The sequence below is a fragment of the Argopecten irradians genome, chromosome 8, assembly GCF_041381155.1.
Source record: "Argopecten irradians isolate NY chromosome 8, Ai_NY, whole genome shotgun sequence".
Lineage (NCBI taxonomy): Eukaryota > Metazoa > Mollusca > Bivalvia > Pectinida > Pectinidae > Argopecten > Argopecten irradians.
In genome coordinates this window covers 1978990-2123168 of record NC_091141.1, presented here as the reverse complement: position 1 = coordinate 2123168, position 144179 = coordinate 1978990, and the positions used below count along the sequence as shown (strand labels likewise).

Sequence of the window (144179 nt, the reverse complement as noted above, 5' to 3'; positions counted from 1 at the left end):
AGGGTGTTGTCATTAAGGACAGAATACGCTCCCAAACCTTCTAACTCTACTACGAGAAACATGGCGGACAATATGTCTGGATATAATGAGTCGGTATGGATCCCGTGCGGCCCATCGTGATGTCGGTAAGAAGTCTGTAATATCTTTGTTTACTCTTTAATGGAAAAGTCAGCTTACGAAAATGGAAAAACAATGAAATAAATAATATTTTAAATATTTTAAAGGTTATCATTTTTTGCTGGACAATGTTCCCCTGTGTTTCAAATATGACTTTATATTAAGAACGACTCGCTACCAGAAAAGTCCAGACTCAAGCACATGTATAAGAAATTTATTTTTTGTATAGGGGTATAAAGGCTACGGTGTCTTTCTCTATTTACAATGTAAAAAATGTGTTAATTAGATATTAAATGGACTATATCTTTAGATTTCTCCGTTCAGTTGATGGTTAATATTTCACAGACTCAAACGCGAAATATTTTCATTGTCATTACTTTATTTTTTTTTAATTCAGCGAAAGTTCAAGTTTTAGGATATATAATAAGTTGCATAACGCCTGGAGTCTGTTTTCAACGGTGAAATCTAAAGTTGAAGTCCCTTCAACATTGGCAACCAGGGAGTGAAAATCACGTCCAACAATAAAATGGGGAAACATTTGAAATATTCTAAATAAAAATCCTGAACTTCTGTAATCATTGCATGTTTCAATATAGGTATTCTGTGTCATTTCTTGTTCATAGCTGAATAGCAATATTTCTCCGAATGTCAGATTTATCTAGAGAAAGTTAATATCCAACCAATACGTACATATACAGGTATCATTACCATCTGAAAACTTTGGCTGTAAAAATAAGCAAACAAACATTACTAATAAATGAAAAATGGATTTTGATTTGCTCCTTCAAGTCAATTACAACGTGTTTAAGTAATACGTACATGAAATAATCTTTTGTTACATTTATTAACATATAACTATATTCAGCGTAGCTTCACATACTGTATTATACAAATATACAGTGGCTTGGATAATGGCACTTTCGTACTTAATCTCTAAGCATATACAGACCATACATTAACGGTATTTCTCTGATTTCATGCTTCAGCCAACAATATTTCACCCAGGAGTCTATCCGTGTTAGTTTGACAATCTAAATATTAAAAGAGAATGAAAATGAATAAAAACCAACCTGCACCATGAAAAATGAAATCTTAAACATCTACACTGTAAATGAGGTGACAATATTATCTATAAAATCATTGCACAACAACAACCCACCTAAGCCCAGGTGCGCTGACAGCTATTACGCCAATACCACAGGTATGTTATTTTTACACTAATTGTGGTAGCACCGTTGTGACATCCTTTTGAGTAGGAGGGCAACTTTCTTCTGATGTGGTGAAAAGCACAGCGAATTAATAAAACCACAGCTATCTCACCACACTTTGAATGCCTTATTTCCCAATTTAAATCAAAATAGATATGGTATGCCTTAAATCTTCAAATATATTGTGAAGTAGAAATGTGTTTTACTCGAATTCATCAAACGTAAATGCACTAAAAGTTTAACATATCACCGATCCTTCTACCTCTAGGTTAGTGGTCTAGTGGTAAACACCATCGCTCTGAAGATGAAATATTTTCCTTTGACAAAAACTGAGACTTGTATTGATGTGTTTGTGAAGTCCATAGCATGCTAGTCGACCACAGGAGATTTTACAGGCATGTGCTAGGTTTCAAACGATAATTTGTGTGTTTTTATTCTTCCTCACCTATTATTTTGTTTATACGTGTTAGTCGAAATGCGCAGTTTTGTCCCTCTTCAAAATATCAATAAAAACCCCATGTATTTGGAACCAACTGATATGTAGCCTATTCCATACGTTACCGCTAGCTACAGTTCAGGCGAGGTTTGTTTGATGGCGTTAACAACAACCATTGTATAATGGCAAACTTCAGGAATTATGGAAGCATGTGTGATTAAATACTTTCACACTTATACACTATTTTGAGTCTAGATTATGCTTGATATGTTTGTATTTTGTATCGGTATTTGTTCATGTTCAACCACAATTGTATTTTAAAGGTTTAGATAATTTCATCATGTGGATTTTCTATAATTTGTAAACTATTACGATCATCCAATAAAATCCAAGGTCGCAGAAATATGTCACCATATGTTGGAGTGTAGACTGAACAGATTCATGACTCAAGTCAAAGATAATGATAAGATTATAAAACAACTGTATTAATAGAGGTTCTTACTTGAGTGGCTAAGTGATATGAAATTCATCAAACGAGTTCAATAATTTGATATGCCACGAGCCTTTAAGCGTGTGTCATATCAGATTAATTAACGAGTTTGATAAACCATATCACATAGTCACTAGTGTAAGATTCTATTTATCACACAACTTTCGATAATAGAACCATAGTAAAACTTAAGATTTTGTCTATAATTACAGAACAAATCTGGCATGGATGTGACGTTTTCATCTACCGAGACAATCATGCGATGTCATATATAGATTATTACGTCAAAACTACATGTGACGTCACAATAGTGTTATTACACATATGTCTTACGACATTTATGACATGGCCGGGCTAGTTATGTGATAAAGACAGTTTTGCTATCACAATCAGATTTCTTCTACGATACAAAATAGTGTCCTCAATATTTAAGATGAAACAAATTAAAGGTGTCCATGTAACACCACTGTAATCCCTAAAACAGCTGTGTGTGCTGTAACTAATGGAAGGTTCCCGTTCAATCTGGCACATCCGTAACCTTAAATCCTCTATTTTTGGAACTGATCTTGTACCTAAATCAATGTGTACTTTTCCTAGTGATCTTCAGAACGTTTTATTGTACATAACGCACATAGCGATGGAAACAACGACGTTGTTCATGGACCTAAGGAGTGATTTGGTAGTAATTTGACACCAGTTTTTATGTCGCGTAAGCTATGTTTTTATGTACCGTTTCTGATGTTCGGTGTTCGTAATGCTTTCATTGAGGAGATAAATGTCTACCGGTCTCGTCTTCAGCGGACGGATGGCAATGTAGACCTTTAATTGGTCCCAGCAGTGAGGCGAATTTTGTTCACTTATCCACAAGTGTGCCTATTAGACTACATTCACCGCAAGAGTTCCCATTTTATTCTTGTCGTTACGCCTGTAAAACTGTAATCTAGCATTGTTTTACAGCCCATTCTTGTTTCTCTGGTTTTAAACATCATCACAAGTACAACAGTTCGTTTTCTTTAAATTTTCCAATGAACTTCTAAATCTCGTTTGAACCTAAATTTTTCTGCCAAATAATACCACAGCTGTGTTTCCCCGTCAACAAGGTAGCGCTATTTGATAAGTGGACATATTTGTTCATGACGTGACGTAACTATATGCGTATTGCAATATCGTAATTCATTTCCAAATACTGTTAGTCACATACACATATGCCACGTGAATATTAGTTCAATCAATCAGACACTTTCATCCAACAAACACCATTATACCAAATTCGGGAGCATATTTTACATGTTCTAAGTTGAAGACAAACATCACCAATATCCTATTAAATCTGTTTATTTGGTCTAGACATGATTAAACAACATGTCTTCTCAAGAACTTCCGGTGCGTTCGTTCCGTTAGCAGCTAATCAGACAGTTTTACACGGGGACGTTTCTATTTCTTAGTTCACTAATAGCTAATGTTCACACAAATGTTTCCACATATGACATCGAAGTGAAAGGCTGTCGGGTTCATTACAATGTTTTACAGTATATGTATTTTTTTCGTAAATTAATTGGAAAGAGGGACGCCATCTTTTACAAGAGTAATTGTTCTAACTGTAGATACATGACGCAGTCGATTCGGTGCAAAAGCAGCATGTCACCACAGAAACATGTGTACAGCGCGAGCTCACGCGGCCGATATGTCGACATTTATGTTGCAATGTAAGATAAGAAATGCACGTTATCTGTTGCACCCTGTCTTTACTCCTTACTGCACAGGTCTCTGAGATGTTTTTGCGGAAGTATGCGGTGAGATCAGCGTTATTGCTGTTAATGTTAAATAAACCAGAACCATTTAACAATCTTCCTTAATGGTAGTCTCACACAGTTGAATTTGTCGTTAAGGTTTTTGCTTTAAAGTGACTTGAAGATAAACAAATACGTTTTTATCATATAAAACGAACGCCGAACATATTTTGGCATATCAAAGGAAATATATATCCACGTTTTTGTCGACAAATGACCATCGTAAATAATCGATAAAAGGTTTTACGAGATTTGATGTTATCGTTGTCCTGTTTTAAATAGCCGATATAATGTATCTGATCTAAAGGTAATGTAAGTTTCCAAAACCACACCTCCCAAAATATGTGATAAGATTTGGTTACCTTTTTAATTTTTACCTGTTAAAATATTGTTATATAGTTGTGTCACTGTAAGGAATATATCATTAAAGACACATTTATCCCATAGTCCTGAACGACCATCTGTAATCCATCTAGTAATATTTCTGTATCACAAATTTCATTCATTGAATTATTTTCGTTCACCGTGCACATGTTCCTAAAAATACATTGGGCCAAAGAAGTTATCCTATCAGTGTTGACAGAATGTTTAATCCGTCAATAAGATTGACGTGTACTTTGTTTCACATTTGACGGAGCTATTCCTAAATTGACTTCGAACCAATCGGTCATTGTAACGTCATTTTGTTCCTCCAAAACGTGACATCACGTTCAACGTAACGAAGTCATTTGTACGTTATCGAAACTCCCGAATTTCTTTCTTTTGGCTGACGACAAAGGTATGTAATGTAAATAATTATTTGAATCATTGCGCTTGTTATGGTACATGCATTTCTATGTCTGTTTCAATGATATTCACACTCTTGATATTTCAAACAGAATTGCTGGAACTGTTTGTGAAAGCGTTATATATTTCCCACGAGTGTAAAAGGGCTTACACTCTCATTCTGGTTTCGTTAACGAATGTTTCCTTCCCAACATAGTAGCGTCTCGCACCACGCGAAACCGAGTAAATAGCCCGCATTATGTTTTATTTCAAATATATGATATAAGCAAATGGTTTCAGGATAAACAGAATACAAAAGATCGTATCATACGATTTAAGGTTAATTTGGTGCTCGGCACGGAAAGCCGAGATAACTCGACAAAGCCTTGTCATCTCAGCTTGTCTAAGTCTCAAACCAAAATAAACCTTGTAATGTAAGATACTAACCATGTATTCTCTATTGTAACAAGCGTTAAAACCAATGTCATCATCTGATGACTTTAAAAAAAATGGGGTCGCCGTTTGTAACATTATGTCTGAAACATCGGCGCAATGATTTCATAAGATATAGAGTCCCCACCAAAAATAGGAAATTCATTGGTTTAGTTTAAATCATAATGGTTAACTTGAATATAAACCCAAAGTGTGGTCTCATCATCAATTTATCTATGGTACATTCTGATATTTATGTTATATCTACATAACATCAAAAACATAGATTCAAAATAACCTTAAAGAACATTCTTTACCTTTATAATGCTTCATTTTTTATGGTAATTTTTATGTTACTTTAATTTCCTAATTCTTATAATGCAAGCCCGGGGATTCGATATTTACAATGGAATAATCCTGGCTTTAAGTTAAACAAATGCTTTGAGTTTGGGAAGAAAAAATGGACTCTATTCTTTTTAAGGAACGAGGCTCCAACGTTGGCGACATTCATATGTATAAATAGTCTGGAGCATTGAACATGTGTGTGTTTAAAATAATAAAATGAATCTTAGGACTTTACGTTAATTTGATTGCCAGTATTTCGTCATATTCTAAAACGATTCATTGTAGCATGAATTATCGTAGCAATTAGTAAGAGAAATATCAAAGATGGACCCTTTCGCTGCCGATGCCTATGTTGAAATATAACGGATGGGCGTCGATTCGTGGTAAGACTGTCCGCTGAAGGCTTCCAGTGTTCAAATCTCATATATTTCTGTCCAATTCCCCTTCGATGCATGCGATAATCTAAGTATTTAGGGAAATAAATAGCGGATAAAATATTGGTCCGATCTCCGTTGGTGGTAGTGATAAAGAAAGAGATACTTGGTGAAATACATTATTCCCAGCGGATTTCAGACAGAGCTAGGAAAGTGATGCAGGGTGTTAGTGTTAGGTGCTAGACAAGACATTCCTTATCTCGATATATCGCCTTGATCTATTGGCAAAATCCATTTCCACCGTCATATATTTGTCTCATATGTAAGGAAGGGATACAGAAATCTATAAGTTTTAATTCATTCAGGATTCTTCACGTCAAACAAATCACAAAAAATCGCACGTGCTTTCCTCGTGCCGTCACTGATAAGCTCGCGCGTTACCATATAGACGTGGCCCAACTGTGGAATGGGAAAGATGGATTGTTTAACTTGATGAGAAAATCGTCCATCCCGCTGATAGTTTCATAATAAGATCGAGTTGCACAAATATCATGACAAGTTAATTCAAGGAAAATATTCAATTTTGAACAATCACAATATCATATTTAAAGACTGATTATTCTGTTCAAAGGATCTTAGCTAGCTTTTAATTGTTAAAATAAGAGGGAATATGTATCAGAACGTTTAATATATCTGAACTGTATAAGCTTAAATCATATATCAAATAATAGTGTAAAATTTAGTAAACTTTCATGAAAATAATTAGGCAAATAATAATACAATGGTTGGGATAAATAATACAAGTACTATTTTGTTATTAATTTATTCATTACTTGATGACATACAAATGTCGATTTAATCGCTATTTCCGAGGTTCCCACGTTTTAAACTACTATTGGATAGAGGTAGGTTTTTAAAACCAGTCTTCAATTGAAATGAAATGCATCATATTTATATACTGTATTTGTCCTGGTCATGTATGAAATAATATGAAAAAAACGGCTAGTGATGACAGCTTAAATCAATTGATAAATCATTTAAAGAACAACTTCAATATATATTGTGAAAAAGTCTAGGTAATTTATCTCGAGGTGCGGTCAATAAGAATACTCGCCGTAAAACTGTTTAGAGCACATGAACAGTAGAACCATGACTTTACATCGGAAATAAAATCGTCTTGAAAAATGCGAAGTTAAAACGTCGCAAAGATAATTGATTTGCAATTAATTCCCATTAAGTCAGTCGAACCATCAACCTCGATACTCCAGTGGTTCCGATCACTTACGATCTCTACACCCCTGGTCTATCTTATTGTAAAACTGGAGGCAGCTCAGGGGAACGAACCTGAACCAATCACAGTATTTCCTTTGAATACTACGGAGAGAGCGATGTCCAACTTCAAAGCCATACAGTCAACCAAAGTGTACCGTTGTACTTTTGCTCTTTCGATGTTCATCAAAGAACTAAATCACGTGTTTTATTCTGTTACCTCCAATTTTTATGAAATAGTTCAGGAGTTTAGAGAATCGTAAGTGATCGGAACCCCTGGAGTATCGAGGATGTCAAATTATATGGAGCTTTGGTCGTATTATAATAGTTGTGGTATGAATAAGGACGATAGGCGCTCTCCACATTTCCTCTGCGGAACTCAGACTGAAGCCACACGTAGATAAGCAACAGATAGCAGCATACACTGTGCTATATTAATGCACACTTGTATGTGTCTCTCTCGGAGGGGATTTATGTAATTCCGTCTGGAAGGGGCGACAACTCCATTTATTTTAATATTATCAGTATTGGTAACTCAACGTCCACAGATAGCGTATGTCAAATGTCAAGATAAGCCACGTGCAGCACGACACAGACTTATAGCACGCTATTTACACGTTCATAGGCAAACTTGTAATGCAAAGATTTAGATCTCAATCTTACGGTGGCTGGGAAAGGACATGAAAAATAAAAAAGTTATTGTGTGCGAAGGCAACACTTTTGCGTGTAAACGCAATACTTTGAACGCAATAATTATTGCGTGCAAATTATGTTTATACGCAATAGTATTGCGTTCGCATGCAATAACTTTTATTTGTCAATGTCAGCTTTTATCACCTTATTTTTTATAATTTCAATATATTTTGTTGTAAACTTTCATTCAGTTTGGTGAAATGAAAATAATTGCAACGATGTTTTTTCTTCTTTGGTCAAATAAAAAAAAGAATTACCTCAAGTCCTATCTTCCTATCTGAAATATATTATGGGGAAATGATCCACCTGATATGTGCTTTATTTTAAATCCTCTCATCTAATCCATGTCAGAGCATATCAAACTCGTGTACAATACAGACATTTATAATACTTACACTCAATAGGATATATATAATGGGATACAAAAATAGCAATCATACATTTATGAATGACATGAAATACCACTGTTATGCAATAAAACCGAAACATAGGAACAAAAATAAGCACATTTCAATATTTCTTAAAATCATATTTTTCTCTTTTAAAAGTTATTTTTTCAGTACTTTTGTTAAAATAAAATTTTGTTAAATCCTATGTAATAATATGTACATATGCAATGCTACTAGGAGATGATTAGTCCCCTGCCGGTGAAACCGGAAGGGATCATATTGTTTGTTTCCGTCTGTCTGTCTGTCTGTGTGTCTGTCTGTTCGTCTGTCTGACTGTCTGTCCGTCTGTCCGGATTTCGTTTTCCGACGATAACTTGAGAAAAAATCAAGGGATTTTGATCACATATCAAACAATAGTAGCATATGGGAAAATACAGCTTGGTATGACATTTGGGGTCAAAAGCTCAATTACAAAGGTCACTGTTACTAAAAATAGATTTTTTCAAAAATTTTAGTTTCCGGCTGATAAGTTGAGATCACTTCAATGGATTTTGTTAAACTTCACACAATGGTAACATAGGGGATAACACAGCTTGGGATTGAATTTGGGGTCAGAAGCTCAACTACAAAAGCCAGTGTTACTAAAATAGTTTGTTTCAGAAATCCTTTTAGTTTCCGGACTATAAGACTATAAGAGAACACATTGGCGGAATTTGTTCAAACTTCATATAAAGGTACTATAGTCTTTAGAGGAAAACATAATTTTGGATTGGATTGGGGTCAAAATGTCAACTACGTAGGCCACTGCTACTAAAAAAAGGTTTTCCTTTCAGACGGTATCTTTAGAAAAAAATCAAAAGATTCACACAATGGTAACATATGAGAAAATACAGCTTGGGATTGAATTCGGGGTCAAAAGGTCAACAACAAAGATTACTGTTACTAAAAATAGATTATCTGAAAATATTTAGTTTCCGGTTGATAGTTGAGAACACATCAACTGAGTTTGTTCAAACTTCATACAATGGTAACATAAGGGATAATATAGCTTGGGATTGAATTTGGGGTCAAAAGGTCAACTACAAAGGTCACTGTTACTAAATATAGAATGTTTCACAAATTATTAGTTTCCAGAAGACAACTTGAGAACACATCAACGGAATTTGTTCAAACTTCATACCATGGTAACATAAGGGATAATATAGCTTGGGATTGAATTTGGGGTCAAAAGCTCAACTACAAAAGTCACTCTTACAAAAATAGATTGTTTCCAAAATCCTTTTAGTTTCCAGACTATAAGTTGAAAACACATTGGCGGAATTTGTTCAAACTTCATATAAAGGCACTATAGACTATAGAGGAAAACATAATTTTGGATTGAATTGGGGTCAAATGTCAACTACAAAGGTCACTGTTACTAAAAAAAGATTGTTTCAAAATGTTTAGTTTCCGGTTGATAAGTTGAGAAAACATCAATGAATTTTTATCAAACTTTACACAATGGCAGCATATGGGAAAATACAGCTTTGAAAGAAATTTGGGGTCAAAATATCAACTACAAAGGTCACTGTTAAAAAAAAGTTTTTCGTTTCCAGACGGTATCTTGAGAAAAAAACAACGGATTTTAATCAAGGTTCACATAATGGTAACATATGAGAAAATACAGCTTGGGATTGAATTTGGGGTCAAAACGTCAACTACAAAGGTCACTGTTACTAAACATAGATTGTTTCACAAATTATAAGTATCCAGAAGACAACTTGGGAAAACATCAACGGAGTTTGTTAAAACTTTTCACAATGGTAACATAAGGGATAATATAGCTTGGGATTGAATTTGGGTCAAAATGTTAACTACAAAAGTCACTCTTACAAAAATAGATTGTTTCAAAAATTCTTTTAGTTTCCGGACGGTAGGTTGAGAACACATTGGCGGAATTTGTTCAAACTTCATATAAAGGTACTATAGTCTTTAGAGGATAACATAATTTGGGATTGGATTGGGGTCAAATGTCAACTACAAAGGTCACTGTTACTAAAAATAGATTGTTTCACAAAATATAAGTTTTTAGACGACAACTTGAGAACACATCAATGCATTTTGATCAAACTTTACACAATGGTGTAGTGTATGGGAAAAGACAGCTTTGAACTGAATTTGGGATCAAAAGATCAACTACAAAGGTCACTGTTTCTAAAAATAGTTTTTCGTTTCCAGACGGTATCTTGAGAAAAGATCAACGGATTTTAATCAAGTTTCACACAAAGGTAGCGTATGAGAAAATACAGCTTGGAATTAAATTTGGGATCAAAAGGTCAACTACAAAGGTCACTGTTACTAAAATAGATTGTTTCAAAAATCCTTTTAGTTTCCAAATGACAACTTCAACGGGATTTCTTCAAATTTCAAACAATGGTAACATAGGTGAAAACATAGCTTGGGATTGAATTTGGGGTAGAAGGGTCACTGTTACAAAAAATATTTTGTTTCATAAATTTTCGTTTCCGAACAATTGAGACGGAATTTGTTCAAACTTCATACAATGATAGCATAACCAAGCAATAACAACTGGTCATAGATTAGAAAAGTGTAATTGACGGCAGGGGACGTGTGTTTCTTGCAACACTTATTGTAAGCTTTTTAAGCATTGCATGCTGTTAGATATTTTTTTTTTAATTGGACGAAATCTAATCAGAAATACCTAAAACAGTTTTAGAGTAAATAATTCCACAGCACCATCTCTGGAAAAGTGAAAAGATGTGGAGTTAAAGAAAATGTGGTAAATTATTTAAGGTATATATCCCAAAAGCTAAACTAACTATGATATAATGGTCACTATAGTTTTCTTTTCATAAGCCAATAGAGCATTGTGTCCTTCATATAATGGAGTATTTTTGCTGTGCGTCAAGATCCACATGTAGATAATGATTTTAACAGCACATTCATAGCCAACAGACGAGGGGAGGCAATCCCGCCTCCATCGTAGACAGGATTTTGGTTGATAAAAGGGGAGGCAATCCCGCCTCCATCATTGACTGGGTAGTTTGTTCCCAATCGTGACTGACTCTTCCTCCATTTTCTATGTCTAATAGATGTTTGTACTTTAAAACGTCTAAGGATGACTAATGGACAGTACTTTATTTTCAAATGCATATTTGTATATTAAAGTTTTCGTATAACTCCAATTATCTGGTATACTTTATATAACATAGCCCTGGATGGCACTAATTTTAAAATAAATAAATAAATATATAAATAAATAAATAAATGAAGAAAATAAACTTCAATAGTCAATTACAGTTGAAACATACGTGCTTCAGTATATAGCTATTCACAGTATTATTTCTCGATTTATACGATCGATTACATGCTCTCCGCAATCTCACTTGTCATATTGTACTAAATACATAAAGAGTCTTTAGTTCTCAATATTTATGTGTTTGAAAACAATTACAAACGTATCCATCTTCTTTAACGATACAGTAATTATTTGCTAAAGTTGTAGTATAAACGATTGAATGAATTAAATTGTGTTCTTTAATTAGATTTTACACTATTTTGCATCTGCAATTTCACAGTTTTATTTCAATGTTTTCCTTGCTTTTAAAAGTTCATAATTTTTAAACCTACTTGAATGATGATGGATATTCTATTCTGTACTATTAGTATTGTGATGAAAGTGTAACGTAGGTAACTGTTATTAATGAAGGAAAATAGTTAATGCATCTGCTCCTGTTTTAATAGATAAAAATTGTAGTTTGTTCTGTAGTCCCCAATAGTACTGTTCACTAACTAGTACGAATATTTTTTTCAATCTTGTCGGGCGTCTTGGTTTATATATTGATTTCTATACTTCTATTACTTTATTAATTACCAGTAAAATCATAGAAACACTGTTGGATTAATCTGCTGAACATTGGACATTTTCTATATCTAGCGGCCATCTTGGATGAATTGGACGAACTAATATGGTCGCCAATAGCTGCCATCTTATTGTATCTGCCATCTTGAAATTCTGGATAATGAGAGAGTTTATAGCTATACTCTACATATAACTAATAATTCGCAAATGTAAGCATTTAGCTTTTTTAATCGTTGCGAATATCGAAGGACTATATATGGTTTGGGCTTCAAATCCATCATTTTTAATTTTTTGTGTATTGATAAATAAAATGATTGCATTTGAAATACTTTTTGTTTTGCTTTATATTTATTGTTCAATTTTTCCCATACATACACATAACTATATAACATACAAATACATATTATTGTCATTCTCAACACCTACTATACGTGTATTTTGTGTTACATTAAAAATTATCAATGTAAAATTAATTATAGTGCAAAAAAGGAGTAGACCGTTATAAAACTTAATTTGTATACATCATAATACATTACAGTACTTCCTCCATTACTTCATAATACTCTCATATATATATATATAGTCTTAAAAACACAAACTCTGACTAACACAAACTCAAACCATGACAAGACAATATAAACACATACACACACACCCATGTTCATACAACATACACACTAACACATAAGACACGTAACAGACAAAGAAAGGGATGAAGGAAGAGAGAAAGAAGAGAAAAAAAAGGGTAAGTGAGGGTGCCAGGATCGGAAGGAAACTTGGTTAGCGAGAGAAATACATTTGAAATGTTTAGTACATCCCCGATTTCATTGTATTAAAAGTTTTCTTAATTTGAAGAATGGTAACCATCCGAAATAAACAGAATTTGAAATTTGGTCATCATTTGTCTATTTTTTTGATAGTTTTTGCCTAAGAAACAATAGAGGAGAATCTTGAACAAACGTAACTTTTTTCAGAATATGTAGGTACCTCAGACCCATCTTAACTCAGGAGATATATAAAGTCTGTTCAACGATGCGCTCTATGGTTTCTAGATGAAAAACAGCACAAAATGACCAAAACGTTCATGTTTTTTTTCCTTATTTAGGATGGTTACCACAGCCACAACAGCTGCAATATGTTACATAACTATTATACTGTACCAGTACATTTGTAACCGTGGAAAAGTGGTCCAACTACAGCTACAATGGTACATAACTATTATACTGTACCAGGACCTTTGTAACCGTGGAAAAGTGGTCCAACTACAGCTAGAATGGTACATAACTATTATACTGTACCAGGACCTTTGTAACCGTGGAAAAGTGGTCCAACTACAGCTACAATGGAACATAACTATTATACTGTACCAGGACCTTTGTAACCGTGGAAAAGTGGTCCAACTACAGCTACAATGGTACATAACTATTATACTGTACCAGGACCTTTGTAAACCCTGGAAAAGTGGTCCAACTACAGCTAGAATGGTACATAACTATTATACTGTACCAGGACCTTTGTAACCGTGGAAAAGTGGTCCAACTACAGCTAGAATGGTACATAACTATTATACTGTACCAGGACCTTTGTAACCGTGGAAAAGTGGTCCAACTACAGCTACAATGGTACATAACTATTATACTGTACCAGGACCTTTGTAACCGTGGAAAAGTGGTCCAACTACAGCTACAATGGTACATAACTATTATACTGTACCAGGACCTTTGTAACCGTGGAAAAGTGGTCCAACTACAGCTACAATGGTACATAACTATTATACTGTACCAGGACCTTTGTAACCGTGGAAAAGTGGTCCAACTACAGCTACAATGGTACATAACTATTATACTGTACCAGGACCTTTGTAACCGTGGAAAAGTGGTCCAACTACAGCTAAAATGTTACATAACTATTATACTGTACCAGTACCTTTGTAACCGTGGAAAAGTGGTAAAACTACAGCTACAATGGTACATAACTGTTATACTGTACCAAGACCTTTGTAACTGTGGAAAAGTGGTCCAACCAGAGCTACAATGGTACATAACTATTATACTGTACCAGTACCTTTGTAACCGTGGAAAAGTGGTCCAACTACAGCTACAATGGAACATAACTATTCTACTGTACCAGGACCTTTGTAACCGTGGAAAAGTGGTCCAACTACAGCTAGAATGGTACATAACTATTATACTGTACCAGGACCTTTGTAACCCTGCAAAAGTGGTCCAACTACAGCTACAATGGTACATAACTATTATACTGTACCAGGACCTTTGTAACCCTGGAAAAGTGGTCCAACTACAGCTAAAATGGTACATAACTATTATACTGTACCAGGACCTTTGTAACCGTGGAAAAGTGGCCCAAGCTCACAAAGGTATGCCACTCAGTGACTTAAGGTGTTAACGTACACTGGAAAGAGTGTCACCTATATCTACCAATCAGTGACTAAAGGTGTAAACGTACACTGGAAAGAGTGTCGCCTATATCTACCAATCAGTGACTAAAGGTGTTAATGTACAAAGGAAAGAGTGTCACGTATATCTACCAATCAGTGGCTAAAGGTGTTAACGTACACTGGAAAGAGTGTCACGTATATCTACCAATCAGTGACTAAATGTGTTAACATACAAAGGAAAGAGTGTCACGTATATCTACCAATCAGTGACTAAAGGTGTTAACGTACAAAGGAAAGAGTGTCACCTATATCTACCAATCAGTGACTAAAGGTGTTAACATACAAAGGAAAGAGTGTCACCTATATCTACCAATCAGTGACTAAAGGTGTTAACGTACAAAGGAAAGAGTGTCACCTATATCTACCAATCAGTGACTTATCTTGTTAACGTACAAAGGAAAGAGTGTCACCTATATCTACCAATCAGTGACTTATCTTGTTAACGTACAAAGGAAAGAGTGTCACCTATATCTACCAATCAGTGACTAAAGGTCTAAACGTACACTGGAAAGAGTGTCACGTATATCTACCAATCAGTGACTAAAGGTGTTAACATACAAAGGAAAGAGTGTCACCTATATCTACCAATCAGTGACTAAAGGTGTTAACATACAAAGGAAAGAGTGTCACCTATATCTACCAATCAGTGACTAAAGGTGTTAACATACAAAGGAAAGAGTGTCACCTATATCTACCAATCAGTGACTAAAGGTGTTAACGTACAAAGGAAAGAGCGTCACCTATATCTACCAATCAGTGACTAAAGGTGTTAACATACAAAGGAAAGAGTGTCACCTATATCTATCAATCAGTGACTAAAGGTGTTAACATACAAAGGAAAGAGTGTCACCTATATCTACCAATCAGTGACTAAAGGTGTTAACGTACAAAGGAAAGAGTGTCACCTATATCTACCAATCAGTGACTAAAGGTGTTAACGTACACTGGAAAGAGTGTCACCTATATCTACCAATCAGTGACTAAAAGTGTTAACGTACAAAGGAAAGAGTGTCACCTATATCTACCAATCAGTGACTAAAGGTGTTAACATACAAAGGAAAGAGTGTCACCTATATCTACCAATCAGTGACTAAAGGTGTTAACATACAAAGGAAAGAGTGTCACCTATATCTACCAATCAGTGACTAAAGGTGTTAACGTACAAAGGAAAGAGTGTCACCTATATCTACCAATCAGTGACTAAAGGTGTTAACGTACAAAGGAAAGAGTGTCACGTATATCTACCAATCAGTGACTAAAGGTGTTAACATACAAAGGAAAGAGTGTCACCTATATCTACCAATCAGTAACTAAAGGTGTTAACATACAAAGGAAAGAGTGTCACCTATATCTACCAATCAGTGACTAAAGGTGTTAACGTACAAAGGAAAGAGTGTCACCTATATCTACCAATCAGTGACTAAAGGTGTTAACGTACAAGGAAAGAGTGTCACCTATATCTACCAATCAGTGACTAAAGGTGTTAACGTACACTGGAAAGAGTGTCACCTATATCTACCAATCAGTGACTAAAGGTGTTTAACGTACAAAGGAAAGAGTGTCACCTATATCTACCAATCAGTGACTAAAGGTGTTAACATACAAAGGAAAGAGTGTCACCTATATCTACCAATCAGTGACTAAAGGTGTTAACATACAAAGGAAAGAGTGTCACCTATATCTACCAATCAGTGACTAAAGGTGTTAACATACAAAGGAAAGAGTGTCACCTATATCTACCAATCAGTGACTAAAGGTGTTAACATACAAAGGAAAGAGTGTCACCTATATCTACCAATCAGTGACTAAAGGTGTTAACGTACAAAGGAAAGAGTGTCACCTATATCTACCAATCAGTGACTAAAGGTGTTAACGTACACTGGAAAGAGTGTCACCTATATCTACCAATCAGTGACTAAAGGTGTTAACGTACAAAGGAAAGAGTGTCACCTATATCTACCAATCAGTGACTAAAGGTGTTAACGTACAAAGGAAAGAGTGTCACCTATATCTATCAATCAGTGACTAAAGGTGTTGACGTACAAAGGAAAGAGTGTCACCTATATCTACCAATCAGTGACTAAAGGTGTTAACATACACTGGAAAGAGTGTCACCTATATCTACCAATCAGTGACTAAAGTTGTTAACGTACACTGGAAAGAGTGTCACGTATATCTACCAATCAGTGACTAAAGGTGTTAACGTACAAAGGAAAATGTGTCACGTATATCTACCAATTAGTGACTAAATGTGTTAACATACACTGGAAAGAGTGTCACGTATATCTACCAATCAGTGACTAAAGGTGTTAACGTACAAAGGAAAAAGTGTCACGTATATCTACCAATTAGTGACTAAATGTGTTAACATACACTGGAAAGAGTGTCACGTATATCTACCAATCAGTGACTAAAGGTGTTAACGTACAAAGGAAAAAGTGTCACGTATATCTACCAATTAGTGACTAAATGTGTTAACATACACTGGAAAGAGTGTCACGTATATCTACCAATCAGTGACTAAAGGTGTTAACGTACAAAGGAAAAAGTGTCACGTATATCTACCAATTAGTGACTAAATGTGTTAACATACACTGGAAAGAGTGTCACGTATATCTACCAATCAGTGACTAAAGGTGTTAACGTACAAAGGAAAAAGTGTCACGTATATCTACCAATTAGTGACTAAATGTGTTAACATACACTGGAAAGAGTGTCACCTATATCTACCAATCAGTGACTAAAGGTGTTAACGTACAAAGGAAAGAGTGTCACCTATATCTACCAATCAGTGACTAAAGGTGTTAACGTACAAAGGAAAGAGTGTCACCTATATCTACCAATCAGTGACTAAAGGTGTTAACGTACAAAGGGAAAAGTTTCACGTATATCTATCAATATCAGCACTCGAGCTCTAACTCACATAGGATCAATTTACGTCCCGTTGTTTTCTAGAATTTTTCCGGTATCATGATGATTTACAAGAGAACCTAAGCAAGCGAGCATTTGCATAGAAATATCATTACAATATGCTAGGTTTGGGTTTGGCGTAAATGTGAAAGATGAATCGCTAGCATAGACAACGAGGGATATATTTTATTTTCTAGTATCATCGATGGTCATTTTAGAAAAAAAAGTTTTGTGGATTAAAAACTACTTACATACACAAACAAAAATCGCGCTGTAGACAGTGGGTTGTGACTGGAACTCTCTATAGATACTGAGAAATTGTACCTTTTCATAGAATTGCTCCTGACCAACAGGACATTGTACGGTCCAAAACTGGTTCTTGTATTACTTTGGAAGTATAATGTAGACGCAAAGTCAAATTAAATGTTAATATCATCACCAGTATGGTATTTCGGATTTCTTGCCATCAATTTCTTTCTGCTATATTATATTGTGAAGTTCGTGATAAAGTGACCATGACTTCATAAGATAAGGTTTGAAGAAATGACCTCCATTCTTATCAATGTCAGTGCAAACCTACATTTCAATATGGCGGTTTGTTTTCTATCTCTCCATATCATCGTGTTATTGCTAAGCTTTGTTCACTTGGGAACTGCTGTGGCTCCTCAGAAACAACTGGACCCAATTTCTCAGATTGCAGATTTGAAAAAAGAGTTCCAAACTAAGATAGACTATCTGTTTAAAGTCATCCAAGAGAAAGATGACGTCCACATCACCGAAATGACGAAACTCCGGCGACAAATGGATATTCTACAAAGAGAGTGTGATCTGCATGATCCTGGACTTTCCATGTCAGCTAAAAAGGAAAATGATACCGAAATTATTACTAATACTGACGCAAAGTTACGGCCCGACGTCATGGACCGTCGACACAAACGTCTTCCTAGATCCACTATATCGCGACACACTGTCAGAGAACGTCCAGAGCGTCAACCGAGCGTCACTTTATCACGTGATCGTCGTCCATCTTTGTCAGCGAGAGTTGGTACGTCCGTTTCTATCTCATCATCAGAAACCCACGAGTCATCCTTTGGAAAATTATCATGGTCAACCAGCTATAACAAAGTCCTATTGCGTAAATCTATTCTTGTAGAATAACAATACCTTTCGAATAGTAATCCAGTACAGATTTGGTGTTAGACGATTACCTCATCAGACTGTATATTTCAAATATACTGTAAGGCACAGTTGTAACCCCATAGAGGTAGGCATGCTGGTAGCCTTGCTTAAGCCTCAATGATATTATTGGTGAAAGATGAGTGTAACCCTATAGAGATAGACAGGCTAGTAGCCCTGCTTAAGTCCCCATGAATATCATTAATAGATATGATATTTGAATATTCCCGCTAGGTAAACAGGAAGTGGGGTACCTGTTGAACCTTGACAGAAGTTGTCATGTTAGCCGTGTATAATTGTGGATCGCGGGGCTGAGTTAGATTATAGTGAATTTTATAAGAGTACAAGTATTAGTTATTTAATAACAACCATGTATAAATTTATTAGGCTGTGTTTAATTTCAAAGTGCATTATTGTGGTGTATATAATGTTGATTAGACCTAGTAAAGATGTGTAGTATATTTAAAGGTCAGTAACGCGGAATTGTTTACTCATGCTTGCAGCCAGAGTTAGGTTGTTGTTTTGAGGCATGGCCAAACTAGGTGACCGAAATATCAGTAAATTGTTACAGCACCTACTTAGTAACGACTACGCGGGATGTTCTGGAAAGCATGACAGGACATCGCACGGTCTATGCACGTGTTAAACTAGGCGACCAACTTATTAGTTAATTGTTACAGAATAGGTATGGGTATGGTAGGGACTACGTGGAATGTTCTGGAAGGAATGACAGGACATCACATAGTCCACACACCTGTTTAACTGCGCAGTATAGTTTGTGCAAAATGTGCATATTACAGGCGGTTCTGTCCAGCCTCAACCAAGTCCAGTCAGAAAATCAAAACATTTCTATTTTGTTCAGCTTGCATCAGGCGCCGGTAAGGCTGTAATCTGTATTAAAACTAGTAAATTTTGACAGTTTATGATGAGCTGGGTAACCTATGGGGCAAGAATTGTCCCAACGCACGTGCACCAGTCACGTACCCAATCATTATAAATAGAGGGCCGCAATAGGCCCAGTCAGACGGGAATCAAACGGAGATTAGACTGAAGACTGAGACTGAGGTTTGAGACTGGGTACTTCCGCCTTTCATACATTTTACATCTACCTACGTCACCGCCTCCTCTAGGACCACATATTAGAGAGAGAAAGAGAGAACTCTTGTCTACACTTCACATTGAATTAAAGCCGTCAACAAGCTTCTACCCTACTCCTTGTCGTCATTTCAACCGACACAGCCATCCATAGGACGACAAGGTGGGGTAAGGGGTTTGTTATTTGGTGCTGTGACCGGGATCTTCAATTACAGAATTAAAGAAAGAACCTGAAGACGATGAAACAGACGGCTAAAGGTAAGCGAAATTTCTCTTCTTTGATTAGTACCTCTAGTAGCTGACCATTTTTAATGTTGTTTAGGTATTTAGTGGTATAACTTGGTTAGTTAGAAATCAGGTACTGTCAGTATACATATTTTTGGCAATATTGAAAAAAAAAGAAAATATGTCTCTCAATTTTGATGTAGACATGGCCCAATTAACTGAACGTATGGCAGGTCTAACACAGACAGAACAAAATCAAAATATGCCCCCAGATCAGAATATTGCTCAGGACGATAGTGAGGTAGTGTTCAGAAACATGGCACAACACGAGGCGAGAAGTACCAATGGACATTGACCACACCAGACAGAGACATTGTTATAAATGTAAACAAAACAATATCATAAGACATAGACTACGCCCAGTACAAGACAGAAATAGTTTTAGGGAAACACAGAGGCAGGCTCCCCTTAATAGAGCCCCTAGAAATAGGTATTCAGACAATAGCAGATATCAGAACCAAACCCAAAATAAGTCGTATAGTACAGGTAACAGAGTGCAAACCCAGAACCCCCACAAGTGCAGTCATTAGGTCGAAATAAACAAAGATTACAATTCAGATATTTCCAATGTAATGAAGAAGGTCACATAAGAAAGAACTGTCCCCAATTAAATAGAAAAGGTAGGCCGTAAAACTAAAGACCTCGCTTCATAAGGAAACCGATGGGGCGAGGTTGAAAAAAATTAAGAAGCGTGTGTCTAAGAAAATAGAAATATCAGGTAACCCAAGTACAACTGTGATAAAAATAGGTAAACAAAAATTAAGAGCTCTCTTAGACACAGGTGCTGAGGTTTTCATAATCAGCAAAAGGATTTTTAAGATGTTACCGAATAAACCAAGACTAAGAAAAGAAAGAATGACTCTCCAATCCGTCAGCAGTACACCGCTCAAGGTAATAAGTTCAGCAGACATCTCATTTCAAATAAGACATTTGACCTTAAGACATAAATCTTATGTTGTTGATGGCATGATCAGAAACTGTATCCTTGGTTTAAATTTTCTTAAACAACATGGCGTTAGAATGTATTTTGACCTTACATGTATGGGTATAGGTAAGACCTATGTTCAATTAGAGGAAGACATACATATTGCCTCAATAATAAGGACCACCCACAAGACATTGTTAAGGCCGCAAATGCAACGGTATGTCAGGTAAGACTCCAAAGAACTTTTAAGATACCAGGATCAAAGCTCTTTGAGATATCACCAAATGACACTTGTATATATGATGAACCTGGTTTGACCTTACAAAACGGTGTAACAAAGGTCACGAACCCTCGCAAAATACCTATCTTGATACTTAACCAAACAAACAGGACGATAGGTTTAGAAGTCCCTGGAGTTTTGGCTTAGTGGTAGTTGGTAAGAAAGATGGAAGTAAGAGAATGTGTGTAGATTTTAGGAGTTTAAATAAGATTGTTACCCCGATGTCAGTACCTCTTCCTTTGATAGATTACATTTTGACCCTCCTAGGACACTCCAGACATTTCACTACATTAGATTTGAAAAGTGGATATTGGCAAGTAGAACTCGACGAGGAAAGTAAACAAAAGACAGCTTTTGCCTGTCACAAAGGACTATTCCAGTTCAACAGAATGCCTTTCGGACTAAGTAACGCCCCTGCTGTCTTCCAAGAATTGATGAATATTGTCTTACAAGGATGCGAACAATTCGCCACAGCTTACCTTGATGATGTCATAATTTACAGTAGGACAGCCGAAGAACACCTGAAACACTTATAGATAGTCTTCAACAAGTTAAGACAACATGGACTCAAACGAAAACTCAGAAATGCACGTTCTTCGAGAAAGAGACGGGATATCTTGGCTTTATGATTACGGACAAAGGTGTAAAGCCGGACCAAAAGAAAGTTGAAGCTATTAGGGCCTTACCAACCCCTTCTTGCGTGAGAGATGTAAGAGCTTTCATTGGAATGTGCGGTTACTACAGGAAGCACATTCCCAACTTCTCAAAAATAGCGGAATGTCTTACAGAACTAACCAAGAAGTATGCTAGGTTCAAATGGACTGAAGAATGTCAGAAGTCATTTGACTATCTTAAAGAAAGTCTTACAGTAGTACCTCTGCTAGCATACCCAGACCCAAGCCAACCATATGTGCTTTGTACAGATGCATCAGACACATGCATAGGAGCTTGTCTTACACTGAAGGCAAAGGAAGGTGAAGAAATGCCACTTTATTACTTGTCACATAAACTTAGCCCAACACAGCGTAGGTGGCCTGTAATAGAGAAGGAAGCATTTGCTGTGGTATATGCTCTTCAGAAGCTTGATAACTACTTACACAACAGTTCCTTTGTAATAAGAACGGACAATCGCCCACTTTTTACATATTCTCAGACAAGAAGACATTGAATAAGAAACTCTCCTTATGGTCCCTTACTGTAGCGTCTTATAATTGTAAGGTAGAATATATTGAAGGTAGATTTAATTGTTGCGCGGACTTACTATCGAGACTACCAACAAATACAGCAGAAGAAGCTGAGGATAAGCAAGGAGAAACCCAGGAAACTACAGACATTCATGATGTCTTGGACGTAAATGACAGAGCCTTAGAGATTGGAGCTCTCAACTCTAACAAATTTAAGCCAAGAGACTTTGTCAGTAGTACAGTTGATACTCCAGACGATATTGTTAAACCTCATATGGATCTCCCTAAAGACATAGACATATGAAAAACTCAAGACAATGACGAAGACATATCAAAGCTGAGACTTAGACTTTGTAGTGGACAAGCAACCAAGAGTGAGGAGGAGCGCTTCTTGGTTGTAGATAACTTAGTGTATTATTTGTCAAACGCGGAATCAGATGACCCGGTCTTGAGACTTTACATTCCGAAGGAATTTGAAGGAATGGTGATAAGACAGTATCATAATTCCCTAGGTCATATGGCAGTTGATAAAACATATGACGTAATAAGAAAGAAGTATTCTTTTCCTTTGTTATACAAGAAGGTTCACCAACACATTGAAAAGTGTGTGACTTGTAAGACAAGAAGTCACAGTAACCCTCATCCTCATCTTCAAGACTGCCAGATACCCCCATACCCTGTGCTAAGGTAGCAATGGATTTGTCAGGGCCTTATCCCCAGACATTATCAGGAAACAAAAACATCGTGTCGTTCATAGATGTTTACTCTGGCTTTCCGGAAGCATTTCCAGTTCCTGACAAATTAGCAGCAAACATTGTACATCTTATCTTGGAAGAACTATTCCCAAGATATGGTAGCGTATTAGAACTGGTTACAGATAACGGTTCAGAGAATATTGCTAGATCAGTAAAGGAGACACTAGAAGCATTGAATATCCACCATGTAACCACTTCTTATTATTGCCCCCAGTCAAATGGAAAGGTGGAGAGATTTCATAGAACGATGGTAGACATTTTGGCCAAGAAGATCAAAGAAAACGTTAATACGTGGGATCTTTTTTGAACCAAGTCTTGGCCACAGTAAGATTTCATACCAGTGAGGTGACAAAGGCATCACCTTTCTTCCTGCTTAATAACCGCGATGTAGTACTCCCCTTGGACACAATCTTAAAGCCAAGACGGCGGTATGCCGGTGAAGAGTTACACAAAATCGCCTTAGAGCAGCAACATAAGTCCTTTGTTTTAGTGTATAGACACATGAGACAAGCGAAGAAGAAACAGAAGAAACTCGCTGACAGGAACTGTAAAGACGAGGATCTTAAGACAGGAGATCCGGTTTACATAAGAAACTATAAGCGTACCTCAAAACTGGACAATAAATAGACATCGTACTATAGGATTATTGAGCAAACTGGACCAGTAAGTTTTAAGGTAAGAAACCAGCTAACAGGTGAAGTCACGAAGACACACGCGAGGCATTTACGATTAGCAAATGTTGATGAATGGGAGTTGCCCAAAGATAATATAGGTCGACCTTTAAGGAAATCGACATATGTAGTTTCCTCTGAGAGTAGTTCAGAAGAGTATGAGGAGGAAACATCCTTACGGCAATATAATTTCAAATTATTTAATGATCAGATAACTCGTGAAGATTCTTATCCTTATCTTGGTATATTGTTCAATTACAACGGCTCATTTGCTAAAACAAAGAAAAAGTTAGCTGACCAGGCAAAGAAAGCACTGTATGCATTGTATACCAAAATTAGAAACGTCCCATTATCAATAGATTTACAATTGAAATTATTTGACTCACTTGTATCCCCTATTTTGTTGTATGCCTGTGAAATCTGGGGATTTGAAAATGTGAGCATTATTGAGAAAATTCATTTGCAATTTTGTAAAAAAATTCTTCATGTTCGAAACAGTACTCCTAATTTTATGGTTTATGGAGAACTTGGTAAATTTCCTTTAGAAATTGAAATCAAGGTACGGATGTTAATGTTTTGGCACAAATTAATTACAGGGGGAGATAAACTCTCCAGTGTATTTTATCGCCTTACATTAAGAATGCAAGAAAACGATACTACAGAATTTAAGTGGCTTGGGCATATAAAGTCACTCCTTAATGATACAGGTTTTAACAATTTATGGGCATTTCAAAATACATGTACGATGAATAGAGCTTTGTTTAAAAACTTGCTAAAACGACGTTTATGTGATCAATATATTCAAAATTGGTATTCTATTCTTGAAACATCGTCTCGCGGACAATTCTACTCAACCTTTAAAAATCAGTTTAAACTTGAACCATATTTAGTAAAGCTTGATTTCAAAGAACGTGTTATTAGTAAATTTAGAACCTCGAATTTAAAATTTCCTCTTGAAACTGGTAGATGGGCTGGTATACCACGTGATAACCGTATTTGTTTACTATGTAATAACGGTATTGGAGATGAATATCACTACTAGCTGATTATATATGTTATACGATATAGCATCGAATATACAATTGTATAACTACTACATGTATATGTTCAGTCTATTTATACTCTGTACACAGTATTAAGCGTTCAAGTTCTGTTAAAGCTAAAAGTATGAACTTAAGTAAAATTGAAATATATTTAGTGGTTATGCAATTGTATTATACTGCTATGGCTACGCTAAAGGTCAATGATATGAAGTATTAAGCATATACAATTATAATATTAAAATACATGTATTGATATGGTTGTTGTTCATACTACAATCATACATAACTAACGATGACCATGCATTATACTCTCCAATGTAGGTAAAATATTTCATACACGGATATGTACGCTTGAGTGTATTATGTTTACACTGTACCATCGATTACCCTGTCTGTCATGTATGTTTTGTATAAATTGACCTCTTGTGGCACACAAAGGTGTGCCCAGAGTGTATTAATAAAATCTGAAATTCTAAAAAGAGTCATAAGATATAGAAGACAAGAAAGGTCAGATTCGGACTCTGAGGATGATATTCCGTTAATGGAGCTAAGACAAAGGCTCCGGACCCGAGAATTGGACAAAGCTAGTCCTATTGATTCAGATGATGAACTATACCCTTATCACAATTGAAAGGTAAGTTAAAAGAAAACAATAATGCTAATGCTGACACTCAGACAGATGACGACGATGATGATGATTTTGTAGATGCGTCTGAGACTGGTGGTACTGTTGATGACATGGAGATTGATGAGGTAAATAAATTAGCAAATGAAGTTACGCCCCAAATATCCACAGCAGTAGATAAAACATGTCAAGATGATAGGCTCCACAATAGAAAAGATGTAGATTCTAAGAACCAGACAAAGAAAGTTAAGAGAAATATATCAAGAGACTCTGAGGACAATTCAGAGCTATTTAAAAAATGTCAGAAATATTCTCTTCGTGATCAATAACGAGATTCATTAGTGAATCGTTTCTTATCGTTTCAGAAAACGAAAAATAAGGCTCCGAAAAACAAATATATCCCTTTTGGCTTGTAGTTTTCGTTCTTAATCTTAGGAAGTTCTTTTAAGTTAAATGATAGTCTGTCAGAAATAACCAAAAGCATTCTAGCAGAGATTAGATCTTAATAACAACCTTATGATACTGAACCATGAAGTTGAAAATCTAAGATATACACAAGACTTTCTTCAGTCAGAACTTACCGATATTAAGACACTACATCAAGCCAGAACTAAAAGAGCATTAATTCCTATAATAGGTAAAGCACTGAACTTTCTGTTTGGTACTTTAGATGAAGGCGATATTAATACAATCAAAACTAACGTAAACCTCTTAAGACGTAATCAAGTCAATCTTCAGCATGCAGTAAAGGAAAGCTTAACAATAATTTATGCTGCACAAGGTCAAATTACTGATAATAGAAGGAATATAAATGACGTGATTGATACCTTAGAGAATCTAAGAAGCATAGCTCTAAATTTAACAGAAGCAATACAAGATATTGATGAATATTTAAGTACATACATTAAGATCGACAGGGCCCTTAGCGAAGCAAGGGAATTAGTTGGTTTAGCTAAAGATTATCTTAATCATTTGAAACTTCAGATTAATATGCTATCTCTAGGACATTTAAGCCCTTCAGTCATTTCACCCCCAGACTTGTACGAACTCCTTATAGAAGTAGAAAGCAAACTTGACCCAGGTGTTAGAGTACCTTTCAATCCGGAAACTGACCTTTGGGAATTTTAAAGACAGTGACCTGTACGACACTTATTAGTACTGATAGCCTTATTGTAGTTATTTCCATTCCATTAATAGACATGATTGGCAAGTTTGCTGTGTACCGAACACATAACCTTCCTCTTCCGTACCTTGGATCGAATCAAACGAATATTTTGGCGACTTATAAGTTAGAAGCAGAAGTTCTTGCAATCAATGGAGCGAAAGCACGATTGGTTACAATGACAATTGAGGAGATGAATCAATGTGCAAATAGCGTTAAAAACTACTGCAGGTTTCGTAGTCCAATGTATACTATAATGGGAAATAAGAAATGTATTGTTAATCTTTTTTATGAATTGGACCAGTAATTTAGTTAAATATTGTAATACAATAGTCCAAAATACAAACACTTCCCCTATGGTTTAGTATTTGACCAATGGCCAAATGATAGTTGTCCATGATAGATCCTTGACCTTTACACTGAAATGCCCCTATAGAACCCAATCTGGTGCTGTGGTGACCAGATACCCTATTGACACCTTGTCCCTTGCAGAAGGAACAATCAAATGCATATATGACCTTGCCCTCATATTATCATTCAGAGAGTAAATATAACCTAACAGATCATTTTCAACAGGTGATTTCAAATTATTATGTAGGCTCTATTGAACTCTGGAAACCAATGACCCAAAGACTACCAAATGTAAAAAAAACATTAAGATACCCCATAAACTTAAGCCTATAAAGGAAATCCCCATTGATGAGTTGATAAATGAACTTGACAATTCATTTGATCTTGAACCTATGGAATCTGATTTGCCCCTCTCGAGCTACTTGTCGACAGTAGGTATATTTATGTCGTAGGAGAATTAGGGATAAATGTCAGAAATGTAGGTTAAGTAAATGGTCAGTGAAAAGGGGAAAGTCGGAGTCGAGTGCTTCACAAGCCTCAAGAACAATGCAAAGACACAAAATTAACCAATCCACAGAAGACATGACAGCCGTAGAAGAATTGATGACAACATACATCAAGGAACTCATCCACCAGGAACAAGAAAACACAGAAAAACCTACACTGATGTCAGGAAATTACCCTGAAGGCGTTCACCTCGCCGAGGCAGATGTAACTGCCCCATCAGGAAGTGGAGGAAGTGAATCGGGTAAACAAGACTGCCTTACAACGCGAGTACGAAGTGTAATATACCCAGACTTGAGAAAATAGCTCAGCCTTCCATAGACAGATATAAAGTAACGTCTTGGTCGTAACAAGACAATGTCTAAATGTGAAGAAGGAAATGATAATGACCCGGTGAAACATTATGCCGTGATATTTAACGTCTTGATGATTAAAGAGACTTACGAGACAAATATATACATATAATGTCTCGGTTATTACAAGACAATAAGGAAACGTCTTGGTGATAACAAGACCACCTTTTGTCTGGATTTTAACGTTAATTAATTTTAAACAAAAACAAAAACAAAAAAATCACAATTTCTTAATGCGGATAAGACAAATTGTGACCTCTTCAAGAATCGTGGTGGATGACGGACCTAAGAACATAAGCAGCAACTGTGGAGATAAACTGTGGATTTTTATATATGAACAGCCATATTATTACGAATGATTTTCAACGACATAGTTACCATGGAACTGAGTGACTGTTAAATATGTTCGAACTACAATGGAAGTGACTGTGAAATTGAACTAAAATGGACGGACTGTGAAATATAATTACTGGTCAATTTTAAGATGTTGTTACCATAGAACTGTGACTGTAAATAAGACTTTATATTGCATGAATATATTAAAGATATGTTTAAAGTATAGCGTCCAAGATAATTACATATTGAGCATTAAGGTAAAGAGTTGTAACGTTTAATAGGATAACTTCGCGATAATTAAAAAATACTCTGCATGACGCATGCGAATGAAAGAAGGTTGAAAGGAGAAATGAATGAAATGACCACTAGTTACTATTTAGGGAATTCTTTTAAAGGAGGCGGTGGTAAATTGAAATATTAATAATACTTGATACTTTGCGTTAAGAAATATGTAAGCCATTCTGAGAAATGCCTTACATATTGTCTTGTTTGAAGAAAGGGGCGATTGTAACCCTATAGAGGTAGGCAGGCTAGTAGCCTTGCTTAAGCCCAAATAATATTATTGGTGATAGATGATTGTAACCCTATAGAGATAGACAGGCTAGTAGCCCTGCTTAAGTCCCCATGAATATCATTAATAGATATGATATTTGAATTATTTAATAACAACCATGTACATTGTATATATTTATTAGGCTGTTTAATTTCATAGTGCATTATTGTGGTGAATATAATGTTGCTTAGACCTAGTACCGATGTGTAGTATATTTAAAGGTCAGTAACGCGAAAATGTTTACTCATGCATGCAGTCAGAGTTAGGTTGTTGTTTTAAGGCATGGCCAAACTAGGTGACCGAAATATCAGTAAATTGTTAAGGCACCTACTTAGTAGCGACTACGCGGGATGTTCTGGAAAGCATGACAGGACATCGCACGGTCTATGCACGTGTTAAACTAGGTAACCAACTTATTAGTTAATTGTTACCGAATAGGTATGGGTATGGTAGAGACTACGTGAAATGTTCTGGAAGGAATGACAGGACATCACGTAGTCCACACACCTGTTTAACTGCGCAGTATAGTTTGTGCAAAATGTGCATATTACAGGCGGTTCTGTCCAGCCTCAACCAAGTCCAGTCAGAAAATCAAAACATTTCTATTTTGTTAAGCCTGCATCAGGCGCAGGTAAGGCTGTATTCTGAATTAAAATTAGTAAATTTTGACAGTTTATGATGAGCTGGGTAACCTTTGGGGCAAGCATTGTCCCAACGGCACGTGCACCAGTCACGTACCCAATCATTATAAATAGAGGACCGCAATAGGCCCAGTCAGACGGGAATCAAACGGAGATTAGACTGAAGACTGAGACTGAGGTTTGAGACTGGGTATTTCCGCCTTACATACACTTTACATCTACCTACGTCACCGCCTCCTCTAGGGCCACACATTAGAGAGAGAAAGAGAGATCTCTTGTCTACACTTCACATTGAATAAATAGGCCGTCAACAAGCTTCTATCCTACTCCTTGTCATTTCGACCAACACAGCCATCCATAGGACGACACAGTTAAACGATACCTTTTAATTGAATCATTTATATTTTTCAGACCATATCAGCAGGACCTTTGTGGCATTTTATTCAATTCTGAGCCCCAGCCTGTCTAACCTCGGGGTCAACCAAGCGATGATTTTTAACCACGTGGTCACCAATTTAGGCAACTCATTCGACGGAATCACAGGACGGTTCCAATGTAAAATGGCGGGGGCGTATGTATTTAATGTTCACTTACTAGTAACTCCCGGAAAGTACTTCAATGCACTTCTGGTCAAAAATGGATCAACGGTTGGGTACGTTTATGCCGGAGGTCAAAGTGGTACATATGACCATGGCGGAAATACAATCATCTTAGAATTAAATGAAGGTGACGCGGTATGGGTGCAGAATTCTCAGGACGTTCAACAGGGAGCTACTCTCGATAGCGGTTATACCAGTTTCTCTGGTTTTCTACTGTATCCATACTAAAAGTAATAAATACTTATATTTACACTTGCTAGGCTTGTTCACTATACGCAAGTACTAGCCGATTTTGTTTACCATAACTGCATGGTAACATTGAATTTTGAACTTGCGTATGAAAATGTTCTATGCAACTTAAAGGGGCTACTTTTTTAAAGAAACACATGGCATTATTTACATTTTGACACAACCTTACGTGTATATTGTTGTTTTTCATAGAATTTTGGGAAAATGTAAACAATACATATATGTTTTATATTTATAAATGATACCAACATTTTTTTTTAAATTAACAATTGTATAAAGAAACGAGAAAAATATCTCGACCGGGCGACGTGCAGTGTTGACAAATGTAAACATTACCTCTGTGTCTGTGTTCATCCTACGATCGCGTCTTTGGGGTGGACGGGCGTCAGACCCTCTGACAGGGGTCAGTTATAAACATAAGTGAAAATGTTCCGTCGGTAGATGGCGATGGATCAAAGCGTAGATTATATAATTATATGGCTCCCAAGGATGTAATATCGCCAAGTCAGACGACAATTTCAAACACGTTGAGCTACTTGAACATCGGTGTTTTGACAACTTCGGCAAACTCCAGTGTGTAAGCGTGCGTCAGCTTCGCCTCGCTGCACAAAAACGGTCACCGAGTTCACACATGTGGTCGAGTACAAATTCTTTATCTTATTACGCTATATATTAACTTTTGGCAAAATTTAATATATATTTAAAGTTCTGACCTGATGAAACAAAATTTTCTCTGAAATTTACTTTGTTTGTCATGTTTATTTTACAATGAAATATTGAACTTTATTGTCGTCGCGGATGAATAATTCTACCTTACGTGAAGAGTCATCTTTCGCTGTTCAATTGAGTAAGCTCCTCCCACTTTTGACCGACTTTTATTGAATAATTACGTCAAATTCAAATGACGATTTTATAGCATAAAATATAAATAAAAAAGTCGTATGAGTGTAAATATAGGGATTGGATTTCGCTTTACCATTCCTCTAAGAATATATTCAATATGGTGCGCTAACGCGCCCCATAGAATAAATTCTTAGAGGAATTGCTCCATACAAGCTTGGTTAACATAAAAGCGCAATCCAATCCCTATTTAGTCCCCAGCTGTTGTTTATTTCATAGAGATTCTCCATTATCTTGTTCCGTTTTCCCTTAAACTAATTAAAACGTAATTATTTGAACGCAAATCAAATTTGACCCAAAATTTATCTTTGATACAAGTTTGTGCAATTATGAAATGACACATTCGTAATGAGTGCTACACTAATAGCAGAGAGAGTACAATTATCGTAAAAATAGTTTGAAAAGCGCGAAAATAGTATTACCGCTAAAATATGTAGGTTTACCGTAATTATTATTATAATTCTGCAAGTGGATCTCTACAACAGTACAAAAACCTATAAATAAGGAATTGAATATCATTTCCCACCCGTTATTAAATTTACAAATGTAAGATGTTTTAGAGTGAATGGTGTCGTTTTCTTAATTCTATAGGAAGACGTCACCACAGCATTCAAATCACGCGGTTATTTCTTGGATTGCATACTAGTCTTGCAATGTACTCTAACGATCTAGTGGTTTACATTATTGACGCTGTCAATATATTTGTAATACCTACTATTGTCGGTATGGAGAAGAAAATGGATTACCCTTTGGATACAATATCGCCAATGCACCAAGACCTCCTAATGCGCCTGTTAATCAGGGGTGAAGTGCTACCAAGTTTGTTAAAATCTTTACACGGCGACTCCTTGACAATAACCAAGAGACCTAAGGACCTGACATTTGGCCTGTAGCATTCTGAGATGAAGTTCTACCAACTGTGCGGTTATGGCCGACGGTTTAGTGAAGTGATATAGTGATGCTAGGATGACACCTTTAACACGACTTATTGACAATGGATGAGAGGCATTGTGGACGATTTTGGGCCTGTAACATGCTGACACGAAATGCTAACAAAAACGTGCTGGAGGGCGAAGAGGGCAAGTACTAGTAGGCTAGAATCCCTAAACGCCTTCCTGTTGCTTGCGTCATTGTGGACGATTTTGGGTCTATAACATGCTGACACGAAGTGCTACCAAGTTTGTTCTATAAGTACTGGAGGGCGAAGAGGGCAAGTACTAGAATGCTTAAATCTCTAAACGCCTTCCTGTGGCTTGTGAGGCCTACAGACTTGATATTGGGTTTGTAACATGCGTGGATGAAATACTACCATGTTTGGCATTTCCTATCAGGTTGGCATAAGACATTACTAAATGGAATAGTATCCTTTTGAATCGTCTTCAGAAATTATTATAATTGCATGCATCCTTTCTATCTATCTCAGGTTTTTAATGTCATTTAATATTCAATTGTAACTGAATTCTGAGGAAAATAAATAAACTATTGAAAAACCGTTCAAATGAATGTTCTTGACCTTCATTCAAGGTCACATGAGTCAAATCTTTAAATGACTTCTTGTCACTGATGAAGGGATCTAAATTCAATGTCAAAACAAGGGTGAAATACAGTGAAGGGTAATATATTTCAAGGACTTCCTGTCAATAACTAAGAGGCCTAGAAACCTGTTTTTGGGCCTGTAGTACCAAAATTGCCTAAATGAATAACCTTGACATTCAGACATTGTCACAGGGGTCAAATTGGTGAAGTTTTGTTTTTTAATTCTTTTCAATATCTGCGGCACTGAGTCTGAGAATGATAAACTTTTTCCCAACCTCTAAGGTTACAGAGAAGTCAGACATGTGAATGTCTTCCCACAACTAATATGCGAAAGGCCTCAGATATTGAGACTGTATTATGCATATTTACTCTTGAATGATCTTGACATACGGTTAAGGTCACAGTGGTCAAATACAACTAACAACTACTACTGAAGCGTTCCTAGTGTACATTGTCTAATTTGTTATTTGAAGAACATGTGAGCATTTTAACCCAATTGATCCTTTATATTGATATATATACTTTTGCCATTACTGTATACTTTGACCAATACTGCGTTGTATTGTGCCAATAGTCGGAGAGTAGCACATTGCCCTCATTAATATGCATGCAATGAGTTTGTTGGTCTCAATTCTCATTCCTATAAGATATCAAAAAATATTATGTTTTACTCAATTACATCAATAAGACATTTTATGAAGTATGATATAAAAATAATATACATTGTTATCAATTCAATCTTGATTTTATTTTGTTAATTATTTTAATCAGAGAAACAATCCAACAATTACAATAATAAATGCGACATGTGATATAGCAGATCTCAGTGATATACATGTAAGGGATTTCATTGACAGATTTATTTATTTTATTGTCCTCTTAACCGACAGGGTCATTTAAGGACAGGCCAGGTTTGCTGGTAGAGAGAAAAGTCGGATAAAAACCACAGACCACCAGTCAGTACCTGGCAACTGACCAACATGGAATCCAAACTCGCATCCCAAAGGTTGAGGGCTTGTGGTAAATTGTCGGGACATTTTAACCACTCAACCACCTCGACTCCTCGCTGTACAAATGCTGTACCCAAATGATGGCTCCATGTTGAATATGAAATGAGGTTATTCAAAGTACAGAAGAGTCCACTATTTTATTTAATACTGACAATGTAATATTTGTCGACATTGGATTTCATTCTTTAGCTGTCTTGTCATGTCTTCTAGTACCCTAGGTCATGTTCCTCCATACTCCAGAGGTTACTTTTGCTGACGTTATGTCCACCCCATCCTCCATACTCCAGGGGTTACTTTTACTGAAGTATTATCTACACCCCTGTTTTATCTCATAGTAAAACTGGATCAGGAAAAAAATCTTACCAATCACAGACCTGCAAAGACTTTTTTGAAGACTTCAGGGATAGCGACGCCCAACTTCAAAACCACAGTCAACCACAGTGTACGATTATTCGATTCTTATGATGTACATCAAAGGACTAAATTACCTGTTCTGTTTGCTTCCAGATTTAATGTAGTCCAGGGTGGAAATAACTACACTGATAGTAACCCCTGGAGTATCGAGGATGACTACAAGAACAAGTAGTTTGAAATTGAACTACGTTTAAATTACATATGTAGACCCCATGTGAACAAACTTTTGACCACAAATACATACAGAGGGCAATACGTTTAAACTACAGGTAGACAGGGTGTGCACAAGATTAACTTTCAGATTTCAGTTTAGTTATGTTTTAAGATGTGATATATCAAAACATACATTACATAAAACACAAGAACTTTCAGATGAAAACCCCTTTAAAGTCCAGAATGATTTGTTTATGAAATACGATAATTTTATAATAGAGGTATTTTTATTTTATTAAGATTATAAAATCATATCAAATTAGAAAATACCGTAATGTAGGTCTGAGATATTTCGGAGTTCTTGCCGTCAATTTCTTTCTGCTATATCATATTGTAAAGTTCGTGATAAAGTGACCATGACTTCATAAGATAAGGTTTGAAGAAATGACCTCCATTCTTATCAAAGTCAGTGCAAACCTACATTTCAATATGGCGGTTTGTTTTCTATCTCTCCATATTATAGTGTTATTGCTAAGCTTTGTCTACTATTTTTTGGTTTGTTTATTTTTACGTCCTATTAACAGCCAGGGTCATGTAAGGACGTGCCAGGTTTGTTGGTGGAGGAAAGCCGGAGTACCCGGAGAAAAACCACCGACCAGCGGTCAGTACCTGGCAACTCCCCACATGGGATTCGAACCCGCATCCCAGAGGTGGAGGGCTTGTGGTAATATGTCGAGACATCTTAACCACTCGGCCACCGCGGCCCCTCTTTGTCTACTCAGGTACTGCTGTGGCTCCTCAGAAACAACTGGACCCAATTTCTCAGATTGCAGTTTAGAAAAAAGGGTTCCAAACTAAGATAGACTATCTCGTCAAATTCACCAAGAGAAAGATGACGTCCACACCACCGAAATGACGAAACTCCGGCGACAAATGGATATTCTACAAAGAACGTGTGGTCAGCATGATCCTGGACTTTATATGTCAGCTAAAAAGGAAAATGATACCGAAGGTATTACTAATACTGAGGCAAAGTTACGTTTATACATGTATACTGCAATGAACAGTTAAACGATACCTTTAAATTGAATCATTTATATTTTTGCAGACCATATCAGCAGGACTTTTGTGGCATTTTATTCATATCTAAACCCCAGCCTATCTAATCTCGGGGTCAACCACGCGATCATTTTTAACCACGTGGTCACCAATTTAGGCAACTCATTCGACGGAATCACAGGACGGTTCCAATGTAAAATGGCGGGGGCGTATGTATTTAACGTTCACTTACTAGCAAATCCCGGAAAGGATTTCGATGGAAGACTGGTAAACAATGGATTAGCAGTTGGGTATATTTTTGCCAACGGACCTGATAAAGGAGCTGTAATATACTTGGATGAAATGCTACCATGTTTGGCATTTGTTATCAGGTTATCATAAGACATTGATAAATGGAATTTTCAATTGTAATCGATGTATTAAGATATCAAATAATCATATGTTTTAATCAATTACATCAATAAGACATTTTATGAAGTATGCTATAAAAAATAATATACATTGTTATCAAGTCAATCTTGATTTTATTTTGTTAATTATTTTAATCAGAAAAACAATCCAAAAATTACAATAATAAATGCGACATGTGATATAACAGATCTCAGTAATATACATGTAAGGAATATAATTTAACAGATTTATTGTTTTATTCTTTTATCATTTTAACGTCCTCGTAAAAGACAGGGTCATGTAAGGACAGGCCAGGTTTGCTGGTAGAGAGAAAAGTCGGATAAAAACCACAGACCACCAGTCAGTACCTGGCAACTGACCAACATGGAATTCAAACTCACATCCTAAAGGTTGAAGGCTTGTGCTGAATTGTCGGGAAATCTTAACCTCTCAGCCACCTCGACCCCTCGCTGTTGAGATGCTGATACCCAAATGATGACTCCATGTTGAATATATAATGTGGTTACTAGAGTACAGAGGAGTCCACTATTTTATTTAATACTGACAATGTGACATTTGTGGACATCGAATTCCATTCTGTAACGGTCTATTCATGTCTCCTAGTACCCTAGGTCATGTTGAAGAGCTGCATGAACTTATTCATTCCCAGGATGCTCTTCGAGATTCCACTTGCATTTACAGCAGACTACACGCCATCATCGATAGTCCAGGGGTTAATTTTACTGACGTTATATCCACACCCCTGTAATAATAGTAAAACTGGAGGCAGTTCAGGACAAAAAATCTGACCAATCACAGACCGGGAAAGACTTCCTTTGAAAATTACAGAGATAGAGACGCCTAACATCAAAGCCACACAGTCAACCACAGTGTACGATTATTCGATTCTTATGCTGTACATCACAGGACTAAATTACCTGTTCTGTTCTGTTGTCTCCAGATTTATTGTAATCCAGGGTGGACATAGCTACACTAATAGTAACCCCTAGAGTATCAAAGATGACTACAAGAACGAGTAATTTGAAATTGAACTACGTTTAAGTTACATAGACTCCATATGCACAAACTGTTGACCACAGATAGATACAGAGGGAAATATGTTTAGACTACAGGTAGACATGAGGTCCACTAGGTTAACTTTCAGATTTAAGTTTAGATATGTTTTAAAATGTGACATATCAAAACATTCATTACATAAAATGCAAGACTTTTCAGATGAAAGCCCCTTTTAAATCCAGAATAATTTGCTGTGGATAATAAAAAGGAGAAACTAAAATCTATTTGTTTCTTAAAATTCTACACTTGTGACAATTTCTGTACAATTGTAAAAAAATATACATATACCATTGAGGTGACTTCAACCTCCTTGAGAAAAAAACATTGCTGAAGTATAAAACGAAGCAAAATGTAGAACTTCGGTACGGCAAAAATTGCAGGGTGTAACACAGTTGATTTTTAAATACTATTTTTTATAAAGAAACATTTGAATGAGAATATTATTCATGAGTACATCATGTGACAGAATATAAAAGGGCAAGGGTCATCGCTAATTTAAAAAAGAAATTACCTTATTTTCCTTTAGAATTAACTGGTGAACATGATAATTCTCTGAAATTTTTGAATTTTAAACATATGATCTTGATAATGGATTGAGGTAATAAACAAAATGATGTCTCACTCTATCACGTGCAATAGTTTTCAGAACCTCTCTAGTTTCTGGTATTTAGGAAACAAAATTTAACTGAAGTGATCTTAATAAATAAATGATGTCCGGTTGTACACTGTGCGTTGCGGATGATACAGTGCTCTGCGGATGACAGATAAAGATGATGTGGACGTCACTAATCACTAAAGAACAATCGGTCCAAATTCGGCACCCCACGACACGCTGGGATCAATATCGGTGGAGTTAATATCCAACCTTGGATTACAACACTGTACTCGGAAATGGACAAATGGTGCAAAGCATAGGAGTGGGGAAGACATGTATCAGGATAGTGACAATATCGTCATTTGCTACGGGGCCAGTGTATCCTTGAGTATGACTTGACCAGCTGAAGTCATAATGGGAAAGCTATGCACTGCCTCGCCAAGGTACTTTTTGTAATGTCATTGATAGGTCTAACACGCTCGTACTGACACAAACTTTATTATTGAAAGGAAATTATTTGGGCATTCTGGTGAATGGTCGCCGAAACCATACTAATAGATTAACCACGACCAATGGTTGCCCCAGTGTGAAGAATCCGATCAGACGCAATATCGTCTAATTACTAGTAATGTCAGATTGTCCACCACAATACTACAGACATATTTCCTTCAAAATTAGGCATCGTCAGTAACCACAAATTATCGAAGGTACACACAGGGGCGTATCCCGTGTGCGTTTATCAGTCTCGCGATGGTCATTCAAATGAACTTAACCAAGCTATTGAGAGCATTTCAAATATGACCCCTTTAAGACCCCTACTACCCAACAGCCTCATCCCATTCCAACCCACTCTATCCTCAGTATCACACCAATCAGTGTAACCAAGGACGCAAGCTTTGGGGACTAAATTAATATCATTATCCCAAGTGGCAAAAGTTTTGAGTGATTCCAACGAAAGTAGGAATGGAGTCCAAAAAGCTTCCATTTTGTGAACTCTGATGGAAGCGTTTTTTGTCAAGTTAATACAAAACCAAGGGATTCTGTCAGTGTATTTCGCTAGTCCGATTACCTAGTCAACGAACTGCCAAGTCAAGGAACCATGGGGATGTGCCTCGCGAGACGTTTTCAACAAAGTGTCGAACCAATGGGCCTGTAGCTGTAACTGTCCCATAAGAACATGTCCATCAAATACATTTCTTTGTGAATTTTTTTAGATAGATACTACTGTTGACGCGACTAATTGTAAAAGTAACATTGATAAAGCAAAGATTATCCATTCTTAGTACCCCTTCTTTAAATGCACTAACTTAATGTAAACTATCTTAATCATTTCTTTTAATTCAATTTTACTAAGTATTGCAGTTAAAAGTAAACATGTAAATTTAAATGTAGTGATTTAATTAACTGCGTGTTTTTAGATAATCTAAAAGTGGGCTTTAATGCGTTGTAGCCAACCCATTAAGTGTAAAATGGGGTGATTTAAATATTTACCCAATAAAACGTAGGAGTATGTTTAGGAGATCATTCTATGTTTGGAGTATTGGTTGATTTTACATAGCAACAGGTCTATGTTGATTATGGTGGCTTCAAAATATGTACATCCACGTGAATGGTGACATAAAACTACAGTACATGATGTCAATAACACAGTTCTTCAGGGTTACTCAATATCATGTATTAAATCGATAACGAAGGTTTCTCTTCTGTTGTCTACTATAGGCCGAAGGAACAGTCTTGGATTTAAAACGTTTTTCTCAGCCATTGAAATTTTGATTAAACTTTTCCCGTAGTTAGGCTAGCGGCACGATAACTTTAAGATTTGAGACTGTATCTACTGATTCAAACAAACAATTCCCTTTGTTTCTCTGTATTACGTGTTAAAAAAATACCCACGAGAAAGTAAAAACGAAAATATGAATTTGTAATAACGCTTTCACCAGCGTAAATTAAAGACAAAAGGAACGACCTTACGATCGAATACCAAGGAACCTTCTTGAAATAGAGATCAAGAGTTCTCATGTTTGATCGGCGTGATATCAATTTTCATATGGCATTATTTAGGTATTTCTGGAATATGTGACTTAGCTTTACGAAACTCTTGGAAAACGGAAAAGTGTTTGTCATTTCCTATCCATTGACGAGAGGCATGTTTATATTTGTTGATTTGTAACGAATGTGTATGGAAATAACACGAGAACGGCTTTGTTCAGTCAATATATAAATGATATATAAGACTCTTCGATACGTCGAGACAAGTGATACTTCGCTGTTGCTCAATTTTCGGTTAATAGTTTTAAGTTTGACGTCGTTCTGCAGTTCCTTAAGTGCAAATACCAATCTACTGCTACATAACATAGGTCCTTTTAACAAATATTGTCAAAATTAATATGTTCCATAGTGAAAACCGGACTTTTTCTTGGCATTACAGGGGAACATTCAAAACTTCCTATCAGTACGGGATCTCTTGGGTAGATTAAGCGGTCACGACTTCTGGCACAATAATCACTAAAACATGTTTGGAAAATGTGGAAAAAAAAACTCATTTTGATACATTTTTAAAAATGTAAAATAAATCTGTTTTTTTTAATCAAAGATTCGCGACAAATGACGTATTGAATAGCAAGCAAACTTGTCCCGACATATCCCTCATAATTTAACTTATCATACGATAGATCGCTTCAAAGTAAGGGAAAATGTCATAAACTTCATTTCGAGTAGATTGTAAATTGTACCATTCCAAATTAAATCATAGAAACGGACGTGCTCTAGTGGATTATATGGCCAATGACGCGAGACCATCAGCGAGTGCCTTCTCCAATACAGTGTCATATTGATGGTGTCATGCTCGCTGGCTTGGCTTCGCACTAAGTCACACAGATGGGTCTTCTAAATGGAAACGGCTGGTGAAGGAAAGTCTATCGTCGGGTATGTGCCTAGTTTTCATATGATTGGTCAATTTATGTTAAAGATGCTCCACCGCTGACAAATGGTATTTTTTTCTCTATCTAGATCAGGAAGAGACGAATTAGTATTTTATTTCAGTTACAAAAATTACTTCCTTTACATCATTATCACTATTGAAAAGATTGAGTTTTTTTTTTTAATATTACATGAAGGTAAAATGTTAAAAATAATTAACTGCGTCCCGAATAAATTCCGTGGAACGATATGTTCTATATGGAATGAAGTACTGATTGAGTATGCACCAAAAGTAAATAAATTATTGTTTATCATTCTATATGTTAATTAGACATATATACACGCGATTAAATACAAATTAATGTTCAGATGCTGAGTATCGTTTATGCTCTGTGGGCAGTGGAGTATCTTTAAAGAGATAGATATTTTGATATGTATGCACGTATCTATATATTGTAGTATGGTATCAAAATAACACTCCCAATATACGTAAAAAGTTTATATACAAAAAGATAAATTCAAAACTACCAATGTTTATATTATTTATAGATGTTAAAATTAAGCTATGCCAAAATATTTATGAAGATGTCTTCTTAGCAACCATCGCTTATAGAGTTCTGGAATATCTCCTAATTCTTTTTTTACACGAATCAAATATGAAAACTGGCCTTTCTCAGTGGAGTTGTTGACATTTTGTATCGTCTGTATTTGTTAAAATGTGTGGTGAGCTATCAAAAGTATCACGCGTTAGACTTTGATTTGTCATAAACAGTGCATTTGGTCTACATGGTAAATACGTGTTGGGTCAGTCACGTAGGATTGGTACTTGTATGTGTAGTCCTCCAATGATTGTGGTAAATGCATAAAACAACATATAGGAACTGTCCAGCAACATTGTTTCTATAACACATCATCAAATTATCATGTAAATTGCATTTTCTGTTATGGAAATAATGTTTCTTTAAAATGGTGTCAAGATTTTGCGCATGTTTAGTTCATATCCATAAACAAAATTTCATACATTGTAATTCAACCTCACGTGAACGCAGCTGTTAGACCAATATCGTGTATTTAATTTGAGGAATATGCATATATATATAACATTTTTAATACGACGTGTTGTTGTGAGAAACCTTGATGCTGTTGACAATCTGTCTGGGCTAATGGTCTCGATAAGGTAGGAACATTTTAATGATATAACACTAACCATACTTTTCCTTACATCGGAGTATACTTAAAAGACATTGCAAGCATAAAGAGAGAATTCTATTAAAGTTTTGATCCAAAATAAGATAAACATTCATAAAATTTGAATTAAATCCCGAGTACTTTAAAACCTGTTAAGAATTTTATTAATTTCTATTAACTTACTATTCAACCGTGACGGTAACAGACCGTGTCTGGGGCACATTTGGTTCTAAACATAGAAAACAATAAAAAGGATATTCAGTCCCAATTATACCCCTTAAATACATGCCCACCAGTTTCTCTGAATATGCAGTAACTTCAGTAACAAACGCTCCATTAGAAAATAAATATGTGATAAGTATGCTTTTGTCGCATACAAGCACGTCATGAGTAAAATCGAAAAAGAGAAAAATAATTAAATCAAAACTTACTTTGAAGCATCTTTATTGCTGTTTCAGAAATTATATTTCATTATAACACAGAGTAATGATCCAATATTTAAAATGTTGATAATGTTTGGTGCTTTGTGACATATGAAACGTTCTTCTTGACTTTTCAGTGTGAAACTTACATAATGTATAACTACTTCAGTCATGAAGAACACATGGAAGGAGTAAAGACTTGGACGATTGATGGTAAGGCATAGAGCAATATTTCTGAACATAGACAAAGGACATCGACATCTGATAAAGAGTCGAGAAGAGACACGGAAAACAAGTCAGGAGGAAAACAGGTAAAATGTGACATTGGTTATATCATGGGACTCAGCAAGCTGTGTAGGAAGTACATACTCAGGGTGTTAGGGGTATCATGTCTGTTCTACCTTTGGATATATGTTTTTCTGGACGACAAAACGGTCCTTACCAACAGTTGTGAGGATAACATCATGGAATTTCGTCATAATCATTTTGTTAACAAAAGTACAAAGAAGGTGTTAGTATGGACTAAGTACTTCTTTATGGACTGGGCCGAATATGTTGCTACGAACATGAGCAGGAGTAAATACCATTGTACTGCGACAGCTGATAGGAACCAACTCCAAACTGCCGACGCGGTCCTCTTTCATTTCATTGACCTTTGGTTTTGGGAGACGAAGCCGAGATTTAGAAGGCCAGATCAGATTTGGGTGCTGTATAATATGGAGGCACCACCACACCTGCACTACACGGGGTTGCCTTGGATACGGTCTTTTAATTGGACGATGACATATCGGGGTGACGCCACCATATACAGCCCGTATGGTGAGATGGTTCCGTTATCTCGTGCAGAAGAGAAAGTTGCTATGGTTGCGTATGGTAACATGGATTTTTCTATCAATAAATCAAAAATGGCGGTGGCGGTTGTGAGTGATTGTGTTGATGATGTGCAAAGATATCGTTATATACGAGATCTAGAAAAATACATTGATATAGATTATTATGGTAACTGTGGAGATTTGTCTTGTCTGATGACTGCTGATGCTGAATGTAACTCCAAAAAGTATAAATTCCGTATTGCTTTCGAAAATGCTAATTGTAAAGACTATGTGACGGAAAAGTTCTGGAATAGTCTACAACAGGAGAGTATTCCGATCGTAAATTGGAAATCAGACCAAGGTAAAAACATACCAAAATCTTCTTACATAAATATACACGACTTTAAAAGTGTTAAAGAACTAGGAAAGTATTTAATTAAGCTAAGTTCTAATAGGAAGCTCTACAATCAGTATTTTTCGTGGAAGAAACATTATAGACTAGAACATGAAGAAATGTACGCTTTTAAATATCTGTGTGACGCGCTTCACTCTCCACGGCCAGCACAAACAGTCATAAACCCTAACACATGGCTACGGAATGATAGCTGTAGGACATGGTCGGTAAGTTTTGGTAACAGAAATTTCGTCCGTTTTTGCATACAACAGAATTACGTCCCTTGCTAGTAGGTATCCATAGTGATATTTTTGTGAGGATAACTTACGTCGATTGCTCTAAAAATTATTACGTAATGCTCGCAAACGTCTGACGTCACAATCACAACCTACCAGCAAGCACACTCAGTAACATGCAAAATACAGCATAGCTTTTCACATCGAATACTCTTTTGGAAATGATGTCTCACTCAAGTCACCATTCTCGACATTCCATGGCTTAGTATCACGTTCGTTATAGTCACTCCTGTAGCTGTGATGACGTACTCTGTACGACGGACGGACGATTAGTTACCCCTGAAGCTGTGATGACGTAGCTCTGTACGACGGACGGACGATTAGTCACCCCTGTAGCTGTGATGACGTAGCTCTGTACGACGGACGGACGATTAGTCACCCCTGTAGCTGTGATGACGTAGCTCTGTACGACGGACGGACGAATAGTCACCCTTGTAGCTGTGATGACGTAGCTCTGTACGACGGACGAACGATTTCGGACAGATGTCGTCGTCCGACTGGTAACGGAGTGAAGTCAGGGTATGATTATCTATTCTAGCCATCCTGGACTGTGTCATAGTAAAACTGAAGGTTCTGTATGTGATAACAAATGAGAAAGGTAGTTTGGTCCCTTGATGTCCATGTACCTCACAAGAATCGAATGTTGGGCATCGCTCACTACAATCTATAACAGAAGTTCCTGTACAAGAGTGTGATTGGTCTTTTTTTCTCTTGAAATGTCTTCAGTTTTGCTATACCATAGTCCAGGGTTAGATATAACCAGCTTTAGAAAAAAAACAAAATCATATACCATAGTCCAGGGTTAGATATAACCAGCTTTAGAAAAAACAAAATCATATATAACAAATAGGAGGTCGTTTGACCTGAGTTTATGGAAATAATAATGAAAATCACTACTTAGTATTCTGAAGCTTTGTTTTCAGCAAAAAATTAAGACTCGTTTGATAACATCTCATAGGAATACACATGTGTGTATATGCTGGTTATATATGTGTTGATAAAGCTTCTTCTATACTAGTTTTGGTAGAGATGAATTTTTGAAAATATATGTCATATACATGGATGGTATATGCAGATTAAGTAACAGCTGTCTAACACTGTATAAATATTCCATCTTTACTAGTAGTAACTGCGACGTTATAAGTTCGTAAGTAACAAATGCACGTTCATTTGACCGAAAAATGTGACAAATGTGACGTTTCCTTAACAAACATATGACGTTACAATGGATTACGCCTTTGCATATTAAAGAGTTATCTGTTTTTGAGGGTGGGCTATGATAATGATGTCATGTGTTTTGGAGCGAAACAAATATTTCTCGGAGAAAACGACGTGCATTTTCCTCACAAAATAATGACGTCACAATCGATACCAATTAGCATGGGAGATAACTCAGTAATATACAGAATTATCGTCGTGATCTACGACAAGCGATGCTTAACACAAAATGGGTTTTATACAGTACAAAGGGTAAGTTATATCAGTTATATCAGTGTCTGTCTTATTCAAGCTTTCGTTCTTTGGCATTCTTAAGATTTAGTAACATTTTCTGAATCTTTTCTCTTATAAGGCTGGCGTTGTTGTCCGACCAAGTAAAATGAACATTTGGTGTTTTCCGAGACTCTGTTGTGTTAACTTGTCTGGTAGTAAAAATACCATAACTGTTGCTGTTCTAATATCTTATATGTTATTACTTCAGATAAAGGAGGTTATAAGACGTCACTGGGACAGGTTCTTGTTTGATATCGGCTTGTGAAGTCCTGGAAAAGTGTGTTTGGATCTACCTCGTTGATAAATAAGCCGAGATCTTATGATGGAATATAGTCTCACTTCCTATTACAATGAATTATCCAGATTCCATGTTCTTGACCAAAAAAAAGAAGAAGAAAAAGAGAAAATTTAAACATAGAAACTCAACAAACACCGAACTCCTGACTATAAAAACTGGTGCCTTGCATGGCATAATACAATACATAACTCTTTCAAGGTCTTAAACATGTCTTGTTACAGCATTATTTTATCGCATTTTCATACAAATTGTAAGATTTCACAGGAGGATAATCGAACCTCTTTTTTTGTTAAATTATCATTTGGTGGTAGTAATATGCGATAAACATTGTATTTTTGTTTGATCAGCATTTCACACTTTAGAAACAATGCCAAAAGAGTATTAACAGTAAATATCGATAACAGACACTAACTATGGCAATATATATATAACAGCAATCGGATTGTTGTCGTCGTCAAATTAATTTGTCTTTAACAAACAAGTGTGTTATATGTTGAATAATTTTACAGTATTTATTATGTATATATATATATATATATATTAAGATTGAGGAACCCTTTTTATGCGCTCTTTCTGACAAATACATTTATCTGATGAAAATCATGAAAGCATATGCTTATTAATGAAAGTCGTTCGGTCTTTGCGACAAATATGACTTTTGAATATTTTTAAAGCATATACTTAATTTTTCGATTAAGCAAACCTATTTCGTGCAGTCCTTGCGATAAATATATCTTTTATATAACATTTCTGTCGTTTTCGTTATCGGTAACTCTTTTATACTAAATTAATGGTAATATAGTGGTTCAGATAAAGTTAAGAGAGAGGTAATTATACAAAATTATATGGATGGAGGCTTAAAAATGATCAATCTCACAGCTTTTATAGATTCATTAAAAATTGGGTGGATAAGGGGAATATTTAGATCTAATGGTAAATGGCGTATGATTCTAAACTCTAAAGTAAATTTTCATCATTTGGCGAATTGTGGAAGTGAATACCTTAGTAAGATTTTAACAAATTGTAGAAATGCTTTCTGGAAAGATGTTTTTACAGCATGGTACAGATTAAGATCAAAGGGGAACCAATTAATAATTCCAATTTGGTACAACAAAAATATTATTGTTGGAAATAAAACTGTTTTTACATATCTTGGTTTAGAAAGGGAATCATAACCATACAAGACTAATAAAGAGTGTTTCTCCATATTCTTTCTTTACATATGCTGAATTCTGTAATATTTATGGTGCGATAAGTAATTATCTTCAGTATCATGGACTTATATCTAGCATTAAAAAGTATCTGAAAAATGTACATGTACCAAATGAAAAATTATTTTACCCAATTATTCCTTTTAGCCTTGAATTAATATTGAAAAATAACCGTGGAGTCAAAGATTTTTACAGAGTTCTAGTTAAAAATGATACGGCTATAACTGGCCAGCATAAATGGAGAACCCCTTTTGACTATGCTCAAGAAATGTGGATACAAATATACAATATACCCGTCATGTTTACTAATAATACTAAACTTCATTGGCTTCAGTTCAGAATTTCCCATCATATTCTAACAACTTATACATATCTTTGTAAAATTGGTCTTTCAAATAATCCTCACTGTATGTTATGTGCATTAGAAAGGGAGACAATCATACATCTTTTTTGGGAATGCTCTGAAGTTCAGAACTTTTTAGCCAATTTTGAAAACCTTTTGGATATTCTTTTTATTCCTTTTGCTATTAATAAAGAAACTATGCTTTTTGGGAAACTAGATCAAAATTGTATATATCATAGGATTGATAATGAAATTGTTCTTTATATTAAACATTATATTTACAAAACTAGATGCTTACATGGTTCATTAAATGTGACAGCTTTTTTAAACTCTATTAAACCCCTGACAGTTTGTCCATATTTTAAATTGAATTAAAATAGTTATTTATACATGTTTTTCCATGTGTCATGCTTGCACTATGTATACATTTGTATAGATCTGTGAAGTGATATCCATTCTCTGTCCTCCCCCCCCCCCTTTTTTTCTCTCTATCTCTTATGTTAATTGTTTATTTATTAGTTTATATACCATCCCTCTTCATACCTTTATCCCCCTTTACCTTCTTCCCCTCTCCCCATCTGTTTTTTTTTCTTACCCCCTGCCCCTTTTTTATAAATAATAATAAAAAACAATGTAAACAATAATAATGTGTATGAGAGAAAAATGCCAGAATGGAAGGAAATGGAAGTAATGTGTATATATGTATGTGGCAAATGTAGTTTTTGTTAAAACATTGTTTGGTAAAAAAAAAAAAAAAAAAAAAAAAAAAATAATGATAATCATAGGTCACAATAAGCCGGTACGCAGAACAACAAAATTTCCTGTCAAAGGGGAACGTAAGACTCCTCATAATGAGATAAAAGAAATAAAGCCAATATTATTAAGGCGTATTCCCAGAATGTAACAAAATCTGGAAGAGCACCTTTGATATTATACATTCAACCTGAGTCCGCTAAACCAATTACATTGTATTAGGCTTTTTTATTTATATTTTTACTTTAATTAATTAATCTATTTATTTCATTATTATATTTTTGCCTATAGGAAACAAAATTATTAAAGTCTCTAGTGTTGATAAATATTTAATGAAAATCGAATCATAATACCGGAATATTGTAGTATATTAATATACAAATTGTAATGTCGATTAGCTATATGTTTTAGCTAGTTAATTTTAGTTCGTTTTTTATTAGTATGTGATCGACGGGTATCCAGTGTTATTTTGGACTGAAGAAGGCCCTATAGTGGCTGAATATATATCCCATAGAAATGATTTTTTATTTTACTTTGAATTTATTTTGGCCTTTTATTTCGGATTATTAACATACTAGCTTTATACCGTTTTTACCTCATTTTAACAGGTATCAAAAAATTGTTTTGTAAGCGCGTACATATGATTTTATTCTGTTGATTCAAATTTATTTAAATAATTGTTCATTTTTTAAAAGACTAAAAGGCTTCCTCCCACCCATGATATAATTTGATAGTTCGTCTGTATTAAGTGCCGGGTAGATTGGACTGCCTGCGATATTTACGAGTCCCCAGGCCAGCTTTACAAGAGAAAAAGGGTATCGAAATATGTGTTAATATCAACACATTTGAAAACTTTTAAAATCATTACTGTTTCTAAGAAGGGGAATACGTTGTATGACGTCATGTAAAAGGTGCTGTCTATTATATAAAATCAAATAAATGCATTTTCATCAATCATTTTTTTCTGTCAAAAATCAATAATTCAATTCTGCTTGCAATAAGCATTTTCATTGGCTTAAAAATTTACTTACTCAGCCCATAAAAGGATAAAATTGCGTAATGATTTCAAAGACAAAAAGTACCTTAATGAATTTTGAATATTGAAGAGATTATTTTAAGTAAATTGAATTGGAAAGGATTAATTTGAATAGATTTTTATGTTATGGAGATAAAACACAAAAATCTGAGTCAAAAATTATAACAAAAATCTTAATAAAAAATTTGGCGATAAAACACAAAAATTCGCGGAACTAATTCACACAAAATTTTGCAAACAAAATTTATTTCATAGCCCGATGAAATTAAAAAAAAAATAGTTACATCAATACTTATAATTAATTTTCAGACTACTTGATAGCATAAAATACGTTTAAACATACGATTCCCTTGATTTTCCATTGGATTATATTTTCCACGTCAATACGCAACGTCGACGTCTCTATAATGATGTTATAATAACGCCGGGTTTTCGCGCCATTCTTAGTTTTTTTCTTCATAGAATATTAAGACAAAGAATCTGCCAATCAGAAAGTCGTATTTAGAATAAAAACAAATAAAAATTAATTATATCTCCATAACATAAAAATTTATTCAAGTTAATTCTTGAATAACATTTACAATCAATCAACAACTGCATCAATATTTTACACCACCTTATTTATAAAAGATGCCCAGTCAGCCAATATCCGTTTGTAATATATTTTTAGATTTATACAATGACGGATAAGACCATGTAGTTCATCGTATGGCATAACTTAATAAAGTTTATAAAACCAGTTGCATTACGTTTTTATGTGTCTTATTTACTTGCAGTTTTCTACCAAATATATTTATGATTTATGACACATTACCATGTTAGTTTTACACATTATCATTACAATTTACAATTCAACATGATATTACTTATCATCTTTACTGTATACATCGATTTAGAATATAAATTTTAGTTTTGGAATCTTTCGATAAAATATTGTGAATTAATTGTAAAGTTACCCTTCCATAATCCGTCTCAGTGTAAACATCGAAGTAGATATTTTCGTATATTTTTACTTTCAACAGTTACAAAAAGTTCTAGGTTATCTACATATTTAAACCATGGGTAGAGAACATTTTCGAAATCATGCATGTGTGAAATATCTTTTTACAAATGTTATCGTTGATTAAAAACTTTTGATATCCATTTGATTGAAAGAGATTATCATTGCACATTACGTTATTACTGAATACACATATGTTTAATCGGATTGAATAATAGTTTTTCTTGTTGAGTGTTACACACAAAGGTATTTTATCATTCTGTTAAGTCCCAACTTCGCTAGCCAAGGGTATTCAGTACGATTCTCCAAAGGATATTCAGTACGATACTCCCGAGGATATTCAGTACGATACTCTTGCCAAGGATATTCAGTACGATACTCAAGCTATTGGCTAGCGAAAAGTTGGTTAAGTCCTGAAGTTTCTGTATTTCGAGAAATACGTCTAATATCATTTTCGATTTACCTGACAATAGCAAACATGTAAATCCAGAGTAAAATCGGTTGACCTGATATTGACCAGAATTTGATATGGAAATTTTAATTTTAAAAAAATCATATAAATGGTATGTGCAATTTCACCAGACATTGAGCATAAATTCACCTGAACATTTTACCATGAAATCACATGCAGACTTTGTTTAGACCAATTTTGACCTAAATTTAATATGATATTTACCTAATTTGCAGGTCATGTTCATGACGATTTCATTTGTTTCAATAAAAAAAACCACACAAACATCAAGTATGATTGTTTTTATTAATTATATTTTGTTGTGTAACTACGTGTCACTCTTGAAATAAAGATTATATCATCATATCTGGGTGGGTTTTTTTTTAAATTGCTTTATGAAGAGCGAAAACGTTGTATGACGTCTTGTAAAAGGTACTGTCTATTACATAAAATCATATAACTTCATCAATCTTTTTTTCTGTCAAAATCAATAACATTTACAATCAATTTTCAACTATCATTCACAGTTTTACATCTTTATTATAAATTATGCTTAGCCGATATCCGCTTATGATATACTTCTAAATCTAAACATTGTACGGTGTTCTTTAAAGGAAAGTACCTGATCAGGCTATTAAGTATGCGGCATTTCATAATACAGTTTATAATATCAGTTACATTATATGTTTAATAAGATTGCAATAACCGTTTTGCAGTGTTTTCAAGTCTTGCGGAGTGTTACACGCAGACTTATTTTATCATTCTGGATAGATATGTTTTTAAAATCATTTTCTATTTACCTGACAAATGTAAACATGTCAACCCAGGGTAAAATCAGTGGACCTGAAATTGACCCGAATTTGACATGGAAATAAAAAAATATAAAATAACATTTTACCATTATAATCACATGCAGATTTTGTACATGGCAATGTGACCTAATTTTGATATGAAATTTACTGTTTTCAAGTCGTATTATAAACTCATATTCATAACGAGTTTTTAAAATTCATTTGAAAACAACACAAAACGTAGTAAGACGTATGTCAACCCATCAGCTCGCTCCTCGAGCTGCTATAGTTTCCATGGAAACAGCTTGGTGACTGATATCGTAATATTCTCCTTTAGTGATGACGTCACGGTGGGAATTCTTGACGAGCATTTTATGCCACATGTCGCCTTACATGTGCTATCGTCATGTGTTTAACAAAGTAACTGGCGGATCCCATGTTTTAAAATGTTTAACGTTTTGTTTTTCCCCATTATATTTGGTTTTTATCTCCATAGCATTCACTTGAATATTAGGTAATTTTGTTCAAGATTTTTTGTGTATAATTTATCGGAAGACATTTTACCTGTGTACATATCGTTTAGAATCAGTTAAAACCAGACACCAAACGGGAGTGACCTCCCTTCAACTATCCAGGTTTCGTAAACTAAGCGACAACATTTAAAGATTAACTTTGAAACCGATCTTGGCATTGGCAGTTTGGTGATGTTATTGATTTATGTTACTTTTTAATCAGAATTCAACATTTAAACAAATTAAATAATTCACAATGATTGCTATATCAACACGAGTTTGTAAATCCAAGGACGTAGATCTATGACGTATCGTTGGTAAAAAATTTCAAAAAAATAATAGTACATTTGATCAAGATTAAACATGGAATTTCTGTTCCGATTATGATCGAAGGAAGATATGTCCCCAAAACGACAGTCGTTTCTAATGAAAACGACAGTCGTTTCTAATTCTTCCCTACATTTTTTTTAATCAGTGGTTTTGATTTCTTATCTGGAAACAAGGAGATAATACCTGAATGTTCTTTTTGGTTAACGTTAGGTGATGAGTTGGGCTTTATAAATTAACAGAGGTCTAAAAAATCCAGAATAAACAAGGATACCAGAATTACTTAATATAAATAACACAGTAGATAGATAGAAAATTAATGTTATGATTCCCACCAGTCACTGTGTAAATTTGTCCTTCGTTGTATCTGCACTTTTTAAAATAATCTTTTGTGTTAGTTTACACCCAATTTTAAGAGTTGATAAAGAAATCCATGCCCAAACTTCGCGCACAGTCCTTAATTTTAAGGAGTTCCTCAACTTAAATCCTCATAGGAACGCATTACAGAAAATTCTTAAGTTAAGGAGCATTCCTTAATATCTGTAATGCTTATTTTTTTTCGGGGGGGGAGTTTGGTTAAGTAATTCCTTACATTAAGGGAATGTTCGTGAAACTAAACCCATGTATAACTGAAACTTGAATTTACATTAGTGTTATTCTATCATACATTATAGCAATAGAATAAAACCCTATGTGTGAATGCAAAAAATAAGCATATACACACAGACATGGTAATCACTCGAAGAGATACTGCAGCAGAAACATTAACAGGGGACGATGTCTAGTTTCAATTTTACATCGTTTAAAAGTATCGATGTCAACAATTAAGAATTTAAGTCACTATTTTTTAATTTCATCGGGGTATGAAAACAATTTTGTTTGCAAACTGTGTGAATCCGCGTACTCCGATGAAATTAAAAAAAAATAGTGACTTCAATGCTTATAATTAATTTTCCATGCTATTTTATGAAATGAAATACTTTTACACGTCCGATTCCATTGTTTTTTTCCAAGGGATTATTTTTTCCAAATCAATACGCAACGTCAATGTTTCTATTGTGACGTGACGATTACCGCGGGTTTCCGCGCCATTCTCGTGAAAAGTCATAGATCTGGTGGAGGATATCACTTCTGTGAAAATGTCGAAACTCTTTGTCACTTATTTTACAGGTGAAGTGAAGAAAAGTTCCTACTGGGGTATCATGAGAGTGAATAACACTAAATTCTATCATTTATATAATAACATTCTCATCACACACAAATGGAGTGCATCTAGTAAAAACATATTTTTTTTTCCATAATTTCAAAGCTAGTCGATGATTGAAGTGTCGTTACAATCATGAAATATCATAATAAAAAGTATTATGTACAGTACATCTCATATCCTCTACTAGAAATTAATCATAACATATCATTAAATACATGTACTTGACAAGTCCATTATCTATCATAGCATCATAGCTTCATCCACTCGTCAACGATGCATTCTGGAAAGCTAAAAGCCGAAGCCAGACAAATCTCAACAGCGAGATGTTGTTAACTTTGAAACGAGATCTGTCATTGAGAAATGGCAAGTTTGACATAACGATGGGACAAATTCATTACCATTGTACCAGGAAGTGACAAACACTAGGAGTGTCATAGTGCAGAGAAGTGTCGCGACCTCAATTGATAACGATGGTCTCCCGTGCAATATGTGCCTCGCATGTGGTTAGAAAGAGTATTTTGGGAGCCTGTGGTATGTTTGTAGTATGTCTTCTTGTAACAGTGAAGACTCTATGCTATTGTATAGTGTTCTTACACTGAAATATATAACCAAAAACATCAAACAGGCGGGACAGCATGTACACCTGATCACATTATGCCAAAGGTTAAACCAGTTTTCCTACTCCCTTTGTCAGGAAGCTACTGTAGTAGACATTGTTATAAGATATCAAATGAATATTTATTATATTATCATTAAGATAATTAAGAAGTGCCCGATTTTGGAATCCTTTATGGATTCGGAAATCGTACTGTTTTTGTATATTATATATGAAATAAACCGCAACTCGTATACTTGTAGATGTTTGTATCGTCACCGATTCCTACATGATATATTGAATTTTAACATTATCACAAAAAACTATACTTTCTCCTCGCATAGTGTGCGGGTCTAAAATGTTATCTTGATGATATCCAAAAGTATCTTACGTTGTTCAAACTTGTAAGTACCATCGTCTGTCAACAAGTTTAGCATTTTGACATTCCAATGAAGCTGCCTAAAATGCCTGCTGACTCTACAAGGAAACGTCTAAAGTCAGCGGGCTTGTACGATATAGGTAATGCCGATTTTATCTGAAACCATTCCCGGCAAATTTAACTCCGAGCTCAAGTTGGCTGTGGGAAAAAATCGACATCACACACAACTAGAATAGAAAGTGTCTACAGACTCCGACCAGGCACCGGTCCCAAAGGTAACATAGAAATGACAGTTGTGCGAGTAACCTTTGACCTTCCGTACGGTCTGTACGTAGTAAGACGTATGTCAACCCATCAGCTCGCTCCTCGAGCTGCTATAGTTTCCATGGAAACAGCTTGGTGACTGATATCGCAATATTCTCCTTTAGTGATGACGTCACGGTGGGAATTCTTGACGAGCATTTTATGCCACATGTCGCCTTACACGTGCTATCGTCATGTGTTAACAAAGTAACTGGCGGATCCCATGTCTTAATGTCAAAGAAGTCATGTCGTTGAAATGAAATGACAACTAAAGAAAACCATTTAAAAACCTCTGAACGATGGCCAACGTTGGGAGAAGCAGTAAAGTCTACGTACCATCAAGACCAGTTCATGTATATCGGCCTTCGTTGTAAGGAAGAACAGCTGTAAATTCTCAATACTGTGTTTTACTTAGCATTTGTATCTGCCTGTCCACACTCAATTGTAACTACTATCAACCATTTCATTGTGCTCGTAATCTCTCAAAAGGCACTCCATGTCCTGTCCACACTCAATAGTAACTACTATCAACCAGTTCATTGTGCTCCGTCAATACTCAAAAGACACAAGGCACTCCATGTCCTGTCCACACTCAATGGTAACTACTATCAACCAGTTCATTGTGCTCCGTCAAAACTCAAATGACACTCCATGTCCTGTCCACACTCAATGGTAACTACTATCAACCATTTCAATGTACTCAGGCAATACTCAAATGGCACTCCATGTCCTGTCCACACTCAATGGTAACTACTATCAACACATTCATTGTGCTCCGTCAATACTCAAATGGCACTCCATGTCCTGTCCACACTCAATGGTAACTACTATCAACCAGTTCATTGTGCTCCGTCAATACTCAAATGGCACTCCATGTCCTGTCCACACTCAATGGTAACTACTATCAACCAGTTCATTGTGCTCCGTCAATACTCAAATGGCACTCCATGTCCTGTCCACACTCAATGGTAACTACTATCAACCATTTCAATGTACTCAGGCAATACTCAAAAGGCACTCCATGTCCTGTCCACACTCAATGGTAACTACTATCAACCATTTCATTGTGCTCCGTCAATACTCAAATGCCACTCCATGTCCTGTCCACACTCAATGGTAACTACTATCAACCAGTTCATTGTGCTCCGTCAATACTCAAATGGCACTCCATGTCCTGTCCACACTCAATGGTAACTACTATCAACCAGTTCATTGTGCTCCGTCAATACTCAAATGGCACTCCATGTCCTGTCCACACTCAATGGTAACTACTATCAACCAGTTCATTGTGCTCCGTCAATACTGAAATGGCACTCCATGTCCTGTCCACACTCAATGGTAACTACTATCAACCATTTCAATGTACTCAGGCAATACTCAAAAGGCACTCCATGTCCTGTCCACACTCAATGGTAACTACTATCAACCAGTTCATTGTGCTCCGTCAATACTCAAATGGCACTCCATGTCCTGTTCACACTCAATAGTAACTACTATCAACCATTTCAATGTACTCAGGCAATACTCAAATGGCACTCCATGTCCTGTCCACACTCAATGGTAACTACTATCAACCATTTCAATGTACTCAGGCAATACTCAAAAGACACTCCATGTCCTGTCCACACTCAATAGTAACTACTATCAACCATTTCATTGTGCTCAGGCAATACTCAAAAGGCACTCCATGTCCTGTCCACACTCAATAGTAACTACTATCAACCAGTTCATTGTGCTCCGTCAATACTCAAAAGACACTCCATGTCCGGCGTGAATCAGTTAAGTTAATAAGCATCGGAGAATACCGTGAATCACTTTTGTTTATAAGCATCAGAGAATATGCAGTGAAGTTGTGTTGAAAAGGGAATATTTTGTATGTCCATTTAGTTTTACACAATTTTTAAGATCATATGAAGTCTCGTCCATCTTTTTGTTGCAGTATCACTTCGGAATCCCATATATGTCAAATCACTAACTTGGTTGTTAATGTGTTTACATATAATACCCATCAGTAACTGTTCTCAATCTCTTATATCATCTTTATCATTATGTAACTAAAACATGTATTTATTCAAAATCCATAATGAATATTTCATTGTACGTAAATATTGACGAATGCTTCTGACAATTTTTGTTTTGACCATAACGTCTATACTGGCGCTCCTCAGATGTAAATCCCAACACGCCAAAGTAGCCTTACATTCTTACGTCTTGTTAATGTTCACTGGCAATGCTTATGTTAAAACAAATGATCGATCAATTCTCGGAGTTTGCATGGATCTATTTTGAAGTGAACATAAGTGATGACAGGTTATATGTAAAATTAGACAAGGAATCAACAAAAAATAATTGACAATCTTGGTTTGATTTCTAGAAGGATTGAACACCCTTTTCAGACACATTGCAGTGTTTCGTTCATACTAATTAGTCTTAAATCCGGCATGTAGGAAACTGAAGGAATACACAGGACTATTTCCCTTCCTATTTTCTTCTTTCCTTTATCAATTTCTTTCTACGTTCCATGGTGTTTCGGGATTAATTCCGCCTTTCACTACGACCCAAATGAGTCTAAATTAAGACTACTAATTCCAAACATATTTAAGTTCCGAAAGGACATCGAATTCCAGACATGTCCTGATTTTTCTCCGATTTCAGAGATATCATAATATACCCCAAGTTTCGTTGATGGTTGCTATGTTTGCGATATGTAGGACACTGAATAAGCTCGGAGAATTATTTCCACAAATATGGATACAGAAAAATATTCAAAAGAATTATGAGCGCAAAGAAATATTTAAACTACTTTTTAAATATTTAGGTCACGGAAACACTTCAACGGAATAGATTTTTCCCCTACTGTTCTACAAAGTACTCGAATAAAAGATTGGACAGATGCATCCTCTTATTGGTATTGTCTGTATACATTCTGAGTCTGAGTGCACCATATCGTTAGCGGCCCACAGGAGCCAGGACTTAGTTGACAGTTTTACTACCCGCATCCTGTCGGTAATGCATTTCAGAATGACTGTTGTGCTATAAACAAGCACGTTCAATTCAACACCCTACGTTCAATTTAGCGATGCAAATGCAAAAAACGTCTACGATATTTTTAAATTTTGGGGATAAGTTGCTTTTAGCAATTGCAGTTGGGATGTTTTAATGGTGCCATTTCTCAGCTCATCGAGACAGATATGCCATTTTCACTCTCACGGCCGAAACAAAAGGTTTAAACTAGGTGCGAAGATTTTAACTCGACCTCAGTTTGGCGTGGCTTTTAATGATTACTATGTCTGTCACAGGAAGCTCGACTATGTAATCGCTACGATTTCATCAAATGGCGAAAGTTCCCAGACATTTGATTCAGATGTGTAAGGGTTGCTGCAATCACTCCACGAACATCTTTGTACAACGTGATGCGCTCATAATGATCTCGTCCCCACAATGTTATTTAACGCATCCACAACGTCAACCGACTTACCCCGCGCTAACATTGCTCCTTCTGCATTCTTGAATATAAAGAGGATTACGATGTAACTTTTCCTTGTTCGTTCATTACAGTTTCATATCGTCTGTCTTATAATAAAGTACTTTATTCACAAAGTTTATTTCTGGTGCCGAATGACTCTACCAGTATGCATGGTTTGAATTAGTTTTCAATTTATCTTGTTACGCCTGCTCGCTCATTTATCACTAAGAATGCTGACGGCAGGTGTCGGTTTCTATGTACAGTAGACAGGACATTAGATGATCATATGTGACAACTGAGTTTGTGATATTTTAAAATGGTTTTTCTAACGTCCCTTCTCTGCTTGTGAGGAAAGTTCCTAGTTCTAGTTCCGGCTATTGCAGATAACGTTAAGCATAAATGGAGTGGGACGACTGGGTTACTCATTCTCAATATAACGTGCCCGGGTGCGGTGTGTTGTTCGATGTTTATGGAAGTATTCATTGGTGATATAACACTCTTTCTCAGATAAGAGCTTATATAATTACAAGGAAACACACATCGAGAACCTCCTGTTATCACATTACAAACAGGGAAGGCTTAAATGACCTTAGTTGTTGGTAGGACGATAGGTAATATCAACCAACCCACAAATGGCCGTTTATATTTTCTTAATTCTTTAGTTCAATGGGGTATGTCATATTGTGATATACACGTGCTTCCCTGACTATGCCACGTGCTTTCCTGACTACACCACGTGCATAACTATCATAGAGAAAAGAAAGACGGTGGTCAGATATGGCAACTCTGATGAACATCCCCGTTTCCATTCACTTCGTCTGATAGGGCAAGATATTTACACTAGTCACATGATCTATGTCATAGTAATCACGTGACTTTAAAAGCAGCAGCGAAAAAAAATTGACAGAAGACCAAAACAAGTGTTAATTTTTCAATTTAATGCAATAAAACTACAAAACTTAAAAACTGTTAGATGTCAGAATGAAACAATGAATCAGTCAATGTAGGTAAATTTTAACACTCTCAAGACCATACAAGGTCTTCAGATTCTTACCACACTCTTTTGGTAGTATCTGGGCAAGCAAAGATACATTGATGTCACATGGTAGTCATGTGACTAACGGTCATGTGACACAGTAAAGATATAACAGTCCTGATAATAGGTTGAATTATCATGCTTGTCTGATCAACAACAGGAAAAAAGGCAGTTCTTGGTAAACTTCAGGTCGATAAATATTCATAAACAGGTAACAATGAAGAAAAACATTTCTCTAAGATTAATGTCTTTGAATGCCTTACAATAAAATGAAAGCATAATCTGGACAAAAAATGTTTTCATCCGAGACACTATGCCTCCTGTGCTTCATGTAATAATAAATAAAAAAAATGACAAAATTCAAAATATTTGTAAAATATGTTTGGGAGATCAAATGATTAAATAACTCTATGTGCTTGGAATCTCAATACAGTACATATCTATCCTATATACGGTTATAGTACTTCTACAAAGTCAAGTGACTTTACCTTGTACAGTTCTACTGGTTATGTGCTCCATTTGTACCTAAAAGGATATTTAACTTTGGTTATAACAAATTCCATAAATGTATATTTTTGTAATGAAAGTGCCTTGACTGTATCCGTTAATGGACTATATTCTAAAGTTATACAACTACAAGAAAGAACAGTAAAATATGGACTAACATCTTTGATTATTTCCCTTTAACAACATCAAAGACATCGCGGAGCACTGTATGTTTGTACATAAATAACAATCAGTTATCACAATAACAATACATATCATAGTGTAATACTCCTGGAACAAGAATTACTACCAGCTTCGTCAAATGTCCTAAATATATTATTTTTTAACAAAACTTTTAATTCGTCACATATCAAACTGAGTAGGATGTAGCAGAACTGATTTAGATGCTTTGTCATTAAGAAAAAAAATTTCACTTAATGATTTTTGTAATAGGCGAGATTCCTCACTTAATGATTTTTGTAATAGGCGAGATTCCTTCTGGAATCCAAACCTCCTCTAATAGGCGAGATTCCTTCTGGAATCCAAACCTCCTCGACTACTGAAATTACAACTATTTTATGAATCACAGACCTCTTGTAAAAAATCAATCAACTCACAGAAAAAAAAAAAAAAAAAAAAAATTACCAGAGGTTAAAATATACTGATAATAACATAAGGTTTGTACCAAGTTTAAGTATTACACCTTCATCAGGTTTATTGGTTTATTCTCTGAGAAACTTGATAGGTATGTTAAACATTATTCAATATATTGATGCTGAAAACTTTTCAGATTATTTTGGCTTCATTCTTAAGCAAAGCAGTTAGCAGTATTCAGAACTCTGTAAGAAATAGAACACCAGTTAGATCGTGAAAATGTAGGTATTTTTACTGCCAGCATTATTCAGTACTATGCCTGTAATTACTAATTTCAGCTATGTTTGTTGTTTTTATTTATTTTTTTTGCAAATTTTTAAAGATTCCTGAGCAGTTGTGGAAAATCAATAAAGGACTTTACAAGTTTCTTTAAAATGAACAAATGATAAAATGAGAATAGATAAAACCTCGCATCCATAAACAAAACAAACATGTGCTTACACTGTCAAAAGGGTGCAGACCAGGCACCCCAACCATTACTGGTAATTCATTGAGATTCAAAATATAAGGAGGACAAAACATCTAAAAATGATACAATCGATGAAAGTGAAGACCATTGATAACGAAACTTTTGGTATATTGACAACGAAACTCAATGTGAGTATTACCGGGTATAAGTTATCTATTCGTACCTAAGAATTCTCTACTGTGTGAAGATATGAATGTCACATTTGACTTGAAAAATTCATATTACGCGGTGTACTATTCAAGATGAACTTTTATGTACAGGTCTAGAGAAATGAAATGGATCTGATCAACATATACACACAAAATGTATCCTTAATCCTTGGTTTATACTCAGAGTTTAACATGATACAAGTATGTAGGCCATTACAAGTTACTTGATCCAATATGGATACCAAACCTCTTAGGACAACAATTTAGAAACTGAACTAAAACAAATTCTAGTCAATCAGACAACCATTTTGCAATTCATAAAATTGTTTGATGTGGTTATTTCCGTATAACTTGGACTATAAATATGTAAGTTGTAGAATGAGAATATGATTGGTCAATTGTTGTCGTAGTTACATTGTCGTTACTGACAATATTGTGCATTGATATGACCTAAACCCTTTGTCATTGTCATTACATTAACCAGGTATATGCTAGTTTGGGTATGCCATTACATTGCAGCCTTATTAAAATAATAGATAATAATGGACAATGAAATACTTTCTCTTAAGTCCTAGCTTGTATTTTTCATCAAAATTATGTAAATCTTAAGTGATCATGATTTTGGAGGTAATAGTATTCAGCAGGTTTTAGTGAATTCCAATGGAGGTATCCGACTCCTTAATTATACCATGCCTTGGTTAAAATCCATTAGATACAGTACATGTAGACCGAATTAGTAACACATTCAGTAGAAATGATTGATGTGGAGTAAAAAAAAAAAAAAAAAAAAACAATAAAAACTTAAAATCAGAGATAAACTCAAACTATAAGCAAATTCTAGTTTTTTTTTTGCATTGGCAAAAATTTTTAAGATGAGGAATTTTCTTCCCTAGATTTACATGAGAGTTACTTCCCTTGACCATGATGAGCAAGGAGTGTTTGAATATTTGCTTCAAATAAAACTATATCCAGATGATGTACTGATGCTATAGTGCATGGGAATGATGAGATCATACAGAATTTATAAGGACACAACAAAAATAAACATCTACATGAAACAAGTGTCTGGAACAATGCTATATTTGAACTACTACATGTAGGTGTATCGTATGCTAAAATGTAATTTTGTACATTTATGCCCTTCCTGTAATAAATACCAATTTACACTGAGAAGAAAAACTTGAAGTGATAATTTTATCTTTCAATTACCCAGGTCATTTTCTAAATATTTCTCAATAAGAACCAGGTTTGTTAAACATTTAATAATGAATATTTAAAATTCAGATACCATTCTTGCCACAGTTTACATAGTATTATGCTCGACTGGGTAATCAGTTCTTCAATTTCAAAATGCATCAATGAAATTAAAAATCCAGTCAAAGTTTCTGTCAAATTTTCCCCCATGTTTACATCAAAAATATTCAGATGAAATATATTAACTTTGGATATTGTGTTTAATATATGCAACACAAATTTTTATTTAATTTTTAAAACTTCATTCATTAACCATTGAAAGTCACTACAACCTAAGATGAGGAGAAAATGATGAATTTACAGTCACAACTGATTGAAATAGGATCTTACATAGTAATGAAGAAAAACATAATAATCACAAAATTACTGAGATATTCAACACATACAACCAAAAATAAAGGTCAGTGAACGGCAAATAAAAATGAGCATATGAAAAAGCAAATTTTGGGGTAAAAATTCTTTAAATTGCATGTAAAGCTAAGACTAAAAATTGCAAAAATTTGTAAATTGATACAACTCCACAGATACCAGAGACAGATGATGGAGAGTGTATCTTCTATAAATAGTATCTTTAGGGATTAAAAAATGCAGAGATTCTTTCTTGCAAAAACAAATAAAACTAAAACGAAAAAAAAAAAAGTTGAAGAGATTCCCATTAACATAGTGTATTACCCAAACCATAATATCACTTACAGAGTATTGTACCGATAAAATGTAAACAACAAATATCTGGGTATCCGGCCATCTTATTCTTATTACAATATTGTGTAGGTATAACATTCATTTTTTCCCCCAGAAATATAAATGCTAAGACCTTCATCTCGATAAAAATTATGTATTGAATTTGTTCACATTTCAATAGTTGTATGCTTTAACAGTAAGTTTAAGGACTAGAAGCACTTATTGGATCAATATAGAAGAGAATTAAGTAAAAACAACCAGAGATTCTATCTGAAACACAATAAATCATAACTCTTAGAAGATGTTTCACCAAGAAAAATTCAATTCTCAACTTTTTACTCTGGATGAGATATAAAATCAAAAAGACTTTACTTAGTAATATAATGTATCACACCTCTGTTTTTATTTAAAATAAAACTAATTGTAGTTTGATCTTTATGTTCAATTAAACACTTTGTATACTAAAAATTTCAGTGTCATGATGAATTGTTTAATTACCTGGAAAAGGTAAAAGGTTATAAATTTAAAATTTTGTCCAACTAGGGCATTTTGAGCTCATGATGATTGATACCATAGACTACAAACATTTCCAGACAGAATCACTGAACACAAGAGTTGCTGTCAAAAAAAGGATGATTACGAATTAGTCTTCAAATTAAAATTAAACTTTAAAATATAGCTTAACTACTATTTGTTTGGTCTTGTCTTACATTATATGACAGTCAAGGTCATTCAAGGACATTGTATATTTTGATGGTAAAGTATTCCTATATGGCCATTACTGTGAAACCACTACTAACCACTACTAACCACTACTATCATGAGATTACATTTTGCTCCTTTTCTGGGATGACATCATATGTTGAACTTAACTCCTTCACCCCTCATGACACATTTAGACTCTTCCAAATCAAAACCTAGAACAATCCATTGTGAAATTTCAGGGGTGAAAGAGTTATTTACAATAGATATTTGCTTCATGTCTTCTGGTGATTTGGTTATCTGGTAATTCATTCAGGGACCAGAAGCCAGAGCAAGCAAAAGACAAATTATTGTACTTATTCCTGAGCCATGAAGAATACTTACAGTCAGAACTCTAGTACATTTGCAGTGAGATACTGCTTTTGTATTTACACATGGACCCCTGGTTCTGTGGACAGTTTCAAATTCTTCACTATGTATCAGCAGACATTGTGAATGAGACATGTGGACTTTTTCAAACTTGTGTGCTGTAGGAAGGGAAGGAACATAAAAGCTGACTGCAGGCTCTATCTAAGTGAATACATCAATGGCACTCCTTGCTACAATAAGACTTGGCAGTGGAGCCCGGGCAGCCCGACAGACCATTAGGATCAATACACAGGGCCATGTGTTTTCAAAACAAGTCTCTATAACCACTATTGGTGCAACACTAAATGTAGAGCTCTGGACAAACTATTATACTGTACCATTGTAACCATACCACAGACCTATTGAACCTCAACCCTACATTCAACCTGACGAGAATAATGTCATAGGTAAAAATCTGCCACACATACTGTATTGCCAATTGGTTCTGCGATACAGATCAGTAACAAATGAAACTAACAGAATCTGTATAATACACTATGGCAGATACACAAGACATCGCAGGGTGCCAAACACTATAAACACAACTGCAAAAAGACTTTATTTGAAAACAAATGATTTACAACAAGACATTCACATCAGGTTATGTCTTTTTACAGTTAACCATCCATCTGAGAGTATCAAGTACAAAAGAGGACCAAGAACCAAGTTCTATTTAGGCTTGCCGTGTAATAGTTTTCAAACCTTTATAATTATCCTTATTTCTATGACTCTTTTCTCAGATGTAACCACTGTCTACAAAATCAAGCATTATCTGCCCTGTAGATTCCACTTTCATTTATCAACAAGAGTTGTCTACTCTTGATTTCACACTTTGACCAACAATCAAAGAGTTATCTGCCCTTAATACCACATCCTGACCTGATACCACACTTTGACCTATGAACCAAAGAGTTATCTGCCCTTGATATCACGCTTTAACCTGATACCACACTTTGACCTATGAACCAAAGAGTTATCTGCCCTTGATATCACGCTTTAACCTGATACCACACTTTGACCTATGAACCAAAGAGTTATCTGCCGTTCATACCACGCTTTGACCCGATACCACACTTGGACCTATGAACCAAATAGTTATCTGCCCTTGATACCACGCTTTGATCTAATACCACACTTTGAACTATGAACCAAAGAGTTGTCTACCCTTGATATCACACTTTGACCTATGAACCAAAGAGTTGTCTACCCTTGATACCACACTTTGACCTATGAACCAAAGAGTTGTCTACCCTTGATACCACACTATGACCTATGAACCAAAGAGTTATCTGCCCTTGATACCACACTTTGAACTATGAACCAAAGAGTTATCTGCCCTTGATACCACACTTTGACCTTCCAACCAAAGAGTTATCTGCCCTTGATACCACACTTTGACCTTCCAATACTAAAGTTGTACACCACTGATACCACACTACCAAACCGCGAGTGCTGTATGCCCGTTTCACACTTTATTTGACCTCTAGGTATGAAGCCAACAACCTTTTTGTATATACTAGTCTATGTGTGATATTGTCTAAGTTCTAGGCCTGGTATATGCCACTTTGGACCAGATCAAGCAGGCACCTATCATTGTATACCAACAGTATATAAATGGCTTTTTGAAGGTTGGGGGATAAGTACAGTACAATCTGTTTGTGGTGCATCATGTTTATACCGACTCGTGTGTGTTTGGACGTAGATGAAGCATCCACATGTTGTCTGCAAACCTTGCTAAGTGTATTATCTTAGCGGTTTATATTATAGAGGAAGAAAAAGGCTTGATACAGAATGGGACAGCTTTTGTAAAATACAATGGGTCAACAAGATCTTTTCTATATTCAAATGATGCAGGACCAATTTGGTACCGCTTACTGAGTTAGCTTTAGGATATTCAGAATGCAGAGATACACAAATTTTAATTAGTAAAAGTTTGGCTTGATTGTAATCCTTAACACCAATCTATACAGAACTTTTTGAAAAAGGAAATTGAAATGTTCAATTGCCACCAATAATGCAGAGGTTTGACCGTATGATAATTGTGGGATAGTCTGTAGGGATGAAGCTGTTGGCATCAGACCAGGCACATTACTATCATTACTTGATATTGTTATAGCTGTAGAGCCTGGTAGAATGCTCACAGAGCCCCCCTCACAGGACCTAATTACCAGCTGTAGTATTGGGTGGTACCAGTACTGATAGGATGGTATTATTATGCTCTATGGTACTAGATCTTACTGTACAGAGGACGCCATCTACCTTTAAGACCAAAAAGCCAAGTACAGTACTCATTAAACAATAGTTTTCTTTTCTAAACAAATTTTTCTTAGGTTTTAAGAATAATATATGAACCAGTGTTTTTCATTTCATGTTGAGCATTTTAGATTGACAGTACATTTTCTTAACACATACCCTTTTACCATAAATTCTTGAGTTACTCTCTATGTGTAAAACTTAAGTGCAGAATTTTTTGTAAAATCATACATTTTCAGGATGTCTTTCTCGATTTTTTTAATAAAATGTAGCAAATGCTCTTTGCTCAGTTTAGGTATTGTATATTTTTCTTGGCACAGGTTTTTGTTGTATTGAGTGCGATTGATTGAATGAGCTTTTGCCTGTTTGAGAAGAAAAATAATCACACTTTGATGGAAGGTTTCCGGTTCTGTTTGAAAAGAAAAATAAACAGCTTTAAACAGCCCCATTCACAACACATCTGATGGAAGTACTGGTGCTAAAATCAGTCTGGCAGATATATAACATCATTGTCCGGGCTGTCATCCGAGAATTTATAATCATGATGTCATGCCAGAAAAAAAGACCCGATGATTTCCCAAGATAGAGGGCTCCACAGCTGTTTACCTGTCGTCATGCCTTCCCAGGAACTTCCCTACACCTAGACCCGACCAGCATTAAAGTACACTTCATACACATACATATACTCCGATAAAACTATAGCTATTAAGATTTGAAGATATAGAGAAATGCAATTTACTTTTCTGTTGCTTATTCTCCAAATTAGATTTCCTTGATGTAAGAACATTGTGACTGTAACAGGTGTAGATATACCTGATTTCCTTATAATAATTCTATGAAACAATCTTGTTTATTAAGGAAACAGGTGTAAGAAGCCATCAGGTGGTTTTTACAATTATTATAATAATATTCAATTTACATTGAAAATGCTAACCATGTTTAAATTCAGTCTGCTTAAGGATAATGCTTCTGTGAATTGACTTTATTTATATGGAGGCAGAGATATATTTATATGGAGGCAGAGATATATGTAACTGTATAATTTGATTCTGAAAAACATTGATATGGTAGAAAAGAATGAATTTTTTTTGTTCTGATTTTGTTCTTTTATCTCCATAGTCCTAATGTCTCTGCAGAATCAGGTTAATATGAACGCGCAAAAAAAATATAAATGAAATTACCATCTCCAATTAACCATATGAAAAAATATCATCAACTCTTGCAAAAAACTTTTTTTTTCGTTTATAACTTCCAATTTTTAAAACATGAAAGTAGACCACGGTAATCCTGCTTTGAGGAAATGCTTGTAATAAAACATACTATGATTTTATGTTTTAGTAAAGAAAACTATCTGACCTGACCTGCAACACTTAAATTCCTTTTTAATCATATTTCTAAATAGTTTATCCTGGAGAAAAAGATAGCATCAGAACACATTAAGATAAGTAAATTTAAAGTACCATTAGAGATGCTTACAAATGTCTACCAGTGTATACCTGTATGCATACTCTTTTAAGCTAGATTTTAAAACAATTAACTATTTTCATCACATTTTGTTTTTTCTTATTTGATTCAGACAAGCCTTTTCTTTATCAATGATGAATCAAATGAACAAATGTTAAAATTCTGTCTGGAAATGTTTGATGTACAAAGCATCAGAAAAATTTCTTATTTGAAAAGTTTCATGCACTATGTATATCTAAATATACCAGCATTTATTTGTAAAACGCTAAATTTACTCTCGTATTTCTTATAATAAAAAATGTTTGCAATCTCAAATGAGTTCAAATAAATAAAAATAAGTAATGTTTTCAAATAAATTCAAACTTTTTTTACTTTTGAATGTTCCATAAGAAACCATTTAAAACATCTTCAGTATATCCAATCAAGATATTTTCACCAACAACTTTCATATCTAAAACGATATTGAATGAAGTAAATGCAACAACCAATCTTCAGAGTTAAAATCAAATGCAGACATTTAAAATCAAGTATGAAGGTTCAACATTGACATTAAAATAAAAAATCTCTTGAGGAAGTTATAAGACAAATAAATCCTCATGGAGTCTACTTGTAATAACAGACAGTAATTAGTTAAGTCTATATGCTAACTTATCCCAACCATTCACCATGATTTAATGCCAAAATTACACAAAATTATATTACACTTTCATTGTAAGCAGATTTTGATTTCAGAGAAAAATTAACACAATATACTAGTTTATTTTAATATGATGTTATTTTTCAAACACATAGGTGACAGCTGACACAAAATTTGTAAAGGACACACCTTGAGGTCTACACCATTAAAGATGCTCCACCACCGACAAAGCTTAAACAATTTTCATCAATTTATAAAATTAGTGTTTAATCGTGTGGATATATATATATGTCTAATTAACACAAAAAATAATTGAAATAATTCATTTTGCTTTTGGTGTATGCACAATCAATATTTCATTCCATATAGGACATAGTGCCATGGAATTTTTTCGGGATGCAATTAATTGTTTTTAATATTTTTGTCTTGAAGTAAAGTTAGAAGCTCAAACTTTTCAATCATGGTAATGGTGTGAAGTAAGTACCTTTTGTAACTGAAGAAAAATGCTAATTTGACTGCATGTTTTTGCTAGCGAAAAAATGCCATTTGTCAGCGATGGAGCATCTTTAAAGGAACAGATATCCAGATCTTTTCTAAATTGCAAATATCAGAAACATCACAAGCTTCTTTTTGTGGTATATAATTGGAATGGTTGAGTTTGGTATAGCATATAAACATTAACATCTGAATGAGCTAGATACACATTAATTAAAAGGAAATTATGGGACTAGCTGTTAAAAACATATACATGTATCATTAACTTTTCAGTAAATTATTACGATTTAAATTTTAAATTTTTTAAATTTTATGAGTTATTTCTTCCTTTTACCTCAACAATATTATGAGATAGTTAGAAGGCATTTACAAATGTATGAACTCACTGTGCTAATTATACAGATAATAGATATTGTCTTGGAATAACCACAGAACCACTTGTACTACATAATGATATTACAGAGTTATCTGCCCTTGTGCACAGATACATACATTGCATTGTTACATCATAGTTTACAAATAACTTTTTTCATTGAAAATCTAATGTTACCTTGATTGTTACTTTGACAAATATATGACAACAAAATCCATTCACAGGGGTAGATAACTCTGTAAAATTTAAAAAAAAGAAGACAGAATCCAAAATTTGTATAATAAATTGCTTCTTTTTGTATTGCTTTTAACTGTAATGAACCGAATAAGGAGTTTATTTTAATTGTTTAAGAAGCCTGCCTGTGTTCCTTTGTCTTATAATACTGTATGGGGCTTTGAATACATATACATTGTGCATCATGTACATGTATAAACGTTACCATGGTGACTAGTTTCTGTGTTACATTTTTCAGAGAGTCTATAAAAATTGATGGTAAAAGCTTACTATTCTATGATTAACACCGAGTCAAGTGTTTAAACGTTAACAGAAACGTGTGTGTGGAGTATATGGTTAAAACTTCAGCTAATATATATCACAGTTTTAAGGTATACAAAAATAAGAATTTCATACTTCTACAATTGACGACTATATAGAAATAAAACAGGACTATATAATACCTCTACCTGTTCTATGTGCTTCATAATACAAATTCAACATTAGCAAGCTTAGCAGCATCTTTTATCTACCGGTTTTTGTAATTTATTTAACACAAGTCATCGATACATAGGTTTCTGTTCTTTCATGTAATATAGCAATTGTAACTTTCATTTAACTGTATCATTATATCAATAAGCTTGATTTAAAACTCAGTACATGCCAATTTGAAGTAAGTAGTTCTGTAGGAGATATTAGAACAGCATTTTACCCAGACTTGGAAAATAAAGTTTTGATCCTACAAAGATTTTTGTTTAGTATTATCACCCTGACATAGGCCAGACATCATGGTTCAAGGGGTCAAAGGTCAAGGCTTGACTGCAAATACATTTATCAAACAAAATCGACATTACAACCTTGACAGTTTTTGAGTATTTCTTCACTAGTACTTTGCAAACACAATGGCTTGATATCCATACATAATTTCATTGATAAAAATTCCTTTGTACACTACAAACTTTCACGATGAATTGTGATTATGATGTTCTAACAGAAAGTGAAAATGTTGTGAATTGTATGAAACTTTAAAGAAGATAAAATTGAATGAGGGGACATTAAGTGGGAGGGCGGTAGATTCTAGAACTGGTGTGATGATGGGGTGATAGACAAACATAAATAATCTACATCACTATATACTCACAGGTGCAACAACTGGACTCAAGTTCCGAGAATGAACTCAAAATAAAGATTGATGTCATTTCTGTTGACTGCGTTCTCTTAACTTACTATATGTATGTATAATTTTATGTTAAATACATTGAAAGAGTGTTTTTTAATCAATTTGTTTTCGAAACAGATAAAAATTCTTTATTACAAACCACTAAATACTAGATTTATAAAACTAAAAGGAATAATTCATGATATCAATAGTCCTTTTTACTATGTTTTGCTTATATAAAAGATATTGCCAAATACTCTTTTCAGAGCACTGAAGATAGAAAAATATTATATATTAAATGGATTATATATAATAACGAATAATTTATAGTAGAATTTAAATCTTGATTAAGTTACTTTAATGTCATGATAAAATTTATATCAAATTAGCTTAAACTAACAAATACATTACACAGATAAAAGTTTGTTTCTAAACATTGACATTTGTTCCAACAGAAGTTGAGGCCAGTTGTCTTGAATACTTTAGGAAGATAAAAATAGATGATCTATTAATTCTATATATATATATATATATATTCTATAAAATAACATAAATTGGACTTGAATGACACATGATTCTAAATGAGGTGAGCCTCTACATTTCATCAGCATTTTTTATAATCAGGAAAATAATAGATTCAAAAACTACAAAATGGCTAGTTTTCGGCCTTCACTCATAATACCCATTAGTAACCCTTTGATTATAGAAATGACAACATGTGTAGGAAATCATTTCATCAAGTTGAATCTGCAGTATGGTTATGGAGTATACTAGGAAAACAATAAAAGTGATGGAGGTAATAACATACATTTGTACCATAACATACATATCACATGATTTCGTCCTCGCAGCTTTCACAGTCGCACAGTGGAATAATTGAAAGAAACAAACAAACCCTTTCTGGTAAAACATCAACATGTCATTATACATAATAATTATATTATATATTTATATATTGTATATATATACATATATATATACTGGAAAAGAATATTTACAACCTGCATTTTACACAACTTAACACATTTGCCTTTCAATTCACGAGGGGAAAAAAAACTTAAAAAATGAAAATTAAACAAAGATACAGCAACACCCCCTTCATAACAGTCTTTCTGGTAACATTTGCACCGAGTAACCTCTCGGTTTATAACAATGTACATTTTGTTTCAACCTCTACATTAACATCACATACATGCAAGACAAATTACACATATTTCTACTTATATAAACATTTCCCCGTTTTCCACGTTCTTTCGCGCTCTTAACAAGTCATAAAATTTCATGACTTTTTTTTAAGTAAAATTCTGCATACACATAAGATATAAGTTACCTTACAATCATAACATGAGATTATGTTAACAAGATGTCATTCGTTCCTTGAGCAATCAGACCAAACGTTTAATACAGCCCCCATATCTTATACAGGGTCATCATCAATACCTAATAGCTACTCATCTCCTCGTACTATGTTTCATTTCAGAAGAGTCATAAAGCCTCTGTGTTTTCTGACCCATCACATTATGTTCCATTTCAGAAAAGTCCCAGCCCTGTCACCATTTTTGGGCATGCAGGTGATGTGGTACTGCCATTATTATGATAGCTATGTAGCACACACTCACTCACATACGATATGACCCTATTCCTCTCTGGGAGTTACAAAGGTGATCGTAACCTCTCGCAGTGACACAACATAACACTGAGAATTGGCATCTCTGAATGTGTGCACCAACAGATGCTATTTAGTCACAAGTAAAATAGGATTGGAACATTTTCATTTTTACTGTTCAGATTCACAATATGTGTACTGTTTAAAAAAGCTAAGAAGAGAATTATACAACTATCACAAAATTTGAGCTTTAGAATTGTCAAATTTAAATATCCTTCCCCCCTCCCCTACCTGTGACTTTTAAATAATATTGTAATTGCTGCCCCTTTGCCTGGCCCCACTTTCCTCCCCCACCAACCTATTTTTTTCATTAGCATCAAAGGTTGGTAGAATTGGTATGCAGACATAAAGAGGTACCCTCAGTGTGTGTATACCTGGGGCCTCTAGTACACATACATGCACGCTCCGTATGGAATGAGCAGCACCCCGTTAGACACACATACCAGTCTATATCTACTCGCACATGCTTTTCATCACACATGCTCCTGCATCAGTAGAACCAATCGTGTGTATCTCTGATCGTTGTCCGTTCCAGCCTCCGTGATGTAGTACCACAAATCATACACTATATAATCCCTGTTCCAGTGAAGTACTCAAAATATCACAGAAAATAGGTCGTTTAACTCAGCCTCTTCCTCAACAGAAACCTTTAATGAAAGCTAGTTATATTTTGAAGCATAATTTTCACAAAGGGACATAACTCAGAAAGTTATGGAAGCAGCAATATACTTTTCTTCTCCAGTTTTTCTTTACTTAAATTTCATCAAATGAAATCCTGAAAACCATTCTGGTGTACGTGCTATTCCATACACTAGTACCATAGATCTCACATCACTGTTAAAACACAATCCAGGAACACCACTTAAACTTGCCATCTTGTTTTACAAGTGACAAAATCATAAGAAATTTTCCAGAGCTTTGATACGTGTATATAGGCTTGATGAAACCTACCACAACATCACTTTTTTTGCCAAGATGACTGGCTAAGAGATTAGTTATGTACTCCACTGTTCAGGTAATATTCCTTTAAAAGAAGTCTTAGTGCTGGAACTAAGGTCTCACTAATGGCCTGCCTCCTGTCCAGATACCATCACTTTGAAGTCCAGGATACAGTTATATCCACCATTGTTTTCCTTCTTGTGTAACTTTGGTGTCAGCTCTAAGTCCAGTTGTGACCACTTGTGTCCAGACCAGCCCTTAAAGGTTGAGTTAGGTCCATCGTTTTGTCCTTGCCTCGTGTAACTCAGTGTCCACACCGATGACCGAATTTAATCTGTATGCCGTGCGTGGAACATCCCAACAGTACTGCCTTCATTTCTACAATGGATAAAATTTATTTATAATTATTACACATTCAAAGTTTTCTTTAACTATTGCTCTTATTGTTTGTCCTTCAGCTGCTGCAATGTTCAAATATCAGAAATAGCTGATGCAAATGGATTCAATGGATTGATAAGCTGAAATGAATCTCAGTGCATGAATCGGACCACAATGTCAAGACTTAATTTATAGTTAAAATCTAGTAGAAAGTGTCTTGCATGATAAACGTTTGAAGGAGTTGGTTTATACAGTGTTTGTGAAGAATCATGTGGTGTTTGTGGATTTAATATAGTAAACATTACATGCGATAGCAAACTTCCAGATTTCTGTTATCAGTGACAAATATCAAGCATTATTCATTTACAAAAGGTACTAGTGTAACTCCTATCAATTTTTGTTATACAAAAACTGTATTCTAAACAATATCATTTCATATAACCAGACATAAAGCTATTTTAACTGTTGATTGGTCATTAAAAATGTCATACATACAATGTGTAGCTGTGTGTGAATGTCTGTATGTTTTGGGAGGCTGCTGTATATTGGTGTTATGTCTCTTCTGATACAGCTCATAAAAAAATCTCACTAGAGCATACTTCGAAAGACACCGAACAGCACACTACTTCCAGTCACATTATCCTTGATAAATCAAACATCTTTGTTTAAACCTGCACATCAGAAACCAACACAATAAAGCATGGCCAAATCCCAAATACTAAATATGAGTTCTACAGAGTAATGGGAACAATCAGTTCTACAGAGTAATGAGAACAATCAGTTCTACAGAGTAATTGGAACAGTCAGTTCTACAGAGTAATGGGAACAGTCAGTTCTACAGAGTAATGGGAACAGTCAGTTCTACAGAGTAATGGGAACAGTCAGTTCTACAGAGTAATGGGAACAGTCAGTTCTACAGAGTAATGGGAACAATCAGTTCTACAGAGTAATGGGAACAATCAGTTCTACAGAGTAATGGGAACAATCAGTTCTACAGAGTAATGGGAACAGTCAGTTCTACAGAGTAATGGGAACAGTCAGTTCTACAGAGTAATGGGAACAGTCAGTTCTACAGAGTAATGGGAACAGTCAGTTCTACAGAGTAATGGGAACAATCAGTTCTACAGAGTAATGGGAACAGTCAGTTCTACAGAGTAATGGGAACAATCAGGTCTACAGAGTAATGGGAACAGTCAGTTCTACAGAGTAATGGGAACAATCAGGTCTACAGAGTAATGGGAACAGTCAGTTCTACAGAGTAATGGGAACAATCAGTTCTACAGAGTAATGGGAACAGTCAGTTCTACAGAGTAATGGGAACAATCAGTTCTACAGAGTAATGGGAACAATCAGGTCTACAGAGTAATGGGAACAGATTGGTGAAGCACTGGGGAATTCACCCTGTCAGATTGTCAACTGTGAAACAAGTACACAGCTTTACTGAATGTGTCCGAGAGGACTTTTGACAAGGCCAGGTCCCTAGTGACAAGGATTCCCTACATCTATCCCACAGCTCAGACACCACTGTGTCATGGTGGTTGTATCAAGCTTACAAACCAGTAAAGCAACACTTTCAAAGTCACCTACACTGTTATATCAAGCTTAATATACCAATACCATATTCAACCCAATAAGCGCCCATGTCCCTATGAGCACCCCTCCCAATTTTGAGGCATTGATTTCAATTGCCCAGGCATAAATAAAGACCAAAACCTGTACAGATTTGCAATAATTTCCTCTTCATAGCACTTTTTCAATTTTTAAACGCCCTGGGCGCTTATTGGGTCGAATACGGTATATCTATGTCACACTCACCAGTACCAACCCAATATAATACAATTTACTCACCAGTACCAACCCAATATAATACAATTTACTCACCAGTACCAACCCAATATAATACAATTTACCAATTTTTACCAAAAACCTATTGTATCACTCAAGCTCACTACCAAAAATAGCTTGATCATTACATATTATACGGATTTTGTGTTTATTTTTTTTCCTGTTAAACAAAAAAATTGTGGAATCATGTTTCGAATTTAATTATGTGATTGATCAAATTGACACATTATGTCAGTGATCTGTATGTGGATGTTTGACTTGACAAGATAATAAGTAGCCACAGAATGACAAGTGTCCCCATGTAAGCTGACAGAGAGATGACAAGGAACAAAGATTGGAAAGCTAACAACATTAGCAGAGAGAGGAGAGTTCCATCATCTGCCCAGGCTGGAGATAATATGCTACACCAGCAACTGTCATTACTGAGTTGACATTTTGTGAGCAACAGGAGAACTCAATCAACACTATACTGTCATTGACAATGTATGATCAGTACTTTGTATTCAAACCAGCACTTCCTACAATGGCGATCTGAATGTTAGGATACATGAGAGCTCAATAAATCTCCCGTAATTACAAACAGTATGGATTTTTTGCCCGTGTTGTTCCATGTCTTCCCCTGATTTTGTTTTCATCTCTTGCTCTGCCTCCCATTGGGAATCCTTATTGAGATTCAATTAAAGAAATACATTCTATCAGAAGAGTTCCAGCTTGGTTTAACAAATAATTAACTGCTTATTCATGGTCTTTTCTGGGACTTATCTCGCCAAATGAAAGCTATGAACACGACTCCACCCATCAAGCATTTCAATTTTCTTCCCAAGTACTGTGTGTGGTGTTTGTGTGCTAATGCTTTTAATGGCAACTAGGAAAAATATTCTTTGTCATGGCATGCTATCTTGGGACCAATCCTCCGTTAGATCAGATGACAATTCAGTGAACGTAGCCAAGCCTACTCGCTTGTTTTTATGGTCCATAGCCTTTAACAAACAGAACTGGTTCACCGCTATTCCACCATCCGCTGTCTCCGACGGTGACGCCAGCACAAGATAGGCATGGATCGATTTGGAACAGAATGCCTGGAAAACATGGCTTCTTTAGATGTAGGTCAGATTCAAATTCAAATAGACAGATGTATATTTTCAGCTACTCATCCATCAGTGTTTTTGAAAGGTAACATAGTTTTTTGGTTATTGTATTGCCAGAGAACTAATCACTGTCTGAGATCACCTGCAAATGTTAAATGTATCACCCTTAACTGACCTTTCCTTGTAAGTTAGACGTACAGCAAACACCATATATACTGTAGTATAGTCATAAGTGTACAACTTAGGACTGTGGTCACATTTGTTATCATGAGATCACATCCTTGGAGTCTTATTTTCAATGAATAACTGTTATACGACATTGTATTAATTTATGGTTTCAGGTTTAGGAATTATTGAAATAAACCAAAGTTCCTTTAGGAATACTGTAAAACTATCTTGGTATCAATTCTATCAAATACCAACCACATCAAAACCAACATAAGCGATGCTAACCTAAGAACGTGTTTGATAAAATAACACCGAATCCAGTGAAATATCATGCCAATGAACATAGTGAAATGTGTAGGCGTCTTGGATAGGGAAAGCACTGACAGACAAAATGGTTGGAAACTAATAAACCCTTCAGTTTATAATCACAGGGGCTTGCTTTGTTTCCAGGAAAGGGGCATGACTTTTTATTATTTGTATGATAGGGAAAGCGCTGACCGACAAAATGGTTGGAAAATAATAAACCCTTCAGTTTATAATCACAGGGGCTGGTTTTGTTTCCAGGAAAGGGGCATGACTTTTTATTATTTGTATGATAGGGAAAGCGCCGACCGACAAAATGGTTGGAAAATAATAAACCCTTCAGTTTATAATCACAGGGGCTGGTTTTGTTTCCAGGAAAGGGGCATGACTTTTTATTATTTGTATGATAGGGAAAGCACTAACAAACAGAATTTTTTTTTTTTAGAAATTTTTCTTTTACATAATGTTATATTTTGGTTTTCTCCGCAAAAATATCCATGTGCAAACATACAAAGAGTGCAACTTTTACATGTGAATATTTCATTATAGATACTTCACAGTCAGAAAATTGGCACACCATCAACAGATTAAAAACATTTGAAATTTATACATACACATGTGAAAATAATCCTACTCTAATTGATACCGGTAAATATAGTCTAGAAATGAACAGTAGGGGACTGGGATCTTTTCTGACTTGTTCATCAGAATTCTCTTCTCATCGTGTTAAATTGTGAATACAGTCCAACCTGCTGTAACGACTGCCTGTACCAGGTACGCCATACATAACACATGAAGAAGCAAGATACCAGGTACATTACAGAATTAAACATTAATATCGTATTTGAAAACTTCTACTAAGTTTGAATTATTTATGATCTAGTCAACATGTATAGACTTGATATAAACTGTATAAATTAAGATGTACTCTGTAAACTGATATAAAATACACACCTTTGATGGAGTGTGCACCTGTCTATGAGGGCTGCTGTAGGGGTGACAGAAAAACAGTCACTAATGTAGGCAGTCATTTTTATGTACATCTACAATCTAAATCTACACAGAACAATAGATGTTTGAGCAGAAATCCCATGTTTTGGTATCATTACTAATTATCTTTATAATGTATAATATTATGCACTATATTATCCTTTTTTAGAAGCATGTTCAAAATTTGCTTCAATATTTCACTTAATGGGATTCACATCCATCAAGGGTTACTAAAAAGATGTCATTCACATCAAGAATTGGCATTATAGCTATCAGCAGATTAAAAATATACATCATTCAACTTTCACAAAATTTGAAGATTTTATTCACTTCTTCCTCTCTGTGGCTTTTATTCAAGCAGCAGTACTAGTGCACGTGTCTCCAATGGAATCAGCAACAAAGCACACATTGTCAGGCATTGACAAAGAGCTAAAACGAATGCCGAAATTAAATTTCAGAATGCAAATAAACATCATACATAAAATTGGTTTTTTAATTTCTTATTTAAAATTCATTATAAATGGCAGTAAAGGAAGTCGAACATTTAATACATTTGAATTGAAATACTTCATGGGTTTAGACTATTCTAAACTCTCTGTGTCACTGTGACACGAAATACCGGTACTTCATGGGTTTAGACTATTCTGAAATATATGTGTCACTGTGGCTATAAAAGCCTTCACTAAGATGGGGTTGGTGTTTTTTGTCACAGTATTAATGTGGACACAAGTGTGCTTTTTGTCTAGACTACCCTATAGCTTTACCATTAAAAGTGTAAAACTCTGATATGTATAATTCATCCTAGCTATTCACAGCTCACTTCACAGAACCGAGGTGTTGGTGGCCATGTAGTACTGAAATATACCATAAACTGTTGGTGGCCATGTAGTACTGAAATATACCATAAACTGTTGGTGGCCATGTAGTACTGAAATATACCATAAACTGTTGGTGGCCATGTAGTACTGAAATATACCATAAACTGTTGGTGGCCATGTAGTACTGAAATATACCATAAACTGTTGGTGGCCATGTAGTACTGAAATATACCATAAACTGTTGGTGGCCATGTAGTACTGAAATATACCATAAACTGTTGGTGGCCATGTAGTACTGAAATATACCATAAACTGTTGGTGGCCATATGTAGTACTGAAATATACCATAAACTGTTGGTGGCCATGTAGTACTGAAATATACCATAAACTGTTGGTGGCCATGTAGTACTGAAATATACCATAAACTGTTGGTGGCCATGTAGTACTGAAATATACCATAAACTGTTGGTGGCCATGTAGTACTGAAATATACCATAAACTGTTGGTGGCCATGTAGTACTGAAATATACCATAAACTGTTGGTGGCCATGTAGTACTGAAATATACCATAAACTGTTGGTGGCCATGTAGTACTGAAATATACCATAAACTGTTGGTGGCCATGTAGTACTGAAATATACCATAAACTGTTGGTGGCCATGTAGTACTGAAATATACCATAAACTGTTGGTGGCCATGTAGTACTGAAATATACCATAAACTGTTGGTGGCCATGTAGTACTGAAATATACCATAAACTGTTGGTAGCCATGCAGTACTGAAATATACCATAAACTATACAGAGGATACATTCACAGCTGGATTATTTTCCCTTTTTTCACATTTTAACGAAAATCTGTGAATTCTAAACACCAGCAAAATTAAAAAAAAAAAAAAATCAAAAAATCCTAGACTTACCTAAGAACAAGAGTATTGTATAAATTATGGAATTTTAGAAACCAATGAACTGTAAAATTAATTGAACTGTGAATATGAGCCAAACAACAAACCATGAAATTTTGACCCCACAAATTTTAAGCGCTTAATTACAGTGTAGATAAAGGTAATAAGAAACTGTAATTTGACTTTTTACAAACATCTTTATATAAATGTATAAAACATTAACTTTATATCAACTGATGGAATGATGACTACAAGACTTTTTTTGGTTTCCCTTTGTAAATTCATATAGAAACTATACAGAACCAAGCATAAAGAAGGTCTATGTGTATATTACCGTCAAGCATGGCCCAGCAATAGAGCACTTCTCTGAGATGTTGCAAAGGGAATTGGAAGTCATCAGTAGGTGTGAAAAGACAATGAAAGAATAATAGCCCAACCCTTTACAGCCCTCAAGGTTAACTTCCTGTTAGAATTGGCAAGCGTTTGCCTGTCAGAATCTTGATTACACCACTGCCGATTTCCTTGTCGATTTCAGTCTTGTTCAGCCGGTGAAAATATGAACATTTTAATTTAAAACCAACCCTTTTATAATAATTCTTTTTCTTTACATCCACTTCCCATCAGGAACTTTCTCACATTATTTATCTCCCCTTCTAAACAATATTGAATATTGACAGATATTCTGAATGTTTCACTCTCACAAATCAGGATTGTGTTGTACTGGTGACTAGAACGATGTATGGGAGGGTTGTTTAGGGGGTATAAATAATGATGAAGTATTGTTAACAGTGACAAGTAAATTGACACTACACCAGAGTAGGCGCAGACCACACTTAGGAGTGGCTGAAAGTGACCTTCCACCAGAGCTGGCCCTGACCACAGTTAGGAGTGGCTGAAACTGACCGCTCCACCAGAGCTGGCCCTGACCACACTTAGGAGTGGCTGAAACTGACCTTTCACCAGAGCTAGCTCTGACCACACTTAGGAGTAACTGAACCTGACCGCTCCACCAAAGCTGGCCCTGACCAAATTAGGAGTGGCTGGAACTGACCGTCCATGATTATATACTGCCAATACTAGGTAATTATCCATAGCAGTGATAAGGTCTCCTTGTCAATGACATATCGACTGAAATCCGCTCAAGGGCATATGTTGTATGTTAAACTCCAAATTACTAAAAGTTTTGTTCTTCAGAGATTGATAAAAACAGGCTGGTCAATAATGTATGGGAAATCTCCATGATTACATAACTTGATATGTTTCCTTACAAGACCCTGGCTAAGGATTTTTTTAAATGAGAACCCTTAATAAAGAATATCCCAAACCCTTGATATAAGCAGCCAGGGTCATGTAAGGATGAGCCAGGATTATTGGTGGAGGAAAGTCTCAGAACCTGGAAATAACCCACTGACCAGCAGTCAGTACCTGGCATCTGCCTCACATGGGATTCAAACTTGTTATCCAAAAGGTGGAATGCTTGTGTTGATATGTCAGGACATCTCAACCTATTGGGTACCACAACCAGATCCATACATTGTCATTATCTGTGATATTCTGAAAGACCCCCATATAATACGCAATGTATTGATAACAAATAGCATGCGTGAATAGGAACTATTACCACATGAACTTTTCACACTATATACAACATGTATTTTACTGTATCACAATCCTTTGCCATTTAAATGACATATAGCCCCTTCCAACAGTAATATGTGAATTTTTGCAAATGAAATTTCACTACTTGAAATTTGACAATTATTCTTTTTACAAATTCATTATTTTCTTTATTCAATCAATTGAATTTATTTCATAAGTAAATTGATATGATGATATGTTCAGACAAGTGTAATATGAACTTTTAACGATCAGATCTTGTCACCCTTCACAGTACAAGGGAGGTCTTATCATTTTACAAATTAAACCATATTATCTGCTCAAAACAACTTATGATGGAAATTATTTTTCATCAAATTCTTTCCAAATCCTGCATCTTGGATATATGTTTGAACTTGCATAGAATGCTTCATATTTGTAATTTAAAAAAAGTATCTGTGTTACATTGCTCATAAAGAATGTTACCAGCAAATGGAAACAAAATCAGACCCCATCTTCTTTCCATTCTAAAACTTATTAATTAATATATCTTCTTCATTTTTGCTATGTTTAAAGACATGTGAACTAGGGGACCAGACCTGTGGTCATTTTGAGTATCCATGGCTCCATTAACTTGGGTGTTGAAGTTTTCAATGGCCCAGTGATAAAGTCGAGTCATTTTTGTTATCAAGCCTTCTTAAAGTGATGACAACATACAAGACACTTGTCAACTGTCACTCAAAGCAAGCAAGTCTAATCCCTATTCTGCTGGATTCCCTTTGTCTAAAACCATATTCTGCCGGATTCCCTTTGTCTAAAATCATATTCTGCTGGATTCCTTTTGTCTAATCCCTATCCTGCTGGATTCCCTTTGTCTAAAACCATATTCTGCTGGATTCCCTTTGTCTAAAACCATATTCTGCAGGATTCCCTTTGCCTAACCCCCTATTTTGCTGGTTTCCTTTGCCATGTCCCAGATTTTGCTGGACTCCCTTTGCTTTGCCCCCTATTTTGTTGGGGCTCCTTTTATCTAGCCCCTTATTCTGCTTACTTCCCCTTTGTCTGATCCCCTATTCTGTTGGGACTCCCTTTACCTAGCCCCTTATTCTGCTGACTTTCACTTTGCCTTGCCCCCTATTCTGTTGGGACTCCCTTTACCTAGCCCCTTATTCTGCTGACTTCCACTTTGCCTTGCCCCCTATTCTGTTGGGACTCCCTTTACCTAGCCCCTTATTCTGCTGACTTCCCTTTGCCTGGCCCCTATTCTGTTGGGACTCCCTTTACCTAGCCCCCTTATTCTGCTTACTTCCCCTTTGTCTGATCCCCTATTCTGTTGGGACTCCCTTTACCTAGCCCCTTATTCTGCTGACTTCCCTTTGCCTTGCCCCTATTCTGTTGGGACTCCCTTTACCTAGCCCCTTATTCTGCTGACATCCCTTTGCCTTGCCCCTATTCTGTTGGGACTCCCTTTACCTAGCCCCTTATTCTGCTGACTTCCACTTTACCTTGCCCCCTATTCTGTTGGGACTCCCTTTACCTAGCCCCTTATTCTGCTGACTTCCACTTTGCCTTGCCCCCTATTCTGTTGGGACTCCCTTTACCTAGCCCCTTATTCTGCTGACTTCCACTTTGCCTTGCCCCCTATTCTGTTGGGACTCCCTTTACCTAGCCCCTTATTCTGCTGACTTCCCTTTGCCTTGCCCCTATTCTGTTGGGACTCCCTTTACCTAGCCCCTTATTCTGCTGACATCCCTTTGCCTTGCCCCTATTCTGTTGGGACTCCCTTTACCTAGCCCCTTATTCTGCTGACTTCCACTTTGCCTTGCCCCCAATTCTGTTGGGACTCCCTTTACCTAGCCCCTTATTCTGCTGACTTCCACTTTGCTTTGCCCCCTATTCTGTTGGGACTCCCTTTACCTAGCCCCTTATTCTGCTGACTTCCTCTTTGTCTTGCCCCCTATTCTGTTGGGACTCCCTTTACCTTGCCCCTTATTCTGCTGACTTCCACTTTACCTTGCCCCCTATTCTGTTGGGACTCCCTTTACCTAGCCCCTTATTCTGCTGACATCCCTTTGCCTTGCCCCCTATTCTGTTGGGACTCCCTTTACCTAGCCCCTTATTCTGCTGACTTCCTCTTTGTCTTGCCCCCTATTCTGTTGGGACTCCCTTTACCTTGCCCCTTATTCTGCTGACTTCCCCTTTACCTTGCCCCCTATTCTGTTGGGACTCCCTTTACCTTGCCCCTTATTCTGCTGACTTCCCCTTTACCTTGCCCCCCATTCTGTTGGGACTCCCTTTACCTAGCCCCTTATTCTACTGACTTCCCCTGATCCTCTATTCTGCTGGATGCTGCTGAAGTAGATGTATACACACCCTCTGCTACAGGCCCAGTTGGCTCCTGACCAGAAAGCAATCAATGATGAATGTTACTTTGAAATTTCCTCTTGTTTGCATGCTAAATGACTACATCCACTCTCCACATTAGAGTAGAGCTGCTATTCTATATTTAAATACAGAGTTGGCTTGGTGCAAATGAACGATCTGTTCCAGTGTTGACTATCAATATGTTGGAATCAAGAAGCTCATTTACAACCTGCATGGTTATACAGAGAGATTTTCAGGACCTGCTACCGCTGTAGAAAATTTTGTATGCTGATTAGTTTTCTAATAAACTTCTCCTTCTCCTAGAGAAATGTGGAATGATTGCGATCTCTGCCTATACAGTATGCTATGATGAATAATCAATCAGGCGCTTATTGTGCTGCCACAGATTTTTTACGCTACAAATAATCCACATCATTCTGATAACTACTCAATCATGCTTCCAACGTAAAGCAAGCTGTCAGGAAATGATTTTCAAGGCAAATTACTCGACTCTGAAGGTTATATTGTGTACACAAGTTATCTAAATAAACCAATACAAAAGGTGATATACAAACCATTTTCTCTGTTGTATGTCACTGTTACAAACTAAATTCTTGGTTGATTTTGTCGTCTACACCATTATGTGTGGCATGTACATACAAATCTGGTAATATTAAAAGTATGAAGTTGTGACCCACTTTCCTAGTTTACATTAACCATTTTTATTGTCATGGTAACTTTTTTCCCCAAATTTTTTGCTGAAATTCTGGTCTATCTAATTAATGCATAAACATTAATAAAGGTAATTGAAAGAAATACAACTCTTTAAGGTAAAGTCTGAAATTTTTCTATGGTTGTTTTGTTTAATTTGTGAGGTGAGTGTTTGTGTATTAGGAGCCTGACCAATGATTGTACATTGTCTCCTTGTGATAGACAAACTCCCACCTTCTCGATGCTGTTTCCTGCTGGAAGAATACTTAAAGTGAGCGAACCATTCATCCTGCTACATGAATGTGAAGCTTTTGAATAAATTGGTGCAAGGCTGAGGAAAGAACCCACTGAGTCAAATGCTCAACGTCAAGGTCCGAACTAAAGGCAGTGCCAAGCCCGACCACTCAATTACCACCCCAATTCCCTACCTGCAGAACTGCATTGTAGCAATTGAAACAGTGCTCTAATCCCAGAATATCTGTCTATATCTGTCTAGACTGATTCTCATGTCTGAAGTATGTATCTTGCACTAAACTAAATGGATAGACATTTACACAGAAATTTGAAGACAATTACACAGAAATTTGACCACGGCTTGATGCTGCAAAATAGATCCTGTACGACTGCTTCAGCAAAAAGCAACTATTGCCTTTCTGACTCTTAAGAAACAAGGCCATGAAAACCAGTTTTTGTTATTTACACTATTACCTTCAGACAGGTAGGAATTTCGAATAATAAACTTGAAAGGCACATAAGAAGGAAACTGGAGAATCAGAACTTCAAGGTGACTGTGTAAAGTAACTCCAGACTGTAGTCAGTTTATCATAATGAACATATATATAGTTAAAACATTATAACCATTGTTTTAGACAAGTATCCAGTTCAGAAAGGAACCATGGTTCTAGACAATCAGGTCAGTGTATCTGTGATACAAGTATACCTAAGGAGGCCGCCTAGAGAAGTTTAGACTTTCTACACCTTGATGATCAGATATTGTCTATAGGTTTTTATACAGTCTTCTCATTAATCCAAATCCTGTCAAGTGGACCCCTCAGCGATACAGGGTACTGCAATAATGATTATATCAGATAGGCTTCTCTGGAATATCAGGGCTGTGTGCTTGTTGACCGAAATCTCTAAGGAGTGCATTTCAATCATCTAACCAAAAGTATGTGGATATGGAGATTCTGAGAGTGCTTGATGATACAGCGAAAGCTGTAGGAATGTTTGAGGCTACAGAAAATGATTACTAGATAATCTGCTATAATCAAAACTTGTTTGGTATCTGAATAAAATGTATTTATTCATAAAGTAATTGTAAATGTCCCTATTTAGTTTTGAACTTGTCTAACAAATGTTGTGTATTATTAACACAGTTATCAAATTTCCATTTTCTCATTTCAAATATTTCCAAACTAAAGCTAAGAAAAATGAAATCATTGATTAGATTTTAAGTCCTTACTATAATCTATGGATCTTGTAATTTGATCACCTTTCATTATACAGTCTTCATAAGTAGACCTATAGAAGTTATCATTCAAGGAATGGTTCAAACATGACCTTGAATATATTTTGCCTGTTTTGCCCAACCCACAGTGAAAGAGGGATTAAGAGGTATCGATAAATTACCACAAGCCCTCTATTTCTAGGTTGCATCAGTATAAATCTCATGTAAGGCAGCTGCCAGACACTTATCACTGGTTGGTGGTTTTTCTCTAAGTACTCCGGCTTTCCTCCACCATCTAAATCAGCTGTTTATAAGACGCTGATAAAAACCAAGTCTAAACCATTGTTTTCTTCCCATTGTAATTTTTACATGTGCTGACATTCAGACATTCCAAGGGTGAAAGAAATCCTGCTATAAACATTACAGCCATGCAGAAGTCTGGAAGTCTACGCCTTTGAAGTTTTAATATACATTTACAATTACCTACGATTTAAATACATTATATAAAACTTAAAAGAATTCTGATAGATAGGATGGCAGAATCTCATTTAACTTAGGCACACTTCTTTGATGATGTTTTAGCTCTAAAAGAAAAACCATTAACACTGTGTTCCTCCTACAGACATGAAGAGGAAAAGATACAATGGTTCAATTATTTCAGTCATTTCTACTGAATAAGTAATAAAAAGATAATATCATTGCTGAGTGATCAAAAACAGATGAAGATTGGCCTGTTTTGGACATGATTATTTTATGATAAGAAGTACAGGTTATTCTCATTGTGACTTTATAGAGTACTGATGCATTAAAGCAGGTAACACAACCTGCAATGAGACTATCCCATCGCATGTGTAAATATACATTGTCAGAAAGAAATGTTATGATCGTGTGCGAGTACCAATATTTGAGGAAATGTTGAACCTAATACTATTCAGTCACAACAATTTCCACTATACTATGCCATTATTGTCTTTGATATTTGGATCTTAATCATGAAAAGCTCAAACAGGTGAAAAGTCATCATTTTAAGAGTGATTAAAGGCCAAGGTCTATTGTAACTTGTCTACAATGCCCAGTGATCAGGTCTAGGTCACCAGTATCTACACAAGGTCACCCAATCTAGGTCAAGGTTACCAGTATCTACACAAGGTCACCCAAACTAGGTCAAGGTCACCTAACCTAGGTCAAGGTCACCAGTATCTACACAAGGTCACCCAATCTAGGTCAAGGTAACCAGTATCTACACAAGGTCACCCAATCTATGAGGATGGAAGGATAGTGCTGGTCTATAACACTAATCAGATGACGTACCATACTGGTACTCAACCAATTAAGTCTGGTGAGTTGATTACTGGCTTACTATTTACATGACTCTGCCTATTGCCCAGTACTGTTATAACATAGAAGAGATGAGCTAACACAGCACATGTCTACGTCCCGGCTTACTATCTACATGACTCTGCCTATTGCCCGGTACTGTTATAACATAGAAGAGATGAGCTAACACTGAACATGTCTACGTCCCGGCTTACTATCTACATGACTCTGCCTATTGCCCGGTACATCCCGGCTTACTATCTACATGACTCTGCCTATTGCCCGGTACTGTTATAACATAGAAGAGATGAGCTAACACTGAACATGTCTACGTCCCGGCTTACTATCTACATGACTCTGCCTATTGCCCGGTACTGTTATAACATAGAAGAGATGAGCTAACACTGAACATGTCTACGTCGCAGCTTACTATCTACATGACTCTGCCTATTGCCCAGTACTGTTATAACATAGAAGAGATGAGCTAACACTGACTTGCGTCTGTTATAACATAGAAGAGATGAGCTAACACTGAACATGTCTACGTCGCAGCGTGTATATTTACTGCGTCATCAAAGGTCAAAGTGTCTAACTGGTTGTCGAAATGTCAGCTTGTTAAAGGTCTAAAGGTTACACTATATTCACCAGAATGGAATAGTTTTACACAAGTTGTCAAATAATCAATGATGCTCAAATAGTTAGCTTGGGATTGACGTCACAAAATCTGGAGATTCACCAGTAATATATCAAATTTAACAAGGTCTTTTAAAACAGATTTAATATTTTTATCTTAATGTCTTTTGAGTAGTATTATAGGCTTAAAGCATATGACATGTTGAATGGTCCTAGATTCACTTCTACCACAAGTAATAGCTGTACTAGAATTTCCACCCATTTAGTCTTTTTATTTTACAAAGCAATACGAAACTCCAAGCTATTAAGACGTAATGAATTGGATTTTTCAAGCACAACACTCACAGCCAAGCAATTTGGTTGACGTCTCAAAATGAGTGCGGGATTATGGAGTTGAGATATTATAGAAGCTGTGACAATTTGACAATATGTTGCCCAACAATGTATTAAACTCTTTGTTTCCAGCTTTGCTTGGCATTTTGCCATCCATATGGGAAACACCATTACCTGTGAAGTCTATGCGTAATGTAAAAATCCAGAGTTAAAACCTTTACACCTATATGGACTATAGACCTCTGTTTATACGGTGAAGAATTTTAACACTGTATTTTGTGGATTTCAGATGTGACTGCATGAAAAGGAATGAAGCAAATTATTCCCAGTAAAACAAATTGTGACTTTCCCCTGTCATTTTTAATGATGCATTTCTATACATATATTGATTGACTACTAAGGATTTATTTAGCTTCTGGATCCACCTACATATTTACATATATAGTTTTTTTATATTCATTCCTTTTTTGTTGAGATATATACAATGCTTGCTTATTTTACTTTTCCCTGAAAATAGCAACTTGATCAATTAGGCCATGTACGTAATAGCAATCTGTCTGTAACTCATCTGTCAACATCAATGTTGCTGCTATTTTCCTTGGATAACACTAAAATGTCATTATCTGCTTGGGTCATGTTGCAGCAGTTTGCTTTTAATATGTTTCCCCTGGATAACCATGGAAATTCTTTATCAGTTTCAGTCAAGTTGTAGCAGTTTGCTTTTATATATTTCCCCTGGATAACCATGGAAAATCTTTATCAGTTTCAGTCAAGTTGTAGCAGTTTGCTTTTGATACATTTTCCCTGGATAACCATGGAAAATCTTTATCAGTTTCAGTTAAGTTGTAGCAGTTTGCTTTTGATACATTTTCCCTGGATAACCATGGGAAGTGATTTATTATGTTGTAGCAGTTAATATCCAACATCCAGAGGTGTAAGGGTTCACCTTTCAAATGCTGTATAATGGAAGTGATTTGTACAATGCGGTCTTTACTCCAGGACTCCAGTGAGACCACAGCGGAGACAGACCCATAGACAACTTGTACAAGACATGATAAACTACTTAGTATCTATAACCTATAACTTATTCTCCGATCAAAAATGTCTTATTTGGCAAAGATGTCTCAGTATCATACATCTTCTGATATTGGTCCGTTATGAAAATAATGACTCTGAGAGCCCTAATATAAAACAATAGGGCTATACCGTATGAAGGAATTGTATGCATGAGCAGACTGGAGACTAACTGTGGAGGAAAGTTGGCTTTCCCAGCTCCGCTGACCAACCAATCAGTATTGGTTAGTGTATATAGGCTCGTATATAAATGATAATCCCCTAAATGGCTGTACTTTACAATCATTCCCCAAAGAGAAACCAATCACTTCAGGAACCACTTTCAATGCATGGCTACACATCCATTTTCTGTTTACTGGTCCTCAGACATTAAGGAAAATTTCTATCATGTTTTATGACAATGGAACAGCAAACCTGAACAGCTCTGTGGGAAAGATTCGGTCTCCACATTGTCGAGAAAGACAAGGCCTGCGACCAATTTACCAAGACCATAGCAATGCCAGAAAAATCAAATTAGATCTATGAACTGGGAACAAATACTTTTAAAACCAAACTGTCCAGCAATAATCAAACCTCTTTTAGTACTAACAAAGTCTACAATGTATTACAGTCAAACCTGTCTATATAGACCACAAAAGTGTTCTTAGTAAGCAGGTGATCTTTATGCAGAGGTGCTTCATTTGGGCAAATCTTACAAGTGTGTTGAAATAATGAAAGTTTTAACAACAGGCATACTTACTATTGATTTTAAATAGCTTTCAGAGATATTAGCAATTTTTCATCCATGACAAAAACCTTATAGCCATTTGTCATTAAATGACAATAGTAATTTTGGTTGTAATTATCATTAAGTATAATTAATAGAATTATTACTTCCTGAATAAATCACATCAAATTGCTTATTATCATAGATTAGTGTCTAGAATACCAGTGTATAATATGACTATTCAAAAATTCATGATACTATTTCAATTTGTACCACAAATCAGCAGTAATAAATAACTAGCATTAATACAGTGAATTTTACATACTGTTAGTGATGGATAAAATATCACAAATAACTAGTATTGAGTCCACCAATCAAATGGCTTTATACAGTAAAATCAATGGATGGACTGACCAATGAGAAATGGGAATGATACAAATCAAGCTTTATATGGACCAAGTATCCATTATCACAGTAAACCGATCAACCATTATCTGTGAAGTAATAAATTTATCATAAAAATGAATATAGATCAATCCTGGCCTCATGTACAACATATGTCTCACCCATATCACAGAACCAGGAAGTATATGATAGCATCATCCAATGCAATACCCCAACTATTTTTGTCCTTATAATTTAGCTGCATATCCTGACCTGATTTATTTATGGATTTCTTAACATCATTTTCTCTGACAAAATGCATGCTTACTGATAATAGAGACACCATTGAAAGTTATGTAAAGTACAATTTTGTAATTTTTTTATGTAACAACGGGGGACTTTGACAGAGTTGGAATGGATAGATTCCAAGATTGTAAAGGATTCTATATTACTTTAAAGTGGCACTTATCAGGCTTAGCTGGATACTAAGTCATAGTACATATACTACATTACACTTAAGTAACATGATACATGTAGTATAAGTGTGCTTACCTTATCTTTTTAAATTAGGTAAGAAAATTGCTCAGATTTATTCGATTCTAAAACTGAAATCAATAAATCCTTTCTAATTGCCTTCAGTATAATCACTGGAGTTAAAACCACTCATCTATGGGAAACATTTCAGTAAAAATGTTTGCACAAAAATTATATGATTTACGAGATCGACAAGTTCTCCAATCACGGTCATCGAAACAGTGTGTCTGTTTACCTCGCCAACATGGCTGCCATTCCAAGATCAATTAGAGGTCGTGGATGCTTTCTGGTGGACATTACAATCACCCGTGTTGTACAAGAGCTTTTAACTAATTGGTACATAACACTGGTGATGATTGACTTGATGCAAATAAGGTTTACTGGTAGTCATTAAAAGTATTGATCAATTGTATGTCTGTTTACATGTAGGACGGCCCGATAATGAATTGTTACTATCATTGTCTTCTCATGTGTAACTTCACTAATGAATACTCATGTATAATTAAAACATGAATTTTAGACATGGGTTAAGTTCAATGACTAGCGTGAGCTCTGTTTGCAGTTCTAATGAACACAAAACAGAAACAAAATCTTTAGTCAATATGGGAGTATCACGTGGATAATTACGGTAGTGAACTGTTCTGTACTTGTAAAAGGAATCATCTAGTAAATGTTCAAAAACTTTCTGAAAATTCTAAAATGTCTCATTAACAATATGATTAAGATGAAATGTTTTCAATGTATGGCTGCAGGATGATAAAAGATATAATTGACACACTTCTATTATTATGACCTTGACATTTTCCATATGATGCAAGTACCTGTATGACTAAGAATATAAGAGTTGAGTGGATCCAGATGAAGAATCTGTTGAGCTTCAGAGGTCAGCCATTATGGGTGTGTGGTTGTATATTGGGGGAGTATTGTACTTATGTCATCTGTTACAGAGACTATCTCTCTTTCTGTTCTAGTCTGCCTGGCTCTCTGTTTAGGGCCAACCATCTTCCATGCCCACCTAATCATCTAATTGCTTTCTTTTCTGTCATTTAGTACAGGAGAGCTATGTATATGGGAGCTTTTAATTATGTTAATATATCCTCCAGGATTTGTATATATACAAGATTGACAGAAAAATCTATACTTTCATTATAAGCTGATGCCCTCACTCAAGATATCAACAAGAAACACATACACATTTCTCTGATGTTTTTTACGTGACGCCAGGTAGCTATATAACAAATTAGTTCCTTTACCTTTTCAACAATTCTAATATTTGTTTCATTGGGTTGGCACTGTTTTTCATAACTCTAATGTGTTTTGATGAATTAATTCTAACATCTACTTCGCTAAATTATCACTTATTTTCCTATTGTTATTCGCTTTTTTCCTCATTTATAATATGATCAGTTAATTCCTTGTGCAGTCATAGCCTTGACTGCTTGTGACATTATATAGGTTATTTCCTTATCATATGTTACGTTCCATGTCTTGATTTGGTGTTGTGTTAAGGGTTAGTTTGTATCCTAATTACAGCCAGGGTTTTGTGTTAAGGGTTAGTTTGTATCCTTATTACAGCCAGGGTTTTGTGTTAAGGGTTAGTTTGTATCCTAATTACAGCCATGGTTTTGTGTTAAGGGTTAGTTTGTATCCTAATTACAGCCAGGGTTTTGTGTTAAGGGTTAGTTTGTATCCTAATTACAGCCAGGGTTTTGTGTTAAGGGTTAGTTTGTATCCTTATTACAGCCAGGGTTTTGTGTTAAGGGTTAGTTTGTATCCTAATTACAGCCAGGGTTTTGTGTTAAGGGTTAGTTTGTATCCTTATTACAGCCAGGGTTTTGTGTTAAGGGTTAGTTTGTATCCTAATTACAGCCAGGTTTTTGTGTTAAGGGTTAGTTTGTATCCTAATTACAGCCAGGGTTTTGTGTTAAGGGTTAGTTTGTATCCTTATTACAGCCAGGGTTTTGTGTTAAGGGTTAGTTTGTATCCTAATAACAGCCAGGGTTTTGTGTTAAGGGTTAGTTTTGTATCCTAATTACAGCCAGGGTTTTGTGTTAAGGGTTAGTTTGTATCCTTATTACTGCCAGGGTTTTGTGTTAAGGGTTAGTTTGTATCCTAATTACAGCCAGGGTTTTGTGTTAAGGGTTAGTTTGTATCCTAATTACAGCCAGGGTTTTGTGTTAAGGGTTAGTTTGTATCCTTATTACAGCCAGGGTTTTGTGTTAAGGGTTAGTTTGTATCCTAATTACAGCCAGGGTGTTGTGTTAAGGGTTAGTTTGTATCCTAATTACAGCCAGGGTTTTGTGTTAAGGGTTAGTTTGTATCCTAATTACAGCCAGGGTTTTTAAAAGACGTGCCTTTAATGGAAAATCTACAGGAAAAAAAAGCAATCAGCACCTGCAACTGCACCAGAGATGGTAACTACATGGTATCAAAGGACCTTATGAGCCAGCATGGTCCCATATCAAGTATTAGGGACTACCTAAGGTCGTATCAGGGACTACCCAAGGTCAAAGTGGTTCCAAGCTTGACCCTTCACTAGAAGAAGCTTTGTAACAGTATTGACCTTGACTATGATGATGGATATTGTAACTTGGCAATCTTTTTTTAGATCAATGTCCCATGGACATTTGATCCAATGATAAAGTATTTCATGTTTCTTTTTTTTCTCCAGTTCAAAAATCAAGAAAATTTGACATTTATTTGTTAGCAGAATGACCAACTTGTTAAATATAAAAGATGAACTGTGTTGAGAGACAAAAAGCCCTTTACCACCTGGATACTGTTGATACATTATTTGTTTACAATGTCACACTTGTATTGTATCCAGGCCTATACTAGTAATTTATCGTTCTACAGAATCATGGATGTTTGCCAATGTACAGATATTTATAAACTGCCTTATCTTGTACCAGGTAATTAAACGATCTCATACTGAAACAATTAATGCATCAACAAAATTTACCACTTGCCTTCCTTCAGTGAAATTAAAAGTATATTCAAATCGTATGTTCTTAGTTTTTCCGAATAAATCACTCCACTACTATACATATTCTGTTTAGGGTATAGCCATCTTACATAATTGCTAGTTGGATCTTACACACTTTAACTGAACACAAACAGGTGCTTGTTTATCTCTTTATCCACATGGCCCATATTCAGAAAAACGAGGAACTTTACTACAAGCTTCCACATCGATTGGATCTGATAAACAAATCCTTTATAACATTTTCATGCTAATTTCTCTGAACACTAGCATTTTAGGCGTTCTCCAGCTGAATGATGCAAGGTAATTTTTCACTGGTTTTTTTTCTTCATTCTGGTGATCATTCAATGAAATTCATTTGCTGAAGGTATGGTCAGGATGAAAGAAAAACATCATCAAATAGATTCAACTAGGTAATCAATTCATTGTCTTTCATATTTGCATCACAAATAAGACCCTTAATTAAAGAAGAAATAAAAGTGAAAACTGGAGAGGGTGGGGTGTGTGTCTAAATAGCAGACGATCTGTCCGATAACATTGATCTAAGGTCGCAATCTTGGATTATTCAATGTTTATGTCATTGTGGTAATAGTCATCAGTCATCAGGTAATAGCAAGGTGTTCTAGCATTGATAATAATACAGAAATAGGAATGGTTAGACTGTATTTAAAAGTCACAGTTCTGATTTTTTTTTTTTAATTTTGTTACGCTTCAGGCTAGTATAATTTTTACATATCTATACACGCCATCTCATCATTCTTTGTCTACCAGAGGTATAATATGGCTGACCAGAGGTATAATATGGCTGACCAGACCAGAGGTATGATATGGCTGACCAGACCAAAGGTATAATATGGCTGACCAGACCAAAGGTATAATATGGCTGACCAGACCAGAGGTATAATATGGCTGACCAGACCAGAGGTATAATATGGCTGACCAGACCAGAGGTATAATATGGCTGACCAGACCAGAGGTATAATATGGCTGACCAGACCAGAGGTATAATAAGGCTGACCAGATCAGAGGTATGATATGGCAGACCAGAGGTATATATGGCTGACCAACAGAGGTATAATATGGCTGACCAGACCAGAGGTATAATATGGCTGACCAGAGGTATAATATGACCAGACCAGAGGTATAATATGGCTGACCAGACCAGAGGTATAATATGGCTGACCAGACCAGAGGTATAATATGGCTGACCAGACCAGAGGTATAATATGGCTGACCAGACCAGAGGTATAATATGGCTGACCAGACCAAAGGTATAATATGGCTGACCAGAGGTATAATATGGCTGACCAGAGGTATAATATGGCTGACCAGACCAGAGGTATAATATGGCTGACCAGACCAGAGGTATGATATGGCTGACCAGACCAGAGGTATAATATGGCTGACCAGACCAGAGGTTATGGCTGACCAGACCAGGCTATTAAGAAGGATACCACAGAGCAGTATTCTCCGAGACAGTTAATACCCATATCCCATGTCAGGAGAAAATTACAGAGAAGGGATGGTCATTTTTTTGTCTATAAAACAATGGGATCAAAATTATGTATGGGTCCACTGATCAACAATGTCCTAGACAGGAATGATGTACATTGGTCCATCAGCGGTACAAACAGACCAATCACCATCAGCGGTACAAACAGACCAATCACCATCAGCAGTACAAACGGACCAATCACCATCAGTGGTACAAACGGACCAATCACCATCAGCGGTACAAACGGACCAATCACCATCAGTGGTACAAACGGACCAATCACCATCAGCGGTACAAACGAACCAATCACCATCAGTGGTACAAACAGACCAATCACCATCAGTGGTACAAACGGACCAATCATTGGTCCATCAGAGGTACAAACGGACCAATCATTGGTCCATCAGAGGTACAAACAGACCAATCACCATCAGTGGTACAAACGGACCAATCACCATCTGTGGTACAAACAGACCAATCACCATCAGCGATACAAACGGACCAATCACCATCAGCGGTACAAACGGACCAATCACCATCAGTGGTACAAACGGACCAATCACCATCAGCGGTACAAACGAACCAATCACCATCAGTGGTACAAACGGACCAATCACCATCAGAGGTACAAACGGACCAATCATTGGTCCATCAGAGGTACAAACAGACCAATCACCATCAGTGGTACAAACGGACCAATCACCATCTGTGGTACAAACAGACCAATCACCATCAGCGATACAAACGGACCAATCACCATCAGCGGTACAAACTGACCAATCACCATCAGTGGTACAAACGGACCAATCACCATCAGCGGTACAAACGGACTAATCAGATTACTGGCAAGAATAATATGTCTGCTGGTCAAGACACTGTCCACAATCCCAGACAGTGCTAAACAAATAAACTACAGATACGATCATCTGTACAAGATCACAGGAGTAGCAAGTTCTAGTAACTTTCATACAGTCGCTTCAGTCTATATCATAAACTCAATATTCCAAGTTCTTATGAATGTGATATCTGGAAAAATTTAACTGAAAACTTAGCATTGTTTTATTTTATGCCATATCCCACAGGTGGTCAAGCATTATTGCCACCTGACATCATCAATATTAATCTCTTACCTATAACATGTACCAATGGAGTCTACAGGGAGCGTGAGGTACAGTAAGATCACTTTTATCTTAGAATCACTGGAAACCACTTTGAACTTGGTATCATTTCAACCCTAGTGCTATTTTGATCTTAGTGACTGATTTACTATTGGCATTTCTCTGTATGATCAAGACCTTGTGACTAATTTGGGTGAAATAGAAAGGACAGATGGATTACTCATTTTATACTTGCATGGATTTCCAATAAGAAAATAGTCTGTACATTTCTCAACATAATTGAATCTAACTGTTATTGTCCTGACCAAATTATATCAAATTCACATCAGTTTCCATACCACTTAATTGTGTGACAGCGAGAAATCAGAGAGCTTGGTACAAGCTCCAGTAATGGCAGCAGGGAACACATTATCTAATATCGTGACTTGTAGACTTAATTAGGATGTATGATGATGTCTGTATTAGGTGCCAATCTAAGTTTGTATGCTTTCTCAGAATTTGACATAAACTGGAAGAGACGCTTCATATACAATACGGGTTCCTAGAGGTACATGACACATATGATGCATGCCACTTCCAACCGTGAAAAGGATACTTAAGACTGTATGCTACCTCTAACAGTGGCAGGAAGACTAGATTAGGAAATCAGAAAATATAATATTTACATAATAACAAAACCAAAGGTGACATCTAATTCACAATGCATGCCAACTAAATCTCCGGCAGGGAGACTCCATTATCTTTTTACCTCAAAAAGTGGCACAAATTGAAGTTTAGGACTGTACCCGTATGCTTAGCTGCTTGCAATTTCAAACTTAAGCATTGACACTTAAAGATCCTATAGCATACCAAATGTTTGTCGAAACCTAATTATGTAGAAAATCTTTAAAATCTGTAGTTTCCAGGTTATGAAATGAATGCCAAACAGCAGGCATGTAGGAAGAATTCATAAATTCATTTTGATTTTTTTTGTATTAAAATACTGTTATCAAACCCTGTAAAGCCAGAATTGGTTGGATCAAGCCTTATCAATTTGAATAGCATTGTATTTGCATGCCAAGAACTTGGTAATAAAATGAGTGCCAAACGATTACATGGGAATAAAGTTAAGTATCGACTCAGAGACATAAAACGCCATATATACATATACCACAGAGAAGTATATGCTACCATTTGTCAGAACAATACATTGGAACAGTTGCCCGACTATAGGCCTACACACAATCATGGTCATTATAAAAAGAACATTGGGAAATGTTGTGAGAAAACGATTCCATGCCATGCACACTAGATGTCTAGGGGGGGTTTTCCAAGCTTTTAACATGACCTTAGGGAGCTAGACTTCTAGCACACCATTCCTATTGATCCAAGCTAGGCCGACTGTCAAAGAACAGAAGCCTGATGCCTACATATTTTGTGTCTGTATGTCAGCCAAATTTGATGTTATGTGGCTAGTTAGGCATTCATATGGGGGAAGGGGATAGTAAACTTAACAATAGATAGGGGGGTAGGAATTGTGTATGGGTGGGGTATTGCTGAACTACAAAGGATAGGTTGGTAGGAATTGTGTGGGGGTAGGTGGGGGTTGGGGGATGTTGCTGAAATACAATAGATAAGAGATAGGAGTAGAAATGGTGTGGGGGTAGGTGGGGGTTGGGGGATGTTGCTGAAATACAATAGATAAGAGATAGGAGTAGAAATGGTGTGGGGGTAGGTGGGGGTTGGGGGATGTTGCTGAAATACAATAGATAAGAGATAGGAGTAGAAATGGTGTGGGGGTAGGTGGGGGTTGGGGTATTTTGCTGAAATACAATAGATAGGGGTAGAAATGGCGTGGGGGTGCGGGTTGGGGGATGTTGCTGAACTTAAAGGATAAGGGGGTATAGAGATTGTGTTGAAATGATGATACTCACATTATTTCAGCAAGTGAGGAAATAAAACAAAAGAATTCAAATAAACTATCAAATAAGCTTAGCTATGTATTTATAATATAGCTATTATAATGCCATTATAGTCAGGTCTGACTACCAAATACTTTAAGAACATACATTTATAGTGTTTTATCAGGATCAAATGTATGTCAGAATTAGTCTGTAGTGTATGTAATCAGATTGTAATAATCTGCTTTAAGTTTTGACCTATATTAGATTTTAACTACAATTCACAGAGACTTATCCTACACCTGTATTTGATAATAATACATCACAATCAAGGTCCCTAACAATCTTTCTCTTTTAAGGACAATTGTATTACATGTTCAAGGACTTTTACAACTCAGTTTTCCCCTTGCAATGAAAAGTTTCAGATATTGTGTATAAAGCTCAGAACTTGATTCTAATATATTTCAAAGAAAATAGCAACCTACAGACTGTTATTTTGAAGATGTGCCCATATAACATCATAATTTTGTAAAAAAAAAACCCAACAAACTCAGATTTCCCATTCAAATGCATGTATACAGAAAATTAACCCAACCTCTAACCATTATAAAATCTGTGACATTTCATAACTATAAGACTGTGTTTAATTCAAAGCATTGTTTTAGTCTACCCAAACCTTTTACTATGCATTGGTAGAGGTCTACAGAAAACTTGAACATTTTGAAATCAGTGGTCTCACTCTGACTTCAGATTTGACTCTACTTTTAATTAGTATAATGCTCATGAGAAGTGAAATATTTTCGCTGAACTCCGAAGACGCTGAGTAGGCATAGTAGTAATCTGATTACTTGGTCATTAAGCATTGACGCACTATGTGATTAGAATGCTACCTGTGATATTGGCAGGTGAACATGGAAAGCCCTGCCAGACTTGTGTATCTAGAGTAAATACATGCCCTGTGGTTCCAATAGGGATAGTGGTCCATCGGGGACCAGGACTCATCACCAGGCATTGATTCTCCTCACCTGTATCAGCCGAACAGGGATAGGCAATGTTACTGAAGCTTGATATGGAGTCTACTTGATAACCCTGGGGAAATACTAAGTCAGCGTACCCAAGGAAGGCATATATCATTACAGATATATTAATACATTTACAACACTTGTATAAATAATGAACTCATTCCAGGTACCTGCAAACTCATCTTGTATATATATATATACACAAATTCTGTATTGATTATCTGGCCTGCGGTAATATTGTTATTCTATACACAATATACCTGTAAACATTCTCATCAGATTGATCTGACTCGCAGCATAATCACATACAGTTCTAAAAAAGGAAAGATTATTAGTCTTGTTCTATATATCCTCACTGGTATTTTTATACCAAAAAAATAGAGCCCAAAATTTTAAAACATACAAACAATACATAGGAGTTTATCGGCATTCTCTTGTAAACTTCTTGCCCTTGGATTCACATTGAACGTTTTACATAGCACTCCAAATCCAATGTCTAATTGCTCATTAAGGATTTTTTGTACATGTGGTGATAGACCATTATGTAACTTGTAATTAAGCGAGTACTCTGAATTTGAAATGCTGGAGCCCACCTTCTTATTAGCAGTTGATGGAGAAGGCTGGAGAATTCAAATTGGCAGTTTCTGTCAGAGCAAGTTGTCATTACAGCGGCATTTCTCTACATCTGTGAGGATATATAGCAGTCTACATGAGGATGATAGTGATTCCCCAACTGTTAGGTGTATTTAGGGCTTCAGTAGGAAGGCCGTCCTAAAGATCTGGGCTTCACTCATCCAGTAGGGCTAAGCTTCACACCTCAGTGCTGTATACAGATATACAATGGTGTGATGTATTGGTACTAAATTCACAAGGTGAACAATTTAATGGAATTCCAGGATGGTAAATGAAAGTATCTTTATCCCAGTTTACATTAAAAGCCTATGTTACTGTTTATGTGCCAGTTGGTATACCTGTACAGATAGAGAAATGAGAAAACAGAATGGAAAGAACTTAAAGAGAGCTGCACTCATTCATTAAATAGCACAACCACCATACAACAAAGGTATCAACTATAACAATACCACATCATGTTGGCGTGGTCACATGTCTTAATGACGTACTGCACAATAGGAAAGTTGAAGACTAAATGACAGAAGAGTTTGGGGAAATTTAGATTTTTCCAATTACTATGATTATTGTAGTTGAGCACAAAAAAAATCCACCAATGGTTTTTTTTTTTTTAAAGCTGGAATGGATACCTGCATTCTTATACAAAAAATAATTTTGCTACAGTTACGTCTTTACATTCTTTGCACACGTTAATTATTGATCTTCTTAGAACACTAAAATCACTAAATAAGGCCACTGGCAGCATTATAGGCACTGACTTTGACCTTGGAACCAACTATTATGGTTGACTTTGTATGAAACCTCATCACAATAACAGATGATACAAAGGAATCGGTTTGTGCTGTGGTGAACTTGACACCAAAACAGTTTATGGGCCCATCAAATGGTGGGGGAAACACTAATATAAACAATGACCTATGTATGTGTGACCCCAAAGAGTGGAAATTGACTGAAATTATCTACCAGGCCAACCTTACATCATTAAAGAAATTAACGTTTTTTGTTTTGAATTTGTTAAAATGTTTGTTGTTTGATGAAAAGCTAAACAGTTCTTGTTTTAAGTTTCATACATTTGCGTGATATGATTCACAAGAAGACACCATTCAATACTGATCAATGAAACCTGCTGCTAACACATAGAAATCGACAGGACATAGCTCAAGTGACAAACAAAACTTGACCTACATCTTTTGTAAAATCTAAGACAAAAATTGATTCCCTTACAAGTTTCTGAGTTCATTAGCCCATTATATGAAGTCAATGTATGAAGACTGTAAGTTGGGCATGTTTAGTATATTTAGGCTTTACTTGTACACCAGGCCCCTGGATCATGAAACAAACTTAAGTCCAAACTGTCTTAATTTTAGACTTTGTCAATCAAAGATGACATTTCAAAAAGTTACATCATTTATGATTGGCTAAGTCAAAACTTAACTCGAAGATTTTTTCATGAACCTGCAGCCAAGAAGGAAAGTGATTACTTCAAATCCCTGGAGAATGGGCTTAGATTGGTAGAAGCAGCATTTGCATGCAATTAAGAGCAAACCTTATGAAATCTGGCTCACTGATATGGCTAGAAAACAGCGGTAGGATATGTCAGGAATAGGCCCTATCATTGACTTGATATTCCTGTCATTGGCTTATTGTTATTACAAATATTACACTGAATCATCCCCATCATTATATATATACAGCAACAATGACAGGGAAATTATCATTGTCAGGATGACATAGTCCACAAAATATGGCAAACACGATAACAACTTTTCATCCACATAATCAGTTGTGGCAAATTTATTGTAAATTGTCACAGAATTAAAACCTAGTAAAGATATCTCAATTGTGGTTCACATCCAAGTCAATATCTATTGTAAAAGCTTTTATTTTCACACACTAAACCTGAACTGATTTTATACAAGTTAAAATAAAGATTAAGATTAAAATGCAATTTGAGAATAATTATTTTCTCTTTACTGAGTCAGGCATCACTTAGTATATCAAATCTTCATCCCAATCCTTAATCCAGCAACTATAGCTACGCACTGAAGAAATCTTTATACACTAGAACATTGCAAACCCTGGGTCTTGTATCAGATGTAGAAAATTCCTGATAAGACACCCACTACACTACATGACACCCTAGACCGACTCAACAAGTACACCCTACCTTACAACAAGGCTATAAAGGACATTACTGGGAAACATTTCATGGCAGATCCATATCAGGCTTTCATTCAATTTAAGGATGGATTCTTCAGGTAAAATCGATCTGTTGTACACCGTATCACAGCATTATCTCTTCCTTATGATTATAATCAACTTCATTGATTACAAGTGATAACGATTTTTATTGTCTCACAAGAAAATGTTTCTTCAGATCTTTTGCTCATAAAACGTATTTTTCAATATTTGTATCTATTAGCTGTACATGATATCCTGTACATTACAAATATTAGACAAGCACTTGAACGTCATTGAGCGCCAGGAACATTTGGAAATTCACTATTTAACCAGCATCATAATTGATCATTACTGATATAGGGTTCATTGTCACCCTTATCACTTAGGATTCTTTTCTTTGGATTTTACAGTTGAACCGTGTATACTCAAATTCATATAACATGAACACACTGTGTTTAATTTGAGGCATCATGTTGATCATATTACACTAATACTGAAGTACATTGAAATTGTGGCCAAGTGAACATATTAACACCTATGGATCTTGTGTTTAATTCAATGTGGAACAGTTGCCAGGTACTGATCTCTGAGTCGGAGATTTTTTCCGGGTACTGTGGCTTTCTTTGGCCATCTCAACCTGGCAAATCCTTAAATGACCTTGGCTGTTAATAATTCGATCGTTCAACTTATCAATTTAACCAATAGAATTTGATATCTCAATAACTTGGACTATATATATATCAGGGTCCTTCCCTTTGAGTAAACGAGATTTGACTGAAGAAGGAAATGCAGGGATGAGGGTATACATGTTACAGATATTTGACACCAAAAAAACCTGATCTATTTGAAAAGTAGATGAAGTCATAATAGTCATTGAATCAAGTAGATGTATGCCACATGTTTTCATAATTGATTTCTTTTTAAATCATTTGTTTCCTTCTATTGAACTCACTAACATTAAGATCTCTGTGACATTGGCTATAGTACTGTCCAATAGACTTGCTCTAAAAAGATATAAATGCAAACATGATCACATTACTTTTCCTGAATGGTTGACAGCTCCCTCAGGACAAGACCAGAAATATAGCCTAAATTTGATACCATAAGCTTTTATAAGAGATAGAAAGAATTAAGGGTACCCATCAGACCTATAAATTGAGGCAGACCTCTTTATTTCACCAGCCTGAGTACCATGTGGTTTTCATTGTTGCTATGACCTTTGCACAGTTGCTGGGACAACCATCTCCCTTTCTGCTTGGCCTGAATCTGCCAACATCACAGTTGTTAGGATGCACACAATGATATCTATATAGTAGGTATAGTGCCAATGTACAAACTAACACATCAGTCCTAAGCTGATGCACTCCAAGGGTAGTTAAATCATACAAAAGGCACATAGGGTCTGTAGAATATAAACAATGAGGCACATAGGACCTGTAGAATATATACAATGAGGCACACAGGGCCTATAGAAAAACATAGAAAGAGGCACACAGGGCCTGTAGAATATGTACAATGAAGCACATAAGGCCTTTAGAAAACATACAAAGAGGTACACAGGGCCTGTAAATTATATACAAAGATGCACACAGGGCTTGTAGAATATATACAAAGAGGCACATAGGGCCTGTAAAACATGAATGATTCTAATACAATTTAACTAATTGAAGATCAAAATTTAATATAATTACCTATGATACCAACAGAATTTGATAATGTCTGCATAATAAATACCTTTCTTTTAGAAAACTAAGATTAACTGGAGCTTTGAAACTATGAAAACAATTTAAAGCTCGGGGAAAAAACTCTACCTTAAAAAAATTGGAAAGGCATGCAAAGCAAATTTTTTTTGGTAGTGACTAGTTTCACTGACTTCTATGACGGAAAATTTTGATATCAAAATCCCCATCAGATAGTTGTTAGGCATTAGAACACAAAAATAAGTAGGTGTGTACTTATGAATGACCCTATAAACATACATGATAATAATTAAATCAAACCCTGTACATAATCATAGAAGTCTTCCAATATGTGTGATGACTGATGGTGTTGATATTTGTTCTATATTCTGACAAAGATAAGCTCTAGTATACCATGTATTTACACTCCAAGACTGTGGTCAGCAATGGTCAGTGTAAGTAAATACTGATAAAGGTCAGGCTAGATCTGGTCAAAATGACCTCACATGTCAAAATGACCATTTGTGCAGTTAAAAGCGTTCGTAAAAAGAACGTAAATAAATGAAATGAAAAAATAAATAAATAAAATAACAGAGGACGCCAAAAACGTATGTTGGAATCTTGTGTTAAATCGTAATCAATTTTTTATAGTCTTTTATAGCAAAAAATATCTATGACAAAATATTAAGAAAGATATGCCTGTTTTCTAATTGTCAATCATAACCTGCCATTGGTGACGAAAGGTCAATCTGACACATATGCTGAAATATAACACTACATATATCTGTAAAATTTTAGCCAAATTAGTAGGTAGACCTTATAGAATAAATGCAATACAATGCTTCTAAAATAACTTTTTTTTTTTTTCAATCTGTCAACTCAGAAAAATGATCCCAAGGTACGATCATACCATATTAAATATATAACGGTGATCATGATAATGTATATATAAACTCTAGCGTTAACACCTAACAATATAGTGTCATTGTGGGGTTAAGGTTTGATCTCTCAACCGAAAACAACAATGACAATACTATTGTTTTGAAATGTTCCCAATGTTAATATCAAAAATCAATAATTTAATTGTTGACAATAACAATTGGAGGTAGTAAGGTCTAAATCATCCCCATATGTGTGAAATAGATATAATCATGCCCCATTTATAACAAAGCCCCAAGTCCATCACAATATCATAAATTAGAATTCTCTCAACCACTATTTAAATCAGATCAAATACAATTTATTTCATAAGTTCTAAACAGTGGAATGATAATGTAAACATGTTGAATTCATAGTTGATAGTAACTTTCAATATGAATAATTGCCAAGTTTTTTTTTCCATCTTGAAAATTTAATGAATATTAGAACATGAAGCTATTACCATGATAAATGAATTTGACCTGAAGTCTTAACCTTGAAAAGAGAGTCAAAAAGATTTGGAGTCATGATGTCCAAGAGATTTTTACTTGAAGGAATGACCCAGAGAATCCAAGGACAAAGTAGATCAAGACGGCTTGCTCTGACGATAAACTTGTAGATATATTCTATGACTGGTTTATCAACAATCTCCAGATTTCTAATAAAATCATCAGATCAGAATTGGCAATATAGAATGGGCGTCATAATGTCATGAGATAAGGTTGAAGAGCCTAGGTATAGTAAGATCAAATCAGATACCTTTTGGTCAATATGTTCATGAAGACATAATTTAGCAATATTCTTTGCTCATGAAACTGTCATATGGAAATTCTATAATTATTGGTTATAGGCTTGTGGTAATATCACATTGCCAGACATCATAATGCTCTTCAATGATCTTTAAATTGTTCTAGGTTCCCTGACAGTATACAGCCCTAAACCGCCGATGATGCATGCTGACTGGCCATGATGAGAATGGGTGAATCTTAAGGGTCAATGAACTTTGGCACCAGGATAATCTGTACTCTCATCAGACACCGAAAATCAGTTAAGTCAGTATTTTACAAATTTACCAAGTTAACTCATCCAGCCCTGGAAATTCATAATGACATGTTCATACCTTTGCATCAGAAGAGCTTAAATATGTCACCAAGGGTAAATGAGTCAAGCAACATTTCTGCTAGTTCTAGTACATTTTTTTTTCAGCTGATAATTTTGGTACCAGATATATACATGTACTAGAATGTTCCTTGTAAAGTCCTAAACAGTAAAACTCCTGTCATGGACTCAAACATTCACTCTATCTCATAAATAGAACCTTTTTAGGATAGATAAAAATTTAAACCTGCCTGAATAAAATAAAATCTACACAATATTCTGCTTCTACAAAACGTCCTTGAGATAAAACACACACAAAAGTAAACTGTTCACGTGAAATAATTATAAAAAAAAATACATTAAACCTCTTTCATTTAGTGTTCACATGAAATAATTATAAAAAAAATACATTAAACCTGTTTCATTTAGTGTTCACATGAAATAATTATAAAAAAATACATTATACCTGTTTCATTTAGTGTTCATGTGAAATAATTATAAAAAAATACATTATACCTGTTTCATTTAGTGTTCACGTGAAATAATTATAAAAAAATTTACATCATACCTGTTTCATTTAGTGTTCACGTGAAATAATCATAAAAAAATACATTATACCTGTTTCATTTAGTGTTCACGTGAAATAATTATAAAAAAAATACATTATACCTGTTTCATTTAGTGTTCACGTGAAATAATCATAAAAAAATACATTATACCTGTTTCATTTAGTGTTCACATGAAATAATTATAAAAAAAATACATTATACCTGTTTCATTTAGTGTTCACGTGAAATAATTATAAAAAAATACATTATACCTGTTTCATTTAGTGTTCACGTGAAATAATTATAAAAAAATACATTAACCTGTTTCATTTAGTGTTCACGTGAAATAATTATAAAAAAAAATACATTATACCTGTTTCATTTAGTGTTCACGTGAAATAATTATAAAAAAATACATTAAACTTGTTTCATTTAGTGTTCACGTGAAATAAGTATAAAAAAATACATTATACCTGTTTCATTTAGTGTTCACATGAAATAATTATAAAAAAATACATTATACCCGTTTCATTTAGTGTTCACGTGAAACAATTATAAAAAAATACATTTTAACTGTTCCATTTAGTGTTCACGTGAAATAATTATAAAAAAATACTTTATACCTGTTTCATTTAGTGTTCACGTGAAATAATTATAAAAAAATACATTATACCTGTTTCATTTAGTGTTCACGTGAAATAATTATAAAAAAATACATTATGCCTGTTTCATTTAGTGTTCACGTGAAATAATTATAAAAAAAATACATTATACCTGTTTCATTTAGTGTTCACTTGTGAAATAATCATAAAAAAAATACATTATACCTGTTTCATTTAGTGTTCACATGAAATAATAATAAAAAAATACATTATACCTGTTTCATTTAGTGTTCACGTGAAATAATTATAAAAAAATACATTATACCTGTTTCATTTAGTGTTCACGTGAAATAATTATAAAAAAATACATTAAACCTGTTTCATTTAGTGTTCACGTGAAATAATTATAAAAAAATGCATTATACCTGTTTCATTTAGTGTTCACGTGAAATAATTATAAAAAAAATACATTAAACTTGTTTCATTTAGTGTTCACGTGAAATAAGTATAAAAAAATACATTATACCTGTTTCATTTAGTGTTCACATGAAATAATTATAAAAAAATACATTATACCCGTTTCATTTTTAGTGTTCACGTGAAACAATTATAAAAAAAAATACATTATAACTTTCCATTTAGTGTTCACGTGAAATAATTATAAAAAAAATACTTTATACCTGTTTCATTTAGTGTTCACGTGAAATAATTATAAAAAAATACATTATACCTGTTTCATTTAGTGTTCACGTGAAATAATTATAAAAAAATACATTATGCCTGTTTCATTTAGTGTTCACGTGAAATAATTATAAAAAAATACATTATACCTGTTTCATTTAGTGTTCACGTGAAATAATTATAAAAAAAATACATTATACCTGTTTCATTTAGTGTTCACGTGAAATAATTATAAAAAAATACATTATACCTGTTTCATTTAGTGTTCACGTGAAATAATTATAAAAAAATACATTATACCTGTTTCATTTAGTGTTCACGTGAAATAATTATAAAAAAATACATTATACCTGTTTCATTTAGTGTTCACGTGAAATAATTATAAAAAAATACATTATACCTGTTTCATTTAGTGTTCATGTGAAATAATTATAAAAAAATACATTATACCTGTTTCATTTAGTGTTCACGTGAAATGATTATAAAAAAATACATTATACCTGTTTCATTTAGTGTGTCGTGGTTGATTATGATTTTCAACCTGACGATGAATACATTAATTTGACCTATAAGCATTCCACCCCTTCATAGAGCCCTCGGAATCTCATTGTCTAGTCGTTTAATAAAATGTAAAATGTCAAGAAAACAATATGTCATTTCATAGTTATAAAATATAGATGCTTTGGTCCCTTAATCAAAAACCAGGCTAGGTGTTAAAAACTACGAGACTCGAGTCTGTTACCACTATGTGTTACGAAGAATACAACAATACAACCTTTTAACATGTCAGTAAGACAATAGAACGATACCATCAAAGACATGTATTTAATCAGCATAGTTAATGAGGTGTGGGTATCAATGACTGCAATCAGCCGAGAAAAAAACCCCGCTAATGTGTTCATTTATCTCGAATCGTGACAGACAAGTCATGCCACTTATAGAAAACACCCCCATTAAATGATTACAGGAGGGATTTAAATTCAACACGAGATCAAAGATCGGATAGAGCACGATGTAACAGTACAGGAGATAAAGAAACACAACACGTGTCTAATTATTTTAGATTTGTTGTACCTACGATAACATACAGCACCTATAACCTATAATCTTGTGTGTTTCGTCCATTGACACAACTTCCTTTGTTAGGGTCAAATAATTTCTTTTTAAAATATCAAATTATGTGATCTGATATTTCGCAATGTGTTTAAATCAAAGTAAATTTTATATTTCACAATATTAAATATTTATTGTTTGTTAGTTACCAAATACAACAACATAAACAAACATTTAATTATCGAAATATGTGCTATATATGTTATACATCGTGCATTTTGATTACATAAACAGATTAATTTCTATTTTTTTTATTGTGAAAATTACAAGACATAACTTTTTTGAAATAAAAAGGCAACTTTTATAAGATAATTACATTATATTATGTATAAGATAATTACATTATATTATGTATATGTATCATGAAGAGAACTAGAACTGTCAGCAAACATAGCTGTCGGATGTCTGATGCAAAAGTGTGGAAGATGAATGGGATGGAAGTATAGTGACCATTGGGTAACACCTGACCATCAACTTTTCTAATAAAGCTGATCAACAACACATCATGACATCGTTAGGGTCACCATAACCTTTAAATATATAGTTTCTAATAGAACTCAAGGTATGTAAATTCAGCCAAAATAATTTCTGATTAGAAAAATAATTAGCAGGTATACAAGTAACAATAAAGATTGCTACAGAAGAATATGAATGTAGTGTGATATTTTTGGTCCTTATTGATGGTTTAAACATATTTTGTGTTTTAACTGATTGGAATAACAACTTTATGTCAAAATTATATAAGCAAACTAAATCTAGCATCTCAATATAAAAACAGCATATAGATTTCCTGACGCTTCATACAATGAAATATTTTCCTGCCTGTCAGTCTCAAACATATGGATGTTCCAAATTTTCCCTGTAGAAATCAAGCCCTCTCTTTCCTTTTCATGGAAGTCTATGGCACTGCCAATAAGAAACCTTATTGATTTTTTTGCTCTGAAATAGCCAAAGCAAAGCTTCTGATGGAGTGGGTTTGAGCAGTGTATTCCTAGTCGGGTCTGATAAATGCTTGATCTTATCTGACAAAATCTATCACTACAGGAACTCCTTCTGTATTTGTGTGGAATGTCTCTGAGAGTGATACCCTTACACTGGGGAAAGCCTGGAGTCCTACAATAGGCTAGGTTACTGTCCTCAGGTAGGGCAGGACTAACAATAGGCTAGGTTACTGTCCTCAGGTAGGGCAGGACTAACAATAGGCTAAGTTACTGTCCTAAGGTAGGACAGGACTAACAATAGGCTAGGTTATTGTCCTCATGTAGGGTAGGACTAACAATAGGCTAAGTTACTGTCCTAAGGTAGGGCAGGACTAACAATAGGCTAAGTTATTGTCCTCATGTACGGTAGGACTAACAATAGGCTAAGTTATTGTCCTCAGGTAGGGCAGGACTAACAATAGGCTAAGTTACTGGCCTAAGGTAGGGCACGACTAACACTAGGCTAAGTTACTGTCCTCAGGTAGGGTAGGACTAACAATAGGCTAGGTTACTGTACTAACAATAGGCTAGGTTATTGTCCTCATGTACGGTAGGACTAACAATAGGCTAAGTTATTGTCCTCAGGTAGGGCAGGACTAACAATAGGCTAAGTTACTGTCCTCAGGTAGGGCAGGACTAACAATAACAAACAATAGGCTAGGTTATTGTCCTCATGTAGGACTAACAATAGGTTGGGTTATTGTCCTAAGGTAGGGTAGGAGACACATAGGCTAGGTTACTGTACTAACAATAGGCTAGGTTATTGTCCTCATGTACGGTAGGACTAACAATAGGTTGGGTTATTGTCCTAAGGTAGGGTAGGATCAACAAGGTTGGGTTATTGTCCTAAGGTAGGGTAGAACCAAAAAGGTTGGGTTTTTAGCACTAGCAGAATTATTCTGGTACCTGATGGTAATAGATTCCATACGTCATTCTTGAACAAGAGAGATAAAGTGAAAGAGGGAAAGTATCATTGAACAGGAGTGACTGACTAAGTGAAAGTCATTCATCGACATACATTGAATGAATGAAAAAATATGAAATAAATTATAGTCCCACAGAGAAATATAGTATATTCATATATATCTACAAAGAAATCAGTAAAAATAAACAAAATGAAAAGAATTATATATTTTTTCCTGGTAAATATATTCATCAGTGCAGAAGCTACCATATGAAACTGCATGTGGATAATGGATTTTTAGATGTATTGTATGCAGATATATATGAGCTGCCATAGTCCTGGGGAGCAGCTGTTGACATCTACAAAACACACAGAATGTGACACCTTGTATAAAAGACCAAGAATGCTCACATGTAAACAAAATTGTAATTCTAACTGTAAATCGATAAAGCAGCCAAAAAATATGAACAAATATGCAGACTACTGAAAAGCTACCAGTAGAAAGAGGACCAGGTGTTTCATCAGCAGTTTTACAATGGTTATACCTCCCACCAGACGGGTCATACATACAAAATGTCCGCCAGAATGACATCATAAAAGTCTGCAAGGATTATACTAAACATAAGACACTATATATACATAGCATAAATGGAAGAAGTGATCCCTACAAATAAAAAATATGTACAAAAAGTAACAATAACGACTGACTCAAATCGTTAACACTTTCACTCCATCCATATATATCGATCAAAATACAATAAATCATGCAGGGTGTACGCCACAAAAAGGCAAATGTTTCTTGCAATGGAAGAGCACAAAATATTTCATCATTATAACGAAATATACATGAAACTCAAAAAGGTTTCACCATATGTGCCTCCATTACATCTGGTGTGAAAATCATGGTAATCAGGAAGTAATTAAGAAAGCCAAATTACCACTAGCTTCTGCATGATATTAATCAAGGGCTGGAGTCAAATTAACAGAAGATTGGAGAAGCATGTATGTTACTATCATGGAAATCATTGATTTGAAAATTAAGCAGAAACATGGTAACAACCAACAAAAGTTGGCAACTTATAGATATGGTTATGTTTGCTAGAATTTTTATTTTTAATTGTATAGGTAAGTCCAAGATCAAATTTAGATTGAAAGACAAGGGGAATGGAATCCAATGAAACCTAAAGCAGCCATCATGATGAGCATTCATCAGAAATTGACAAACTTCTCCATCTCTCTGTAACGAGTGGTCGCTAATACATCAGTAAGTGACTCTTATTTCCCAGGATACATGTCTGAGGAATTTAATTATGGCATGGCAAGTTTTTGTTAGTATCATAAAATTACAGAAATAAAGAGCATCTTGGAGATGTAGTGAAGCCAGTAAGTCTGTTTAAAGTCAACCCAGCACACATAGGCCCCATAGAATGGTACAGGACCAGAATAACTAATACATCATAGGCAATATGTAAGGGGAGTCGACCAGCTCAATACACAATGTCTGGAAACCTCATCATACTGGACATTTCTAATATTGAGGTCTCTTTAGGCTTAAAGCTTTAAACTGATCTAGGAGTTTGCTAGACAGTATAGTCCAAGCTCTGATGTAGTGGGTCTGTAACATGCAAATAACACCAAGAAACAATTGGGACCAAAGGAAAACCATGGAAATTGCTGACTACAGTTTGTCCGACAGATATGTGCTTTATGGCAGTGTCATTATATATATATATAATTGGCTAAGATATTTTACTATAATTTGATAGCCAAGCAAAGAAAACTCCAAAAGTGAATATAAATATTGAAAAGTTTCTGAGCATGTTGCTAGCTTCATCAAATCGAAACACTTCATGCTATAACCATTAGGGCTGCCGCGGTTCACCGGTATATTGGGGTATTGCAATACACCACCAAAAAATATTGTACCGCGATACAGTTTACCTGTACCGGTTTTTTACGATATATTTTCTTAGTATCATAATTTCATTAATTTGATATAATTAAAACGTCCTGTCATTAAAACAAAACCAGCAAGTTGTATTTGTTTTCCTTTCCGATAATATGAAGCCATGTGGGTATCCCTTTCGTTTTCATTCGATTCAGATGTCGGTCAAATGTTTGTAACTAACGTGTATAATGTTCAAATGATTCAAACATTTGCATGACGTTGAATATAAACAATATTACATTAGGCTAGTTTCTGAAATATTATCAAGCTGATTCGCTCCATCAATCAACAATACCGGAATATCTAATTCTCTAAACACATTTAAGGCCCGGTGAATACATGGCTGCAGGGATTTTGCCAGCTTTTTCAGGCTTCATCGTCCGCCGCCATTTTCGATTTCCTACACGTATCAAAACAACACTGCAAGCCGGTCGGCCCTTTGAAGTTTAATCACGATCGTAAGCTTATTTTGCCAGGACAATTGTACGTAAATTTGTTCATCATTTAGGTTCAAAAGTGTAAATATTTGCAGACACTATCATGTTAAGTTATTGCATTATTAGGTTACGATCGTCTGTAACAGTTAGCCTAGCGTTTTCACAAACAGACTCGTATTTTTTTAAAACAAGAACACAATTGAACATTTTTGTTACTCAACAACATGGTTCAAATCGATGTAAAACTACATAACATAGCACTGTATGTTTGTATAATGTAATGGGTGTTTTTATTATGGAATATATACAAAATAGACAACACATATGTTAAGGTCAAAATATTGCAATACATATCACAATACAGTTGTTGTGTATCGCAATATATCGTGGTACGCTTCTGCCGTATCGCGGCAGCCCTAATAACCATCATGACAAAACGACTAAAATGTTTTTGGCTGCCATGAAACACTATTTGCACGTAAAAGGAAATCGCTTCTCTGCAATTTTCAAACGTTACTAGGTAAGATGATGGATTAGATACAGTCTTTCAACTAAGTCATACCTTTGTCAATCCTGTAGATATTGACAGTTTACATAGTAAAATATACTCTAATAGATTTGGGAAATGAAATTAAACAATGCATAAAGAAATGACAAAATCCACTTGTTATCATCTGATATAAATTTAACAGGCAAGACTGTTTATGATTGAGCTGATTTGGAGATGGTTTATGCTGAGATGAAGCTGTAGCCGGAGACTACTTGTGAGGCCAAGTATCTCTCGGAGCCTCTGCTGCAGGTAAAAACCTCCAAAATTTGTCATCCAGCCTCCGCATCGAACAGCTTTAAAGTTTAGTTAGTTTTATTACTTATGTTATATGCTTGCCTACAGATCAGTCTGGTATTAAGATACTGGTAATCTAAAAATCATATACAGTTAAGTTATTACAGTCATCTTTGAAAAACCTCTAACAGCCATTACAGATAGACATTCCAAGGCAGATATCAGAATGTGCAGGTTTCTTTTAATGTTTTCCAAAGGAAGAACATTTGATTGTCAAATAAAATGTCTAGTTAGGTTTAGCAGACAAATGTGATTACCAACAGATCTAGACTATACTCCCGAACCCCCCCTTTTGTTCTAATGAGGTGCTAACTCCCTTTGAAGTCTAAAAGCATCTTAACAGGTCATGCTAAATATAACCAAAGTGAACAATATGCAAGCTGATACATTCTTGCATCAACATATGTTTAATTAACCAACACAGAAGCAAATTCAACAGAAAGCAATTAAAGCTTGATATGTTTTATATAAGAGATGTCATTAAAGCTGGATATATTTCATAATAGGAGATATGAGTATAGCTTAATATATTTTATAAGCTTGATATATTTTACCTAAGAGATGTGAGTATCTCTTATGATAAATGCACAGCAAGCTTTACTCCGCCAATAGAGTAATGTTACAGACTCCCCGAGGGAATCACTCCTGGTGCTACAAGCTTCTATATAATTCATATCTATAGTGTGCCATCATTCCTGATCAGTCTCGACAATGGGTGTGCGTTGGCAATGAGTGGAGCTATTGTACTAGTTATGTATGTGCAGTTCTATTTCTGTCACACACAGATAGGATGCCAAATTGCAGGCTAGTAAGACAGAGATAGATTCTTTCTTAATTGATGAAAATTCAGAAGTATTATATTATAATTCTCCCATACTTGACGGGTTATCCTGTGGTGGCTAAGGAATAGATAACTGGGGTAGGGAAAAAGACAGCTCACAAATCAAATGCAAACCAGACTGCAGGCTCTAATATTCAAAAGAGAAACCAAAGTTGAAATTTGAAAGGACTGAAATCCACTTGAAATGACAAACTTCAAAAGGCAAAATACTCCAGATTCCAATTTGAATACATGACATACAATCTGTCAATAATAACCCTTCTGGCATTGAAAACTTAAAATCTGCAACCTTGAAATATATGACGGGCAAACCAGATGAAACAATTTTCCAGGAGGGTTTTGATTGGGTATAAGAAGTAATTCAATTTTGTAGTATAAAAATACATACAGTGAATTTAAATAAAAAAAATTGAAACAAAAATCTACCTTTCATGAAAATCAACTTTGTTTAGTCAGTCAAATTGTCATTGGCCTTCTGTGACCTTTTTGTACTAGTCCAACATACCAAAGTTCATATGGCCTATATTATATTGTAATCTTATAATCCCAAATGGCAGTTGCATAGAAGAAGTATAACAAATCAAAATATCAAACTTTTCAAACACTGAACAACGTAAACTGTCTATGATCAGATGCTTTTTCTGTCTGTTTCTTTTCTTGGAAAGAAAAAGTATTTGATGTAAGTTAAGACTTTGGTGTTTAATATAAAGATATGTCATCAAATAAAAGAACCTCAATTGGGCTAAATGATATTTGTGAATTAATAAACTTCCAACTATCATGCTTCTCATAGAAATTGAATTCAAATCCCATTACATGCTTTAATGAAAATGGAACACACATGTAGATGAGTTTAATCTGAATGCTTCCATTGGACTGGCGGTTAAGTTTTTAAATTTCCAAATTGGATATTCTATAGATTGCTTCTATAGCAAACTATAGAGAAATGAATTCAGGCTTGAATGCAACACTTGAAATAAATGAGATTTTGTATGAGACCAACTCCTGTAAATTGGTTTCTCTGTTGAAATGAATACACGAGAATTACTTGTTATGTATTTCTATGAGGGAAATAAGAGCAGGAAAACTTGACAAAATTATCTTTTGTGAGAAACACAAGCCAAGTCTTTAAAACTTAATTCCTTCTTTCCAATCACATGTTACATATATATTGCTATTAAAACACAAGAAGCCCACAGACAAACCAATTTATACCAAGCAATTATCACTGTATTGGCTGTTACATTAAAGCTTCCTACCCCTGCATATTGAGTACAATCAACTTAGCCCTGAAGATGTTTTCCTTTAAATGTTTAAATATTTTTCTAGGCATTTCCTGACGTGTACTAAATTATTATCTTTTTCTTCTGCTGTTTTTTTGTGTTATATAAATAGGCTAGAAGTGTCTGTAAGACATTAGTGTACCCACTTCCATATATCAAAACTGATTAGGATAAGCAAGAACAGGTAACAATATGATGCATCCCAATTTCATGAGTACCCACATCAAATATAATTTTTAGATCAATGTAAATTTATATATATATTTTTTAATTTGACAATATGTTTTCATTAACTTTAGAATTTTTCTGACCAGCTTCTACAAACAATGAAATTAAGATAAAGATTCTATTTAAGAACGTTCCCGACATTGTGAAATTTTAATCGATAATAGCATAAGAAATGATGTTACAGAAATTGTAAAATTTTTAATGATAGCATAAGAAATGATGTAACTAAAATTGTAAAATTTTAATGATAATAGCATATTGAAATTACGTTACAGACTAATGTATGAGAATGTTACACATGAGCTGCCATCTACAACCAAATCTCTCCAGCTATACGGATCTGGTTCTGGTTTATTCTGGGTTATTGGATGCTGCGGGCAATATAACCTGTCAAAAAGTATTGATTCACGCCCTAACCTACAACAGGTTAGGATCAATAATACTGTTTACACTAGACTCTGTCAATATTTTGTACATATAGAGGTTAAAATGAATAAATACAAAGGCATTAATGGCAAAACCAGAGAGAAAAAAGCAAAGGAATGGTAAGACTACTTGAGTTTAACAGACAGAGGAAGGGGTCCTATTTCTAATCTGTGACAGAATGATCCGCAAATCTAATATATATCAAATTTACTGCCACAGAACAATGCGTCTTTGGGGAAGGTACTGAGCTGAAATGAAGTGGGAATAAGAGAAATTTGACTACAAAAGTCTTGGCAACAATGAAGCAAAACAAGTAATATCTTAGAGTGATGGACATGCAAATATAATACAGTAAGTTTGATGGTCTACAAAATTATACATTTAATGTCAAAGATTCACAGTTATTTAGCCTATATAGAAATGCATAGATGACTTCATTCACAGTCTACAAAGAACATTTATACGACAATGCTCAATGCAAGTTCTGACTTAATTAAAGATTAAACGTTATTGGATATTGTTCAAATTTTTATACAGTCACTACTGTGCTTTATTTAAGTCAGCTTATTATATAAATCAGGACCTTACACTTCCTTTAGTGCTTTGTGGATTTTTTCTTCACACCAAGTGTTGGTTAACCATTAAAACTATAATTTATATGTCTCACAATCGGGCCAATTCTGCTGAAGTTTGAAAATGTAAATTAAGAATCATATAAAACATGCAAAATTTACTGATAAATTCAAGCTCCACATGGAAGCCAATGTAAGCGGACCATAAAATTGTGAATTTAAACAAATAAGGAATAGAAAGTCTCTTCCTTACAGATAGAAGTTCATATTTTACTACTTATAATATATATCATCTAATAAACATTACCAGCAAGCCACTTAATAACCACAAGATAATTACAAGTTCAATTCTGGGGTCTAGAATTGAGCTGACCTTTCATAACATTATCTCAAGAGTTTGCAGGAATTTGAAGTCTGGCTTAATTTGACCTCTAAGGTAGACAAGAATAACAACTTGACCTTGAATCTGACTTGATCTTATGAATATTGTACTTATGATCTTGCAGAATACTAAATTGGTTTGACCTTGAGATCATCAGTTTACCTCTATGGTGTCCACAATTGGTTTGACATTTTCAGTGCACAAATTAAAATTACTTACTTTGAATTTACAATAAATGGAATGGACGTTATGTTTGGTAAGTTAATGCTTGACCATTGCAACAACTACACGAAACTGACTGAATAGTGTGTGTAGGATTTGTGATGATATCAGCGTTGCACAAGGTAAGTTTAAATTCACCACCAGTAGCCTTCTGAAACTCCAGAACCAACCAATAATCAAATACAAAGCTCATAGAATATAATACCAGACTTTCACTACCTCTTGATGCCAGGAAAATGTCAGACTGAAAGTAGGAGTGCCATCCCGCTACAGAAAATCAATCTTCTCCTTACCTAGTGTCTATAAGGTATACTGTCTATAAATATGGCCGACGTTATACAAACCACCAACAAAAACTCCATAAATAGAACTCTGCCTTCATGGGACTCAGTTCAGATGAAGTTTGCCATGAATTATGACCAAACAAATTTCTGATGAGCTATATGACATAAGTATGAACTATATGAAGTAACAAGAGCTGTTACAGCTGATACAGTTTCTCATACCATTAAGTATTATTTGTAAATTTGTGTTGTATCCTTTGAAAATAGTCATGTAAATGATGCAGCAACACAACGCCTGATTAAAAGCTTACTGATCAAATGGTCACATGTCTATAAACCATTAAGAGCAATCTCATGTTGGCCTTCGACCTTTGTTTTAAGCATTGACGAATGACCTTGACATGACCTGTCTGTGTATATGAAGAAGCCTGAATGATCTAACCTAATGGTCAGTCCTCCCTAAGAACAATCAGGTTAATTCCTATCCATGTCGATAGGTATGTTAGATTGTCCCTATACACCTATCCCCATGATTAAATCCTGGAGGACATCACAGATACATTAATACAATTGTCATGTGGAAATCTGAGGTTAAGCTTAAGTAGCTGTCAGCAATAGGATATGTCTGAATTCATTCATATAGGTATTGATTCATATCTGACCTCTATTGCAGCTGATTCAGTGGAAGCAGAGAATTGACATTCAATAATATGGTAATGAAACCATTTGTAGAATTCAAATCTCATTGCTGAGTCTAGAGCACCATCAGAAATTTAATGTACTGATGAATTGTAATTTATGCAACACTCATGAAAATCAAGCATTCATAATCAATTCAATATCATCAAATGCAGTAACTTTTTTTGCTTGACTTGCAATGTCATTTGATATTGCTACATTACATTTAATCATCTTTAAGCATTTTCAACAATAACATCATAGTGTTTAAAATACAAACTGCTTTTGAACACTTATATTTTAACAGGCAATATCAACGGTTGAACCACTTCTTATCTTGAATTTTGGTGCAAATATTAAAAGGAAAATTACAAATGTATTGCCTATGCACATTGCAAGACATAGGAAATGGCAAGTTCAATAAACAGAACCTTTGACCTTTGACCTCTATACTCTAACTCTAATTGTTCATTGGGAATGTCACTTTCTTCATCCCCTGTCATCCTAAAGTCCTTTACAACATGGACACACTACCAGCATAATTGATCTTGAATGTAAGTTAATACTTGGATTCAAAATGTAAAAGAGGGACTATATTTAAACCTGGACGTCTGGACTTTATGCCTCTATAACTGATTCACCTCAAGGGCCAATAGATTTAAGCCTTTTTCAATTTTGTCATTAAGTGAACACAACTCCTTTCCAAAGCAAAAGTTTTATGAATAGTGATAGTGAATACTATTTAACATACTGGTTGATCCTTATTCATACTTCACCTGATAAAATTTGGGTACCGTATAATTAAATCTTCTAGGTATTTAATTGACAATAACAACATTTTCATGAGATGCAAATTGTAATGATTGACTCTCACTTGAATTCATAAATCATAAACATGGAATTGAGGCATATAACTTTACATTTTGTCCAACAATGTGAGGGATTTGTGGTAAAAATGGACAGAATGTGATTTTACCCAGCCCAGCTGATACAATAATGATTGGGAGTACCAGTTCTGGTAGATTACACTTCACTGGGCAGTACACAGCGTTAACATACCTATATAGGTACAGTAAATACCCTACAGTTCTGATAGGAAAGTTCTGATAGAAAATCAGAGGAGGTGGAGAAAAACCACCCACCAATATTGAGACAAAAGTTATAATCTATCTGAAGTTATTGTCAGGGTCATGACCAGATAGGCATTGTACAAAGCAAATAATATTAACATAATATCTCTGCAAAATTCATACACTACAATTTCTAAATTAGTCCTTGCAAACTTTAATAAGTACCCTTCAATTAATGAATCATGTATAACAGAAAGTTTAGGAAATTGCTTTCATATATGAAGATTATTCATTGTAGTCGTCAATGGAATACAAGAGTGTTAACAATGGATAACCACTGTGAATAAGAATGTGGGTATTTTAGTATTGTTTCCAACCATTAAATCGCTCATCCAGGAATGAAAAAATAATCTTCTGATTTATTCTCCTCACAATTGTGGCACATTTACTACATGATGCGCCGCTGATCAGTGAAGCTACATTCAAATGGCAATATGTATATGTCTATCTGTTCTATCTTATCAGGGGCAGACATATCATAACAAACTACCTACAGTATAATAATATACCATCCAGTGTGGACAGGTAGACACTCAAACACTACACAACCAAGGAAAACCGTATAGGTCTGTAACTCAACATATCCCAAAGTCTCAATGATTCCAATTTCTCAAGACTTTCCCCAAGGAATATACACTAAAATAGAATAAAGACCATTCCTAGAAGCGTAGATTGTGTGCGTGGGAATGACACACCTATAGGGTACAATGTGAGGCTTTTACACTCACTAATCTCCATTAGTGTATCTTTAGGAGTTTTCAGTAAAAGGAATGATCTTGCTGGGAACACACCGAGAAATGCTGATAACAACGGGGTTTTTCCCCCAAAGAGCAAGTCAAGATACATAGATATTTGAGTACAGAATCTCAATTTGTCAGAACATCTTGTTGGATTTCACAAGCAAACAAATTGATCTGGTGATAATTCTATTTATAGACGATGAGGTGTGGCTCCTTTGTAGCACTTCTAACCGCCAATATAAAATCAAACACTGCACAGCTTCTGATTACATATACCTGAATTCATTAAGGTTAAAATTCTTTCCCATTTCAAACCCTAAGTAAAAGCAGAAATACAAAATTTAAATAAGATGCACATGGTTATATCAATTAAATGGGATATTTGGAATCTAATTAAGTGTGTTAAATTGTTATTGCATAAGTTTTAACAAGCTTGAGTTTTGAATTAGGAAGTGAATGTAGTCCTCAACGAAATATAAGTTCTGAATCCAAATTCATTGTTTCTAAAATAATTTGTTTTGATCAAACAGAAACCATGTTCTGACAAACACGACAGATCCGACAATGTCTCCATTCACTAGATTGTACCAACATTTACTTTGATGGTCTCTTCCTGCAAATTCTCTTTAGAAAACTTTATTTCATGCCAAAATTATCAATTTGTTTAAAATTATTCTACACACACTTAAAGTCTTTACATGTCCTATCACTTAATTTCAACCATTCTTTTATAGAACTACAATATCTACAAGACAAAGCGTCAACTACCATCTAGATTCCTTGCATATCATTTATTATATATATACACAACTCGTCTTAAGAAATTGCATTATAAACACTGGTTAATCTGGTCCGACACTTCAACAGATCTGATCATGTCTATTGTCTGGAGCCCAGAAACTTGTCCATAGCCTTCGGGGGTCTACAGTCAGGAAATGGACAATTTTCCACAAAGCTGAGTAGGATTGAGCAATAGAGAGAATTACACAAATGATTCATAGCCTTGTGACTGTCACGTCTGGTGTCAGGATCTGAAGTTTGAACACACATTTACAGACTTGGGGAGTTTTTAGGTCTTGAATCTGAAGCAGAAAAACTTCTTGATTTCTACAGCCCAGTGAGTTCTCAAGAGATTTTTTTGGGAATCCCCTGCAATTTCTTTTGTTTTTCACATCTGAGACTCGGAAAACCTTATAATGTAAGGGAAAACCTTTAGTTTTGTTGACATGTTTTATCAAATGTTCATGTACATAACCCTTTTAAGATCATATAACATTGCCATTGTTAAATAAGTAAACTAATTCTATATACTTTTATTGTGCAAAAAAAGTTGATTGTGAAATGCTTACAAAATAAAAGAGTTGAATATCGGAATTTGATTTAATACTGTCAAACTGCATGGTCTTGTCAACACATCTGCATAAAGACCACCTGCTTAAAACAATCATTATTTTGAAATCCCAAATGCCTAATTCTAATTTGACCTGTGTTTAAAGACCACTAAAATGGCAACAAAGACAAATTTGTCTTTGTCCTTTGGATGGTCTTTATAGACAGGTTTGACAGTAATAATGATAGAGGAAGTTAGAATAGGGCTAGTGCACCCTCCGGCCCTCCCCAGTGTGTCACCCAGTATAATCAGCCATCAGGCTTGGCGCAGCTCATACTTTGTATATCTGTTGGTTTACTTCAATCTGCACCTTGAGGATTGTGCCCACCATTAACCAGACTTACTCAGGTGTAAGTCCCAAGTGAGTGTTCATTATCGACAGTAATTAACAGCTCCCTCCAACATGTGGATTAACAAGGCGATAGAACGGACCCTTGGGTCAGTGCACTGATCATATGATATAACAATGTTGTAGAGATATTACTGATTTTGGTGCATCACAAAGGATGTTGATAATAATTACAATAATGATTCACTGTTCTGTATTCTATATCTCTCTCAAAATTGGCAAGGTTCATGATGTACTCAGATCATCTTAGGGGAAGAAAATAATTTTATTTTTTTGATTTATTTCATAATAAAAGGATAATTCTTGGAGAGAATAACATGTGTAATAAATTTTTATGCAAACCTTCACATGACACTAACTGAATATAAGCTTCAACAACGGGAAATACCATGATTAGTCTTCCTTCTATAAGACGGTGGTCTGTGTATTTGCGCTTTTTCATAGTTGTAAAAAGTTGTGGGAACCTATCGCAAAATAATTTGACACATGACACTAACTGAATATAAGCTAGAATATTGTAATGTACAGTTAGTAGAATGTAAATTCTGTTAGCTGCAACTGTTATGGAAAATGCTCCAATAGACTCTTTCCTTGAACATTTGATCAGGATTTCAAACTAATTGTTTGTGAATTCAAGGTCAGACTGCAGGTGTGCACCGTACCTACTGTTTAGCAGGCTAACATAACAATGAAGAGGCTTATTGTTGCAATTTCTTTTCTGGTAGAATCAGGGAAGTATTTTAGAACCTTCATACTTAATTATGCATCATTTTCTTTCTTTTAACCACGTATATCTACCACTCATAATGTAACTTAAATCAGCTGGATACATTAATATTGAAGCAATTGCAATTAAAGTACCTTCGAACATGCAAATGGTATTTCAAGTCAAATGGACTAACTCTTTTCACTGCTAACATGACATATTTTGACTATGAATTCATGATCTGAAATTGCATTATTACACACAAATTTCTGTGATGTGTAAAAATAATTGGTACCAGGTAGAATATTCTTGGTCAGGTATATACATAGCATTGTAATGAGTAGTGTAAAATTCAATTATATGTCCACTGTGGCTTAACAGGCAGAATAACATGCGAGTTTATCCTATCATTACAAGAATAATATGGTACATATATCATGTATATTGGTAGGCAAGCCAGAGATAATATAGAAGTTTGTGGACGGGGGTGTATTATGGAATCTAGGCTAAAGAGACCCCATGTGTTGATGATGACCATTACAAAAGGTCAAGAACTCGGTACTATCTGTTCCTTAATGAACAGGGAAGGTCAAGAATCCCAGTACTATCATCAGCCAGTATGATCACATTTCACCAGACTGCAGTTTGATGATAAGGTAGATCCTGGTACCACTAATAAGAAATCTCACTGACCATTGCTAGGAACCTTCCAACGATTTCAAATGCTGCTGCTAGAACTATTTTACTTTCAAATAAAACAGTTGCAGCTAAATATAAAACTTCAAAGTGCCAGGATCTAGATCTAGATCTTGGTAAATAATATCCCTGCAACCTAAAATATGACTCATTATTTTAGTGAACCTGTTTAAACTTCGGTATATACGGTAAACTCATTATTTTCTTAAAATAAGGAAACATTCCTGTTAATTTTCAATCAGAAATTGTTTTTGTTAACAATACCTGGCTGAAAAAAACATCTTGAATGTTTTGTACCATACAGACTAAGAACAATCTCATGCCGTTTTAGCATTTAACAAACACATTAAAACCTCTCTGACGTCATTTAAACTAAAATTAAACACTGACAAATCATGATTGATCATACATACGCAGAGCATTTTCATATGAATGCTTTTCGTCTTCAATTATTTAAACAGCTATTATTTATACAATTGGCTGACTTTAAAAAAGTCATTCTGTATGTTAATGTATCTTTTCCTTTAGCCTCACCTTGAAGCAGGCTATTTTGGTATTTGTACTTTGATACAGGAGTCGTCGACATTCAATATAACACATGTCTATTTATAAACAGCTATAGAAGATATCCACAGAAACACAATAGGTTTGAACTCTACAATTCATCTGAGACTTACTAATCATATTTAGCCAATAAATGCTATATTTATATTCCGAAAAAAAAATGCATGTGCGTCATTGTAAAATTGCGATTGAGGAATACGTCTCTAATTTTCTGCATGTTGATCCCTCTTAATGATGTTTTCTATCATTAGATGTAATCCAATAGGTCTGTCCATTCAAATCAAACAAGAAACGTCAAGTTAAGCTAGCCTGATCGATGGGAACATCAGTTCAATTATTTGTTCAAGAGTGATTTATCATATCAAAAATTGACAAACAAATTCATATTCATCAATATACTTGGTTTTTTTCCCCTAATGGATTATGATTTTGTTTTCAATAAATGTACTTACAGTATCTAATATCACTTTAAGAAATTGATACATTATATATATACCTTCATGAGTATCTGTGGAGTATACTTTATTAACAGTCTCCTTGATGATAAGTTAAATTATTGATAATGCCTTCCCCTACTCAAGATTTAATACTTGATTTCTTCAGCTATCCTAATGACATTTAACTTTAAATCTTATCTATATAAGTAAGGATTAAAGTTACTAATAAACCTTCAGAAAACACAATAGATTATATTATATATAGTACATAGCAGTACACAAACTTTAAATTAGTCTTTGAGGTGTTGGGTAACACACAATTTGAAGGATAATTCTGATTTTGCTTGGTTTTACATGGGGTACATATGAACGGTGAATTGAGCACTGGAAGTCACTAACAATGGATTGAAGAGTGCCTGAGCCTGTTTTTCATTGAGTTTAGTTTAAATGGCAAGTTTGTTTGCACAATGAAGTACTGATTTAGGTCAAATTCCTCATAATTTGTAAGGAAACGAACTAAGAGCAATGTTATTTGACAAACAACATCAAAGGTCTATAAAAACAAACCGGTCAGATGAGAAACAGTTAGAAAAAAATGAACCAGTTAAATACGAAACGAATGGCCGGAGATGAGATGACGTTTAAAGTTATATACATTGTATTTAAAATAGCGGACCTTAATTACTTAACAGCATCAATAAGATAAACATAATGATAAATTACTAGTCAACAAAAACTTCTATAGTTTTTCCTTAAAACATCAAAGATATAAACCAATTATTCTATTGGGAGAATGTAGTCTAATTAAGGTAGTATATTAGTAGAGTTAGTGGAACTAGTGACTTCAACACATATAGTTCTATCTTATTGAAGCATACTTTCAAAGACACTCTAGCTGTACAAACAATTATACACCCAACCACATTTAACAATGGGCACAGTCCTTATGTAATTTCTTGAATGCAGAAATAAATCAAAATAACTCTAAAAACAAAATTAAGACAAAGCATTGACCATTTCATGACAGGAGCTTACAGTGAAGATCAAAGAACCGTATCACAAACTGTGATCATATGTGATATTTCGGAATAATTCAACTTAAGAAGCTGGATTGAATTTAGTCATTTCCAAATCTGTATCATTACTAGGGAAGAATGATGTGAAATATTAGATAATCTTTAATTCTAACGAAGAGATATATGTTAGATAAATCACTCGTTTAGAGGTCAGATATGATATGGACTGGTAACTGACAGAGGAATGTGTATTGCAGTAGCATTATAGTGAGACCTAACCACAATACATGGTTTCCACATGGTATCTCACTTCATCAGCACCTATATATATATATATACCTCGTCAGGCCAGACTAGGCCACTTATATTGTTTTCAGTCAACAACCTCTCCTTATAATAAATATAGAAGTTGTCTTAATAATACTCATTACCATCTAGTATTCTGAGGGAGAACTCTGACTAGCACATATCCATATAGCCTCATCTCCATCTATCTAATTCAAATTACAGAAAATAATCAAATGTTGTTCCAGCTTCAAGATGATCAAACCTTTGAATCCCTAATCACTTTCAGCAATTACAATATTTTAGACTCTACAAGACCTTTCTGAACTCGAAAGAATTTTCTTCTTATCAAAATCTCACTTTTTATGCATAGGAACACATCATTGAAGATTCCTATTACTATCAAAAATAAATCAAAATATCCTTGAGCAATCACAGTATATCTTGAATATTGGTTGATATTTTCAAAGAGTACAATTAACTCTTTGAAGCTATAAATAGACTGATTATTAAAATTTTAGACTCTATTATGTTTGTGTCACTGTACACATGGTCACTATGGAAACAAAGTTGTATATTCCTTGGCCTTTAAAAGGGTATCAATAGACCAAGTGCTTTGGTTATGTGTCATTGCATGTAGAGAAAAGAAACACATTTATCAATGTGTTTGGCCTAAACTACATATGTTGGTATTTGTTAGGCAATACATATATATATATAAGCTACATAATAAGTTGCTTAATTGTTTACATCAGTTTTGGGTCAAAGCAAACAGAACTATATATAATGTAACATATAATGGTCACAAATATTTCTAGCATTAATTTTACCAATATTCATTAGTTTTAAAGCCAAACATTTTTTGGACTACCATTCTAAACAATAATGCCTTGATCAGATAGAACTTCTGAAGGATGATTGAGACAATTGAGGTTTAATAAGGTTACGTTTTCCTGCAATAATATTAAAGCGAACAGTTGGGCAAGGATGGCTAAAGTCTGTAAAAATGGTGTGAATGTATCCAGTATTATTTCTTATGAAATGGAAAAATAAAATCTCTCGTCAAAATCTGTCTGCGTACGAAGAAATTGATTTAAAGTTTGGGAATTCTAAAAAGTCCTCCCGGCTCACTATGTCCATAGTTACATTTCCACGCAGCCTCGCTTTCAATGCTTTCAACTTTTCTTTACTTTAATGGTCAGAATTGGGAAACTAAGCAGAACTTGACCGTTGTATTAATATGTGAGAACTTTTGGAAGGCCAATGAACGCATTTAGACTGGTTTTCTTTGCCCGACTATTCACTTTAAAGTTATATACATATATAAATATCACACTTGAGCTCAAGGTTACATTTTTCTGCAATGATATTTAAGTTGAATTGCACTGTATTCAATAGCGAAGCAAAGGCATAATTTTTTTTAAAATAAAACACATAGATACATATTCTTCAGCTTGGGTTTATTTATTGGCAATCAGAATTTGAAAACAATTTCCAGACTATCTTGGTATTATGTAGAGAAACTAAAAGCTGTGACTTAATAATACCCCAGTCCGGTACAAAATGAGCACAGAATGAACTCTTAATGGCATTGTCATGTATTGGGGTCGCCAATCGCCATACAAGCTTGTTATGTATTACAAGTTCTATGTTACACAACAAACTGTAAAATATTCATGACAGGTTTATCCTACTTCAATAGCCACTCGGTCCTAACTGACCAGTACTTAAATAGTATAGCTACTGATCAGTTCTGGCTAACCAATACTTGTTTGATCATTCACATTTTGTTGTTTTCCCAACAGCTCATATAAGAAAGAAAACACCCAGACAATTCTACAAGAATTCTACACAAATGATTGGATTAACTCTTATGCTATAAAATACCTTTTCCTCTGTCATTTACACTTGTTCAACTCTATCAACGTCATTAGTCCCTTAAAACTTGTTAATTACCAACGACTGTTCATGGAGGCAAGGGTCACATGGGTAATTTCGGTGCTTAATTTAGACATTGTACTCTTGATCTTGTCTCAGTATGCAGATGAAACAATTAAATCAAAATATACTTAATGAAATTAAGTTGATATTAAGCCTTGTATTCAAACTCGAACCTAACCATGCTTTTCTACAATGGACAGGTCTCTAGCTATTCTTTTCTTAAGCCGACCTGTACAAAATCTCCACAAATATTAACACATGGGGTCTTACCAAAAGATTTACTTTCAAATTGATTACCCTGTATTATCATACTATTATATGTATATAATTCATTTGAATGCCACATGGGCTATACATAAGAGTATTTATAGTATGCATTTAAGAAAGTCTGTTGTTCATAAATAGCCATGTCCTGTGAATTGTACTGCTCAATAGGTCTATTTACCCAGTGTTTCATCTGCGGATCCAGACTTTCATTGTTCAAAAAATACAATGTTGTTTCAATTCACCTTTGTTGTGGACTTAAAATGAAACATAACTCTATGAGATTGTGTACTTCTGATGTGCTTCATGGTACAATAAATGCTGTTTTACATTTATGAATAAAATTGAATCACGTTTTGGTTCTTGGTGCCAGGTTTTGTAGATCATTGTCAATGACAGTTTCTCTAATAAAGTATATGTTTGCTCCATTATTATGCAATGCAACATTCTAAAAGATACATGAAAAGGACTAAAAAATGTTGCAGAGTTTTATATTTTGGATTGTGTGGATATCTATCATGCAAGACACAGATCAGATTGGTCTTCTTATTGATCTTGAACATTCTTAATCTCCGATTCAGCATCAATTACAATGATTTCCATTAGGAAATACAAACTATATAAAACTCAATTATTTGTAAACAGAGATAAAATGAAACAATACTGGTTAATGCAGATCTATTTTTAACCTCATTACCCTCTGCTAATTGTGCATAGCCTGCTGTAGTCAATTGCCACTCAAAATTTTACACACTATGTTGTCTGAGTTCAGCTGATTCTTCAAATGAGCACACTTGCTTTATATGTGTCAACGTCTACAAGACCCCAAAGACAGCTTGCCTTGGTGGATCAGTTTTCCTTTTGAATTCTTATATTCAGTTTTGAAAGAATGTACCTATCATAAGCTTTCAACAGCCAGAAAGCTACAGTCACAGCCAACTTGAGCCCTTGAGGTTAAATATAGTTTCTATACATCAACAGTCAGCAAAATGTTATATATATATATATATAACAGTATACTTCACAGTACAGCTAATAACCATTCGTTATAATACACAAACTGGTAACAATAAAATGATTCCATGAAAAAAATATTACATCAATGAATGAATAAATGTAATCAAATGAAATGTTAAAAATAAAATTGCTATAAATAAATCATACAAAGAGAAATGCACAGGAAGAACCTAAGGTTGAATTATCAACATATTATTTTCCTTTCTTTTAAAATTCAGTTATTAAAATGAAACCATTATGCAATCAATGGTTACTCTTTTGGCATTCACATTTTTAAAATTCACTTTTTTGACATTCACTATGAATAACAATGCTTAGGGTTCAAATTTTACAACAATGTTGGAAAGGTATCATGTGCACTTAAAACAGTTCAGGTCCCCAACGCTGGAAACAATTATAAATTAAACTTCAGTCAAAAACAAACTAGCTTTGGTCAGAATCTTGACCAAAGTTATGAAATGAAATCGCTTAAGTCATGAGTGCTCATGCATATGTTGTTTCCAAAAATAAGGGACTAAACTGTTTAACAGTAATTACCAAATTTAAGTAAAAGGTACTCACCCTTTGATGGAGAGATGGTGTTATTTCCGTAAGTGCGAAGATCTTGTTGCCACCTTTGCATTCTTGTTGATAGCCAGTTGTACTTCCATGTTGTGTATGTCTTTGCAGTAAATGGGAGTTAAAACTTTGTTTGAAATATACTGATGAGCCACTAACAAACTGACTGATTCTTTGAAGAAAAAAAAATGTGGGGAAAAAGTCTTGAAACATATTTTGTCTGTAGTGCAGACAAATGAACGATTATCAATAATGCATTAAGATACCAAAATTAAGAAAAAAAACTGCATAGATTTAATAGTGCATCAATTTCCACTATCCTTGTAAGTGCAACAAGACGCTAATATATATATATATATATATATGGTACAATTGTTTTTGATGGTTCCCCCCAATATTCATAAAAGTATATATATATATATATATCATATATCGAATTAACTGTTGTTGCAGTTTTTCACATCTATATACAACTAACTGATATATCAAATGTAATATTACATTTTCATTAACTCTTCGATTGGGAAGCACGATTCTTCAGCACTCTCTGGTTAGAATAGTATACAAATCCGAACGTGAATCTCTGATCTTTTGACAGGTATATTTCAACAGGTCAAAACACTCCCTTCCTGATTTACGTTTTGGAAAGTTGATGTCTCAATCTCAGCGCACTTTCTCAGATTTGAATCTAATTCGTGGTTTTGAATAATCCATATAACTATAATCCAAAATGATACAGCAACTTTCAAAATGTAAACAATGAAATCGCGACATTAAAATTTTACTTGGAGTCAATACGGTACATCGGATATCACACGGGAAAGATGGTTGGCAAGTGTTCAAATAAAAGAACAATAGTTCTGATCGCGGGCTAGGATATCCACATGGAAATGATAATGAGTAATGAGTACTAATTAATATCACGTTGGAGAATATTACAATAAAAAATCACTGTATCTTGGTTGCAGGCTTGTAGAGCTCATACATAATATATTGTTCCACCAAAGGATAGGATGCATCTCCTTAGGAGGTCATTTGCAATTGTTAATGGTGTTGCAAGTTCCACACATTTTTACGTATGTAGTAACCTCTGGGTAGGAGAGAGGAGTTTGTTTCCCTCGGTAGTAGTGTCATAAGTACATCCTTCACCTCAATGGAACAGAGGGAGGGGTTTAGGAATGGTAACAGTTTGGTTATTTGTTCATGGTGAATCGCAAGTCAAATGATGACCACAGTTCAACAACGTAGCATTCATGGATCTTTCCACATTAAAGCGTCTCCATGACAACGTTCTCACATGTATTGGTAATGTCCATATGATAAGCTGTCACACCTCCGTTAAAACGTCGTAAAGGGTACCGATCGGAACGAATACATTTTGGTCAAATGTCTACATCAAAACATTGTGTGATATGGATTCAGATTTTTTGATGGTGTTTCTAATTATTTGCCTGTTCAATAATTTTACCGATTCAATGACCGAATACTTCAAATGGTGATTAGTTCTTTTCCATTCTTACTACCTTAAAGTCAAATGTTTCACACTGTTGATGTTTTGGAATCAGCACATAGTAACTTCACTTATAGTTAGTGAAGTTAGGAGGGAGACCATGTAACTAATGTATGTTCCGTTCACACCCCAATGTTCACCATGCATTCATTTAACGGTGCTTCATTTTCGTCACAATGTCCGAAATGTCTAGGCTTTAGTCAAACATCAGTTTCAATACTAAGGTTGTTTATACTGGAAGGATTGTTCACTTTACTTGTATGGTTTTCTTTTGTTCGGTCGTTGCTAAGGTTGAAGCTACTGCCTTCTTCCATTTCCATCATATTGTCTGACCCACTATAATTAGAAGCCAGCGAATTCTTCTTACTGTTAGAAAAGTTTGGACAGGATTGTACATGATGGTACGAGGATTTATCGTCTCCTTCTGTTTCTCTGTGATAAAAGTAATTAAAGTTGGACACAATAACAGGCACTGGCAATGCAATGGTCAACACACCGGCGATGGCACACAATGAACCCACAAGCTTACCCCACACTCCTATAGGCCGCATGTCACCATATCCAACTGTTGTCATAGTGACAACAGCCCACCAGAACGCATCTGGTATACTTCGAAAATGAGTATGTTCTGCATCGGCTTCAGCAAAGTATACTGCACTTGAGAACAAAATAACACCAATAAAAAGGAAGAAAATGAGCAGTCCAAGTTCTCTCATACTGGCCTTTAATGTCTGTCCCAGGATTTGAAGACCTTTAGAATGCCTTGATAATTTAAATATTCTGAAAACCCTAACTAACCTTATGACCCTCAATATGGCTAACGACATTGCCTGGTTATTGCTTTTGCTCTCATCTGCGATCACGGTACCAAGCGTAATAAAGTATGGAATGATTGCCACGATATCAATGAAATTCATAATATTTTTGAAGAAACACAGCTTGTTGGGACAGGAAGCATAACGTACAAGCAATTCAAACGTGAACCATATAATACAACATGTCTCTATGATGAAGAATGGCTCATTGAATTTGGGAATATCATCTTCCTCTATCTTTTCTGAGGTATTTGATCCTGCTGTTTGGTTAACTAACCTGTAATGTTTGAATTCTGGTAATGTTTCTAAGCAAAAGATCACAATCGATAATAGGATCACTAGTACTGAAAAGATTGCTATCAATCGGGCTGCAGTTGAGCTTTCTGGGTACTCAAATAGAAGCCATACCCGTCTTTGGAATTCATTCTGAGGTAAAGGTCTCTCTTCCTCCTTAATAAATCCTTCATCTTCCCTGAATTTTTCAATTGCATTATCACCAAGTTCATAAAATTTCATTTCCTCCGAAAAGACATCCAAAGGAACATTGACGGGCCTTCGAAGCCTTCCCCCACTTTGGTAGTAGTAGAGAATGGCATCAAAACAAGGCCGATTCCTATCGAAAAAGTACTCATTTCGAAGCGGATCATAGTAACGGTTTCTTTTTTGTGGGTTACCTAGTAATGTCTCTGGAAACTGGTTGAGTGTTTTCAGCTGAGTTTCAAACCGCAGACCACTGACGTTAATCACCACTCGTTCACAGCACTCATAATCACTGCCGTGTCCTTGTGGACCCATACCGTCGTCATCATCAGAAGGCTTTGGAAAGGACCTGGAATTTTGAACACAATCATGATTGTTTTTCGACAAAAGTGGTCGTTGGGAACTGTGTATAACATTATAACTAGGTGGGCCTCCATTGCCATGAGAATCAAAACCTACCATAGCAGCCTCCATGACGATATATTTTTAAGTTTTTTTTTGTTTTTTTTTTCCAAAATCCTTCACAAAAAGTTTTGAAAAGTGTCACAGTTCAGAGTTTTTCGAAGTTTGTAAAGTTAAACTTGAAATTACATGCTTGGTTTTCTCTGTTCATTCATTGTTAATGATGTTAATTTGAATGACAAAGCCACTCAACTTTAACAACTGATACTGAAATGCCAAACTCCATAACATTGAATGAACATATTACTCAGTCTAAAGTATTTGCCAAAATGTTCTAATAAGCTGGCCGATCAAAATTAATCTTGATCGCAAATACTATTGAAATTCGCCGGTGAAAACGAAACTCAAACCAAGCATGTCAATCGATCTAACGGTAGATCATCCCTCCGGGCTTCCGTTATAAACATTAATTCCAATCCAGAAGAATTAAAGAAAAAAGGTGAAGTTCATCAAACTTTGCAACGATCAGTTATGCCTGTCGTCATACAATACATGGCTATGGTAGATACTAGTCCTGCAGGCAGTAAGGATAGCACAATAGTGTTATTTCTGTACACAAGTCTAAATGTCAGCTTCGTCTGCAAACACGATATACTCTGTCTTGATAATCGAGGGGGTTTTCCGTTACATCCCAATCAGTAGCGGTGACTGTTATGCCTTTTCTACATGCATGGAGGTAGTAGGTTTGGATACGCATGCTAATACTCAATCACAATTAACAACAAACCGTAATTCATGCAAAGTTTTCGCCCACTACCTCCGTTCTGTTGTTTACTCTAGGTTGACACGAATCTTGATAATTCATGCACATGTGTGCTACTACTGTCAAATCGATCGACCAATGAAATGTCGTGTTACAGCGAAGCTTGGAGATCTACCGACAGACGAAAATAACTTCTAACAGGTGCCTCCAGTTCAAGCTAAATTATGCTCAGTACATGAATATTTATATGGCTATCCTACTTTTTGTTTCTGATTATATAGCACACGATTCATTGAGTGTAAAATACAAATAACATTGGATTAAAATATATTTATCAGATCAGTGTTTGAGAAATTATTTACTGCGGATGGAGGCTTACCACGTTCCCAGAGGTACGTCATCAAATGCTTAGACAATTTAAACGTAGCGCAGACGTTGTGTGTACTGTTTTTCGGGGAGAAGGTAAAAAACATGTGCAGCACAAAACCCGGTGAGATGCGTGGAAATTAATTGATTGTGAGGGTCGATAAAGGAAACAAGAATTGAAAAACAGTAACAACTAAAAAGAAGCAAAGCATCTCAGAAAAATGACTGCATTTTTGCCACCAAATCTACTCGCACTTTTCGCCGCGAGAGATCCCATAACATATCTACCACCGGCTGACAAACAAAGCCATGAGAAGAGAAGGGTGCCTTATGGCGGAGTGGCAGTATTTCTTAACGAGTTTGAGGTAAATTTACATTGATATATTTTACATTTATAGTTATAGCATGAAATATTGGCTATGTAAGTTATCAATTTTACAGAAATGGTTGTCAAAGATGAACAATGCTACACTTACAGTGTTTCCAAAATGGCGGACACCAGGGTTGCCATAATAATTTCAGCATGTGATCGTATGCCAACTCTGGTAGCAAAATACCGAGAAAAATAATCCTCGATAGAAAACACAAAATTGCAATCAGCTCACGTCATTTTAGTGCACAGCTTTTGTTAAAACCAGCAGCAACAGTGGTGACACACAACCAGTGATGGATACCATCGCTACTCTGTCCTCTTACATTTCCAACAGAGATTGAACGAGATACATCTCTCCGCATCGACTCGCTAGTACACCAATGCACACCAGAAAAATCGGTAATGGTACACTCCGCTCACATCGTTAATGTTTACATTCTCTTTGGTATCTGTGAATGATAATCTAAGAATGGGAGTCGCCTCTTGTCACTAATTGCAAGCCTCTGCTATTGGGCTGAGCTGATGCCTGTATGTATAAATAATTCACACATTCCTCCTGCTAGCTTAGCATAATTTAATTGAACCTTTCCACCTTTGGAGAAATTCTGATTGATCTCTCCTTCACATAACAATAATCCCAGGTGTTTTTTAGCTGGTACCACTCTACAAGCTCTAGCGATAAAGTGGAACGTTCATAAAGACTATAGAATAGTGGTTTCTGTGTGTTATATGTAGTGGCAAATTTGTTTTAACTGGAACAGTTACATGTACACACAAGTAACAGAGAAAGAGCCCAAAATCAATGGTACAACCTGCAATGCGCAATTACCACCTCCAAATGGAGGTACTCGGCGTGACACACTAACGGCTCTAAAATTGATTTCTCAATGCATATGATGTTTGCTCTTCCATTTATAACAATAGGTACAGTTATTTAAGACATTCGGTACTGTTGCAATTACCAAGGGGCTGGAACACATGCTAAAAAATGAAGCGGAGCTGGAGGGATGGGATTTTTTGGTCGCTGGTAAAAGTCATAGTGTAGAAACCAAAGCATGTTATTGATCTGTTCTGCCAGAAAAGAAAACAGCTTACAGTGCATAGATTAACACACTAATTACTTGTATTAGGTGTAAGGATTGAGATTGAACGCAACATGAAGGCAAATAAAACGAGTAGGGTTTGGCACTTACCGTGGATAGGGTTGTTGGTCGAGTAGTGGTGTGGTCGTGTCGTCTTTGGAGTCCAGACAGTCATCATTATTTAGGTGACAATTTTTGTTGGCAATGTCCTGTGTAATGCCGACCACTATTATTGCGTCACATTTTCCATTGTTGCCTCCACCTGTACTAATAGTGTCATTATACGAAGGCGGGTTTGAGTCAGGCGATGAAACTGGTGGAGAGGTTGACGCGTCTTGTCTTTGGGACTGTTGTTGTTGATCTTTACACGTTTGTTTTTCAGTTGATTTTTGTTGCATTTTGAAAATATTTGGAAGACATGTTGATTTACTACTATCCTCGCCACCTCCGCCTCGAGATGAATCAGAAACGGAACTCGACCTTCCACTGTTTGGTGCAGATTTACTTCTCCGAATCCGTCTTGCTGCCTGAACTCTCTCTAATCGTTGTGATTCAACGGCGTCAAGGTCTTTAGGCTGAAGAAGAAATACACAAGAATTGACAGCTATTTACAAATGAATTAGATTATGGGTACAGTCCATTAAATAAAGCTTGTGACTTTCACCTGACATTTCAGCTGCTAGTGCCAAAAGACAAGGAAAGTCTTATAAGAATAGTACTGTAGTTCAACTTGAATGTTGAGGGAGTGTGTGTGCATTATAATAGTGTGTACGGGTCTAGAGAGAAGGCGATATATTGATTAGCCTCATGTAAAGAAGGAAAGTCAAGTGAATTTTACAGATCTATCTGGTGGCATGCATTTGTTGATGAATCGTCTCCGGCAAATTTAATTTATGCTCTGTACAGAGTAGGCAAAAAACAACATATGGAGCTATACGCAATGGAAATTTGACCTAGCAATAAGCTTGTTGAAACCCAATGGTATAATGTAGACAGTATTGAATATTTTTTATTATCATTCAACGATGAGAACCTGTACATGGGTAACATGTAATCATCTGTCTCTCCATTTGGTGTATAGGGGGTAATGGGGGGGGATGTAAACATGGCAACGACTGGTGAAGAGGGCCTACTGGTTATATGGGTTTGTGTAGAGAAATTTGTAGAAAATTGCTTTTGTATTGAATGATGGACTGCGGTTTTACAAAACTAGAAGGATGGAGAACAGTATTGTTCTGCAGCTGCTGCATGCATGATTTCTTCATAATATTTTTATGTCAATACATGGGGTAGATCTATTTTGTATTATAGTAATGCATTCAGCTGTAGTCTTAACCATAAAACATATTGAGAAAAATAAGATCATGTGCAACAATGCAAAATTTACAACATTTATATTGTATTATTTAAAATGTTAAGATCGATATATGACAATTGATAACATATATAGCTTGTTATAAATTCTAAAATTAGCTTAAGTTTTAAATTTACATTCAAATAAAATGTTAGTTAAAGAAACCCATGAAGTTATCAATTTATTAATCCTTTTGATGTTTCATTTCAATAATCATTTGTATTTCCATGGAAAACCATGAATCACAGTTTATTAACACAATATTAAATTTAATAATTTAATCAAATTTATGAGTACTACTCGCATTAACTCGATAAACATACACTCTTAAGATATGTTTATTATTTGATAACAATATGAACATGCCTGTTCCTTTGGATATGTGATTTGAAAAGAAAGTTGAAAACAGTAAAGTTCACAAAGTATCTAATAATATACAAATACATGTAACATATTCACCATAGCGCTCAAGGCACTTTAAGAATTAAACAATTAAAGTTGATGCTTATTAGGGAACCAAAAATAAGTTTTTGAAGGAAAACCTCTAAAAATGTCAGCCATATTTAATTTCAACTCTTGAACTCTTTCCATACACATATGACACATCAATCTGTCACAGTTTACCTTCTTTCCTATTGATACACACATTATTATGTCATGATTCACATGTGAAAGACTGGCAATGCAAATGTTATAAGCATCACTCAGTTGTAAAACATTTTGTCCATTAATTGGAGGGCCGAGGCATTTATAAACTTCAACTTGTTCTCTGTGCTTACTGTATATGCTATTTTAACTAGTACTGGTTCTTATTCCTTTACAGTTGCAAATTGATCAGTTTGCATACTAATTCGTCTATATATAAGTGACAGATGTGGCTATGATAAACCCAGTCTGATTCAGTTGTCAAATACGCCAAACATTTGCTCCTCATGTGCTTTCCTTCTGTGTCATCATTCCAAAGTGATTGTTACCTACCCCTGATACATCTGTGTTGATGTTACCTATATATTACTCCAATTTTACTGTTCTATGTGATTATTATATATATTAACAGAAACATATATATATGTTTCTGGTATTGTACCTATATGATATTCTAACACAGATTTACCTGTGGCTTCCTGACTTCCTCCCTTTACCATTGTACACTTATGATAACCCACACACCTGTTGACTACCTGTAGCTCCAGATATCTACCTGCCTGGATTTAGACAGTTGTAGCCAATGTGACCCCCACCCCCCACTGTGCTTTCTGTAGTTGCACTGCCCCACCCCCTGCTGCTGTAGTCCTCTACTGATGAGTCTACAGATAGCTACCTGTCTGGTTTCCTTCACCTGTATTCTGTCCTCACACCATTGAAGGTCGTTGCTATTTAACTATATTGTGAAGACAGTTTACCTGTAATTATAAATGCTAATTATCTCACTTAACCACCCACTCCTATAGCTATCCAATTCACAACTCCATTCACCTTATTAGTTCTACATTGAAGGTCATTATTATATTAGCAACTAGTGTATATTGATAACACAAAGTTCATCATTACATTACAGTTTATTCAAAATCTTCTAACATTAATTGACACCAGGAAAGAAACAATTAAAGGATAATAATTTTTCATTAAAAAGAGGATGTAAAAAAATCTCATTTAAAAAAACCCAGATAAGTTCCATTTTCAATTTCTTAATTTGAGGCCTCAGACCATTTGAAAAATACCAGTCAGAGAAATCATTTTCTGTGTTGGACCGACACCGTGACCGTCATTAAGAAAAATTGATAGATATATTTCTGTTTGTATATTGGTGAATATATATTATTTGAATTTTGTTTACACAGGATCCTAAAGACACACCACCTCCAACACGAGTGGAAACCAAAGATGAACGGAAAGAAAGAAAGGTAACAAAAATCCTAATGTACTGTTTATCTGCTTATTGATTTCAGCAGGCGAGACTCTAGTAACATATTGTCAATGAGGATTGAAGATATATACACATTCTAAAATCTTTTCTGCAGTTCAGTAATCAATGAATTATAATAAATTTGTTACAAGCAAAAAATCGTTTGTTGATTACCAGAATTCTTTCATTTTAAAACTTAGATGGTATACTACACTGTCACAGCTCTAATGCTAAAAGAAAACCTTTAATGGGTGACCTGATTTAGAGATAGAAGCACACAATGCCACATGCTTCTTCATTGTTTTAAATCGTTTATTTCAACCATCAATCATTATCCACACTCGTCTCAAACAGCATCACAGCTATATATATATATATATATATTACCAATTTGGAATTATACCTAAAGTTGTTGAGTTTCAACCTGTTAACACTTCACAAACCTATTGTTCTTTCGACAATCTTAGCATAAATTTTTTGACAATATTCAGACTTCATCATTGAGCTATGTTTCTTGAAATATGAATGGATATAAACTGTTTACACATCTTATGTTATATACTGTGATACTAAAGCATCAACACCTGTGAAAAATAGCACTGACTGCTGCCTTACTATAAATATCATATTCCCTCTCATAACTTATTTGTAGACATGCTATAAGACTATAGTCATTTTCAAGTGAGTTGTGAGGTTTTTTTGGCCTGAAGTTCTCTGCCCTGAGATGGGGTTTCTCCACCTCCCTTAACCTACCTGTGTTCCCCGCGTCAAGCTCGTCAAGGATGGCCTTACCTACCTGTCTAGGTGCAGGAATCGATGCTGTAAGAATGCATCATTATTCGGCACACACCGAGTACAGGCTGCTGTTCACAATGTATACACTAGTGCAAAAGTAGATTCACTATTGTAACCAAAAATAACTTTTACTCATGAAATTTGGAGCAGGCCAATCTCAGTGTGATCGTTGGACCGTTCTATCACAGCTAGTTCTTGATATTCCAACAGTCTGTGCATTTGTGAACATTGCTCCTTTTGTTTCTATAAATATATATATGTGGCTTGTTTCACAGACCTTTGGTTTAGAAATTAACCTTGTGATCAGATTGATATCACAAGCTACATTGCACACATATAGACAGATAGTATACGCTTTTCTTATCTACATCAGGTAGCACAGAGGGCCAGAATTGCTTTCTGTATCCCTTAAAATAGTCTGTTTGAACATTTTCTAGCAACTTACCTTCTGTTGACATTACAGTATTTTACTGTAATATTCCAACCTGCGGGCACTTTGATTTTATACTCAAATCGGCTAATCCCAAACACATGAGTCTCAGAAATTGCTCTCATGAAAAAAATGACAGAGTCTGAGAACTTCCAAAGTAGAAATACTGTGATCATCTTGAACCAAACCGTGATTGTTTAGTCGATTACCAGTAAAACTTTTCAGTGGGTTGAATGTATAAGAGGATGTATTAATGAAAGAAGAAAAACGGGTTTGGATACATGGTATAGAAAATGTCTTGTACAGACACTAAACATGCGTCTGATCATCTGTACTAGATCTAGATTGTGCATGTACCTGATATACTGCAACGGATTGAGGAGTCTTATTTCAGGGCTTTTTTACACGAGGAAAACATTAGAGAGTAAACAGACTCGTCATAAAGCCATTTGTTTCTTCACTGTAATGTTAACGAAATCACCTAAGTAAGTATACAAACCCAAGTGCAGACTCGTGTTTCTCTTTCGTAAAGAAATGAGAAATATCCTGATCTTTAGAATAGGAGAAAAGCACATCCACATCTGCCAATTAAACTTGACTACATTGTAAAGGTACAAATACATAGTGATAAATCTAGAAACAAATACAATTTACCTGAGGTTCAATTTGATAAAACATCGTCCACACTTTAATTGTGACATCTGAGTATATATCTCTACAAGCTTGGAAACAACCAAAATCTTTGTCCCAAAAAATAGAAATCCTTTACCTATATTCTTTTTTTGGAGAAATTTAAAGACCTTAACTCATTCACCTCCAAAATTTCATAATGAACTGGTCTAGTCTTTGAAAAAAAAAGAAGTTACCTTTAATTTTCTTATGACCTTTTGCCAGAACATTTGTTAGCTGAAATAGTTTATGGACATCGATTACAGTACATGTATATATTGACTTAGCTGCTATAGGTGTCTTTCTGGTGTTTGTTTGCTAACTTGTTATACAGAATTCTATAAAGTCATTGTATTTCATTTTCCCATAAATAGCTCACAGAATATGTCACCACTCATATTATAGTTAAAAATTAGATGTGTTTATTTACACAAACTTCTGATACACTGGTGTTTAGCACAAACTACTGTCCTGGTATGTTATTGATAAACATACAATAGATGTGGTGTAAAAAAAAAATATGTACACAAAAAATATGACAATGCCTTTTGATGCATTGTTCACAAGATAATTGCCATAGAGCCAATGAGACCTAAACATATTCTCAGTAGAATGAAGTTAACTTCACTATCAAATACCATGGTGTAGCAGTGAGTTAGAACTGCCATTTATTAAATAAAACAGCAATAAATATGTAAAGTTATGGTTTTAAAAAAATCGTGCCTTATATGTAAGTTTTCATTTTGTATCGAAGTGTGCTTGATTCAATATATCCCAACTAGTTTATAGAAGGTGAAAAAAAAAATTGATCTATGCAATTTCTTAGTCACTAGTCACAAGTTTACATCATTTTCGTGTATGCATTTCTTTTGTATATCAACAACAATGCAGGGGTTTCACATCGTTAAATTCAACTATTTTCAGAAATTACTTGAGCCCTTTCAAAATGTTATCAGTATATAGTCGAAACCTGAACAGAATGAGCATGAAAATGTAACACTGCTTTGTATATTATATCTAAATAATATTTAATACAATGTTAATTTGAATATTCTTACCTCCATACTCATTGTGGCCTAGTATATTATACCATACCTTTCCAGAGTTTCATTATAACCTCACATATATCTAATGTTATGCACATGAAGTATTTCTATCTGTTAAAAATATACTTATACGCATTGTAAATCTAATTGTTTTGTAACAAGCCATGATTTAAATATAAGGCAAGATATTGAAATTCAAATCCTGTTTGAACTTGAATATAAGTTAATGTTGCATGAAATAGGGTGTTTTTTAAGTTTTATACATGGTAAATTAACTGGTGACTTTAATATCGAAACAAATAACACTTCAGAATTATTTCTGGTGGAGCGTTATTACAATAGGTTATTTATAGATATCCGAACAGGATGTTAATTGTGTTGACTTGAATTGATGCCCGCAAAATTCAAAGGTGCATATCTAAAACAAAAAATCAATGACGTTAATTTTTGTAACATCATCTGTGATTTCCATGCAAGGTCTAATTAAACCAAAGGCTTTTCTAGATTGACTCAGTCAAGAATGTTTCATATGTTACAATGTACCAAACCTTGTAGAAAGAAACTTTTGTGTCGTAAATCCAATGGAAAATATTTAAAGGAAATGCAAACACCTAAAACCTGCATCAATAGAATATTGACTTTATTTGCAATGCAAATCAGAAATCTGCAGTACCACTAAGACTATGATATTGTCTGGTTGGGAATGTCTGAGTTACAAGACTACATTCCACTTTAAAAGCATTGATTTTTCTCTTATCTCTTCTCCTCTTTTGTGTATAAAAGTAATGTTCAGGTTATTTCTGTGGCTGTATCAGTCTTTTGACTTTAGCCATACAGCTCAGGTATAGTCATATTGGCTTCACCTGTCTGGGAATCTTTTAAGGAAGGGATGTTGATTTCAGAAGGCACCATTGTTAATTTGTCTTCATTATTTCCTCTACCCACTTCCCCCAACCTCAAGCCCCATTTTTACTACAAATGTTTTAAATTCAGTATGTATCGATTGCCTATAAGTATGCATCCATTTCTATTGTTGCATATATGCATCCTTTCCTTTCAATTTAATGAAATAAAACCTTTGGAAAGGTGTTGTTGGTAAGAAAAATTGTGACATATATCTATGTGTCGTACATTTACAGAAACAATTCAAAAGACTTTAATTGTTTTATTGTAAAATATCCTTGGCCTATAATACTTAAATAATTGACTGTTTTTATGATATCAATAATTGTTGTACATATATCCTAGACATTGAATATTCCTGATTTAGAATGTGTCCATTAGACAGATGTAATTGTGTGTATTTTGTTTGACAGAGAAAGGAGAGGGCAGAACAGATTGCTTATAAACTGGAGCAGGACCTGGCACTGTGTAAGTATACAGACTATATATGGGCATGCTTTCCAATAACTTTCTCTTCAGCAATCACATTCACAATTTTATCAGGACAATACAGACTCCTAATGGGACATGCCAGTGCCGACCTGACAGATGACTGCTGTTCCTGACTCGCCTGATACAGATCAAGACAGCACCAAGTCCGACCAGACCATTTACAAGAGACAAGACTCCCAAACCTATCTGAGCTATTATAGATCAATTTATAACTCTTCATATCGGGACAGAGATTAGGGAACTAGATAAAATGACAGAACTCCTTATTAAGGACTGTCACATCATTTTATGGAATGTTCAAGTCTGTGATAGATTCCCAAACAGTATGTATCATCAATCATATATGTAGTTTTGTTAACAGACATTGAATGTAAGTCGGTGGTTTTTCACTTGGCCCTCCAGGTTTTCTCTAACACATAAACTTGACATGTCCTTAAATGAACCTACCTGTTAATAGGATGTTCACACAATCAAACCAAAGTCTTTAAATAGAAAATTTGTATCGGTGTTCTGCTTAGCTTAAAATGTAAAGTTCTTAGATTCCTTATTTCATCATAAAAAGGAGTGCTCAATAGGAAGGACACCTGCGTAGAAAGGGGGGACTGATGGTTTCAACAGAATGTTCAGGCAAATTTACCTAATTACAATGATAGTGCTTTACTATTGAATTTGACTAATAATGGGCTGCACACACCTAAACTATTACGTAGATATCAAATTAGGATTGTTACAATATGACATCATATTTTATTAATCGTTAATCGTAACATGCATAGCCAGTGCATTGTAAGCTGACTAAACACGTTGACAGATCATGGATTTCTGAGTAAAGCCATCCGACTGGAGTTTCATCTCTTTTTGTACATGTTTTGAACTCAACAAAGCATATATGATGTGAGAAATACTTGTTAAATTACGTCTCTGTGGAAGTTAAAGTCATTAATCAATGAAAAAGTGGATGTCATGAGAAAGCTTGCAACACGCTGTTCGCCAATTTTTCCCTAGCGATAGACTCCATGTTGTTACGTCACGGAGGCCTAATCGCCGCCGGGACGCTCGGGAGCGGAAGGAGCAGTAACCTTGAACATTTAGATTTTACTATTGCATGTGTTTATCATATAAAAAGAATGTTTTTGTTCATATTCTAATTGAATATAAGAGTTGTTGATTTATTTTGTTTTTTTTTGATCACGGAAATAAAAAAGTTCATTGACGAAAATTTGGTCATGTTGCTCCGTGCGATCCAGATTTGGTTGATTAGTCGTACGTGTGAAGGTCACGTCAAAACAGCGGGGTTAGCAGACTTGATTTAAACGATGTTACGGAAGACAATACAGGAACGGAATTCAGAGCTTATTTGGGATAAAATACGTTTGTTTTGTCAATAAATCTATTCTTATTTGTTGGTAGGCTTATATTATATAAGGCATGTCCTCTGTC

The 144179-nt window shown here is 35.0% G+C and overlaps 3 protein-coding genes across 3 annotated transcripts; 2 read left to right on the top strand and 1 right to left on the bottom strand.

The window, feature by feature from the left end:
- Positions 1–18067: 18067 nt before the first annotated feature.
- LOC138329079 (uncharacterized) lies at positions 18068–30476 on the top strand. The gene is made up of 2 exons (XM_069275803.1): positions 18068–18583; positions 29889–30476. The coding sequence occupies exons 1-2, from the start codon at positions 18082–18084 to the stop codon at positions 30302–30304; spliced, it is 918 nt and encodes a 305-aa protein (XP_069131904.1). The 5' UTR covers positions 18068–18081; the 3' UTR covers positions 30305–30476.
- Positions 30477–42143: 11667 nt separating this feature from the next.
- LOC138328742 (glycoprotein 3-alpha-L-fucosyltransferase A-like) lies at positions 42144–45410 on the top strand. The gene is made up of 2 exons (XM_069275494.1): positions 42144–43421; positions 45190–45410. Exons 1-2 carry the CDS (start codon positions 42324–42326, stop codon positions 45244–45246), a joined length of 1155 nt encoding a protein of 384 aa, XP_069131595.1. The 5' UTR covers positions 42144–42323; the 3' UTR covers positions 45247–45410.
- Positions 45411–61216: 15806 nt separating this feature from the next.
- Positions 61217–133421, bottom strand: LOC138329078 (potassium voltage-gated channel subfamily A member 1-like). The gene is made up of 2 exons (XM_069275802.1): positions 129357–133421; positions 61217–73069 (listed from the first exon to the last, which is right to left on the bottom strand). The coding sequence occupies exon 1, from the start codon at positions 132630–132632 to the stop codon at positions 131064–131066; it is 1569 nt and encodes a 522-aa protein (XP_069131903.1). The 5' UTR covers positions 132633–133421; the 3' UTR covers positions 61217–73069; positions 129357–131063.
- Between the last annotated feature and the right edge of the window lie 10758 nt (positions 133422–144179).

Excerpts from the sequence above, each read along its gene's own strand:
- LOC138329078 (XM_069275802.1), bottom strand. The coding sequence starts at position 132,632 with ATGGAGGCTGCTATGGTAGGTTTTGATTCTCATGGCAATGGAGGCCCA.
- LOC138328742 (XM_069275494.1), top strand. The coding sequence starts at position 42,324 with ATGGGACTCAGCAAGCTGTGTAGGAAGTACATACTCAGGGTGTTAGGG. Across the intron at positions 43,422-45,189 it reads ATAGCTGTAGGACATGGTCG|ATAAAGGAGGTTATAAGACG; the intron begins GTAAGTTTTGGT and ends TTATTACTTCAG.
- LOC138329079 (XM_069275803.1), top strand. The coding sequence starts at position 18,082 with ATGACCTCCATTCTTATCAATGTCAGTGCAAACCTACATTTCAATATG. Across the intron at positions 18,584-29,888 it reads ATCTTTGTCAGCGAGAGTTG|ACCATATCAGCAGGACCTTT; the intron begins GTACGTCCGTTT and ends TATATTTTTCAG.